Genomic DNA, 144,179 nt, shown 5'->3' with positions numbered 1-144,179 from the left:
TTAGTCATCCATTTTATACACATCAGTGTATACATGTCAATCCCAATCTCCCAATTCATCACACCGCCACCCCCACCTGCTGCTGCTTTCCCCCCTTGGTGTCCATACGTTTGTTCTCTACATATGTGTCTCAATTTCTGCCCTGCAAACTGGTTCATCTGTACCATTTCTCTAGGTTCCACATATATGCATTAACATACGATATTTGTTTTTCTCTTTCTGACTTACTTCACTCTGTATGACAGTCTCTAGATTCATCCACGTCTCTACAAATGACCCAATTTCATTCCTTTTTATGGCTGAGTAATATTCCATTGTATATATGTACCACATCTTTATCCATTCATCTGTCGATGGACACATAGGTTGTTTCCATGTCCTGGCTATTGTAAATAGTGCTGCAATGAACATTGTGGTACATGACTCTTTTTGAATTATGGTTTTCTCTGGGCATATGCCCAGTAGTGGGATTGCTGGGTCATATGGTAATTCTATTTTTAGTTTTTTAAGGAACCTCTATACTGTTCTCCATAGTGGCTGTATCAATTTACATTCCCACCAACAGTGCAAGAGGGTTCCCTTTTCTCCACACCCTCTGCAGCATTTGTTGTTTGTAGATTTTCTGATGATGCCCATTCTAACTGGTGTGAGATGATACCTCACTGTAGTGTTGATTTGCATTTCTCTAATAATTAATGATGTTGAGCAGCTTTTCATGTGCCTCTTGGCCATCTGTATGTCCTCTTTGGAGAAATGTCTATTTAGATCTTCTGCCCATGTTTTGATTGGGTTGTTTGTTTTTTAATATTGAGCTGCATGAGCTGTTTATATATTTTGGAGATTAATCCTTTGTCCATTGATTCGTTTGCAAATATTTTCTCCCATTCTGAGGGTTGTCTTTTCGTCTTGTTTATGGTTTCCTTTGCTGTGCAAAAGCTTTGAAGTTTCATTAGGTCCCATTTGTTTATTTTTGTTTTTATTTCCATTACTCTAGGAGGTGGATCAAAAAAGATCTTGCTGTGATTTATGTCAAAGAGTGTTCCTCCTGTTTTCTTCTAAGAGATTTATAGTGTCTGGTCTTACATTTAGGTCTCTAATCCATTTTGAGTTTATTTTTGTGTATGGTGTTAGGGAGTGTTCTAATTTCATTGTTTTACGTGTAGCTGTCCAGTTTGACAAGCACCACTTACTGAAGAGACTGTCTTTTCTCCATTGTATATCCTTGCCTCCTTTGTCATAGATTAGTTGACCATAGGTGCGTGGGTTTATCTCTAGGCTTTCTATTCTGTTCCATTGATTGATGTTTCTGTTTTTGTGCCAGTACCATATTGTCTTGATTACTGCAGCTTTGTAGTATAGTCTGAAGTCAGGGAGTCTGATTCCTCCAGCTCCGTTTTTTTCCCTCAAGACTGCTTTGGATATTCGGGGTCTTTTGTTTCTTCATACAAATTTTAAGATTTTTTGCTCTAGTTCTGTAGAAAATGCCATTGGTAATTTGATAGGGATTGCATTGAATCTGTAGATTGCTTTGGGTAGTATAGTCATTTTCACAATATTGATTCTTCCAATCCAAGAACATGGTATATCTCTCCATCTGTTGGTATCATCTTTAATTTCTTTCAACAGTGTCTTATAGTTTTCTTCATACAGGTCTTTTGTCTCCCTAGGTAGGTTTATTCCAAAGTATTTTATTCTTTTTGTTGCAGTGGTAATTGGGAGTGTTTCCTTAATTTCTCTTTCAGATATTTCATCATTAGTGTATAGGAATGCAAGAGATTTCTGTGCATTAATTTTGTATCCTGAAACTTTACCAAACTCATTGATTAGCTCTAGTAGTTTTCTGGTGGCATCTTTAGAATTCTCCATGTATAGTATCACGTCATCTGCAAACAGTGACAGTTTTACTTCTTCTTTTTCAATTTGTATTACTTTTATTTCTTTTCCTTCTCTGATTGCCGTGGCTAGGACTTCCAAAACTATGCTGAATAATAGTGGTGAGAGTGGACATCCTTGTCTTGTTCCTGATCTTAGAGGAAATGGTTTCAGTTTTTCACCATTGAGAATGATGTTTGCTGTGGGTTTGTCATATATGACCTTTATTATGTTGAGGTAGGTTCCCTCTATGCCCACTTTCTGGAGAGTTTTTATCATAAATGGGTGTTGAATTTTGTCAAAAGCTTTTTCTGCATCTATTGCGATGATCATATGGTTTTTCTCCTTCAATTTGTTAATATAGTGTATCACATTGATTGATTTGCATATATTGAAGAATCCTTGCATCACTGGGATAAATCCCACTTGATCATGGTGTATGATCCTTTTAATAGGTTGTTGGATTCTGTTTGCTAGTATTTTGTTGAGGATTTTTACATCTATATTCATCAGTGATATTGGTCTGTAATTTTCTTTTTTTGTAGTATCTTTGTCTGGTCTGGGTATCAGGGTGATGGTGGCCTCATAGAATGAGTTTGGGAGTGTTCCTTCCTCTGCAATTTTTTGGAAGAGTTTGAGAAGGATGGGTGATAGCTCTTCTCTAAATGTTTGATAGAATTCACTTGTGAAGCCATCTGGTCCTGGACTTTTGTTTATTGGAAGATTTTTAACCACAGTTTCAATTTCATTACTTGTGATTGGTCTGTTCATATTTTCTATTTCTTCCTGGTTCAGTTTGGAAGGTTATACCTTTCTAAGAATTTGTCCATTTCTTCCAGGTTGTCCATTTTATTGGCAGAAAGTTGCTTGTAGTAGTCTCTTATGATGCTTTGTATTTCTGCAGTGTCCGTTGTAACTTCTTTTTCATTTCTAATTTTATTGATTTGAGTCCTCTCCCTCTTTTTCTTGATGAGTCTGGCTAATGGTTTATCAATTTTGTTTATCTTCTCAAAGAACAAGCTTTTAGTTTTATTGATCTTTGCTACTGTTTTCTTTGCTTCTATTTCATTTATTTCTGCTCTGATCTTTATGATTTCTTTCCTTCTGCTAACTTTGGGTTTTGTTTGTTCTTCTTTCTCTAGTTCCTTTAGGTGTAAGTTTAGATAGTTTATTTGAGATTTTTCTTTTTTCTTGAGGTAGGCTTGTATTGCTATAAACTTCCCTCTTAGAACTGCTTTTGCTGCATCCTATAGGTTTTGGATCGTCGTGCTTTCCTTGTCATTTGTCTCTAGGTATTTTTTAATTTCCTCTTTGATTTCTTCAGTGATCTCTTGGTTATTTAGTAACGTATTGTTTAGCCACCATGTGTTTGTGTTTTTTACGTTTTTTTCCCTGTAATTCACTTCTAATCTCATAGCGTTGTGGTCAGAAAAGATGCTTGATATGATTTCAATTTTCTTAAATTTACTGAGGCTTGATTTGTGACCCAAGATGTCATCTATCCTGGAGAATGTTCCGTGCGCACTTGAGAAGAAAGTGTAATCTGCTGTTTTTGGATGGAATGTCCTATAAGTATCAATTAAATCTATCTGGTCTATTGTGTCATTTAAAGCTTGTGTTTCCTTATTAATTTTCTGTTTGGATGATCTGTCCATTGGTGTAAGTGAGGTGTTAAAGTCCCCCACTATTATTGTGTTACTGTCGATTTCCTCTTTTATAGCTGTTAGCAGTTGCCTTATGTATTGAGGTGCTCCAATGTTGGGTGCATATATATTTATAATTGTTATATTTTCTTCTTGGATTGATCCCTTGGTTATTATGTAGTGTCCTTCCTTGTCTCTTGTAACACTCTTTGTTTTAAAGTCTATTTTATCTGATATGAGTATTGCTACTCCAGCTTTCTTTTGATTTCCATTTCCATGGAATATCTTTTTCCATCCCCTCACTTTGTCTGAATGTGTCCCTAGGTCTGAAGTGGGTCTCTTGTCGACAGCATATATATGGGTCTTGTTTCTGTATCCATTCAGCAAGCCTGTGTCTTTTGGTTGGAGCAGTTAATCCATTCACGTTTAAGGTAATTATCGATATGTGTGTTCCTATGACCATTTTCTTAATTGTTTTGGGTTTGTTTTTGTAGGTCCTTTTCTTCTCTTGTGTTTCCCACTTAGAGAAGTTCCTTTAGCATTTGTTGTAGAGCTGGTTTGGTGGTGCTGAATTCTCGTAGCTTTTGCTTGTCTGTAAAGCTTTTGATTTCTCCATCAAATCTGAATGAGATCGTTGCTGGGTAGAGTAATCTTGATTGTAGGTTCTTCCCTTTCATCACTTTAAATATATCATGCCACTCCCTTCTGGCTTGTAGAGTTTCTGCTGAGAAATCAGCTGTTAACCTTATGGGAGTTCCCTTGTATGTTATTTGTCATTTTTCCCTTGCTGCTTTCAATAATTTTTCTTTGTCTTTAATTTTTGCCAATTTGATTACTATGTATCTCAGCGTGTTTCTCCTTGGGTTTATCCTGTGTGGGACTCTCTGTGCTTCCTGGACTTGGGTGGCTATTTCCTTTCCCATGTTAGGGAAGTTTTCGTCTATAATCTCTTCAAATATTTTCTCAGGTCCTTTCTCTCTCTGTTCTCCTTCTGGGACCCCTATAATGCGAATGTTGTTGCGTTTAATGTTGTCCCAGAGGTCTCTTAGGCTGTCTTCATTTCTTTTCATTCTTTTTTCTTTATTCTGTCCCACAGCCGTGAATTCCACCATTCTGTCTTCCAGGTCACTTATCCGTTCTTCTGCCTCAGTTGTTCTGCTATTGATCCCTTCTAGTGCATTTTTCATTTCGGTTATTGTGTTGTTCATCTCTGTTTGTTTGTTCTTTAATTCTTCTAGATCTTTGTTAAACATTTCTTGCATCTTCTCTATCTTTGCCTCCATTCTTTTTCCAAGGTCCTAGATCATCTTCACTATCATTATTCTGAATTCTTTTTCTGGAAGGTTGCCTATCTCCACTTCATTTAGTTGTTTTTCTGGGGTTTTATCTTGTTCCTTCATCTGGTACATAGCCCTCTACCTTTTCATCTTGTCTATCTTTCTGTGAATGTGGTTTTTGTTCCTCAGGCTGCAGGATTGTAGTTCTTCTTGCTTCTCTCTTGCTTTTCTTAAGCTGATAGTTAAAAGTGTCCTATGACCCAGTGGCTACTGACCACCTCCATTTCTGTGTTAAAAAAATGAAGCTCAAAATATCTATTTTGGGGAATTCCCTGGTGGTCCAGTTGTTAGGACTCCACGCTTTCACTGCTGAGGGCCCAGGTTCAATCCCTGGTCAGGGCACTAAGATCCTATAAGCTGCATGGCCTGGCCAAAAAAAAGAAAATCTATTTTGCCAAATGAAAATCCATGCATAATAGCTCTTGTAGTTGCATATTCTAATAGAACCTAATCAGAGACATGGTGGTAAGTGGTCCCAGCTGGAATTGATTTCCTTTGGGTGATTTATTAATTGTCAAAGCAGAGCCATGGGAGAAGACTTTGAACAATGTCAGGGACTGGGTTCAGATGTAGACCAAGATATCTGAAGAAGAAGCACCAGAGACAAACACTAAGAAGTGACTGCGGGTTCCCTTTGAAGGTATCTACCCCAAAGGAAGAAGAAGTTTAGTACATTGGGAGAGGGTAGTTTGTACAAGTACCGTGAAATGGCTGTTACTTGGGGCTCCCTATGCCCAAGGTACACTGGCTGCTCCACTGTGGTGAGAGAAAGGCTGTTCAGATGTAAAGCCAAAAGGACTGGCCACCTTGGGGACCAAGGGACCTCTGGTATGGGCTTACTCTAAAAGCCCCTAACACAGAGATCACACTACATTTCTTTCAGTGATGCCACATCTTTGCAAAGCTGGGGTTTTGTTTTCTTTAGTTTTTATTGAAGTATAGTTTATTTACAGTATTATGTTAGTTTCAGGTGTACAACACAATGATTGAGTATTTTTACAGATTATAGTCCATTTAAAGTTATTATAAAACATTCGCTATATTCCATGTGCTGTATAATATATCCTTGTAGCTTATTTATTTGATGCATAATAGTTTGTACCTCTGAATCTCTTACACCTATTTTCCCCTCCCCTATTCCCTCTCCTCACTGGTACCCACTAGTTTGTTCTCTATATCTGTAAGTCTCTTTCTGTTTTGGTGTATTCATTGGTTTGTTTCATTTTTTAGGTTCCACATATAAGTGATAACATGCAGTATTTTTCTTTTTCTGTCTGACTTATTTCACTTAGCATAATACCCTCCAGGTCCATCCATGTTGTTGCAAATGGCAAAATTTCATTCTTTTTTATGGCTGAGTAATATTCCTGTGTGTGTGTGCACGTGTGTCTATACATACCACATCTTCCTTATCCATTCATCTGTTAATGGACACTTAGGTTGTTTCCATATTGGCTATCATAAATAATGCTGCTATGAACATTGGGGTGCATGCATCTTTTCAAATTAGTGTTTTTGTTTTTTTCAGATATATACCCAGGAGTGGAATTGCTGAGTCATATGGTAGTTCTATTTTTAGTTTTTTGAGGAACGTCCATACTGTTTTCCACAGTGGCTGTACCAATTTACATTCCAACCAACAGTGTACAAAGGTTCCGTTTTCCCACATCCTCACCAACATTTGTTACTTCTCGTCTTTTTGATGGTAGCCATTCTGATAGGTGTGAGGTGATATCTCATTCTTGTTTTGATTTGCATTTTTCTGATGGTTATTGATGTTGAGCATGTTTTCATGTGCCCATTGGCCATCTGTATGTCTTCTTTGGAAAAATGTCTCTTCAGGTCTTTGCCCATTTTTTAATTGGCTTATTTTTTTGATGTTGAGATATGAGCTGTTTATATATTTTGGATTTTAACCCCTTATTGGTCATATCATTTGCAAATATTTTCTCCCATTCAGTAGGCTGTCTTTTTGTTTTGTCAATGGTTTCCCTTTCTGTGCAAAAGCTTTTAAGTTTAATGAGGTTCCAGTTGTTCATTTTTGCTTTTGTTTCCTTTGCCTTAGGGGATCCAAAAAAATGTTGCTATGATTTATGTCAAAGAGTGTTCTGCCTGTCTTCTAGGAGTTATATGATTTCTGGTCTAATCCATTTTGAGTTTATCTTTGTATATAGTGTGAGAAAATGTTCTAATTTTATTCTTTTACATGTAGCTGTCCGGTTTTCCCAGCGCCACTTATTGAAGAGACTGTCTTTTCTCCATTGTATAGTCTTGCCTCCTTTGTCATAGATTAATTGACCATAAGTGTGTGGGTTTATTTCTGGGCTATCTATTCTGTTCCATTGATCTGTGTGTCTGTTTTTGTGCCAGTACCATGCTGTTTTGATTAGTATAGCTTTGTAGTATAGTCTGAAGTCAGGGATGGTGATAACTCCAGCTTTGTTCTTTGTTCTCACGATTGCTTTGGCTATTTGGGGACTTTTGCAGTTCCATATAAATTTTAGATTTATTTCCCCTCTTTCATTTCTTAGATTGTTTATTTGGGTCCTCTTTCTTTTTTTCTTAATGAGTCTGGATAAAGGCTTATCAATTTTGTTTATCTTTTCAAATAACCTGCTCTTGGTTGCATTGATCTCTTTTTTTTTTTTTTTTGGTCTCTATTTTATTTATTTCCTCTCTGATCTTTATTATTTCCTTCCTTCTGCTGAATTTAGGTATTGCTTGTTCTTATTTTTCTAATTCTTTTAGGCGATAGGTTAGGTTGTTTATTTGAGGTTTTTCTTGTTTCTCAAGGAAGGCCTATATCGCTGTGAACTTCCCTCTGAGAACTGCTTTTGCTGCATCCCATAGATTTTGTAAAGTTGTGTTTTCATCTTTGTTTGTCTTGAGGTATTTTCTGACTTCTTTGATTTCATCATTGACCCATTGGTTTTTTATTAGCATGTTGTTTAGTCTTCATGTGTTCGTTCTTTTCCCATTTTTCTTTCTGTAGTTGATTTCTGGTTTCATACCATTGTGATCAGAAAAGATGCTTGAAATAATTTCTGGTCTCTTAAATTTGTTGAGGCTTGTTTTGTGACCTAGTATGTGGTCTATCCTAGAGAATGTTCCATGTGTGCTTAAAAAGAGTGTGTATTATGTGTTTTCTTTTCTTTTCTTTTTTCCCCCGGATGTAGTGTCCTGTAGATATCAATTAAGTCCAACTGGTCTATTTTGTCATTTAGGACCTCTGTTGTCTTATTGATTTTCTGTCTGGATGATCTGTTCATTGATGTCACTGGGGTGTTAAAAATCTCCTGCTATTATTGTGTTATTGTCAATTTCTCCCTTTATGTCAGTCAGTGTTTGCTGTATATATTTAGGTGCTCCTATATTGGATGCATATATGTTAACAAGTATAATATCCTCTTCTTGTATTGATCAGTTTATCATGATATAATACATTTCATCTTTTATTATAGACTTTGTTTTAAAATCTGCTTTGTCCAATGTGAGTATTGCTACCCCAGCTTCCTTATCATTTCCATTTGCATGAAATGTCTTTTTCCATGCCCTTACTTTCAGTCTGTGTGTGTCCTTAGCTCTGAAATAAGTCTCTTGTAAGCAGAATATAGATGAATCTTGTTTTTTCATCCAATCAGCCACCCTATGTCTTTTTAAAATTTTTATTTTATTGAAGTATAGTTGATTTACAATGTTGTATTAATTTCTACTGTACAGCAAAGTGATGCAGTTATACATCTATATATATATATATATATATATATATACACACATTCTTTTTCATATTTTTTTCTATTATGGTTTATCACAGGATACTGAATATAGTTCCCTGTGCTATACAGTAGGACCTTGTTGTTTATCCATTTTATATATCATAGTTTGCATCTACTAATCCCAAACTCCCAACCCATCCCTCCCCTACCTGTCCTCCCCCTTGGCAACCACAAGTCTGTTCTCTATGTCTGTGAGTCTCTTTCTGTTTTGTAGATAACTTCATTTGTGTCATATTTTAGATTCCACATATAGGTGTTATCATATGGCATTTCCTATGTCTTTTGATTGAAGAATTTAGTCCATTGACTTTTAAAGTGATTATTGATATGTATGTACTTATTGCCATTTTGTTACTTGTTTTCTGGTTATTTTTATAGTTGTTCTATGCTCTTTTCTTCTCCTTTAATTTCTTCCCTTGCAGTTTGGTGATTTTTTTTAGTGGTATGCTTGTGTTCTTTTCTCTCTCATTTTTGTGTATCTATTGAAGGTTTTTGACTTGTGGTTAACATGGGTTTCATTTTTGTTGACCTATAACTTTATCTCCTTGTTTTAAATAGTCATTTAAGTTCAAACACATTCTAAAAGATCTATATTTTTTACTCCCCTCACCCACGTTTTGTGTTTTTGATGTCATATTTTACATCTTCATGCTTATCCTTTTACTGTTTATTGTAATTATTGTAATATTTTTCAATCTTCATACTAATGTATTTAAAAGAGGTTGATCCACAACCTTTACTGTATATTTGCCTTTATTAGTGGGATATTTCCTTTCCTATACATTCTTACTTCTTGCTGTAGCCTTTTCTTTTCTAATTACAGAAAACCTTTTAACACTTCTTTTGAGTCAGTTTAATATTGATGAACTCTTTTAGTTTTTGCTTGTCTGAAGAGTTCTTTATTTCTCCTTCAATTTTGAATGATAACCTTGCTGGGTGGAGTATCCTCGGTTGTAGGTCTTTCCCTTTCAGCACTTTAAATATATCATGGCACTCTGTTTTGTCCTGCAAAGTTTCTACAGAAAAGTCTGCTGATAGCCTTATGGGAGTTCCCTTGTATGTGACTCTTTTTCTCTTGGTGCCTTTAGAATTCTGTCTTTATCTTTAACTTTTGCCATTTTAATTATGATATGTCTTGCTGTGGGGCTCTTTGGGTTCATCTTGTTTGGGATTCTCTGTGCTTTTTGTACCTGGATATCTGTTTCCTTCTTCAGGTTCAGGAAGTTTTCAGCCATAATTTCATCAACTACATTTTCAACCCCTTTCTCTCTTCTCCTCTGGGACCGCTATAATGTGAATGTTAGAACACTTGATGTTGTTTCAGACATCCTTTAATCTGTTCTCATTTTTTTAAATTTGTTTTTCTTTTTGCTGTTCTGATTGAGTGATTTCCATTATTCTATCTTCCAGATCACTTATGCATTCTTCTGTATCACTTAGTCTGCTGTTAATACCTCTAGTGTGTTTTTCATTTCAGTTATTGTATTCTTCAGCTCTAACTGGTTCTTTTGGTATATTTTCTAGTTCCTTGTTAAAATTCTCACTGTGTTCATCTATTCTTTTCCCAAGTTCAGTTAGCATTCATATTATTAATGCTTTGAACTCTTTATCCAGTAAATTATTTATCTGTTTCATTAGTTACTTTTTCAGGGTTTTTTTTAAATTTTGTTTTTTCATTTGAAACAAATTCTTCTGTCTTCTCATTTTTTTTAACTTTCTCTGTATCTATGAAATTAGGTGAAACAGTTACGTATACTGGTCTTGAAGGGGTGTCCTTGTGTGGGAGCATCCCTTTGCAGTCTGCGTGTGCCCGGTTGCTTTGGTGGGAGAGCTGGATCTGACATGAGCATGGGTCACACCTTCCCCCAGGGTGTGCTGGCAGCTATCACCTTGGTGGGAGGTGGGGTAGAGATGGAAGCGCACTAGCCAGGAACAGGTGTGAGCTGGGGCTTCTTCTATGCTCAGTGTCCATCCCACCCTATTGGGGGTGGGGTCAGGTTCCAAGGTGCTGGAGAAGAAGCCCTGAGGGTCGGGTCCAAACTGGTTTCTTTCCCTCCATGTGTGCAGTCTCCCCTCTGCCAGCAATAGCACTTTTGCCTCAGAGGGGAGAAGCACTGAAACAAGAGGGGCTGGAGTGGGCACCAGGTGTGGGCCGGGGTGCATGCTGGGATGGTCCTGGCATGCCAGTCATAGTTTGAGACAACTCCTAATCCACCACCTCTGCAAGTGCCAGTGTTACCCAAAAACTGGGTTCACCTCTTGGTGGGTGTCAAGCCAAAAGGCCAACCAAGCCAAAGATCAGGAGGATGAAGGACTTGTTATTACTTGTAGCAAGTAAGGAGAGCACCAGGGATCTTTCCCAAAGCAGCATCTCCCCAAACAGCAAAATTGGGGAAGTTTTAAGCTAAGCATACATGCATATTCATGAAAGGGCTTGGGTGGTCGACAGAGTTCAAGCTTTAATTGATTGAAGTCACAAGGGTCAGAAAAGGTCAACATCATTATCCATTAGGTTCCAGTTGATCTGGTGCTTGAGTGCGTCAGGCTAATATTTGCCACTGAAACAGAACTGGGAGTCTTTACAACTGATATATTATCTTTGCTATTGTTAATTCTCTTAGCCTGATAATAGGCAATGTTTCTGCATTCTTTTTTCCCCTTAAAAATTAAGCCTTAAACAACCAGGCAAACTTTCTACATAGATTAGGATGAAGTGGGGTTGCCCTTAGGATCCTGAAATATAAGAATGGGATTTGCAGTTGTTATTTATTCTTCCTGGGTACAAACATGTAGGTACCTCCATAGAAAGATACAGTAATGTTTGGCAGATCTTGCTTTAAAACACTGATCACAAATATTTTAAAAATCTCTTTTTCATAGGAAGGAAAAGCAATTCCTTGGGAGGTACCAGAAAGTCAAGCTTCCATGGGGGTTTTCAAAACACCCCCCCCCCAGAATACTTACTTTTGTACATCTAAAACTTGATACAAAATATAGAATAAGGTTTTCACTTTTGTCCTGCATTAAATAAGTCACATGTTGGCAGCTGCACTAAATTATAACTAATATGTAATGAATATATATGAGTGGGGAGAAACATGTTAACATCAGAGAATTATCCATAACCTAACCCACTTCCCTGTCCAATAAGAAGCTAGGTTCCAGGCTTGAGTAATTGGTGAAGGGGACAAGTTAGAAGTACTTGAATAAGCTTAATTGATTTATACCAAAAAGGGCAGAGGGTACTAGCAGAAGAGATATGAGTAGAGTTGGAAGGTGTTAAAAGAGGCAGAAAAAGACAAAAGCAACCTCTAAATGAGTTTGAGAGAGGTTGGAGGATTTTGAAGGGAGACCCTTTGGGGTCTCTGTCATGTATGTGTGATGCTGAGGTTGGGGGATGGAAAGAGAAGGAGAAATGAGGAAAAATATTTTTTAAAGTTTTCCCATGTAGAATAAAGAAAGAGCCCCCAAATAAATCCATGCACCTATGGTCCCCTGATCTTCAACAAGGGTGCCAAGAACACACAATGGTAAAAGGATTATCTCTTAATAAATGGTTCTGTGAAAACTGGATATCCACATGCAGAAGAAAGAAATTGGACACTTATCTCACACCATATACAAAAATTGACTCAAAATGGATTAAGCTTAAATGTAAGACCTGAAACCATAAGACTACTAGGAGAAAGCATAGTGAAAAAGCTTCTACACATTGGTCTGGGCTATGAGTTTTTGGTTATGACACTGGAAACACAGGCAACAAAAGCAAAAATAGGCAAGTGGGATTATATCAGACTAAAAAGCTTCTTCACAGCAAAGGAAACAATGAACAGAGTGAAAAGGCAACCTATAGATTGGGAGAAAATATTTGCAAACCATATCTTTGGTAAGAAGTTAATATTCAAAATATATAAGGAACTCATACAACTCAATAACAAAACAAAAACAACACCCCAATTTAAAAATGGGCAAAGGACATGAACAGACATTTCTCAAAAGAAGACAGGCAAATGGTCAACAGTACACTAAAAGGTGCTCAGCATCACTAATCACCAGGGAAATGCAAATCAGAATGATAGTAAGGTATCACCTCACACCTATTAGGATGGCAATTATCAAAAAACCCCCAAAGATAGGAAGTGTTGCCAATAATGTGAAGAAGAGGGAACCCTTGTGCACTGTTGGTGGAAATGTAAATTAGTATAGCCACTATGGAAAACAGTATGGAGTTTTCTCAAAAAATTAAATAAAGAACTATTTTACGGTTCAGCAAGCCCACTTTTGGGTATAAACGGAAAGGAATTGAAATCAGTTATCTTGAAGCGATATCTGTACCCCCCATGTTCATTGCAGCATTATTCACAATAGCCAAGACATGAAAACAACCTATGTCAATCAATGGATGAATGGATAAAGAAGATGTGTGTGTGTGTGTGTGTGTATGTGTATAAAATATGGAATATTATTCACTTTTTAAAAAGAAGGAAATCCTGCCATTTGTATCAACATGGATGAACCTGGAGGACATTATGCTGAGTGAAATATTCCAGACACAGAAAGACAAATATTGCATGATCTCACTTATATGAGGAATCTAAAATAGTTGAATTCATAGAAGCAGGAAGTAGAATGGTGATTGCCAGGGGCTGTATGGAGAGGGCCATGGGGAGATGTTGGTCAAGGGGTACAAAGTTTCAGGATGAATAAGTTCTGATGATCTAATGTACAGCAATGTGAATTATAGACAACAATACCACATTGTATACTTGAAATTTGCTAAGAGGGTAGATCTTAAGTTTTCTCAACACACACAGACACACACAAAGAAGAAAGGTAATTATGGGAGGTGATAGATATGTTCATTAACTTGATCGTGGTTATTATTTTATAATGTATATGTATGTCAAAACATCAAATCAGACACCTAAATATATAAAATTTTTTGTCAGTTATACCTCAATAAAGATGGGGAGAAAGTTTTCTTGTGTAATAGGAATAGAACCCCTCTTGGAATTTTAAAAATTATTTTATTAAAAAATTAAATTGCTTTTGAAATTGTTTCTTGAATGTTGAACTGACATTTCTTTGAAAAGAGCACTATGTTAAGACTGGAACATGGTATAGCTCAGCTTTATGTGTGTTATATATACAACCACTATTTATTTTAAAATAATTTATGAAAGCTCCTACTTTGCTCAGTTCTAGGGGGAGTGGGAAGTATTGCATAGTTGTTAATAGCTTGTGTCACACAGAAACCCTGAGAATTAAAGAAATCCCCTTATAAACCTATGCTTTATGCCAAGACTCATTCAGATGATAAATTCAACTACCAGAAATCCAGTGATTTTCTCTAATTGAAGCACTCTGTGGTTCCTTTTTCTTTCTTCATTCATCTTTTCTCCCCCCTCCTCAAATAAAATCTGAACATAGTTGTAAGTACAAATGAGGTTGAGAACTTAGGCAGAAAATTTTATTATAAATATAAATTTGGAGCTTAAAATCTACATTAAATGATGCAAATCACTTTCTAGATTATATGTGGAAAATACATATTACCGTGTTGATGAGGGCATGTTCAGTATAGCTTTTTGGGATTTCTCTGAGCTTCAATTTTGACGTTACTAGGTGTCATGTACTTCGATTATCTTACACAAATAAAAATCATTACTGGAATTATTACCTACCTTCTAAAATATTCTTACTTTTTTTACATTCTTGTCTCATTCATCCTTACAGAGTCCATCTGAAATTATCATTTTCAATGATATTTCTTTTTTCTTTTTTTATAACCATTTTTAAATTGAAGTATAGTTAATTCACAATTTTATGTTAGTTTCAGGTATACAGCAAAATGATTCAGTCATATATATATATATTCTTTTTCAGATTCTTTCTATTATAGGTTATTATAAGATATTGAGTATAGTTCCCTGTGCTATACAGTAGGTACTTGTTGTTTACCTCTTTTATATATAGTAGTGTGTATATGTTAATCCCAAACTCCTAATTTATCTCTCCCCCCACCCCCTGCTATCCCCTTTGGTAATCATAAGTTTTTTTTCTCTGTCTGTGAGTCTATTTCTGTTTTGTAAATAAGTTCATTTGTATCATTTTTTTAAGATTCCACATATAAGTCATATCATATGATATTTGTCATTCTCTGTCTGACTTACTTCACTTAGTATGATAATCTCTAGGTCCATCCATGTTGCTGCAAATGGCATTATTTCATCCTCTTTTATGGCCGAGTAATATTCCATTGTGTATATGTACCACATCTTTTTTATCCATTCATCTGTCAATGGGCACTTAGGTTGCTTCCATGTCTTGGCTACTGTGAATAGTGCTGCTAGGAACATTGGGGTACATGTATCTTTTCAAATTAGAGTTTTCTCCAGATATATGCCCAAGAGTGGGATTGCATGATCATATGGTAACTCTATTTTTAGTTTTTTAAGGAACCTCCAGACTATTTTCCTTAGTGGTCGCACCAATTTACATTCCCAAGAACAGTGCAGGAGGGTGTCCTTTTCTCCATACCCTCTCTAGCATTTATTGTATGTAGACTTTTTAACAATGTCCATTCTGATTGGTATGAGGGCAATGGTATTTCTTTTCTGTTTAAAATATCTGTGGCTAATACTTCAATAGTAATAAGCACACCTAGGTTCCCAGATCTTCTTTTGTAGAAATTATATCCCATTAAAAAGAACCAGGGCTCTTTGGAGAAGTGGATGACTCTAGGCTGGAATAGGTGAGTTATAAGAGTGACTTGGAATATCTTGTGCCAGGAAATATGGAAGCAGTACTCAAAAACTGTTGAGGTCATATAAAAGGAAGACAGAAGCTAGCTTGAAAGGGCTCCCACTTGCTAAACATGAGACAATTTGTGTATCAAAATGAATAACGACTAAAATTGATGATAATACATTGAATTAAAAAAGAATTCATGCCAACACTACTCATTAAAAATATTAAGGATGAGGGGGGGCGGGTGAAGGGAAAGTTGTTCAGAGAAGAATGCCAGCTGATACATGTAGGATTGTTAGAATTAGAAAACTAACATTTTGCAATCACTACTGTAGTAATTGATTCAGGCAAGAATCATCAGTAGATGTTAAATCATTGAGTGAAACATTGTTAGGGAAGGATATAGTCACACAGTCTCAAAGTACCACTAGTTGCAATTATTAATTACAAAGAGAAAAAACAGATACTTTTGTAAATGGTCTGGTGGATACCACTTGAACCAAATGAGCAAAGGTAATGTCACCAAAATGGGAAAAATTGACATCAGGCATTCTGTGATGTGATGCGTTGAGGACACACATCATGCATGCCGTATTCCTGTTTAAAAAAAAAAAAGATTCTCACAGAATACTAAGGTCATGTGAAACCTCTAAACACATCCATCTCACTTCCTTCTGAGAGAATTATTCATAAATCTGGATAATTAGGTTCACTCCTAATGCATTCGTAGATGAGTGATTGTAATATTTTACTACCACCAGGAAAAGTATTAACAATGATACTATGGCACACTATTGACTGTAAGATGTATTTCTTAATAAACCATGGGTTTTTGTTTAAAAAAAGATTCTAATCATAAGGAAATGATCAGAACAAACCAAATTCAGGAACATTATGCAAAAGAGCTGACCTGGACTCTTCAAAAATGTCAATGTCATGAAAGATAAAAAAGTTCAGGAAATATCTTTAAAAGAAGGTAAAGAGACATGGCAACTAAATACAATGTGTGATCTTTAATGGGATCGTGGATATTAAAAATGCAGTATAGGGCTTCCCTGGTGGTGCAGTGGTTGAGAGTCCGCCTGCCAATGCAGGGGACACGGGTTCGAGCCCTGGTCTGGGAAGATCCCACATGCTGCGGAGCAATTGGGCCCGTGAGCCACAACTACTGAGCCTGTACGTCTGGAGCCTGTGCTCCGCAACAAGAGGCCGCGATAGTGAGAGACCCGCGCACTGCGATGAAGAGTGGCCCCCGCTCGCCGCAACTACGGAGAGCCCTCGCACAGAGACGAAGACCCAGCGCAGCCAAGAATAAATAAATAAATAAATAAAATTTAAAAATACAGTATAAAGGACATTATTGTTACTGGGACAATTGAAGAAATAGGAATGCAGAATACATATTAGATAACAGGCATATCAATGTTAGATTTCCTGAGTGTGATAGCTTTCCTAAGTGTGATAATTGTATTATAGTTATATAGAAGAATCTAATATTTCTTAAGAAAAATATGCTTGAAGTATGTATGAGTGAAATGTCAAGATGTCTGAAACTTATGTTTAAATCTCTCGGATCATTCACAAAAAAAGAGAGAGTGTGCGTGTGTGTGTGTGTGTGTGAACATTTACACAAAAACACACTTAAATAGAAAACAAGTATGGCAAAATGTTAACAACCGGTGAATATAAGTGGAGGGTATGTGGGTATTCACTGTACTATCTTTACAACTTTTCTGTAAGATTAAAAATTTTCAAAATAAAAAAAGCTGGAGAAAGAAAATATCATGTAAAAAATAAAATTAAAAAAATATGCTGAGCCAAGGATAAAATGCAAGAGACAAAATTGTGATGGGAAAGTTACAAGTATAGTGAGGACAAAAAGTCTGAATCTATGACTTCTTATGGTTCTATTCCTACGAGTCCACCCTACTGCCTCTGAATATTCTATCATATGCCACATAGTCTTCAAATTAGGAACCAAACACACTCCCATGATGTTAGGATCATAAACTCTTGACCTTGTGTCACAAGAAAACGTCGTATGAGAAGTTCATTCTATGGCTTAAACTGCTTCCTGTCCTCTTTCCTAGAGACATGGTCTCCAGGACCTTCTTGTTTGAAGGGCTAACAGATTTTCTTTTCTTTGGCTGTAGGTTTGTCATAGGGATAACATAGTCCCCACAGTCTGGAAGGAGAGCCAGGTGCCAGCAATTCCAGGCAATTTAAAATGCATTTTTGAAAGTCAGAGAAAATTTATCTAGTTTGCAAGGCTTCCTTCCTCTAATGTTTATGTGAACCTTTTCTGGGCATATTCTGAATCTGACTCTTCTCTCTTCCCTCATGGTTTTCCCCTGTCCTGGTGACCTGGAAGATCACCACTGTTGATTCTTTATGTGTGTCACCCATGAGCATGTGTGTGTACTCCCTCTTCCTTCCTTTGCTTATTACTTATTAATCCATGATAATTACTTATTTATGTAGGTCACTCTATTTTAAATGATAATTTCACAAATGTTTAAGCAGATGAGCATTTGTGCTCCAAAGGGCAGGAGAGATGAACAAGAGACATAAAATGTACCACAGAGAGCTGGATTAGGAAATAAACATAGACTCGGAATCTCTTCTTCTACCTCTATTGTCATCTGCCTTTTATCATTTTAGGAATTGTCCTGATCTCCTGTTTTTAAAGGCCCTTTACTATTTTAAATATCCTCGTGATTGTTTTGGATTCCACTACCTTGAAAGTGAAGCAAGGTTTGTTTGCTGTTTTCAAGAAGGATCCACGATGGCTATAGAACACGGCTAACCTGACCAAACTGGAGACTGGAGTCTGAGAGTTATGGATCCAGACTAAACCAGGCCCCTGATTGGTCAATAAATTTTTCCTGAGCACCTACTATTAGTCAGGCACAATGTTTGGAAGTGGAGGGAAAGACTGGCTGAGACACAACCCTAACTTAGTGGTCCACAGTATTCCACATCAGGCTCACACTGGTCTCATCTGAAGAAGAGTATGGGGGAGAAGATGGTGCTTACCACGTGGATATGAGTGCATCATTAAGGAATTGTGTTCATCTGCTAGTAACAGACTCTCAATAAAGAATGGCTGAAATAAATTGGGAGTTTATTTTTCTCTTTTGCAGGTAGAGGTAGGCAATGTAGTGGTGGCCTGACAAGCCCATGAAGTCATCCAAGTCCCAGGTTTTGCCTATCTTGTTGCTTTGCCCTTCTTAGCATACAACTTCCACCCGAAAGTTTGCCTCATGGTTGCAAGATGGCCACTGCAATTCTAGCCATTGTGTCTGCATTCCAGGCTGGAAGAGAGAGGAAAGAGAAAAGGGGCAAAAGACCACTTTCCAGGTGAATCAACTTCCTTTTAAAAGAGATTTCCCAGAATCCCCACCCAAAACTTCTGCTTACATCTTATTAGCCAGAACTTAGTCACTTCCCAGTTGTGTCTGTAAGGAAAAATCTCAACCAAAAAAAAAAAAAAAAAATCAGAGTTCTGTGAGTAATTACTCATTTGAAAGTACAAGCCCAGATACTTATTATGTTGGCTTGTCTTTTCAACTGGGCTCTAGTACTTTTAAAGTTAACTTTGCTGGTTCCTTTTCATCACACAATTATCTAAATTTTTTTCGCATAAGAGTACAAGTTAAGAAATTCACTTTAAATATAAAAACGTAAGTAGATTAAATGTAAAATAATGGAAAAAGAGATATCATGCTAACACGAATCAAAAGAAAGCTTGAGCAGCTAGATTAATATCAGACAAAGTAGATTTCAGAGCAGAGAATACTATCAGGGAAAAAGAAGATCATTTCATACTGATAAAGGGGTCAATTCATTAGGAGGACATAATCCAAAACATTCATATACCTTATAACAGAGTTTCAAAATATATGAGGCAAAGTCTGAGAGAACTGAACAGAAAAGTAGACAAATCCACAATTATAGTTTACTTCAATACCGCCTCTAAATAATTGATAGAGCAAGCAGAAAGAAAAGCTGTAAAGTTATAGAAGACTTGAACGAACAACACAATCAACCAATTTGACCTAAGTGACATTTATAAAACATCCCATCTAACAACAGCAGAACACATATTCTTCTCAACTGTGTATGGAACATTTACCAAGATAGACCACACTGGGAGCTATAAAATCAGTCTCAGTAAATTTAAAAGGACCTAAGTCATATAGAATACGTTCTCTAAGCACAATGGAATTTAAACTAAAAATCAACAACAAAAATATCTGAAAAATCCATAAACACTTGAAAGCTAAATAACACACACCTAAATAACCCATGGGTCAAAGAAGAAATCAGAAGGAAAATTAGGAAGTATTTTGAATTGAATGAAAATGAAAACATAACATATCACAATTGTGGGATGCCACTAAAACAGTACCTAGGGCACATTTTATAGCACTAAATACTTATGTTGGAAAATAAGAAAGGTCTCAAATCAGTTACATTAACTTCTACCTTAAGAAACTAGAAAAAGAAGAGCAAATTAAACCCAAACTAAGCAGAAGAAGGGAAATAATAAATATCGGAGCAGAAATCAGTGAAATAGACAACAGAAAAATGACAGAGAAAACAAATGAAACCCAAAGCTGCTACTTTGAGAGCAATAAAATTGATTTTCTTGAGTTCACTGAAGAAAAAACAGAAAACTGAAAAAGTACTATATTAAATAAATTGAATTTTCAGTTAAAAACCTTCCTACAAAGAAAATACCAGGCCTAGCTGTCATCACTGGTGAGTTCTATGAAACATTTAAGGAAGAATTAATACGAATTCTTTGCAACTCTTACAAAAAAACTGAAGAGAAAGAAATACTTCCCAATTCATTCTATAAGTCTGGCACTACCTTGATACCAAAACCTAATAAGGACATTACAAGAAGGGAAAATTAAAGATCATATCCCTCACGAACATAGATGCAAAAATTCTAAACAAAATTTTAGCAAATTGAATCCAACAATATATTAAAGTATAATGTGTCATGACCAAGTGGGGTTTGTCCCAGGAATGGAAGTTTGGATCAATATACAAAAATCAATTATATGTTTATGTACCATTAACAGTCAGAAATTAAAAATTTAAAATACCATTTAGAGTAGCATCAAAAAGTATTAAAAACTTAGCAGTAAATCTAACAAAATTGTGGAAAATCTGTATACTAAAAACTACAAAGCACTGCTGAAATTAAGTAAGACCTAAATAAATGGAGAGATATATTATATTCATGTGTCATAAGGCTTATTATGTCAATTCTCCCCAAATTAATCTGTAGATTAACTACAATCCCAGTCAAAATTTCAGCAGGCTTTTTGGTAGAAGCTGACAAGATGGTCCTAAATTTCATAGAAATGCAAGGGACCTAGAATAGCCAAAATAACTTTGAAAAAGAGGAACAAAATTAAAAGATAAAACTAATTGATTTCAAAGTCTTATTATAAAGCTACAGTAATCAAGACACTGTGGGACTGACGTCATGATAGGTGGGTGATTAGATCAATGGAATGGAGTAGAGTCCAGAAATAAACATACACATATATGGACAACTGATTTTTGACAAAGGTACAAAAACAATTCAGTGGAGAAGGGATAGCCTTTTCAACAAATTGTGCTGGAACAACTGGCTATCCACATGCAAAATAAAAATGTATTTGAATCCATACCTCACAACAAAAATGGATTCAAAAGAGATCAATGACCTAAATGTAAAAATTCTATAACGTCTAGAAGAAAACAGAAAACTGTGGTCTTGAGTTAAGCAAAAATTTCCTTGAAATAGCACCAAAAGCTCAATCCATGAAAAAAAAAACTGATAAATTGGATTTCATCAAAATGTAAAATTTTTCCTCTTTAAAAGATACTGTTAAGGGAATGAAAAGATAAGCAACATACTGGGAGAAAATATTTGTAAATCATATATGTGATAAAGGGTTTGTATTGAGAATATGTAAAGAACCCTCAAAGCTCAATAATAAGAAAACAAACAACCCGGGCTTCCCTGGTGGTGCAGTGGTTGAGAATCTGCCTGCTAATGCAGGGGACACAGGTTCGAGCCCTGGTCTGGGAAGATCCCACATGCCGTGGAGCAACTGGGCCCGTGAGCCACAACTACTGAGCCTGCACGTCTGGAGCCTGTGCTCCGCAACAAGAGAGGCCGCGATAGTGAGAGGCCCGCGCACCGTGATGAAGAGTGGCCCCCGCTTGCCACAACTACAGAAAGCCCTCGCACAGAAACGAAGACCCAACACAGCCAAAAATAAATAAAACAAAAAACAAATGTGGGGTTTAAAAAAAAAAAAAAGAAAACAAACAACCCAAAAAATAAAAGTGAGCAAAATATTTGTATAGATGCTTCACCAAAGAAGATATATGGATGGCAAATAAGCACATGAAAAAATGTTCAAAATCACTAGTTATTTGGGAGATGGAAATTAAAACCACAATGAAGGGAATTCCCTGGTGGTCCAGTGGTTAGGGCTCTGTGCTCTTACTGCCGAGGACCCAGGTTTGATCCCTGGTCGGGGAACTAAGCTCCCTCAAGCCATACTGCATGGCATAAATAAATAAATGAATGAATGAATGAATAAATAAATAACATTTGATTAACAGATTTGATCTATTGGTCATATATGCAATCCCAAACCAATAATAAGATAATAAATACTTCTTACCAGACCAAAAAAGAAAAACAACCACAATGAAATACTATCTCACACCTTTTAAAATGGCTAAAATGAAGACCGTGCCAAGAGTTGATATGGGTGTGAAAGAACTGTAATTTGTATACACTGCTGACTGGACTATAAAATGTACAAATGTACAACCACTTTGGAAGACAACTGGAAGTTGCTCAAGAGGTTGTATATACAACTACCATGTGATCCAGCTATTCCACTTCTAGGTATTTATCTAGGAGAAACGAAAGCATATGTCAATACAAGGACTTGTCCATGAATTTCCATAACAGCTTTATTTAATAGCCAAGAACTTGAAACAATCACCCAACTAGCCATCAATAGGTGAATGAATAAATAAATGGTACACCCACACAATGGAATACTACTCACCATTCAGATGGAATAAACTATCGACACACACAATGATGCAGATGAATCACAAAAATAATTATTCTAAGTGAAATAACCCAGACCAAAAAACGTACACAGTAGTATAATTCCGCTTATATATAATTCTAGAAAATGCAAACTAATCAATAGTGTCAGAAAACAGATTAGTGGTTGCCTGGCGGGTGGTGGCAGTTGGTGAGGAGCAAGAAGAAGGGGGATGAGGAAACTTTTTGGGGTGATGAACATGTTCATTATCCTATGAAGGTGATATTTTAATAGATACATATACGTCAAAAGTTATCAAACTGTATACTTTAAGTATATGCAGTTTCTCATATATCAGTTACATCTCCATAAAGGTGTTAGAAAACAGATTTTTCGACGACTGGTCAGTGTTCATTGCATGGTTGTACTTAGCCATGTTCTCTTCAATTATCTCTAAACTTTTAGTATTATCTTTGTTCATAAATCTTTTTTTAAAGTTTAGTGTATATATTTTATTGAAATGGTTATTCTCTAAACATCCACATCATTCCATCTGTACCTTCTTCCTACAAACATTTTCTCTTCTACCATTCAATTTTTTTTCTTTTTTAAAATTGAAGTATAGTTGAATTACAATGTTGTGTTAATTACTGCTGTACAGCAAAGTGACTCAGTTATACATATATATATACATTCTTTTTCACATTGTTTTCCATTATGGTTTATCACAGGATATATCCCTGTGCTATACAGTAGGACCTTGTTGTTTATCTGTTCTATATATACCAGTTTGCATCTGCTAATCCCAAACTCCCAATCCATCCCTCTTCCATCCCCCCATAAATCTTTGAATGTATTTTAAGTTATTTTCTTAGGATTATAAATTTCTCAAAGTGGAATTACTGGGTAAAAGATTCTTAGGGTTTAAAAGAAACTCTTGATATACATTGACAACTTGCTTTCCATAAAGCTTATGTCAATCTACACTCCTATGAGTGCTCAATGATAGGCTTTGGTCATTTTAAAGAAATTTATGTTCAGAACTCATTGAACACTTTATAAAGTCAAAATAGCTTTCTGAGCAACCCTTACTATTGCCCTTCTCTAAAATTGTCTGAAACTACTTACTTTTTGCTCAGTTATCTTCAATTTTTGCTTGTTGCTCTGCTCTGTCATTGCTTGATTTCACAAACATTCTTTTTCAAAAAAAAGTTTTTATAACAGCTTTGTTGAAATGCTATTCACATACCATACAGTTCATTTAAGGTGTACAATTCAGTGTTTTTTAGTAATGTTAACAAAGTTCTGCAACTATCGCCACAATCACTTTTAGAACTGTATCCCCTCCAAAAGAAACCCTGTATCTATTATCAGTCACTCCTCATTTCCTCCCAAACCCACCAGCCCTAGGCGACCAACAATCTACTTTCTGTCTCTATGGATTTGCCTATTCTGGACATTTCATATAAATGGAATGAATACAATATGTAGCCTTCTGTGACTGGCTTCTCTCACTTAGTTTAATGTTTTCAAGGTTCATTCCTATTGTAGCAAGTATCAGTACTTCACTCCTTTTCTAATTGCCAAATAACATTGCATTGTATGATATACCATACTGGGCAATTCAACGGAGAAGGAAAAGACTATTCAACAAATGGTATTAAAACCATTGAACATCCACATGCAAAAAAAAAGTGAACCTGGATCAAAGTCTCATACCTTGTCCCAAAATTAATTCAAAATGGATCCCATATCTAAATGTAAACCTTTTAGAATGAAAAGCAGGAGAAAATCGTCATTGTCAATGGTTAGGCAAAGATTCCTTAGACATGACACCGAAAATATGATCCATTTGAAAGAAAGACTTGTATCCAGTATGTATAAAGAACTCTCAAAACTACACAGTAAGAAAACAAACAACCCAGTCTTTTAAATGGACAAAAACTTAAAATACAACCCAGAAATCACACTCCTGAGCATTTAACCCAGAGATATGAAAGTTTATGTCCACACAAACCTGTACACAAATGATCAGAGCAACATTATTTGCAGTAGCCAAAAACTCGAAACAACCAAAACGTTCCTCAATAATTGAATGGTTAAACATACCGTGGTACATCTATACCATGGAATAATTACTGTGCAATAAAAAGCAACAAACTCTTGATACATGCAACAACTTGGATGGATCTTGAGAGTATCATGCTGAGTAAAATAAAGGCAATCTCAAACTGTTACAGACTATATGATTCCATTTATATAGCATTCTCAACGTGACAAAAGTATAGAGATGGAAAACAAATTACTGGGTGCCAGGGATTAGGGATGATTATGGGGAGGTTATGGCTGACTATAAAGGGGTAGCTCAAGGGAGATACTTGTGATGAAGCAGCCCTGCATCTTACTTGCAGTGGTGGTTATACAAATCTACACAAATGACAATATGGCATAGAACTATATACACACATCATACCAATGTCAATTCCTGGTTTTGATATTATTACTATAGTTATGTAAGATGTAACCATTGGGGGAACCTGGGTGAAGGGTACATGGGACCTCTCTGTACTATCTTTGCAATATCCTATGAATTTAGTTATTTTATAATAAAAAGGTTTTTTTAAGATGAATTGGGAGATTGGGATTGACATATATACACTAATATGTATAAAATGGATAACTAATAAGAACCTGCTGTATAAAAAAATAAATAAAATTAAGTTAAAAATTTTTTTGAAAAATGGCAAAAGACTTGAACAAATACTTCACCGAAGAGGATATATGGATGGCAAATAATCACATAAAAAGATATTAAACATCATTAGCCATTAGGGAAATGCAAATGAAAACCACAAGGAAATACCACTATATACCTATTAGAATGGCTACAATAAAAAATACTGACAAGGAAGCAGAGCAAATGGAACTCTCATACTTTACTCGTTGGAATGCAAACTGGTACGGCCACTCTGAAAAACACTTTGGCAGTTTTTTATAAATTTAAACATACACTTACCATATGACCCAGCAATCCCACTCCTAGGTATTTCCCTAGAGAAATGAAAACTTATATTCACCCAAAAATCTATACATGAATGTTCATAGCAGTTCTATTCATAGATGCAAAAAACTGGAAACAACCCAAATGTCCCTCAACAGGTAAATGAATAAACCAGTGGTGGTACATCCATACAATAGAATTCTACTCAGCAATAAAGAGGAAAGAACTATTGACAAATGCAACCTCATGGATGGCTCTCAAAGGCATTGTGCTCCAAAGTTTCAAAAGGCTATACGTTGTGTGATTCCATTTGTATGACATCTTTCAAAGATAAAACTATAGTGACAAAAACCAGATTAGTGGTTTCCAAGGGTTAGGGGCAGGGCAAGGGCATGACTATAAAATGTTTTCTGCAGAGGGACAGATAGTAAATACTTGAAGGCTTTGTGGGTCACATATGGTCTCTGTTGCATGTTCTTCTTTATTTTTGTTTGTTACTTTTTGCAACGCTTAAAAATGTAAAAACCATTCTTAGCTTCTGGCCCTAAGAAATAGGCCACAGGCCAGATTTGACTCGGATGTGGTTTGCCAACCCCTGCTACAACAAGATAGCAAGAGGGAGTGTGGCGGGGTGTGTGATGTAGTTGTTTTCTGTCCTAACTGTGGTAGTGGTTACACAGATCTATAGATGTGTTAGAATTCATAGAAGTGTAGTTACACAAAAATGTCAATAATATTGTATGTTAATTACGAAAAAACCCAGTAACCTATCAGATCAGGTCAGTTCATCTCTGTCACAAAAGATCAAAGATTCACTCTTCCCTAAAATATAGAGATCAAGAAATCTTTTAAAAGATATGACTTCTGTCTATTCTACTTACAAAATTATTTACTGTAGTAATTCCCACAAATTAAAATGGCAGCCTTGTGTGAATGAGATAATGAATTCAGTTGTAACTTACTAGGTTATGAGGATGACAACTGTTTCTTTGAGGACAGGAAAGGCACGTGTTGATTATTCTCTGTTACAGAGAGATAAAGGGATTTATCACTTACAATAATGTCCAGTTTCTTAGCTGAGCAATGAACACTGAAGCTCAAAGCAGTATGTGAGTTTCAGCCCTTAAACAGCAATTCAAGCTGAATTGTTTTCGAATAAGGTACCCTTATAAGTGTCAGAAATTATAACTTGTGTTCTACAGAATATGCCCTTTCTTAACTTTTCCAAACCAGAGAAGAGAATCTGACGTTTGCTTGAATACTCTGGACAAGAGGGTCAGTGTACCACAGCAGAAGCTCTTTTTCCACAGGCCTTGATTACTGTCAGAGAGAATACTCAGCATATTGTATAAAGAAAATTGGGAGAACTGAATTCTGTGGTCTGGCCAAATGAATCCATTTTTAATGCTTCCCTAAAAATAGTCTTTAAGAAAACAAAAATATTTAATCTTTAGTAATGACTCTTGCAGTGGTTGGTGTGTGTACCTCAGGGTTGGGGATGTCTTAGGAAATTATATGGCCTAATGCCAGAATCATTGGCCTGGTGAGCCCTTTGAAAAGGAGCGTAGTCCTTCAAACTATATTTATCAAGTGTGTACTTCTGGTAATCATGTGATAGAGAAAGAAAATCTTTCCCTACATTTCACTCTGGATACAAAAGGATTTCAAAACTAAGCATAAAACATGAAGCATAAAAGGACAATGTCTTTCTGTGTCCCTACAGGATGGCGTCGTACCAATGGCTGGCTTGGCGTTTCTCTCTGTATTTCTTTAGGCACCGTCTCTTCCCATCATCCCAAGCGCTGCCCCACACTCCAAAGCAAGTTCTTGTGCTTATGTGACAAGAACTTTTTTCTCTTTATGCCTGTAAGAATATGTTCATGCAGCAAAAATGTACTGAGCACCTATTACATGCTTGGCATACACAAGCAAACAAAAAAAGTCCCTGCCCCTGTACAGCTTACTTTCTAGTGGGGGAAGATAGACCACAGACAATAAGTATAATAAATCAGTAAATTATATAGTATGTTCGATATATTTCGATTGCTTAAGGTGACTAGTTAGCTATCTTTGCTAAGTCGCTGATAAGTTATAATTCTCCCCTCTCTTTTTTGCATCATCAATTTCCCCCCTCTCTACTGGACTGTTCCATTAGTGTGCCTTGCAAAGAAACTGTTATTTCTCTAATCTTAAAAGGAAGCCCTCTCTTGATTCATTCTGTTCTCATCACAGCAGTCAGAGTGGTCCTGGTAAAGCATAAGTCTGATGATACAACACCTGTGAAACTTCCAGTTCCTCTTCAGCTCACTCAGAATCAAGTTATAAGACCTCACAATGGGTGGGGCATGAGCTGCCCTCAATTACCTCTCTGACCTCTCTCTCTCTCTCTAGGTCTTCAATGTCTTTCAATAAAGGTTTTTTTTGGTTGTTTTTTAAATTACATTTTTCAACTTTTCCCTTTGAAATAATTATAGATTCACAGGAAATTGCAGTGATAGTACAGAGAGACCCCAGGTATTCTTCACTCATTTTCCCCCAATAGTTACATCTTCGCTAACTGTGGAGCCATATCAAAACCAGTAAACTGACATTGGTACAATGTGTGTGTGTAGTTCTGTGTCACTTTATCACATGTGTAGATTTGTGTAACCACCGCTGCAATCAAGATACAGAACATTTCTGTCACTGGAAAGAACACCCTTTTGCTAACCCTGTATAGTCACCCCACCAACTCGAATCCTAGCAACCACTAATTTATTCTCCATCTTTATAATTTCGTCGGTAGAGAATGTCGTATGAATAGAATCACAAGGTATATGAGCTTTTGAAATTGGCTTTTGTTCACTCAATATAATCCCTTAGGATTCACCCAAGCTGTTGCATGTATCAGTAGTCGCTTCTTTTTTTTTTTTAAATCACATTTCCTCTTTTTTAAAAAAAATTTATTGGAGTATAGTTGATTTACAATGTTGTGTTAGTTTCTGCTGTACAGCAAAGTGAATCAGTTATACATATACATATGTCCACTCCTTTTTAGATTCTTTTCCCATATAGGTCATTACAGAGTATTGAGTAGAGTTCCCTGTGCTATACAGTAGGTCCTTATTAACTCTCTATTTTATATATAGTAAGTAGTCTCTTCTTTTTATTGCTGAGTAGTACTCCGTGGCACAGATGTACCAAAGTTGCTTAACATCATGTGTGAAAGACATCTGGGCTGTTTCCAATTTTAGGCTATTACAAATAAAACTGCTATGAACAATCATATACAGATTTTGGTGTGGACATAAGTTTTTTGTTTCTCTGGAATAAATACCAAGAAGTGTGATTGCTGGGCCATATTGGAAGTGTGTTTAGTCTTTAAAGAAACTGCAAAACTGTTTTCCAGAGTAACTGTACCATTTTACATTCCACCAGCAATGTATGAGAGATCCAGTTTCTCCATAACCTCACCCACACTTGGTGTTGCCATTATTTTTTTCCAGTTTTATTGAGATATAATTGACTTATAACATTGTATAAATTTAAGGTGTATACCACAAAACGATCATCACAATGAGTTTAGCTAATATCCATCATTTATTCATTTGGTCAGACCACAGAAGTCCGTTCTGTATATACTGTATACCATATACTGTATGATCCCACTTATATATGGAATCTAAGAAACCAAACTCACAGAAACAGAGATCAGATATGTGGTTGCTAGAGGCAGAGGCTGGGGGGATGGAAGAATTGGGTGAAGGTGGTAAAAAAGGTACAGACTTCCAGTGATAAGATAAATAAGCTCTGGGGGTGTAATGTACAACCTGATGACCATAGTTCACGATACTGTATCGTATATTTGAAAGTTTCTAAGAGAGTAGAACTTAAAAAGTTCTCATCACAAGGAAAAAATTGTAACTCTAAGAGGTGACCTCATCTCTTATTTCTCTTCCTTTCCCTCATTTTGCTCAAGCCACACTGGCCTTCTTGTAATTCATCTAACACATCAGACAAGCTCCTGTCTCAACATCTTGACATTTTCTCTTTCCTCTGCCTGGAATTCTCTTTCCCTGGGTACCCTCACTTCCTTCAGATGTTATTTAATGTCACCTTCTTATTCATCTTCATACCACCACCATCACCGCTGCCCAGGACATCTTATCCCCCTCCCTGGCTTCATTTTTTTTTTCTCTTTAGCACTTAGCTCTATTGCTATAGCTCTTTTTGTATCTATATCTGTATCTATATTTTTATCTATAATTTTATTTATCTTGTTTTTATCTGTTTTTTTCCAACCACAATATAATTTTATGAAGGTGTGAACTTCTATCTGTTTTGTTTTCTCTTTAATCTCAGTGTTTAGAATGATCCCTGGCACATTGTAGGGGCTCAGTAAGTATTTTCAATGAATCATGTTGCCTACTCTAATTAAATGTGTTTCAACAGGGAACTATTGGCTGACGATTATGCTTTAAGAACTATAATGCTGGTCACTGGGCAAATATTTTCTACAAGCTATTCCTTCAATATCCTTCAATCACAACGTTTTGATTCTATCAATAGTTATAACTCTAAATAATAAAAGATAATGTTGTCTGTCAGGTCCCCATTCAGTGTATTCATAAGAGTTGTGAATATGGTCTCCTCCTTCTTCTCCAGACTGTAGATCTTCAAGAGCCAGGATTTTGTTTGTTTTGTTCTTGGGTACGTGTTCTTTTTTCTTCTCAGCAATTCCTTCATGATCTCTTTCCTTTCTTGTGTCATTCATCTTCTTCTCCCACTCCCTGCCCTAAAAAATTGGGGACACTGGTTGATATCCAGGAAAACCTTTCATCTTTTACCTTAATCTCTTTTTCAGTGTTAGCTCAATTTTGAACAGGCTTAAGTGAAATAAATTATTTCTTAGATACAGATAATATTAGACATACAGTTGTATTCATCAAGCTCTGCTTACTATAAATCTCTCTTCTGGAACTAGCGCTAATTGTAAGTTGAATTTTCAAATTACTTGGACATCATCACCCTGCAATGTATTTTTAATTTTCCTTAGTAAAACCTTTAATTATTCTTCCTATAATTTTAAAGCATAACAGTTATTATGGCATCTAATTGGAGTATACCAGGCAGTTGGAAAAATATTTGAAACTAGATTGATTTTAAAATTAAGACTTGCTTTCAAATGTGTGTACCTTAAAAACATTTTGCAAGTATGTGTTTCCTTCTATGGCTCCTCAATAAAATATAATGACTAGAGAAGTAGATCCCCTACTTTGTATTATAAAGGCTCAATATTCAAGATAAATGCTTCTTGTTAATCTTTACTTTTTTGATTTTGGTAATTCTTAAAAATAGTTTTAAAATTTTATTCTCAGCTAAGGAATTGGAGTTACATTTCCAAACTTGGGCATCATAAATTATTAAGTGAACTAGGGATTTTTTTAAGGTTTAAGATACATGATTTTAAGCATTTAGGGAATTTAAGGCAAAAGTATAAAGTTATTTGTGGAGAAATTCAAAATGTTGCACTATGATGGAAATAAAATTCTTGGGATAAGAATAGTGTGTGTGGAGGTGGGTTTGAAATATCCCATTGAAACATCTTCCTTTTTAAAAATGGAAATTCCCTATTTTAGTCACTGAGAATTCTAAGCACATAGCATGCCAGATTTTAAGATATTTACTTTTAAATTTGAATCTACATATTTATATCTATATATGCATAAATCATCTTATGGTATAATCAAGGTCACAGTTATTTGGTTTAAAAATATCTACCTAGAGCCTCTAGACTACTTTCACTGGTTTCACATTTGTTGGACATTAACTTTATTGAGTAATCATTTGTACTTAGGTCATGAATATTTGCTTATTTTACTTGTCTTCTGATGGCAATTGGGAGTAAAATTCAGTCTGAAGGTCTCTCACCTTGAACAGAGAATATACTCTAATAACAGGTCTCATTATCCCACCATGATAGAAACCTCAAACATCTTTATTTAAAGGATTCGAATTACATCTGTTGCAACACCAAAGCACCAGCTCATTAATTGCCTTTCTTCTCCACTCAGAACTACCTTGTGTAAAATATAATACCATACTCCCTAATGTAACTTGATTTTCAGTAAATAGTTAAAAAAGAAATTAGCAAGTTGAGGTAGTAGAGGTGAAGAGTGTCACTTTTTTTGTTGTTTTTTCCCTGTCCATTCCCAATTATTTCTGCCACCTGGTGCACAAAAGATGTGGTCCAACAAAAGGGATTATATAACACACACACACATCTGTCACAGTACTGGTCCCAGGAGATGACATACTTCACTTTTGTTCTTTGGTTTCCCATTTTTATGTTTAAGTTATTTAGCTTCTAGCTTTCTTTTTAAATAGGAGCTATTTGTGCAACAAAACTAGATGATAAATCCCCCCCAAAAAAAACCCCACAAACTATGAGCAAGTAGGGACAAACTAGTGACAGCTACAATACTTACAGTATCAGCTTATGTACAGAAGGAAGCATAGGGAAGCAATAGGGACTCTCACTGACCTGAGGACAACAATATAACCAACAGGTACTCACTGAGAGCTCATAGAGCCAATATGAGGACAGGAGCTAAAACTGTAAAGTTTATAACATTCCAATGGCTACTGAGTACCATGGATCTACAGTAAGGTCTAAGAGGGCTAAAACAGCCTGACTGAAACATATGAGCTTTTGGGACTAACCAGTGAAAGCATCCTTTGATGATAAAGATCCACACTGAAGAAATCTGCTGATGAATCTAAATTGAACAAGATAGTGACAATAGAGACAAAGGAAAGAACCAGTCCAGAAAAAGTAGAGGAGGGAATGGAGGCTGGAGATCTCAGAAATTAAGCCACCATAGTTTTCAACACTTCACAAAAACAGCAGGAGAGAGCTCTAGTGATAAAGTTATAAATCCATATCTCCCTTCTAAAAGTTCAGAAAAATTAAATTCACTTGAAAATGAACAACGTGACATAAAAGACAGAAACCATGTGATCATCTCAATAGACATGGGGAAAAAAAGCATTTGACATTCATAATACAAACTCTCAACAAACCTAGAATAGAAGGGAAATTCCTCAACCTGACAAAGACATGTACAAAAACCCTGCAGTTAACATCATACTTAATAATAAAAGAGTGGACGTTTCCTCTTAAGATCTGCAATAAAGCAAGGATGCCTACTCTTTCCACTTCACTGTTGCCACTTCAACATTGTACAGGAGTTCTGGCCAGTGCAATCAGGCAAGAAAAATAAAAGGCATCCAGATTGTAAAGGAATAAGTAAAACTGACTTTATTTGTAGACGACATGATCCTATATGTAGAAAATCCTAAGGAATTCACATACAAAAAACTATTAGAATCAATAAATAAGTTCAGCAAAATCACAGGATACAAAATCAGTACATGAAAATCAATTGTATTACTATTTACAAGCAATAAACAATCCAAAGTGAAATTAAGAAAAGAGTTCCATTCACCTAAAACTAACATAATATTGCATGTCAACTATATTTCCAAAAAGAAAAAAACAATTTCATTCACAATAGCGTTAAAAATAGGGAATTCCCTCGTGGTCCAGTGGTTAAGACTTTGCCTTTCAGTGCAAGGGGTGCAGGTTTGATCCCTGGTCGGGGAGCTAAGATTCCACATGCCTCACGGCCAAAATACTAAAACATAAAAACAGAAGCAATACTGTAATAAATTCAATAAAGACTTTAAAAATGGTCCACATCCAAAAAAAAAATCTTTAAAAAATAAATAAAAAATAAAAATAATAAAAATACTTAGGGATAAGTTTAACAAAATAAGTACAAGACAAGTACACTGAAAATTTAAAAACACTGATGAGGGAAATTAAAAAAGATCTAAATAAATGGAGAAACATCTCATGTTCATGGATTGGAAGACTCAGTATTATTAATATGGAAATTCTCCCCAAACTGATCTGTAGATTAACACAATCCCTACCAAAATTCCAGCAGATTTTTTTTGGCAGAAATTGACAAACTGATTGTTGGGAAACAATTTTCCATGGGATATTTCACAGTTCTGCAGTTAGGTCTTCTGAGCAAAGAACATGTTTGAAAAACAAAGGCATTAGAAGCTAGAGATTTAGAGATATGTCTCTTTAAGAGAGGTATTTGCTTACATTCCAAGGTGATATATCTAAGAGGCCTTTCCCTCTCCTCCCCAAAGAAAATTTGTTTACAATCCTGAATAAAGATGAAGTCATTCTCTCTGTCTCTGTTTCTGTCTGTTTGTCTGGCTGGCTGGCTGTCTCCTCCTCCCTCCCTAAAGAGGAGGATGGGCAGATGTGCCAGCAAACCTTATATAAGCTTAGAGACTCATAATTTGAGGGATCCTTTCCTGTGCTGAAACCCACTGCATGTGCAGGTAAACATCTGACCCTCATTTGTGTTGCCCTGTAGAGAACAGCCACATGGGGAGCTAATGCAAGATGCTACTCTGGATTCTGCTTTTACTGTGAGTGATAAACCATCTGTGTCACTGACACAGGGGTCTGATGTCTTCTGTCAGTATATGTGTGTGAAACTGTGGCAAACTCACTTTGTTGGAAAGTAGGATAAAGTCTCAGATCCTTCACAGTTTCTGACTTAGTACTGATCCTAAAATTAAATGGAATAGACCTAGAATACTCTAAACAATTTTGAAAATAAAAAACAAGGTTTAAGACTTTCACTCCCCAATTTCAGAGCTTATTATAAACTGTAGTTATCAATATAGTATGGTGTTAGCATAAAGACAGACATATAGATCAATGGAAAAGAATTGAGAATCTAGAAATAAACTTTTATATTTATGGTCAGTTGATTTTTGACAAAGGTGCTAGGCATTTCAATGGGGAAAATGATAATCTTTTCAACAAATGGTGCTGGGGAAATTGGACATCCACATGCACACCATACTAAAAAATTAAACAGGATCAGAGACCTAAATGTAAAAGCCAACACTATAAAATCTGTAATAGAAAACAGGAGAAAATCTTAAGGGCCTTGGTTAGGAAAAGATGTCTTAGATATGACCCCAAAAGTATGATTCATAAGAGAATGAATTAATAAATCCAACATCATCAAAATTCAAAACTTTTAAACTTCTAATTGCAAAACACCACAAGAAACACCAATAAAAACCACTAAGAAGATGAAAAGAAAAGCCACAGACTGGGAGAAAATATTTGCAAATCACATATCCAGATAAAGGATTTGTATATCCAGAATATACAAAGTACTCTTACAACTCATTAATAAGAAAACAAACAAACCAATTTTACAAATGGACAAAAGGTGGACTTATTCCCTACACCTAAACAGGACTGCCTGCTAAGAATGATTAATTAGGATCCAGAGTCTCACAACATAATACCCAAAATACCAAGGATACAATCAAAGACAACTTTTCATACCAAAAACCAGGACAATTGCAACAGATGCCAACACTGAGATTACTCAGGTGTTGGAATTATCTGACAAGGATTTTAAAGCATTAATCATAAAAATGCTTCAGTGAGCAATTATAAACACTCTTGAAACAAATGAAAAAAAATTCTCAACAAAGAAATAGAAGATATTAAAAAAGAAACAAAGAAATTACTGGAAAGTACAATTACTGAAATAACTCGCTGGAAGGGTTCAATAGTAGATTGGAGAAGATGGAGGAAAAGAATCAGTGGACTCAAAGACAAATCAATATAAATTACACAACCTGAACAACAGAGAGCTCTTACATTTAGGTCTTTGATAAATTTGAGTTAATTTTTGTATATGGTGTGAGGTATCAGTCCACATTCATTCTCTGGCATGTGAATATCCAGGTTTCCCAACATTATTTGTTGAAATGGCCAGTTGATTTTTGACAAACATGCAAAAGCAATTCAATAAAGGAAAGACAGTCTTTTTAACAAGTTGCGCTGGAACAACTGGACATTCATAGAAAAAAGAAAAAAGTGAGCCTTGACCTAAACATCACACTATGTACTAAAATTAATTCAAAACGGATCATGGGTTTAAATGTAAAACGTAAAACTATGAAACTTTTAGAAGAAAGCATAGGAGAACATCTTCAGGACCCAGGACTAGGTGAAGAGTTCTTAGAAATGACACTAAAATCACAATTCATAAAAGAAACAAATTAACAAACTGGACTTCATCAGAATTAAAAACTTGTACTATGAAATACTCTATCAAGAGGATGAAAAGACAAGCTACAGTGTGGTTGAAAATATTTGCAAACCATATATCTGCTAAAAGCTTTCTTTGTAGAATATGTTAAAAAAACTCAAAATGTAGGGAAAAAATCCAATTATAAAATAGGCAAAAGACCTGAACAGATATTTTACCAAGGAAGAGATATGGATGGCAAATAAGTACATGGAAAGATGTCAATATCATTAGTCATTAGGGAGATACAAATTTAAACCACAATGAGATATCACTATAGAATTATTAGAACAGCTAAAATAAAATATAACAATGATACCACATGCTGGTGAGGATGCAGAAAAACTGGATCTCTCATACACTGGCAGTGGGAATGTAAACTGGTCCAGCCACTCTGGAAGAGTTTGGCAGTGTATTAGTTTCCTAGTGCCGCCATAACAAATTACCGCACACTTGTTAGCTTAAACAACAGGAATTTATTCTCCCACGGTTTTGAAGGCAAAACCCAAAAATCAAGCTGTGGCAGGGCCATGCTCTCTCTGAAGACTGTAGTGAAGAATACTTCCTCTTCCTAGTTTATGGTAGCTCCTGGTAATTCTTGATGTTCCTTGGCTTGTAGCTGCATCACTCCAATCTCTGCCACCATCATCACATGGCCTTCTTCCCTCTGTGCATCTCTCTATGTAAATCTCCCCTTACTTTCTCCTATTCATCAAATCCAATCATTGGATTTAGGGCCCACTCTAATCCAGTATGACTTCATCTTAACTTGTTTACAGCCTGACTGATGCTTGGACCTTAAAATACTCTACCCCCAATTTCCCCTTCCATTTTTTTTTTAATTATTTATTTATTTATTTATTTATTTATGGCTGTGTTGGGTCTTCGTTTCCGTGCGAGGGCTTTCTCTAGTTGCGGCAAGCGGGGGCCACTCTTCATCGCGGTGCGCGGGCCTCTCACTATCGCGGCCTCTCTTGTTGTGGAGCACAGGCTCCAGACGCGCAGGCTCAGTAATTGTGGCTCACGGGCCCAGCTGCTCCGCGGCATGTGGGATCCTCCCAGACCGGGGCTTGAACCCGTGTCCCCTGCATTGGCAGGCAGATTCTCAACCACTGTGCCACCAGGGAAGCCCTCCCCTTCTATTTTTACATGTCATTGCCAATGTTTTAATTCCACCTTGTTTTTAATACACCCGAATTAATTATTGTTGTCATCTTTGTCTTTTTTAATAGTCAATGCCTATTTAGATTTATCTACATATTTACCAATTTCTTTCCCACATATTTACCAATTTATTTGTTCACCATCACTTCCCCCATCCTACACTGTCCTTCAGGATTCAAAATATTTCTTCCCAAAGTGAATCCTTCAGAGGTTCTTAGAGTGACAGTCTGTGAGTGATAAGCTCCTTCCGTCTTTGTCTGAAAATGTCTTTATTTTGTCCTTCTTTGAATACAAAATTTAATCACATGGGGTGGCGGCTTTGAAAATATGCTACTCAGATCTCTGGCTATGGGAGTGTAACTGACAGATGGCCTCAGCTGCTGCACTCTGAATCCACCACCACATTAGCATGGAAACCACCGAGGCCACATTTCATACAGGCTGCTCTCAGTCAGTGACTAAGCAGGGCAAGGACACTAAGGCAGACCCATTCCGGCAAGACATGTGACTCCTCTGATGGGCTACTTTGGTTTAAGGACTCCTCATTAGCCTGGCTGAACCTTTCTTAGAACTGCACTGCAGTTTCAAAATCTGCCTAGGCAACGCTCCCTTTTTGCCAGGGGTCAGACTTGCATTGTGGTCTGAAGATTCTTTCCTACTTTCTGGTGCTCCCTCCCCTTTTACACACAGAGGCATTTCCCCCAATCCGTCTCTTGCATGTCCGATTCCATCTTGGCTTCTGCTTCTCAGAGGACCTACAGTAACACACATGGTTTGTAAATTAAACCAATATAACATGTATACACGAGTACTAGGGATGCAATGTACAGCATGATGACTATATTTAACACTGCTGTATGGTATATTTAAAAGTTAAGAGAGTAGGTCCTAAGAGTTCTCATCACAAGGAAAAAAACACTTTTTTTTTCTTTTTTTTTGTATTTATATGAGATGATGGATGTTCACTAAACTTACTGTGGCCATCATTCCACAATATATGTAAGTCAAACCATTATGCTGTACACTGTAAACTTATATGGTGCTGTATGTCAATTATATCTCAACAAAACTGGAAAAGAATAAAGTGAGATATTAGCTCGAGGTTAAAAAAAGAAATAATAAAATGTATGCAGTAACAAAAATCTCAGTCCCACCCTCACCCACATCTACCGTTTCCCCTACCACAAGCACATTCACACAGGTGTACTACTCTTTATCATTTTTGGTGCACCCTTTGAGTTTCTTATTGAAATAAAATATGAATACGTAGTCTCATTTTCCTCTTTCTTACTCAAAAGGTAGCAAACTATAAACACTGCTCTAGGTCTTACACATTTTATCTTCCAGTTCTCTTAAACTTCTTTAAATATTTTCAATCTTTGTGTCACTGTGTCACAAAATTCTGAAACATTTCCTTAAATCTGTTACATAGTTCATTTATTCTCTTTTTAGCTGTGTCTAATTTGCTTTTTAATTCATCCATGAAATTTTTTTTCAGTGCCTGTATTTTTTTATCTTTGTATTTCTATGGTTATTTTTCCAAACCTATCTGTTCTTTTTTCATAGAGTCTTGTTCTTAGTGTTTTGATCCTTCTTTTAGGTTTTTGATTATCTAAAATATTCTGATTTTATATTCTCTTTCTAATTTTATTCTATTATCTCTGGTTTGGGGGCTCTAATCCTTCCACTTATTATGTCTGCTGATTTCTACTTGTGGTGAGTTGTTTCCTTATGAGGCTTTATAATTTTTTATTATAAGTTCAACAGTGGTGGGTTTTTTTTTCTTTCTTTCTATGTGTATCCAATGCAACTGGGGCTCTTTGCATTTACTTTTGCCAGGTGTATCAATTAGGGTCCAGCAAGGAGACATAAACCACACCAGTAATTTGAACATACTTAATACAAAGAATTACTAATGAGTTAAAGGTGATTACTAAATGGATAAAAGAGAACTCTGAAGAACACGGGAATAGCATTGCAGGGAGCAGCTACTATCTCTAGAGTTGAGGGAAAGGATCCAAGGGTGAAAAAACTTGAAAGAGCACTGCCCCTTCCCCACCCCTAGGCTAAGACTCAGACCTCGTCAGAGAGGGTGGGTTGCAGCCCACTGGATGGTGGGGAAATCCACTGAGGTGCAACAGGTCAGAGCTGGTCCACAACTGGAAGGCCAAGGCTGGCGATCAAGGAGCTGCTCGCCAGGGTGCTAGTGAGCTGGGGCTAGTGAGCTAGGGAGCTGCCTGTTAAGGTGCCAGGGAAACTCAATGGGGGTGTGTGCCACTGGGTCTCCTATACACTGTTGGCAAGGATGCCACCTGCTGGGATTCTGGTGAAGATTGCTGAATGGTGAGCACCACTCCATCTCCTGCACACCACTGACAGTTGCACCATAGATTCAGGAAAGAAAAACACACCAGACCAGAAAGAGGAGCTCTTGCCTCTTCTGTGCTTTACACTGTTCCTCCAGCACCCTCACTTGACAAAGCCTAACATTACACTATCTGGCAAAGGAGAAATGTTTACAAGGTCCAGTATCACAAAGCATGGCCAAGAAATGTAGATTTAGAGCTGAGAGGCAGCAAACTGATAATTGGCACATTGAGTTCTTGAGGAGGTATCACTGGACCAGGACCAATTCTTCACGTTGGTTTTATAGTTTGGGATTATCAAACCATGTAGATAGTATAAATTTGGACTTCAAACCCTGAAGAGGCATATCCCTGGGATTTTGATTTTTCATGGAGACTTCCTCCCCTCAAAGCTTCCCATATAGCACCACCTGCTCATAAAGGAGGCCCCACTCCCATGTGGCTGGTAATTATACAGCCAGAACAATGTCCATGCAAAAATACTTATATGTCTTTGTACTGAAAGAATGACGTTACAGATTAATTCAGATAACAAACTTATCTAGAACCCCTCATTGCTAGCAATGCCAAATTCATTACATGGAACAAAAATCCATAGACAGAATAATAAAATACTTCAAAGAAATATAAGCACAAAATCAAGAACAACCATAAAAGAAAGTTAGCAAACTCCCCAAATGGAAGAAACAGTTAACATGGCAAATCAAAGACTTTAAAATTAAGTATAATATCCCCAGAGAGATTCTAGAGGAAAGTGCATGAGGGAAAAGATAACTAGAGCTTTTAGAAATGAAATATATGATCATTGAAATAAAAAAACTCAAGGGCTTCCCTGGTGGCGCAGTGGTTGGGAGTCTGCCTGCCAATGCAGGGGACACGGGTTCGAGCCCTGGTCTGGGAAGATCCCACATGCCATGGAGCAGCTGGGCCCGTGAGCCGCAATTGCTGAGCCTGCGCATCTGGAGCCTGTGTTCCGCAACAAGAGAGGCCGCGATAGTGAGAGGCCCGCGCACTGCGATGAAGAGTGGCCCCCGCTTGCCACAACTAGAGAAAGCCCTCGCACAGAAATGAAGACCTAACACAGCCATAAATTAATTAATTAATTAATTTTAAAAAAATAAAAAATAAAAAAAAAATTAAAAAAAATAAAAAAACTCAAGAGATGGACTGAAAAGAATAACAAACACACCTAGGAATGATATTAAAACTATTTGCTCACTAGTATGGCATAGGTATCAAACAATCAGAATATACACTTAATCAGGAAGACTCAGAACAGAATGCCCTAATGATGTATACTGGCTTAATTTCAGCCTTAAACACAGATGAAGTTGAGCCAAGAGATTTTTCCAGAATACAGTACATAGAGGCAAAGAAATGAAAAGTATAAGAGACACACCAAGAGACAGGGATGATAGATCCACAAGTTTAAATGTGCACATGATAGTGATTCTACATGGACAAAACAGAGATAGTAGAAGGGAGGGAATGAAGAAATAATAAATGAAATATTGTAAGAGCTCAAGAAAGATACTAGTCTTGAGGAGGCTAGGTCCCACCAAGTGCACAGATGGATTTTTTTTACAAAATTGTTTCATTTAAACCCAGTAGAGACAGAGAAGGTATCATTGTTCTTATGTTACTGGTGAGAAAATTGTGGTATAGGGTAGATAAATAACTTACTCAAGTAAGTGAGGATTTGAACCCAGACAGTCTGATTTCTAATCTTCTGATGTACTATTTTGCCGCCATATTGACAGAGGCTTCGGCTTTACTTACTTAATAACTTTGTGAGCACCTCTGAATTCCAAGGCAGTGGGTGAGTATAGGAGGGGAGGCTAATTAGAGGTGAATAAGATGCTATCCCTATCCTAGTTTACCCTTTTGCAGCCAGTGGGTATATAGAGAAAGTGATGGCATAATGGGAAGGGAATGGATTTCAGCATCAGATAGGGCTGGGGTTGAATCTTCACTCTAGCCCTTACAAACTGTGTGCTCTTCACCCAATTACTTAATCTGAACTTTGGTTTCACAACCATAGGATGGGAATAACAACAGTACCTACTTCATTGGGTGGTTGTGAAGGTTGAGATATCATCCTATGTAAAGCATTCAAGCTCTTGTTATTTTAGACAGTACTAATGTATCTTGGGAACTCACAGAGAATTTCAAGTTGGGGAGATTAGGGAACACTTCATGGGAGAGAGAATATTTGAGCTAGGTTGTAAAGAAGAAATGAAATGTTTAATTTGTAGAAACGGGAAGAGATTCCTTGAGGCTGAGCTAACAGCATGAGCAAATGCGTGCAGGCAGGACGTTAAATTGGGTCAGATCAGACAGTACATTAAAGGAAATATTAGTAAGTAAAGCTTGAACAGTGGCTTTCGTTTGTATTTTGGCAAAATAAATGAAACGAGATTATGAACTCCCGGCAGACAGAACTGCTTTGATTTCTTCCTTCATTTTGCTACACTGTGTCCCATTGCGTAGAACTGAATAGCATAGAAGTTATATGTGTTTCACATGTGTTGACAGGCTAATGCGATGTCTGTTCCCAGTTGCTTTTGCTCTCACCTGGTCCCCATTCTAGAGGCTACAAAAAGCCTTGGTTTCCCGGTCTCCCTCATAGCCAGTAGTGGCCATGCTTCACGGTTTCTGACTAATGAACTAGAAACAGAAATCTGTCAGAGGGCTTCTGGGAGAGTTTTACTTTATATAATGAAAAGGACAAAGATCCTGGAACCATTTCTTTTTCTCTACTTCATGCCATGTCTGGAGTTGCAGCAAACATGTTGGGGCCATGAAGTTATGGAGCAGAGGATCCTGATACAGTCGAGACATTGAACCAATTCCCCAGCAACCACAAATCTCCAGTCACCTTGTTATGTGAGAAAAATGAACTCCTGTCCACTGCTAGCCGCATTGTTCTTGCAACCAAAATCATTTCTAGCTGATACAACAGGAGATATTTGGACTTCGAGAATTTTTTTAAAAATCAAGTACAACTAGTTTTTACTCAGGCAGAGTTTCACTTACTCTCTTTTTCTCAAATCAGTGCCCACAGTCCTAATGATTTGGAAACCTAATCTAGTGTTTGGCTGAGGTCACACTAGAACTGGGCAAGTCTGCAAATGGGCTGTGACAATTACAACAGAGACAGATGGGCTTAGTGTTCCTGAATACAGGTTTCTGCATGGTCTCTTAAATCTCTTTATTTTTTGTTCTATGTGGAAAAGTGTTCTGTTGTCAAAGAGAAATGCTTTGACATTAAGTAATGACCTATAACATCAGAATAATTGAATGCAACATCCGTAAAGAGGAAATAACTGACTGATATGGAAATTCAGCCTGACAGAACTGTTATTTTGCTTCCAGATATAAGGTACCGTAGTCTAACTTTTTCCTGCCCTGAAAAATTGTTATACAGTGATTCCAGGGGATGACAAATGCTCACCCTAGTATCAGCTCTCAAGGTATAGATTCATCCATGTGTATTTTTGTATTGTGGTGGCCCTCAAAGTCAAATACTTTGGATTCGATATAGTCTAGGTTCCAATACAACAAATACATTTCCGGTTGTTTGGGTTGGCAAAAATATAAAACTCTTGGAGGCTTCCCTGGTGGCGCAGTGGTTGAGAATCTGCCTGCCAATGCAGGGGACACGGGTTCGAGCCCTGGTCTGGAAAGATCCCACGTGCCGCGGAGCAACTGGGCCCATGAGCCACAACTACTGAGCCTGCGCGTCTGGAGCCTGTGCTCCGCAACAAGAGAGGCCGCGATAGTGAGAGGCCCGCGCACCGCGATGAAGAGTGGACCCCGCTTGCCACAACTAGAGAAAGCCCTCGCACAGAAACGAAGACCCAACACAGCCATAAATAAATAAATAAATAAATAATCTCTGAAAAATTAAGAAAACATATATAAATGAAATTACTGACGAATTGACAACCTCATGATATTTGGCAATCTTATTTTGGATCCTTGGTTTAGTGAATATGCTGCTATACTGCTACCTATGTCTCAATAATACCTAATTCAACAATCTTTTGGTAACATTTAGAGGGAGTAATTTTGGCAGCCTTCATAAATATCAAAGAGAAACCAAAGTTATAATTCACATGTTCCTGAGGAGCATTGTTTTCTCTCTAAACTTTGCTTTTAGCTTAGAAGCGGGAGTTTCCTTCCCTTTTGGCTCATTCTATCTTGTTCAAAAGTGTCTAGAAATAATGGGCTAAATTTTTTGGAAGTAAATACGAATTCTCTACAAAACTTTCCAGTGATTTAGGAAGACGTAGTCTACCATGGGTTCCAAACATCCTTGCCTGGCCTTGCTAAGTGTGCCACACTAAGGCCTAACCATCCCGATACTGAATAGTTTTTATAGAGAGTCATGTATACAATTAAGTTGGTCAAGGTGACCAAAACATGACTACTCTGGGGAAAGGGGACTGGCTTGTTTTTTGTTTGTTTGTTTGTTTGTTTTTTATAAATTTATTTTATTTCTTTTTGGCTGCGTTGGGTCTTTGCTGCTACACGCGGGCTTTCTCTAGTTGTGGCAAGCGGGGGCTACTCTTCGTTGTGGTGTGCATGGGCTTCTCATTGCAGTCGCTTCTCTTGTTGCGGAGCACAGGACTTAGAGTGCGTGGGCTTCAGTAGTTGCGGCACGCGGGCTCAGTAGTTGTGGCTGGCGGGCTCTAGAGTGCAGGCTCAGTAGTTGTGGCACACGGGCTTAATTGCTTCACGGCATGTGGGATCTTCCCGGACCAGGGCTTGAACCCGTGTCCCCTGCATTGGCAGGCGGATTCTTAACTACTGCGCCATCAGGGAAGTCCGGGACTGGCTTGTTTGACACTTACTACAAAATGTACTGAGCCCTTGGCCCTGGATTGCAGTGCAGTCCACTATGTGTGTAGCCTAGCTCATTGCCTCATGAGACTTGGGGACATAGGAATTGATACCACCATGCTGATGCTCCTCTTGTTTTCTATGCTGTAATAAAATGCTTTATTCTGATTTATCAACTCCCATTGTCTACTTTTTTGGCATCTGTGGAAGTAGGAGGTTTACTCTGTGTTAGCCCAATCAGACTACTAAGGACACATTTGTAGTGTAACAAAATCAGGTTCATTGACCCACTGCAGTGAGGGAGATCACACAAGAGGAACCATGGGGCATCTCATCAAATAAAGGAAAGGCTAGAGTCATTATGAAATTTAGGGGAAGGGTGGAGTTTAGGTGACATTTAAATGAAGCAGTGTTTTGGTAGGCTCAAAGTAAGGCTGTGTGTAAAGGGCTCAACATCAGCTCTAAGCTGCAAAGTGAACACTTGGATTAGCATGTATGTGGAATATTGAATCCAGGACCCCTATCTGAAGCTATGCACCTAGGATGGAAATTGTGACTGCTTCTCTAGGTCAAAGTGACTTAGATCCTCCAGGCAAGAGTGGGATGTTTTATTCTTGAAGATGTAATTTCAAACAGCAAAGCTTCTGACAGTCCACGGTTTTAGAGAACAAAGTTTCTCAGTGAGTATGGCAGCAGTAGTCACACAAAGAAGGTGGTTATTATGACATTTTCTACCTGCAGCATGTCCTTGAGAGAAATATTATTTTCGGTTGACAGTGCAGTTGACTTTGTGTATTATTCAAGCCTAATGAATGGCTGGGCAGATTCTGATCTAAATTTGACTTTCACAGTCTCTTCTTTTGTCCAAGGGCTATGAAATCCAATCCATAGGACATTATTTTGTGAAATCCAGATCTGCACCACTGTCTGAGTTCCATTGATTGGAAGACTATTTGGACAGTTGGATTAGTAAGTCCTTCTCATTTCTTTCATTGTAAGATGCACTGGTGAGTCAATTTCTTTGACAGTATCTGAATGGTAGCATTTAAGACTCTGAAGATCACACATCTGAACACTGTAACACAGACAAATACTAAGAGAAAGTTTTATCATCAGAGTTTGAAGAATGCTTGTAAGTTAGAAGGTGTCCAAATTAAGTTAAGACAACAGATCTTATCCCCAATCTGAAGAGCCCACAGAGCCAGACATGGGGGTATTAGCTAAGTTATCTCATTTTTAAAGGAAACTTCTTTGTCACCTATAAAGTCACTTAGTATTGAGTTCAATTACCTAGGAAACCAATTGATCCATACTATAGGAAGTTGGATAGAAAGTGAGTACAAACTCAACAGCTGGTTTAATTGTATGTTTTTAGCCAAATCATGAGCAAATTGTAGCCAGGTGTAGGATCTATACCAAGGAGTGATTAAGGCTTCAAAGAGCAATATTAAGAATAGACCCTATATATACTGTAGTTAAAGAAGTCAACAATCTAAACCTTAATCTGGTAAAAGAAGGAAAAAAGCCTATCCTGTGCTATGGATGTTGGGTGAAAGCCGTCTACTTCATGCTGTCATCTGCTTCTGAAGGATTTCGAAGAATTTTTAGTTTGAGGTCTCCAACTGGTACAGTATTCCAGTGATTTAAGGTGGTTTTTATCTCTTTAATTGAGAGACATGGGTCCAAGGATCAATATCCTGGAGTATTACTGTTGTGTTAGTTACGAGTACCTGGTAATGTCCTCATCAAAGTTGGAGGGAAGTCTTTCATCGATGTCTTTTTTCAGAAGACGAAGCCTCTGGGTTTTATTAAATTGTAGACTTTGTTTCAGAGCAAGGTTTCTCAACCTTAGCACTATACGCATTTTGGGCTCCTAATTCTTTGTTGTTGGGATGGGGGGCGGTTCTGTGCATTGGAGGATGTTCAGCAGGATCCCCGGCTTCTACCCACTCGATGCCAGTAGCACCCCGCCCCCAGTTGTGACAACCAAAAATGTCTCCAGACATTGCCAAATGTCCCCGGGGGTGGGGATAGCCCCTGGTTGAGAACCACTGTTTTAAAGGATGTAGTGAAAACTCTTCTTGGACATGTCGAATGCAAGACTGAAGACGATATGGACAATGGAGATTTTGAGTAAGATGTAATATCTCCCAAAGATGTTTGGCAACAGTTCTAGAGAAGTGACTGTCACCATCACTAGAGAGAAAATCAAGACTTCCCAAGTCAAAAACAAGTCAAGCAACTTTTTTGTTATTGTTAAAGTAGTGGCTTTTTGATAACATTTGATGATCCTCAAAAATAGATATATAATGGCCGAACATAGTTATATCCCATGTAAATCTATTTGGAGGTTTTTAAAGGAGGCTTGAGGCTCTGGCTACAGTATCTATCCCACCTTAACGGTTTTCACAGGATTACGGCACAGGCAGGTGAAAACATCCTTGGCGGTATCTTTTAAACCAATACTGGTTTTAAAATTAGATTATCTCTGCCTTAGTAATATGACTGAACACCTCTGGCTAATGTGTTATATTAATCAGCATTAGCAGACTGGAAGAGAATGGCATCCTCTCTTGGGGTCTAACACAATTAATTTATAAGGATAGAGTCAAAATTACACTGGGAGTAAGAAAATATTACGAACAGTGGGGACAATAACAAATTTCCAGTAGTTTCTGATTTATATCGATGAGAGTTGACCAGGATTGTGCCTGATTGACAAGGGTATTGAAATCTAGAAAGAAAATCACTGTGTAGACAATTATTGTACAAGTCTGTGTGCTAGAGCATGAGGATATTTGCTCTGACCTAAAAAGTACACACTGAAGTGTATCTACTCTATTTAACTTATACATAAGTAATCTAAGAATGCTGAACCTTTTTGATGTGTTACCTTCCTCCACCTCTCTCTCCTCCACCCCTCCCTTTCAATCTTAACTTTGGGAAACAAAAGAGTTCTCACAATAGTTTTGAGTTACTTAAATGTGGAGAATACTGAAACAAACCTATTTCTATTATCCTTCTTTTTTATGAGGTGAAGAAGCAAATCTTTATGAGGCCATTCCAGGAAATCCAAAGATAGTTTAGGCACAAAAGACATCTTTACAGTTTTCTTATTTCATATGTAGGGTCTGATAAGAGAAAGACAAAATCAGAAACTGTCAGGAGACAGAAGATATTAACATAAGTCATAATTTTTAAACCCAAGATACAGTTATATATTTTAAAACCACAGTAATAATTAACAGTGATTTTTAGGGCTTAACTGAAAAAATAAGAAACTTTTGTTGAAATTGCTCAAGAGTTTGCAAGAAGTACAAAGAGTAAAAAGAATATTTTCGGTCTTAACAAAATATGTCCTATAAATTTTAAAAAAGGTCATAACAGAAACCTCTGTTTTCCAGGCAGAGACTTAGTTGGTTGTTCTACAGAAGGAAAGCCCATGTAATCCATGTAATAATTTGCAGCAGGGTACTTAAATGCCTTTTTAAATAAATAAATCTATCAACATTGAATATACTCTTAATTTTTTGTTACCATTTATAGACCTTTTAAAAATTACTCTTGTCACTTTCATATCAGGGTAAATTAAAATTCACATAACATAAAATTAACTATTTTAAAGAGTACAGTTCAGAGACATTTAGTACATTCACAGTGTTGTGCAACTATCCCCTCTATCTAGTTCCAAAACATTTTCACATCCCAAAAAGAAACCCGCTACCTATTAAACAGTCACTCTCCATTCTCCCCTCCCAGGCCTCGGCAACCACTAATCTACTTTCTGTCTCTATGGATTTGCCTGTTTTGGGTATTTAATATAAACTGAATCATACAATATGTGACCTTTTGTGTTTGGCTTCTTTCACTTAGCATATTTTTGAGGTTCGGTCAATGCTGTAACATATATCAGTATTTTATTTCTTTTTATGGCTGAATAACATTCCATTGTATGGATTTACCACATTTTGTTTATCTATTAATCAATTGATGGACATTTGGGTTGTTTCCATCTTTCAGTTATTGGGAACAGTGCTGCTATGGACATTTGTGTACAAGTATTTGTATACTTGTTTTCAATGCTTTTGAGTATATACATAGCAGTGGAATTGTTAATATGCTAATTAATATGCTAATTATATGTTTAACTTTGCAAGACCAACCGAACTGTTTTCCACAGCAACTGCACCATTTTACATTCCCACAATCCATGCATAAGGACTCTAATCTCTCCATGGCCTCACCGACACTTGTTATTCTCTGTTTTTTAATAACAGCCATCTTGCTAGGTGTGAAATGGTATCTCATTGTGAATTGTACACTTTAAAATAATTTGACTTGCATTTCCCTAATGATTAGTGATGTTGAGCAACATTTCTTGTGCTTATTGGCCATCTGTATATCCTCTTTAGAGAAATGTCTATTCAAGTCCCTTGCACATTTTAAAATTGTGTTGTCTTTTGTTGAGTTGTAAGAGTTCTATATATATTCTGGATACTAGACGCTTGTAAGATTTATGATTCACAAATATTTTCTCCCATTTGTAAGTTGTATTTTCAATTTCTTGATAGTTTCCTTTGATGCACAAAGTTTTTTATTTTTATGAAGTTCAATTTATCTACTTTTTCTCTTATTGTTTATGCTTTTCATGTCATATCTAAGAATCCATTGCCAAATCAAAGATCATGAAGTTTTATCCCTATGTTTTGTTCTAAGGGTTTTATAGTTTTAGCTTTTATATGTAAATCTTTGATCCATTTTTGAGTTAATTTTGGTATATAGTATAAGGAAAGGGTCCAATTTCATTCTTTTTTTATTGAGGTATAGTTGATGTACAATACTATATAAATTTCAGGTGTACAGCATAGTGATTCACAATTTTTAAAGGTTATATTCCATTTATAGTTATTATAAAATATTGGCTGTATTCCCTGTGTTGTACTATATATCCTTGTAGCTTATTTATTTTATACATAGTAGTTTGTACCTCTTAACAATTTCAGTCTTTTGCATGTGGATACCTAGTTGTTCCAGAACCATTTACTGGAGACACAATTCTTTACCCCGTTGAATGATCTCGGCACTCATAAAAAAATCAATTGGCCATAGATACGCAAGTTTATTTCTGAACTCTCAACTCTATTCCATTGATCTATATTGTTGTTTGCTTGCTTAGTGACTTTTCTAAACTAGTTTTGTAAAGTCTGTATTCTTTGTCATACGTGGCCACCTAAGTCTGTTCTGTTAGCTTAGTGGTTGGCTAGTGTTTTGACAGTTTCCTTAAAGACATGGAGAGGAGAAAGAGGAGGAAGAGAGAAGGAAAAAAAACCCTCTCATAGTCTTTGCAGATTGGCTCAGTGTCAGGGCACTCCTTCAATGCTTAGCCAAGCCGTTTGCAACTCTGCTTACCCAAGCCCTTTGCAACTCTACTTAGCCTTCACATCCTGCTTACACAGAGCCTGAAGGCAAGCCAGAGGTGAGAGTTTAGGATCTTTTCAGGGTTTTTTTGAGCATACATCCAGCTCTGGGCATGCATGTGGCCTTCTTGATTCCCAAGTGTACGTGGGAGCTTTTAAAGTCCTTATTCTCCCATGTATCTCCTTTCCCAACCTCTTCCTTCCCAGGATTTATGGTCTCTGTATTTATTGTCCTGACAGTCATTCTTTGTCCCAGGCTGCTACTGCCAATACTTGGGCCCTTAAATGCTTTTGGCAAAAGCTGTTTGGGAAGCTGCTCCAGGCCTGGGAATGCTCCCAGTTGAGCAAAACAAAGGTAAGTCTTGTGCAGGTCCTTTAGGGAGCTACCAGGCGAGTCTAAACCCACAACAACGATTATTTGAGAATAAGGTCCATATTGCTCCCTTGGGCACTGGCAACCTACACCAGGGGTGTGGGCTGCTATCCTTATGGCTGCCACCATTCTGGGGTATGGGGGATTGTAAGTGGGCAATTTAAAATGCCACTGTGCTCTCTTTCCCCAGTGCAGCAGCTTTTGTCTTCACCAAGCCTTCCTCTCATTGTTGTAAGTATTTGACCAAATTCTAGAGTTGTGCAAAAGTTGATAATGATCGTTTTTGCCAGCTCATTAGTTGCTTCTGTGGAGGGACACAGCCCTGGAGTTCCCTACTCCACAATTTTCAGTGACATCATTCCATAATATACTTTTATATGAATATGTTTGGATGTAAATATATAGCAATGTTAATAGACAGTAAAATTAAAGACTAATTTTAAGATATAATTAGTGTTAGCATATTAAATAAAATATGTATGACATTGAAATTACTATTTTAACGAACTAATAATTTCCTTATGTGACGGACAAATCCGTCATCAGGAAAAACATTTTCTTGTACACATATTTGTATTTTACGTGATTATTATACTGTGTATAGCTTTTTTTTTTTTTTTTTTTTTGGCCTCGCTGTGCGGCTTGCGGTATCTTAGTTCCCCGACCAGGGATTGAACCCGTGCCCTCAGCATTGAAAGTGAAGAGTCCTAACCACTGGACCACCAAGGAATTCCCCATACTGTGTACAGCCTTAATCATTTTTATTATTTCCTTTAGTTTACATAGCCAACTTTTGTTTTCTTTAGACACAGAGAAAACCACTAGACAGGAAGCCAAGAATCATCTAGCTAATTTTCCCTGAATATACTTTTTAGATTATATTTATAAATTTTAAGGTGGCAAAATAAGCACATACATCATCCAAAGGCCTGGAACATTCTGTTAACTTACAAAAGTTTTATAATATATAAGAATAAGGATAAATTGAAACTATGTTTAGTGACCAAAGTTTTGTATATTTTTGTACTTAGAAATTATTCAAGTAGCCAAAGATTATTTACCAATGAATTCAACCTAATATTTAAAACCTTAACAAATGTTAACTAAAGATCTGGAAATTGTAATTTTAGCTAACACACTAAGCCCTTATGATCTGTAGAATCATAAGAAATTTATAAACTCAAACTCTTTTAAAAGATATCTGTCATTAAATTCTCATTTAGTGAAATACCATTTTCATTTAGTGAAACACAGTTTTGTAATCTTTAACATTTTGTGGAAACAATGAAAATTTATTTGATCCATAAGACCAATATGGGAAATTTAGGAAATCTAAATCATGAGAAGTTTGGCCTTAGTTTTATATAGACTAGAACACTGGCTTGCATTAATTTTAATAGATTAAAACCAGGAGAAGACATTCTTCTAGTAACAAAGGCTATTATTTAAATTTACTTGTCATATATTTTTTAAAGTGAAAGAAGTACAGTTTATTACATTTTTTCTTTCTCAGACATTTATGACTATTATCTGTACTAGATGTTCTTAGAATATGAATATGACAGAATGATTTTTCTGATCAATTATCTTTAAAATTTCCCAAGTAATGAAAAGAGAAAAATATGTAAAAGAAGAGAAGGAGCAAGTTGTAGGATAAAATTATCACTGTAAAAGCTAAACACCCATTTTGACATATAGTCATATATACACATCCACACTAGAGTCATTAGAGGTGTTTTAAACAATAACTTGGGGCCTTGATAATTTTTTTAAATTTTATTGAAGTATAGTTGATTTACAATGTTGTATTAATTTCTGCTGTACAGCAAAGTGATTCAATTATACATATATATATTCTTTTTCATATTCTTTTCCATTATGGTTTGTTACAGGATATTGAATACAGTTCCCTGTACTATACAGTAGGACCTTGTTGTTTATCCATTCTATATATAATAGTTTGCATCTGCTAACCCCAAACTCCCAATCCTTCCCTCCCCCAACCCCCTCCCCCTTGGTTACCACAAGTCTGTTCTTATATCTGAGTCTGTTTCTGTTTTCGTAGATATGTTCATTTGTCGTATTTTAGATTCCACATATAATGATATCATGTGGTATTTGTCTTTCTCTTTCTGACTTACTTCAGTTAGTATGATAATCTCTAGCTCCATCCATGTTGCTGCAAATGGGCATTATTTCATTCTTCTTTATGGCAGAGTAATATTCCATACCACATCTTCTTTATCCACTCATCTGTCGATGGGCATTTAGGTTGTTTCCATATCTTGGCTGTCGTGAATAGTGCTGCTCTGAACGTTGGGATGCATGTATCTTTTCAAATTATAGGCTTGTCTGGATATATGCCCAGGAGTGGGATTGCTGGATCATATGGCAACTCTATTTTTAGTTTTTTAAGGAAAATCCATACTGTTTTCCATAGTGGCTGCACCAATTTACATTCCCACCAACAGTGTAGGAGGGTTTCCTTTTCTCCACAGCCCCTCCAGCATTTGTTATTGACACCTTGATAATTTTATCAAGTCATACTATTAAAAAGCCAACACTTATTGATATTAACACTTGTATGGAAAAAATAACATGGTCTCTCTCTTTTAGACAAGCCAGTCTCCTCATGAGTATTTTTGGTCTCTTTTTGTTCTAAAGCTCCTCTCAGATGAACAATCTTATTCATGTCAAAGTTGCCCAAAGTGGCCACTACAATTCCAAACTGTCCTCAGTGAAGTTATGCCAGAAGTTAGTACAAGTTTATTAGCAAACAAAGCCAGGAGAAATCGGCTGACACTTGGTCAAGTGTAAAAATATCACTTACAAATGAGTTGGGCCCTTAACTCTAATGTTAAGTCACCTCGACCACTGACTGGAAGAATCAGCAGCCTCCCGGAAGGCAGAATATTTACAAAGATCTCTTCCAAAGTCAATTTCTCATAAGTTCTCAGACAAACAACGACAAGATGGTGGACACGCAGATGATAGAAGATGGTGTTAAAAGCTAAATTTCACCAGAGGACACCAAAGTCTGATCAGACCTCTAAAATCCTAGGAGACAAATGACACATCTGATACCAAAGGGCCAAAGAAATCAACAGAGTCCAGATTCAGAGCAAAAATCCATGTAATCAGGGACAGAGGTGCCTCAAGTGGACGAGACGCAAGGGGCTGCAGATGTGCACGTGATTACTGAGTCAAAGGTCCTGGTCCATGGCAGTGAGGACCTCAGCCGTACCTTGGTAGAAACTCCAAATTATTCTAGCCTAATACGCCTAAGACCACCAGGGACAAACCTATAGCCTGACAAAATCAGTTTTAATTGACCCATCATGGTGAGGGACACCTGGGATGGCTTTGGCTGATGGCCTGGGGAGCCGTTAAAGACCTGGCTGGCGTGTCTGTGTGATGAGGGAACAAGAATGAGTGGCAGCAGTGAGGCTGTCTCACATGCCTCAAGCTGCCATGCAGACTATTCAGTTGGGACAGAATTATTCCCTCAACAAGTCTTGCTACTTTGGATTTCTGTTCCAATGACTACATTATGGCCAACCCAGGAAGACTCTCCCGAGGCTGATAAAAATCCCACAGAATACCATGGAAGAAGCGATTCAAAGCCTGAGTGCTGTAGGAGCTCCAGACTGACAATGAGCATTGGACAGAATGACAGCCCCCCACGATGAGCCTCTCACTGCAGAGAATGGCTGAAAAGATACTTCGATCTGCCCCCCCGCCCCAAGTGGAAGAAAGACTCCATTATCTTTGTTTTAGTTCTTGGGGGCCCTCTGTGGTAGGCTGTGATGATGCTGAGCCCCAAAATGCCCAGGATAAAGATAGGCCCCCCAAACCAGGCACAGACTGTGATCTAAGGCAAAACTAAGGAAGGGAAAGGCACAACAGTCTTTTCTTATTTAATGAAAATAATAGAGTCAAGGGAGAAGCAAGCCTAGTCTCACAAATGAAGAGATTGTGGCCACACTTTTAGGGGCCATTGTAGCTCCCTCTCCTAGATGACTCAGAGAGCAGCCTTTGGCTCCCTAGGGAGAAAGAGTGGCTACTGACCTAGAACAAATGAACTATGTGGCCACGGAAAGAGAACAATAACCCTGGTACCTGAAGAATGAACACCTTCATTCCCTAGGAAGTTTGGGGTGGTGGGAATATTTAATGCTTTCTTTGTCCCCTAGACCCAGCACTGCAGCATCACAAAATAATCACATGGTCCCCCTGAGTCAAGCAGCGGGTGCAATTGGCAATATAACCCTGCTGCTGGGTTTGTCATCCCATCCGAGTGCTAGGAAAAGAGAAAAACTCATGTGGGTGTGGCCAGAGCAAAACTATTCTGCTGTGTGGGACACCCGCACAATAGCAGGACTGTTCAGTTCTGCCCGATACCCTCAGGAAAGCTGGACTGCTTGGGTGTGTCTGACACCTCAGCTCCCCCCTCATATGTGCACCAGTGTAACCTTTTTTCAATCTGACTGATAGGAATTAAGGCATTGAGCCCTTGGCCCTGGGTTCCTCAGCTGTGATGGATCTCACTGCTCACAGACTCTCCGTCTGGGCTCATTGAATCACTCCCTGGGACTTGGGGGCATGAGAACCAGAGCTACCATGCTGATGCTTCTGCTGTTGCTGTGCTGAGTCTTACCCTGATCACGTGATCTAGTTCCAGTACCTATGGATGCCAGGTTTACTCCTTGCAATCCAGAGGTTGAGGGTTCTTCCCTAACAAAGGTAGAACAAGGCAAGGTGAGATTTTTTTATCTCTTAATGAAGAATATAATAATTGTATTCTACATGGGTTCCTTCCCCCTTCTTTCTGTTTCTAGTAATACCCCTCTTTTCCTTTTTCCTTTGTTCACCCACTAGAAATCATTTATTTAAAAGATATTGAATTTTACCAAGAGGTATCTGCACCCTCCGTGTTCATTGCAGCATTATTCACAAGAGCGAAGACATGGAAACAACCTAAGTGTCTGTCGACAGATAAAGAAAATGTGGAATACACACACACACACACACACACACACAAATGCGTGCATGCATGCATATTATTTAGCTATAAAAAAGAAGGAAACCCTGTCATTTGTGACAACATGGATAAAACTTTGAGGGCAGTATGCTAAGTCAAATAAGTCGAATGTAGAAAGACAAATACAGTGAACACTTGAACAACATGGGTTTGAACTACAATGAATTTTTTTTTTCCACTAAATATGTACTACACAATCCACGGTTGGATGAATCCTCAGATGGAGAACTGCATGTACAGAGGGCCGATTGTGAAGTTAGACATGGATTTTTCAACTGGGCAGACGGTCAGTGCCCTCACCCTCACCTTTTTAATATTTATTTATTTCTTATTTATTTAGGCTGCTCCGGGTCTTAGTTGCAGCACGTGGGATCTTCGTTGCAGTATGCGGGATCTTTCGTTGAGGCATGCGGACTCTTAGTTGTGGCCTGCGGGCTTCTTAGTTGTGGGATCTAATTCCCTGACCAGGGATCGAACCTGGGCCCCCTGCATTGGGAGTGTGGAGTCTTACCCCCTGACCACCAGGGAAGTCCCACCCCTCACCTTTTTAAAGGGTCAACTGTACTCAATGATCTCAGATGTATTTAGAATCTAGAAAAGCCAAACTCATAGAAACAAAGAGTAACTTGGTGGTTGCCAGGGGTTGGGGGTGGGGGAAATGGGGAGATGTTGGTCAAATGGTACAAACTTCCAATTATAAGATGAACAAGTTCTGGGGATCTAATATGCAGCATGGTGACTAAAATAGTTAACATGTATTGTACACTTGAAAGTTGCTAAGAAAGTAGATCTTAAATGTTCTCACCACAAAATTTTTGAAAAGGTAACTATGTGAGGTGAAAAAAAAAAGATACTGAATTTTAGCAAAGCTAGAAATTTTTAAGATTATAAATTTGTGTGTGTGCGTGTGTGTGTGTGTTTTTGAGAGTCCCTTGGAAACATTCTTATATCAAGGTCTGAAACAAAAATTGTTAAAATATTTGACATTTTCATCTGTTTTACAAGCAGTTATAATTGAAGTTTCTTGTAGTTTTCTTTTTTAATGTTAGTTTTAAACACTCTATAAATTACAAAAAAAGTTTTTAAAATCTGAAAAATTGAGTAGACATATATTAAAGGCTGTTCATTAGGAAAGAAAAAAGATCTGGGCCTTTAGTTTACTACCCATTCTTAATTTTTTTTTTTTTTTTTTTTTTTTTTGGCTGCACTGTGCAGCATACGGGATTTTAGTTCCCTGGCCAGGGATCAAACCCATGCCCCCTGCAGTGGAAGCGTGGAGTCTTAACCACCGGACCACCAGGAAAGTCCCCCCTCCCCCAGTTTTTTAAATTGTGTATATTCTTACACATACAGAAAAGAAGAGAAAGAATGGAGTATAATGAACTCCCATGTATCCATCATCAACTTTAACAACCGTCAACATTCTGCCAATCTTATTTCATCTACCTCCCCCAACTTTTTCTTCTGAGCTATTTAAAAAGAACTCCTAGACACTTCATTTCACATGTAAATATATGAAAGACAAACTTAATCCCAAATAAGTTAATGCAATATAAATAAAATTACAGTGTATAGATGAAGGAATATGCCTGTTCTATTCACTCATTAAAGCCAGATAGCTAGGCACTATGTTAGGTGCTGGGAATATCAGAGAGAGCCACTTGAGGGCAGGAGAAGACAGAACGTTCATAGGTTATTAGGTGAAGAATCAAATATAAACATTATTGCTCCTAGGTGCTGACAATGATAATAGTTAATACTTATAGATCAGTTACTGTTTTAAGCCCTTTGCAAACGTTATTAAGAATAAATGTTAGGGATTGGTTCAAGATGGCGGAGTAGAAGGACGTGCACTAACTCCCTCTTGTGAGAGCACTGGAATCACAACTAACTGCTGAACAATCATCGACAGGAAGACACTGGAACTCACCAAAAAAGATACCCCATATTAAAAGACAAAGGAGAAGCCACAGTGACACAGTAGGAGGGGCGCAATCTCAGTAAAATCAAATCCCATAACTGCTGGGTGGGTGACTCACAGACTGGAGAACACTTACACCACAGAAGTCCAACCACTGGAGTGAAGGTTCTGAGCCCCACGTCAGGCTTCCCAACCTGGGGGTCTGGCAACAGGAAGAGGAATTCCCAGAGAATCAGACTTTGAAGGCTAGTGGGATTTGATTGCAGGATTTCGACAGGACTGGGGGAAACAGAAACTCCACTCTTGGAGGGCACACACAAAGTAGTGTGTGCATCAGGACCCAGGGGGAAGGAGCAGTGACCCCATAGGAGACTGAACCCGACCTACCTGCTAGTGGTGGAGGGTCTCCTGTGGAGGTGGGGGGTGGCTGTGTCTCACCACGGGGACAAGGACACTGGCAGCAGAAGTTCTGGGAAGTACTCTTTGGCATGAGCCCTCCCAGAGTCTGCCATTAGCCCCACCAAAGAGCCTGTAGCCTCCAGTGCTGGGTCTACCCAGGCCAAACAACCAACAGGGAGGGAACTCAACCCCACCCATCAGCAGACAAGTGGATTAAAGTTTTACTGAGCTCTGCCCAACAGAGCAACACCCAGCTCTAACCACCACCAGTCCCTCCCATCAGGAAGCTTGCACAAGCCGCTTAGATAGACTCATCTACCAGAGGGCAGACAGCAGAAGCAAGAAGAACTACAGTCGTGCAACCTGTGGAACAAAAACCACATTCACAGAAATATAGACAAAATGAAAAGGCAGAGGACTATGTACCAGATGAAGGAACAAGGTAAAGCCCCAGAAAAACAATTAAATGAACTGGAGATAGGCAACCTTCCAGAAAAAGAATTCAGAATAATGATAGTGAAGATGATCTAGGACCTCAGAAAAAGAATGGAGGCAAAGATCGAGAAGATGCAAGAAATGTTTAACAAAGACCTAGAAGAATTAAGGAACAAACATCTAGAAGAATTAACAAAAAAACAGAGATGAACAATACAATAACTGAAATGAAAAATACACTAGAAGGAATCAATAGCAGAATAACTGAGGCAGAAAAACGGATAAGTGATCTGGAAGACAGAATGGTGGAATTCACTGCTGTGGGACAGAATAAAGAAAAAAGAATGAAAAGAAATGAAGACAGCCTAAGAGACCTCTGGGACAATATTAAATGTACCAACATTCACATTATAGGGGTCCCAGAAGGAGAACAGAGAGAGAAAGGACCTGAGAAAATATTTGAAGAGATTATAGTTGAAAACTTCCCTAACATGGGAAGGGAAATAGCCACCCAAGTCCAGGAAGCGCAAAGAGTCCCAGGCACGATAAACCCAAGGAAAAATATGCTGAGACACATAGTAATCAAATTAACAAACATTAAAGACAAAGAAAAATTATTAAAAAGCAACAAGGGGAAAAACAACAAATAACATACAAGTGAACTCCCATAAGGTTAACAGCTGATTTCTCAGCAGAAACTCTACAAGCCAGAAGAGAGTGGCATGATATATTTAAAGTGATGAAAGGGAAGAACCTATAACCAAGATTACTCTACGTGGCAAGGATCTCATTCAGATTTGATGGAGAAATCAAAAACTTTACAGACAAGCAAAAGCTAAGAGAATTCAGCACCACCAAACCAGCTCTACAACAAATGCTAAAGGAACTTCTCTAAGTGAGAAACACAAGAGAAGAAAAGGATCTACAAAAACAAACCCAAAACAATTAAGAAAACGGTAATAGGAACATACATATCGATAATTACCTTAAATGTGAATGGACTAAATGCTCCAACCAAATGACACAGGCTCACTGAATGGACACAAAAACAAGACCCATATATATGCTGTCTACAAGAGACCCACTTCAGACCTAGAGACACATACAGACTGAAAGTGAGGGGATGCAAAAAGATATTCCATGCAAATGGAAATCAAAAGAAAGCTGGAGTAGCAATTCTCATATCAGATAAAATAGACTTTAAAATAAAGAATGCTACAAGAGACAAGGAAGGACACTACATAATGACCAAGGGATCAATCCAAGAAGAAAATATAACAATTATAAATATATATGCACCCAACATAGGAGCACCTCAATACATAAGGCAAATGCTAACAGTTATAAAAGAGGAAATCGACAGTAACACAATAATAGTGGGGGACTTTAACACCACACTTACACCAGTGGACAGATCATCCAGACAGAAAATTAATAAGGAAACACAACTTTAAATGACACAATAGACCAGATAGATTTAATTGATGTTTATAGGACACTCCATCTGAAAACAGCAGATTACACTTTCTTCTCGAGTGCACATGGAACATTCTGCAGGGTAAATCACGTCTTGGGTCACAAATCAAGCCTTGGTAAATTTAAGAAAATTGAAATCATATCAAGCATCTTTTCCGACCACAACGCTATGAGATTAGAAATAAATTACAGGGAAAAAACGTAAAAAAGACAAACACATGGAGGCTGAACAATACTCTACTAAATAACCAAGAGATCACTGAAGAAATCAAAGAGGAAATCAAAAAATACCTAGAGACAAATGACAACGAAAACACGATGATCCAAAACCTATGAGATACAGCAAAAGCAGTCCTAAGAGGGAAGTTTATAGCAATACAAGCCTACCTCAAGAAACAATAGAAATCTCAAATAAACAATTTAACCTTACAACAAAAGGAACTAGAGAAAGAAGAACAAACAAAACCCAAAGTTAGCAGAAGGAAAGAAATCATAAAGATCAGAGCAGAAATAAATGAAGTAGAAACAAAGAAAACAATAGCAAAGATCAATAAAACTAAAAGCTGGTTCTTTGAAAAGATAAACAAAATTGATAAACCTTTAGCTGGACTCATCAAGAAAAAGAGAGAGAGGACTCAAATCAATAAAATTAGAAATGAAAAAGAAGTTACACAGACACTGCAGAAATACAGAGCATCATAAGAGACTACTACAAGCAACTGTATGCCAATAAAATGGACAACCTGGAAGAAATGGACAAATTCTTAGAAAGGTATAACTTTCCAAGACTGAACCAGGAAGAAACAGAAAATATGAACAGACGAATCACAAGTAATGAAATTGAAACTGTGGTTAAAAATCTTCCAACAAACAAAAGTCCAGGACCAGATGGCTTCACAGGTGAATTCTATCAAACATTTAGAGAAGAGCTAACACCCATCCTTCTCAAACTCTTCCAAATAACTGCAGAGGAAGGAACACTCCCAAACTCATTCTATGAGGCCACCATCACCCTGATACCAAAACCAGACAAAGATACTACAAAAAAAGAAAATTACAGACCAATATAACTCATGAATATAGATGCAAAAATCCTCAACAAAATACTAGCAAACAGAATACAACAACACATTAAAAGGATCATACACCATGATCAAGTGGGATTTATCCCAGGAATTCTTCAGTATATGCAAGGATTCTTCAATATACGCAAATCAATCAATGTGATATACCATATTAACAAATTGAAGAATAAAAACCATATGGTCATCTCAATAGATGCAGAAAAAGCTTTTGACAAAATTCAACACCCATTTATGATAAAAACTCTCCAGAAAGTGGGCATAGAGGGAACTTACCTCAACATAATAAAGGCCATATATGACAAACCCACAGCAAACATCATTCTCAATGGTGAAAAACTGAAACCATTTCCTCTAAGATCAAGAACAAGACAAGGATGTCCACTCTCGCCACTATTATTCAACATAGTTTTGGAAGTCCTAGCCACGGCAATCAGAGAAGAAAAAGAAATAAAAGGAATACAGATTTGAAAAGAAGTAAAACTGTCACTGATGACATGATACTATACATAGATAATCCTAAAGATGCCACCAGAAAGCTACTAGAGCTAATCAATGAATTTGGTAAAGTTTCAGGATACAAAATTAATGCACAGAAATCCCTTGCATTCCTATACACTAACAACAAAAGATCAGAAGGAGAAATTAAGGAAACAATCCCATTCACCATTGCATCAAAAAGAATAAAATACCTAGGAATAAACCTACCTAGGGAGACCAAAGACCTGTACTCAGAAAACTATAAGACATTGATGAAAGAAATCAAAAATGACACAAACAGATGGAGAGATATACCATGTTCTTGGATTGGAAGAATCAATATTGTGAAAATGACTATACTACCCAAAGCAGTCTACAGATTCAATGCAATCCCTATCAAATTACCAATGGCATTTTTTACAGAACTAGAACAAAAAATCTTAAAATTTGTATGGAGACACAAAAGACCCCGAATAGCCAAAGCAATCTTGAGGGAAAAAAACGGAGGTGGAGGAATCCGACTCCCTGACTTCAGACTATACTACAAAGCTACAGTAATCAAGACAATATGGTACTGGCACAAAAACAGAAATATAGATCAATGGAACAGGATAGAAAGCCCAGAGATAAACACACATACCTATGGTCAACTAAACTATGACAGAGGAGGCAAGGATATATGATGGAGAAAAGACAGTCACTTCAATAAGTGGTGCTGGGAAAACTGGACAGCTACATGTAAAAGAATGAAATTAGAACACTCCCTAACACCATACACAAAAATAAGCTCAAAATGGATTAAAGACCTAAATGTAAGACTGGACACTATAAAACTCTTAGAGGAAAACATAGGAAGAACACTCTTTGACATAAATCACAGCAAGCTCTTTTTTGACCCACCTCCTAGAGTAACGGAAATAAAAACAAAAATATACAAATGGGACCTAATGAAACTTAAAAGCTTTTGTGCAGCAAAGGAAACTATAAACAAGAAGAAAAGACAACCTTCAGAATGGGAGAAAATATTTGCAAATGAATCAGCGGACAAAGGATTAATCTCCAAAATATATAAACAGCTCATGCAGCTCAATATTACAAAAAACAAACAACCCAATGAAAGAATGGGCAGAAGACCTAAATAGACATTTCTCCAAAGAAGACATACAGATGGCCAAGAAGCACGTGAAAAGCTGCTCAACATCACTAATTATTAGAGAAATGCAAATCAAAACTACAATGAGGTATCACCTCACACCAGTTAGAATGGGCATCATCAGAAAATCTACAAACAACAAATGCTGCAGAGGGTGTGGAGAAAAGGGAACCCTCTTGCCCTGTTGTTGGGAATGTAAATTGACACAGCCACTATAGAGAACTATATGGAGGTTCCTTAAAAAACTAAAAATAGAATTACCATATGACCCAGCAATCCCACTACTGGGCATATACCCAGAGAAAACCATAATTCAAAATGACACATGCACCCCAATGTTCATTGCAGCACTATTTACAATAGCCAGGTCATGGAAGCAACCTAAGTGCCCATCGACAGATGAATGGATAAAGAAGATGTGGTACATATATACAATGGAATATTACTCAGCTATAAAAAGGATGAAATTGGGTCATTTGTAGAGATGTGGATGGACCTAGAGACTGTCATACAGAGTAAAGTAAGTCAGAAAGAGAAAAACAAATTTCTTATATTAATGCATATATGTGGAATATAGACAAATGGTACAGATGAACTGGTTTGCAGGGCAGAAATAGAGATGCAGATGTAGAGAACAAACGTATGGACACCAAAGGGGGAACGTGGGGGGGTGGGACGGGTGGTGGTGGTGGGATGAATTGGGAGATTGAGATTGACATGTATACACTAATATGCATAAAATAGATAACTAATAAGAACCTGCTGTATAGAAAAATAAAATAAAATTCAAAAAAAATGTCAGTTTTCAATAAGTTTTAAAAAACACAAATGAATATATCTACGAAACAAAAACAGACTCACATATATAGAGAACAGACTTGTAGTTGCGGTGTGGGGGGCATGGGGGAGGGAGGGTTCGGGAGTTTGGGATTAGCAGATGCAAACTATTATATATAGGATGAATAAACAACAAGGTCCTACTGTATAGTACAGGGAACTATATTCAATATCCTGTGAAAAACCATAATGGAAAAGAATATGAAAAAGAATATATGTGTGTATAACTGAGTCACTTTGTTGTATGGCAGAAATTGAACACAACATTGTAAATCAACTATATTTCAGTAAAATTAAAAAAAGAATAAATATCATTTAGTTTTCATAATCATCCTTTGAGGTAAATACTATTATTACAGATGAGGAAACTGAGAAACCCAGAGAAATGAAGTAACCTCCTGGAAAGTATTAAGATCATAAGTGGTTGAGCTAGGATCTTTTTCTAAGTGGTCTGATTTCAGAGGCTGTGCTCTAAGAAAAAAAGACTACCTTAATATTGTGGTAAAAACAATGTTATTTGTTTACCAAACCGTTTCATTTTCTTCCTAGGCACACAGGAAGACTGTACTTCCCAGCTCCTTGGCCTTTAAACAAGCCATGTGGCTAATTCTGGCTAATGGAATGTGGGTGGATATTAAAAAAAAAAAAAAAAAAATCTCCGGGTTAGAGTGATGGCTTCCCAAGATGAAAAGAGACTGTATCTCTAGGTTATTACTTACAGGAGAGCCTCTCCATCAGGTACATCTTTACTGAACTTTGTGAGCACGAGAAATAAACCCTTTCTGTGCTAAGTTACTGAGATTTGGGGGGGGGGGGGGGAGTTTGTTATGGCAGCTTGTGTAAATAATACTAATAGAAAATTTAAAAATTATGAAATATTTCAAAAATATTGAAAAGTGCAGAATATATTAACAATCATATCTCTATCCCCAGATTTAACATATATTAATATTGTCACATTTCCTTCAGGTTGTTTTTCAAGAAACCCATTAGATATAACTAATAGCTAATAACAAATAAAGTATCACCTCATCCCTAACCCTTCCTTAGAAGTAACTACTATCCTGAAGGTGGTGTCTATTATCCTCATTTACATTTTTTACTTTGTCTACGATGTATTAAATTATAGAGTATTTTGTGTGCTTTAAAAATAGGAATGGTATCAAAAAGATGAGTTTTTTTCATTCCATATTGTTTTTGAGGTGTCTCCGTGTTGGTACACGTAGGTCTAATTTATTCAATTGAAGAGTTATGTAGAAATACAGTAATTTATGTATCCATTCTCCTACTGAGAGACAGTTGAGATTCTTCTTATTTTTTTGCTTCTACAAACAACGTTACGATGAACTTCCTTGTACCTGCCTAATATTATAGAGTCAGGGGAGGCCTCTCTGAGGATTTTCTCTTTTAAGCTGATACTGGAAGGATGAGAAGCCAGCCACGTGAAGAGCTGGGATACCAGTGTTTCAGGTATTTGGAACAGTAGACAAGCCCTAACACCTTAGGGAATGGCATGTACTTGATCCAGTGAGGTTACAGTGAAGTGAATGAAGGAAAGAGTGGCAGGAGGTGGAGGTGGAGAAGCAGGCAAGGACCACTGTGTTAATGGCTTTAGAGACCACACTAAGAAGTTTGGGTTTTCTTCTATATGCAAAGCCATCCAAGTGTTCTCATTTTTTCTAGGTTGGTCAGACCATACTCACAGTATTGTGAGCTCCTTCCCTCAACTTCACTATGAAAGGAGCATCTCTTAAATGAATGCAGTTACTGCTTTTGCTCTCCATTTTGGAGGAATTGATTGTAATATCATAAAAAAAAGAAAGAAAAAATACTTTTCAATTCCTTTCCCAGACTTTTGTGTCTGAGGGGCAGCTGTATGTTTCAAAAGGAAACTACAGTTGACCCTTGAATAACATGGGTTTGAAGTGCATGGGTCCACTTATATGCAGATTTTTTTTTTTTTCCAGTAAATGTTACTACATGATCCGAGGTTGGTTGAAAATCGCAGAACAGCAGATAAGGAGGAATTCCAGTTAGGGAGGGCCAACTATAAATTATACATGGATTTTTGACTGCAAGGAGGGTCTGTGCCCCTAACCCCCAAGTTGTTCAAGGGTCAACTGTATATGTATCAAATTTTCAATTTTCCATCGAAAGGGCTTATAAGAAAATGTTCTTTTTTCCCCATATTTTGCAATCAAATTGTTCCTCATTAAAATCAGATAGACTTCATGAAAGATCTAAAGTGTTAGGTTGATTTAAGAGCTGAGGAAATATGCTGCTAGTTCTGAAATTATCTCAGGTGTGATAGAATCTGGTGATGACCAAATAGAGAAACAATTGAAGAGTGGGAATGAAAAATTAGGTATTTATATTACAGTGCCAAACATTGTACTGTAGGCTTTAAAATGATAAATTACACTATTTCCAAAAGTTTGGGTATGAGCCATTCCTTTAGTAACTCAGCCAAACATGCTAACATTTTCTCTCCTTCCTTATTCATTTCTTCGATTAGCAGTTCCTATATTTGCTTAATTGGCTGTACTATCAGGTTGGGAGGTGGGCTATCACTTTCAGTTTTCATTTAAATTACCTCCCCGATCTCCAACAATTCAAGCACATCAAGTCTCACAGTTCTATTCTTGTATTTTCACCCTATTTTCCGTTAGAATATCGTTTTTAATAACCAGTACTTTCCAATTTTTAAAGATACGTATTCAGACTCACAGAAATTTCATTAAAATCTAACCCGATGGATGCCGGTGAAAATTCCTCTTTTCTAAAACAACCCCCATCCACCCATTAATTTTTTTTTATTTGCAAATTGGTTGTAGTTTCTCTAGGTAGAATCTTACTGTCAAATAGAATGAATACCAAGAGGCATGGTATATAACTGTGTTTAATAAATGCAATAAGGCAGAGTTAAAATCCCATCAACATCACACAGAATCAGAATGTGAGTATGAGAAAAGACCTTAAGGACCATCTTGTACATTGTGTATGTGACCACCAGGGCGTTTTAAGTGAAGTCAATAGTTTTCAAAAGAGGAAAAAGAAGCTTCAGTAAAACAAATCAAAACAACTGCAAAAGAAATGGTACCATTCTAACTAACTTAGAAAAAACGTGTTTGTTTCCTGAGGTAGCAGATGAATCTTAGGGAGGGTATCTGCCCTCCAGCAACTGTACCTGTGGGGGGATGGTGTAAGTAATCTAATGTCTTTTGCTGAGTACTATGATGGTATTGTTTGTGTAAATGTGCTTTAGGTTCACAAAAGAGGGAGCAAGTGATTAATTACACTCCAAAAGTTACACCCTCAAAGGACAGGTGAATGGTCTTCAAGAATGACTAAGAATTACACAAGTGGACAAGAATGAGAGTATTTTAACCTTAGGGAACAGCAAGTGCATCTCTTACACCTAAGAGTTACATTTAAGAATCTGCAAATAGATGTTTGAAAAGGGTCGCAGCAATTGACACTTTTAAACGGTTGCACATTCAAATCACCTAGGAAGCTTTTAAAAATCCTGAAGCCCAGACCAATTAAAGCCGAATGTATTGGGGGTGGGGGTGGCATAAGTATTTTTTAAAGCCACCCACCCCTCCACCCCCCAAGATTCCAACGTGCAGGCAAGGTTGAGAATCGCCGCTTTAACGCAGGAAGCAAAATTATTAAACGTGAATTTTGAGGGGGAAAAAGTGGCAGTAGGGCACAGAAGATGAACTGAAAGTCCTTGGAAGGCAGGGCGGCTACTTCAAGAGCAGGGACAAGAAACAAGTGGGAGAATCAGCGGTAGAGGATTTAAGGGCTGTTTCCGTGGTAGAACTGCCAGGATCTGGGGGTCGGTAAAGAGCTCAGCATATATTTAACTCCGTTAAAGTGAAGTTATTCTGCCAGTGGCCCTGCTCCTACCCCTAATCATATTTTCTCGAATCTTTTCCCACAGTTTAAAAAAAAAAAAAATGACGGAAACGTCTTCTATCCCACGAAAGGCACATGGGCAGACTGTGGGCGGGGCAAAGATGTGAGCAGTCAGAAGTACGCAGCCGCAACAATTTCTTTGCGAGTCCAGAACCATAAGTCACAAACATCTGGGACAGGGTGGCCTCCCGGTCGTGTTGCACCCACCAGGGGAGCGTTGATCGACACCTCAGCGCAAATTGGAGCCTTTTAAATCCCGGAGGGCGGAGAGGGCAAGGGCGGGGCAATTGCTGACGTTCGCGGTGAGGACACTAGCCCTGCCCTCACACTCACTTCCGTGGCCGCGCGGCCCCCGCTTCCGCTTTTCCCGCCAGCGCGCCGGCCCAGCCCCACTCCCACGCGCCCCCCCAGCGTCCGAGCGCCCGACAGCCGGGAGAAAAGGCACAGGTTGCTGTCGGAAGTCCCCCCTTGGCTCCCTTTCCGTTCTGCCTAACAACTTCCGCTTTGGGCCGTCAACATGGACGCTGCGGCAGCCTGGCGGAGCGCACTCTGATCAGTTGCGGGGGCGCAGCTTCTCTGCGGCGCCCGCCCCGCTTCCCCGCCCTCCCCCTCCCCCCCGCCCCTTGCTCCAGTCCCTGGAGCCGGCGGGCTTGTCGCTACATGGGGGCGGGCCTCCGCGGCCGGCGCACGGCTTCCTGTTCAGAGGCGGCCTGGCGGTAGTAGGCGGCGGTGGCGGCGACTCCGCCCGCGCCTACTTCGGCGCGGTGATCGAGCGCCCGGGAGGGAGGTTCGAGGGCCGCATCTTGTGCCGTTGCGCCAAGCCCGGCCCTGCGCCGCCATGGCCCCAGTGCAGCTGGAGAACCACCAGCTGGTCCCGACCGGAGGCGGCGGCGGGGGCAGCGGCGGCCCGGCGTCAGCCCCGGCGCCTCCTCCTCCGGGAGCCGCCGTGGCGGCGGCCGCTGCGGCGGCGGCTAGCCCTGGCTACCGGCTAAGCACCCTCATCGAATTTCTGCTGCACCGGGCCTACTCGGAGCTCATGGTGTTGACTGACCTGTAAGTGCCGCGAAATCCACGCCTGCTCCCCAGCCCCCCCCTTCCCGCCCAGCCGGCTGAGAGGTTCGCACCTCCTTCTCCCCAAAAGGCTGCTGCTTTCTCCTCTTTGCTAGGCTGCTTAGTCTAGAATTTTTGAACTCTTGGGGCCCAGCGGAGGTGGAGGAGAAGCTTTGCATTTGGGATCTTTCTGGAGATGAAGCAGCCGAGACTTGTGAATTATGCACGTTGTTAGACTTTCCCTGAAAAGCCAGTCTTTGGAATTTTTGCTCGATTTGCCAACTGAACCCTATTGATTTCTTGGTTGGAAGCTTTCTAGCCCAGACCCCAAGATTACGGTTTAGGAATACATACTATTCGAGCTTAAAAAAAAAAAAATCCCAAAGATGAGAAATTGTTTTACAGCTTCTTACGGTACATTTTAAATGTAGGTTGTAATTACTTCTGACAAAGTTTGAACTCAGGAGATGTATTGTGTATAAAATAATGCAAAATTTTGGATTCCAAGCTTGTTTGTTTTTCTGGAACGTTTGAGACTGAAGTCTTCACGCATAGTGTAAGTTTTTTTGTAACTAGCCTGCTGTTATTGTCTCTTGGGGTATGAACGGAGTTTATAAATCACCAAGTTACCGGGTGAAATGCCTTGGGACATGATTAGGGTGTTAATCTCTTCAGAATAGGATCAGAATACACTGTAAAGATTTTCAGGTGTGTGAAGAAAAGAAACTAAAATTTAGGGGTATATATACTTGAATTACTGTTTTACATTTTTAAATTCATGTTCAGAAAAAGTAAGAATTACTAATTTTCATCTAGATTCGTTTTTATCTTTTATCTATTGGTAGGCTCCAGATCAGTGTATTCAGCTGAAATACATGAGTATGTAGGTATTAGGCTGTGCAGTGTCACAGTAATTTGTTGCTAGAGACTGTTAAAATGTTTTTTTTGCAGATGACTTAAAGAATTAGAATAGGCTCCACTTACTCCTGTAAAACATCATTCTGAGAATTTTGATACATTGTACTTTACAGAAAGAAGCCTCCCCCGCCCCCCCCCCCGCGCCCGTGTAATGAGAAACTTAAATAGCTGTCATGATTAGGGATTATTGTGGTAATGTACTTCTCTGCACCATTAGTTGTTGGATTTCATAAGAATTTGAATATCCATGAGAAAATATCATGCACCCGTCCTATGTAGAGCTATGGGAAACTGTTGAAAACTGCCGCTATCGGTGGTTGTGTAATTTGTATATTTTGTTTCTCCATAGGGCATTTGTAGCAATTCTTTGAATTGTGTTGCTGTTACTGTTTTAGGACTTAGTACGAAAAGAGAAACATTTATTTTATTGCTGTAGAATAAGTATACAGTTTTATACTTCATCCTGCACCCTTTATATGTTGATGATTCCCGTACTTATTTCTCCAGCACAGGCGTCTCCACTGAGCTGCAGACTGTATCCAGGTGCCTACGTTTAAGTACTTAATGGGCATTTCAGTGGACCAAGTCCAGAACCAAACTCCTAATTCCGTTCGATCCCCCCAAAACTTTCCTATCTCACTAAATAGTATCTCCATTCTTCCTTTTGATGCTTAGGCCAGAAATTTTGGAGTAATTCTTGGCTCCTCTTTCTTCCAGTCCCACACAGTACATTAGCAGGTCTTGTCGTCTCTGACTTCAGAATCGGACCACTTTTCAACGTTTCCATCAAGTGTTAATCGTTTGCTAGTGTTACTGCAGTAGTCTGCTAACTGGGGCCTCTGCTGGTACCCTTGCCCCTCTACGGTTTTTCCTCCATAAAATAGCCAGGATGATCCTTTTTTTTTTTTTTTTTTTTAAATCGTACTTTTTTTTTTTTTTAAAGGGAACGCTATTTATTTATTTATTTTTATTTTTTTGGCTGTGTTGGGTCTTGGTTTCTGTGCGAGGGCTTTCTCTAGTTGTGGCGAGCGGGGGCCACTCTTCATCGCAGTGCGCGGGCCTCTCTTGTTGCGGAGCACAAGCTCCAGACGCGCAGGCTCAGTAGTTGTGGCTCACGGGCCTAGCTGCTCCGAGGCATGTGGGATCTTCCCAGACCAGGGCTCGAACCCGTGTCCCCTGCATTAGCAGGCAGATTCTCAACCACTGCGCCACCAGGGAAGCCCCAGGATGATCCTTTTAAAACTTATTTGCTCACAACTTTCCCGTGGTTCCCCATCTCACTTAGAGTAAAAACTTTTTTTTTAAAGTAGAAGGAAGGATTTTTTTTTTTTTTTTTTTTGAATTTTTGGCTGTGTTGGGTCTTCGTTTCGTGCGAGGGCTTTCTCTAGTTGCAGCAAGCGGGGGCCACTCTTCATCGCGGTGCGCGGGCCGTTCACTATCGCGGCCTCTCTTGTCGCGGAGCACAGGTTCCAGACGCGCAGGCTCAGTAGTTGTGGCTCACGCGCCTAGTTGCTCCGCGGCATGTGGGATCTTCCCAGACCAGGGCTCGAACCCGTGTCCCCTGCATTGGCAGGCAGATTCTCAACCACTGCGCCTCCAGGGAAGCCCCAGGATGATCCTTTTAAAACTTATTTGCTCACAACTTTCCCGTGGTTCCCCATCTCACTTAGAGTAAAAACTTTTTATAGTCACCTGTATAGAGAGTGACCATAAAATTTATGGTCCAAGTCAGGACACTTTTGAGTATGAAAGGTGGTGCTATTAATAACAATGGCAGAAGGACAGGCATAAACCGGGACTATCTTGAGCAAACCAAGACTGTGGTCTACCTTTAAGATCCTACATGATGTGTCTTCTCTCCCTTACCTCTTTAAGTTCATTTCTAATACTCTCCTTGCTTCTTCTGTTTCAGCCACGCTATTCTTATTGATCTTTCTTGATAGGGTCAGGCACACTCCACCTTAGAGCCTTTGCTCTTCCCCCAGAAATCTGTGTGGCTTGCTTTCATGTTTCCTTTAGGTCTTTGTTCAGATGTAACTTATCAGAAAGACTTTTTGGTGATCACCCATGAGAAGTACTCTGCCCCTTCAATCTATCCTTCTTACTCACTGCTTTGTTTTTCTACAGCACTTATTTTTTGTTGTCTGTCTCCTCCTCACTGGAAGTTCAATGAGGACAGGGATTTTGAGTTGTTTGCTACCTTCCCCAGGGCTGAGAACAATAACTGTTCTAAGTCAAGGCACCTGTCATTGTAGACATGGAGAATTTAAGGGGAAAATTCACTGTTGCTTTTGATACATAGGTATATAAAATAACTTTTTTCTGTTTTGATTTGTGGTAACCAAAATTGGTTTAGGAATATACCTTGGAAGTTCCTAAATCATGTATTTTTCCTTGTTCCAGGTAAAAACTGCCAGGATTAATGTATTAATATAAAACCAGTGTTCAAGGTATACTTTGAGTCTTATTTCTGCCACATTTGATGCTTGTCTGTGGACTATTGAAAGCAAAAAAGGTGGTTTGTTTTTGGCCCCAGATTTCTATTTTTTTTCCTTTTGCTTGTTCATTTCCTCCCCCGACTCATGTAATACATGCTTTCATCTTAGAGTTTACATTCTGCTGTGATTTTTTAGAGACTTAGGTTCTTCCTTTTAAAAACCTCTTTTAATTAAAATCAAAAAATGTTAGGATCTCAGTCATGTAAACTTGTCTTAAAACGCTTTGGTGTAAACAAGGTTTCTGTGACTTCTTCCAAAGATTTGCCCTTTAGGGTTGGTTTTTTCCCCAAGTGGTGGCTTTGTCATCCATAAAGGAATTTTAAATAGATTAGGAGGAATTGGGGGGGGGGAAGGGATGTAGGCAGCAAAGCCTATCCTTTGTCCCTGAAATGACACCACCTCTGGCAAGAGATGATCCTTTTAGGGTCTCTGGGGGGGGTGCTAGAACAATGATTCCTATTCTTTCTACCCCCAAAGGCTCTACTCTTCTGTTTTTCTCCCTCTCTCACATACAAGCATCCATGGTTCTCATTCCCTCCCTCTCTTGAGGACAGGGGAGTCTTCTCAAGGAGTGTTTTCCGGATCTTTCACAGGTATAGGAACTTCCCAGTAGCTGCTTTTACTTGCAGTCTCATAATAAGGCCTTAATTTTTGCTTCATCCTCTGATCTGCTGGCCTCTCTAGCTCCTACCTAGTTTCTTGTATCACTTGGATCATAACTTGAGCTTCCATCCCATTGTCTACCCGAAGAATTGTGGGTAACTCTAAGTCAGAGCTCATTTTAATAGTTTCCCTTCCTTGTACCTCGAATCTCTGGCAGTGGTTTTAGTTTTTCTGCACCTGTGGCATGTCGGTGGGGAAGAGGGTCTAAGCGGCTCAGTGCGTATTCTTCAAGAGCCTATTAGATGTAGGGGAGGCTTTAGAGTTCAGGCTGTTGAATCTTGGATCATAGGATAGAGGTTTACAGAATGTGGTGGTTCAGGAAGCAAATCAGGACCTTTCTAAGCATCGGTGGATGTGAGAGTGTTAAATGGTATAATTTCAGGGGAAATGGTCACATTGGTTGCTGGCTTTTGTACTGGAGAACTACCAAAAAAGAGATCAAAATCTCACTGGAACTGTTTAAAAGTAATCATTTGCATCTAACCAAGCAACATCGTAATTACTGTACATCCCTTGGCTGACGCTGGCCCTTTTGTGTGCCTAGCTTCCAGTTTTGCCCACCATAACAAAACATGGAGGGATTAGTGCTTGGAAGCAAGGTTCCATTGAATATGGGGAGGCTGGCAACTAAGTAGTACCTTGCATCCATGATCATTTTGGTCTTAAAAGAATATTTTCTCTGACTCTCTATGATTTAGTGTGCTAAGGTAAGACTTGGTCTTTTTAAATGTTTGAGGGTCATGCAGTATCTTTTGAAGCACTTTGAATGGAGAGAAATGTTCCTTTGTTAGTTTTTCCTTTGTAGCTATATTGCCGGAAACTCATAAAATAAAAAAGAGTAGGGAGCCCCACAAGCCTGTAGTGTCTATTTATCCAGTTTTTCTGAAATACTAAGGTATTTAATAAGTCAAAGTAAAGACCATTACCATATTTTGATGAAGGTGTGCGTGTATTTAGTCAGTTTCTTTTTTTTTTTCTTCTTAGACTACCAAGGAAATCTGATGTGGAAAGGTGAGTATGAAAAAAACCTTAAATCTGTGTCTGTGTTGATATATCTATGAGTATGTGTGTGTGTGTGTGTGTGTGTGAGTGAGAGAGAAAGTGGCGGGGGGTGGGGAGGTATGTGTAGGTATGGGTGGTAGAACTGTGGACCGGGAACCTAGGCGCAGAGAGCCTAGGGTGACTTCACACCATTTGTTTAAGGAGCCCTGGGAAATATAATTTCCTCATCCTTGACAATTCTTGGTATGAGGCCAGCTCTGGACCTTCTCTTCTAGAAATCTTTATTGAATCACTGACCAGGTCAAGTGCCTGAGGGGGTAGGAAGATGTAGAAAATACAGAACTAAATGGAGAAAGCTGAGGAAGAGACTGACTTTAGAAAGCTTGCTGCTAATTTATCGTTTGCTGCAATGATGCTATTAGATATCTGTGGAGAGTGGACATTTGTCTACTGCTATTGCTGTTTTATAGTTAAGAGAATTTTGATTCAGTTGGAGTTTGGGGCTTAAGACATTACTAAACGCTAGTATGTTTCCGTAGTCCAAAGGAACAAGATAAATTAAGGTTTCAAAGAAATCAGGTGACGGAGATTTAAACTGGGGCTACAGTATAGGCTACTTGACTCTATCTTTGGAACTACTTATGCTCTTTGGTTGATCTTTTTTTTAAATACCTAGTCACTAGGGCGATTTTAGCATTTATTAGTGACTACACTCCACTCCCTACCCCCAGTGACCTTTCTGAGAGAATTAGACATAGATCGAAAAGATAGAAGTGGAAGAGACAATTGAAGCATACCTGTATTATGGTTTGGCTGGACCGTTTTAAAGGAAGGAAATGAAAATCAGGATTTGAACAAAAATAAACAAATGGGACCTAATGAAACTTAAAAGCTTTTGCACAGCAAAGGAAACCATAAACAAGACGAAAAGACAACCCTCAGAATGGGAGAAAATATATGCAAATGAAGCACCTAGCAAAGGATTAATCTCCAAAATTTACAAGCAGCTCATGCAGCTCAATATCAAAAAAACAAACAACGCAGTCAAAAAACGGGCAAAAGACCTAAAGAGACATTTCTCCAAAGAAGATATACAGATTGCCAACAAACACATGAAAGAATGCTCAACATCATTAAATCATTAGAGAAATGCAAATCAAAACTACAATGAGGTATCACCTCACACCAGTCAGAATGGCCATCATCAAAAAATCTAAAAACAATAAATGCTGGAGAGGGTGTGGAGAAAAGGGAACCCTCTTGCACGATACAACCACTATGGAGAACAGTATGGAGGTTCCTTCAAAAACTACAAATAGAACTATCATACGACCCAGCAATCCCACTACTGGGCATATACCCTGAGAAAACCATAGGTCAAAAAGAGTCATGTACCAAAATGTTCATTGCAGCTCTATTTACAATAGCCAGGACCTGGAAGCAACCTAAATGTCCGTCGACAGATGAATGGATAAAGAAGATGGGGCACATATATACAATGGAATATTACTCAGCCATAAAAGGAAACGAAATTGAGTTATTTGTAGTGAGGTGGATGGACCTAGAGTCTGTCATACAGAGTGAAGTAAGTCAGAAAGAGAAAAACAAATACCATATGCTAACACATATATATGGAATCTAAAAAAAAAAAAAAAAAAGGTTCTGAAGGACCTAGGGGCAGGACAGGAATAAAGACACAGACTTAGAGAATGGACTTGAGGACAAGGGGAGGGAGAAGGTTAAGCTGGCATGAAGTGAGAGAGTGGCATGGACATATATACACTACCAAATGTAAAATAGATAGCTAGTGGGAAGCAGCCGCATAGCACAGGGACATCAGCTCGGTGCTTTGTGACCATCTGGAGGGATGGGATAGGGAGGGTGGGAGATGCAAAAGGGAAGAGATATGGGGCTATATGTATATATATAGCTGGTTCACTTTGTTATAAAGCAGAAACTAACACACCATTGTAAAGCAATTATACTCCAATAAAGATGTTAAAAAAATATATTTGACACCAGCCAAAAATAAATAAATAAATAAAATACCCACAATGCATTCATTTGGGAAAAAAACAAAAAAAAAGAAAATCAGGATTTGTTCTGTCCACTCCGGGGTAGGAAGGGGACACTGGGCCTTGGAAAACCAACTCACGCTGCCTATCACTTGAGACAGCGTGGTGTCAAGAAAAAACCATATTAAAATAGTTTACAAAGAGGGGTGTCTCCTTTCCAGTAGAGAAGCTCCTCTGGCAACGGAATTAGTAATATACAAATAGGTTTACTCTGTGAGAGAAGAGACCTCACATCCTCTGTAAGCCGTTGCTGAGTTAAAATGACAGCACTGAGACTCCTAGCCCTGAGGTGACTGCCAGATCTTAGTGTACATTTAACATTTCTGCTGTGTTCCAGTCTTGCCTGTGATGCTCTCTGCTTGCTTTATCTCTAAGGATCCTTCACAGACCCTGGCAAAGAGTCATAGTTGTATCAGTGTCCTTGATTCTTTTTCTATTACCAATAATCATTTTGCAGGCTGAACCTTAAGGAAGTCTTTCAGGTTGTTTGTGGGCTGCGTATGCTCTCAATAGGAGCTAGACTCTGTGGTCTTCAGTTAGGATTATGCTTCAGCAGAAACTTTCATTTTGGTGCATTGCATCATGGTATTGCTGTTGGTGAGATACAGAGGTGTGGGTTGGATCTACAGGTCAGTGAACAGCTGTAACAAGATTAATATGTCAGAGTCCACTTGGAGGGAGGTTGGTGTCTTGCTGGGGCCTGTCATCAGTCCTGGCCTGTCGAATATTTTTTTGTGTGTCGTAAGGTAAACCATGAAAGGTATGATTATCAGTTTTGTAGCTGACATGAAGTTGAGAGGTCTAGCTAACACGCTGATTGACAACGTAAAGCTTTTAAGCCTTTATGAGGAGATGATAAAAATACTGATGAGTATGGGGAGAAAAAGCATTGTAGTGGGTGTAGCATAAAAATAGATATGGACAGACCTTCTAGCTTTTATTTTTAGTACTTTGTTATTGAAATTAGTTTGGTAAAGAGTTGCATAGTTAAGCTCTTTATTCAATTTTATAAACCATGCTCTTGCAAGATGGGAAATGGGCCCTTGCCTTTGTAGAAATAATACAGTGTCAAGTTTTGATAAAGAGCTGTTTCACTTTCTTTCTGTTACCAGAAAGGTTACTAATTCATAATTCATAATTTCAACTTCAAACCATAATTTGGTCCCTTTGTGACCCAGTTAACTTCTATATAATAATTTTATATTTGTGAATTTAGTATATTTTAGTAAACAACTTTTATTGCAGTATAAAATTAATTTGAAAATGTGATTCATTGCTTAAGCATTCTATTGGAGATGTTACTCTGAGGTAGAAAATGAAGTATATGCAGGTGATACACAAAATGTGACAATAATTCATATTTAGATAAATATTTTAGGTGGTTCATTTCATTGTAATGGTTGTAAACAAAGACTGATTCATATTTTAGCTCAGATAAAATAAATTGTGAAATACTCCTTCAAATTTGTTGGTTCATTAAGAGTTGTTTTGTTTTGTTTTATTTTAAAGGAAAATAGAAATAGTGCAGTTTGCTAGCCGGACACGCCAACTCTTTGTTCGATTATTAGCTTTAGTAAAATGGGCTAATAATGCTGGCAAAGTGGAAAAATGTGCGGTGAGTTAAACTTTTGACTTTATTTTATATAAAATAACTTTTTTTGGAATGTTAACTTGTAATAGGCATAGTTTCTAATTTTAGCTCTAACTTATATCTGCTGATATGTTTTGGGATACATTACTTATGTGAGTAATCATTATTTCTGTATGATAATGTATAATATATATCTGTAGAAACTTAGTATTTGTTTATGGACACCTAATCAGAAAAAAGAGTAGGCCATATCTGGAGATGTCATTACGCTAGAAGACATTAAATATGAGACTGGACCTAAAGGGGGAAAATGGTTAGCTTACATTCGTATGCTTCCTTCGAGTTTGCAGAGTATTCCCTAAATTTGCCTATTGATTTCTTGACAGCCCTTTGAGAATGGCAGAGTCAGTATTCTCTTCTTATTTTACAGATGAGGAAATAAGGTTCCTAGAAGTTAAATGGCTTTTTCAAGGCCACAGAGCTGGTGATAGCACTTATCTGTCCCTTCGTTTATTCATCTGTTCATTCTCCAACCCTTTATTGTACACAGGGCATAAGGCATGGTGGATGGAGACTTGAATAAAGCATAGTCCCTGCCCTCAGGAAGCTCATGGTCTTTTGACTGTTGAGTCATTCTTTTGAATTCATAGGCGTGACCTGTAGTGAAGTGTACCAAAGATTCTAAAATATGCACCCCCCTACCCCCCACAAAAGTTTTAAGCTATGTTCAAGAAATGTTAAGGAGGAGAAACATCAGTAGGGATCTTGTGTTAGCCTGTTGAGCTCATAACTTGGGGAGGATGATATGATGTTAACAGACGAGACACAAAATGAGGAGAATGGAGTTCATATTGGAAAGGGTAGAGTAATTATAATAAAATGAATAAAATCTTAAAATAATGAGAGCATTTATTTATCCACCATAATTTATTTTTTGTACCCTGACAAGCTAAGTTGAAATATTTTTATAGTAACTTTACATTTGCAAATCTATTGGGGTTTGCATATTCCATAATATTTCCCTTTAGAAAGAAATCTCCAACACAGTGTGTTTCTGCATATGATTTTCTGACATCTCCCCTCAATTTTAGCCCAGTGCATTTGCTATCCTCAGTTTCACTAGGTTCCCTTATCATTAGAAAGAAAGCTTATGTGAAAATTGCTAAAGTGAAAGGAAAAAAGAGGTTTGAAGGAGTTGAGAATTTAAAATTCTAGAATAATATATTTTTTGAAAGTTAAAAGAAGACACATTTCTAGCCACAGATCTTTTGTCTCTAGGAGTAAGCTGGTATCATCCTTTTATATAACATTGATCAAAGGGGGAGGATATTTTGTACCATATATTGAATTTTCTTTATGGGGGAAAAAGTCATTTTATTCATGTTGTCATCATTCAAAGGATAGTTTTTATTATAAATATTAATAAACAGGCTTATTCCAAGCTTATTTACCAGAAAGTTTACAATTCATTTCATTGTTTTGCAAATTTGGATACCAGGTCTAATGAATCTATTTTGGCCGAAATGAAGAAGCATGGTATAGTATTTCTGAAAAGCCTAAGGTTTCTTTTCAGTAATTAGTTAATTTGAGGTAATCTTTTCCTAAAGATATTCAGACTTTCAGTGAAGAGTTAAGTATTACTGAAGTATATAAAATCCAAGTATTCAATTTTTCAAATCTAGTTTTAAATCCCTAATTATACCATGGGTATTTAAATTACCTGTTTGATACTACTGAGCTGTATGTCGTTAAAATAATATCAAGCAAAATCCAAAACTCTTGGTTTTGATATTGAGCCATATTGTATTTATCTTTCATTAATTCATAGTATAGTATTTTCCTATTAGTTTTTTGAATTGGCTGTTCCAGTAAGTCACATTCTGAATAAAGTCTCATATTGAACTTTATACATAAAGTTTTGGTATTTTTGTTTTGTGAATGTAGATACAGAGATGTGTTTTTGTCAGGGGTAAAGTCCATCAGCTGGAGAATTAGAGGATTATTCACGTTTTGACACTTGTGTTCTCAACCTAATGATTATTTAACTAGACTCATTAGAGGTTCTTAATAGATAATGACCTTTAGCCATGCCAGACATATGAAGTGTTTAGTTGAGTGTATAAATACACGGTTTATAGAACTCTAACTAATGGTAAAAAGCAGTCTGGATAATGTTTTAGCTAAGAAAAAGAAAAAATATCTTTCTCCTCCTTGAGCTTTTTTAAAAGCAATTTTGAGATATAATTCACATACCATACAACCTACCCATTTAAAGTGTACAATTCTGGGAATTCCTTGGTGGTCCAGTGGTTAGGACTCCGCGCTTCCACCGCAGGGGGCACGGGTTCAATCCCTGGTCAGGGAACTAAGATCCCGCATGCTGTGCGGTGCAGCCAAAAAAAAAAAATAGTAATAATAAAGTGATAATAAAGTGTACAATTCAGTGGTTTTTAGTATATTCACAGATATGTGCAACCATTAGCAGTCAATTTTAGAACATTTTCATCACCTCAAAAAGAAAATCATTACCCTTTAACTGTCACCCCAAGTACCCCCCAGCCCTAAGCAACCTCTGCTGTCTCTCTAAATATGCCTATTCTGAACATTTCATATAAATGGAATCATAATATATGGTCTTTTGTGATTGGCTTCTGTCATTTAGCATGGTGTTTTCAAGGGTCACCCATGTTGTACTTGTACTGTACATGTATCAGTACCTCATTTTTATAGCTGAATTGTATGGATCTACTACATTTTGTTTATCCATTCATCAGTTAATGGACTTCTAGGTTGTTTCCAGTTTTTGGCTATGATGAATAATGTTGCTATAAACATTCATATACAAGTTTCTCTGTGGACATGTGTTTTCATTTCTCTTGGGTATATACCTAGGAGTGGAATGGCTGGGTCATACGGTAACTGTATATTTAATAATCATTTGAGGAACTGCCAGACTGTTTTCCAAAATGGCTATACTATTTTACATTCCCACCAGCAATGTAAGAGGGTTCTAATTGCTCCATGCCAACACTTGTTATTGTCTGACATTTTGATTCTGGCCATCCTGGTAGGTGTGAAGTGGCACTTCGCTGTGTTTTTTGTTTGCATTTCTCTGATGACTAGTGATGTTGAACGTCTTTTCATGTGCTTTTGGCCATTTGTATATTTTCCTTAGAGGAGTGTCTGTTTGGTGCTCAGTTAAATTTTAAAGGAGGTTGGTATTAATCATATCAACAGTTGGTATGTGAGTACTTAAAAATAAAAAAAGAACATGATTATTAGGGACCTATATGGATTCACTAATAAGTAACTCAAAACTAAACTTTTATCTTTATTAATTTGATTTCTAAGTCAAAGAAATATAGCTGGAGCTAGTTTATTTTGAGTTGAGCAAGGTAGTTTAGAGAGTTTCATTAATAACCCACATTTAAGGTGGAATGATGTAGGCTCGATGAACTGTGGCACCCCACTAGGGTTGATGCACATCTTCCTGGACGGAAATCTTTAGTATTCTTTGGCCTAAGCATTTTTACAGTGTCCTGAGTGAATGGAGACTTGGGATGACCGAAATCTGAGTAAAAACCTATACAGAAGTTGAGAGAAGCAGGATTCAAATATGTTAAAAATCAGAGTACAGTCATGCTTTAGGTTCAGGGTGGGAAAGGGGACCTTGCTTGATAGAGATTCATGCACAGAAGATCAAGGCCCTTTAGTTAACTTCAAGCTTGCTGTCTGTTAGCAGTGTCGTGGCTGCTGATAAGAAGTTAGTGTTGGTGATGTTAATGGAACTCCATTTTACTAGTCATGGAAGGTAGCACTTCTGCGGGGCTGTGCTGGTCTAACTAAGAGTTAGAAAAAACATTTTTTGGTTCCAGCTCCTCTGATTATTCACTATCTTTGAGCAAGTGTCTAAACCTCAGCCTCAATTTTCTCATCTCTAAGATAATAGTAATTATCTTGTTTTGTCTATTTCCTAGAGTCGTGAAAATCAGACAATAAAATGAGTGTGGGAATACTGAGAAAATGTAGGGCATTGTGTGTGCATGATGTGTTATTAATTCTGGATACCATATTTTAAGTTGATCACTGATAAACTGGAGCATTTCCAGGCAGTGGAATAGAGATGGTGAGTCAGGAATTTGGAATGTTCAGCTTGAAGATAGAGTGGGCTTCCCCTGTTTGAAGGACGTGAAAGACCTTAAGTATTGTTCCAGAAAGGAAGTAGTTTTCAGCTTCATGATGACCTCTACTAGTTTAGGCACACTTGTGAAATGCATTGAGTAGAGAACTGATGGAAAGGATTTCTGTATTGGGCGTGAAGTTGGCCTAGATCTCATAATGGACAATGTTTACTGTGTGTTTTATATGTTCTAGGCACTGTTCTAAAGATTTCATATACATAAACTCTTAATCCTCGAACAACCTTATGAGGGGGAGGAAATCAGCTCCATTTTATATTGAAAAAACTGAGGCAAAGAGGAATTTAAGCAACTTGCCCAAGGTTATAGGGCTAGTGAGTTGCAGAATTAAAATTGAGACCAAGGCAGTCTGGGTCCAGGAGACCATCCTTTTATGTCTCCTTTATTACCAATCAACTCTAGAAGTCTGTAAGAGAAAAAGCATTTTATTCTATTTATTTTTCCTAACTTGTCATATGTATGTGTAATGTTAAAGATGGAGAAACAAATCGGGAAACCTTTTATTTAAATTGATAGAAAATTACTGGTTTTTAAAAATATTTCTTCTTTCCTCAAATTACTGGAAACTTTTTTGATGAAATATTTTGAAATATGGAAAAGCTATATTAATTCCTCTCAGAGTTTACTTTGGAATCAATAAATGATATTTGACGTGAAAAGTGGCTAGTTTTCAAGGAAGCGTAATACATTTATCCTTTGCTTTGAAGATGATCTCGAGCTTCTTAGATCAGCAAGCCATCCTGTTTGTGGATACTGCTGATCGCCTGGCCTCATTAGCTAGAGATGCTCTGGTCCATGCACGCCTGCCTAGTTTTGCCATCCCATATGCTATTGATGTACTGACTACTGGGTCTTACCCACGGCTGCCAACCTGCATTAGGGTAAGTGCATTCCTACCCCAGCCCACCCCCAAAAGTTGAAGGCTTTGGCATTGGATTCTACAATATTAATAAGTAGCCCAGCCAAAACAAAAAACTGTTCTGTATTTTTAAAATAAATATTTCATGTAGTTTGCTTTTTTCTCTATAATTAAAATTTGGGGGGGGGTGGGTTTGAAATAAATTGGAGCCAGAATGTGAGTAGCTATCAAAATGAGTTTGTTTGTTTGTTTGTTTATTTATTTAGGTGAGGGTGAACAGAATTATGAAGGTAACTTAATATGTATTTCAGATGTGAAAATACGGCACGCTAGTTGCTTTTTGGAAGTGTTTTTTAAAATTTGTTGTTGTGGTAGTTGTTTACTCACTTGGTGCTGTTGTATTTTATACTTCTAAGAAGTGGTGAAAGTCATCTAGTGACATTAAGTTGGTTTCATAAATAGAACATGAAGAAGATCGTGTTGCATTACCGTCTTAGCTGGGTGACTGGTGGAATCATTGACACTCTATGCATGATAGTAATGGTCACTGTTATTGGATGTAGACTGCAGAAATGAGTGTTGAGGTTCTCTTGGGTAAAGTAAGAAAATACTGTGTTAGAACAGGCGCAGGTAAAAATTATGTCTCTTTGTACATTATTTTTAGATCACTTAAACTTTTTTGTAGGATAAAATTATTCCTCCAGACCCAATTACCAAAATTGAGAAACAAGCTACACTTCACCAGCTGAACCAGATTCTTAGACATCGGCTTGTAACCACAGATCTTCCTCCTCAGTTAGCAAATCTTACAGTCGGTATGTACCTGAAATACATTTTTAAAGAATTGACTCGTTAGAATATTTTTCAAACAGCTTTTGGGGTTTTATCTTTTAAAATATCCTTATGAAGTCTTGACCTACAATTTTGGTGGTATTTGAATCCGTAACTTGTGCCATATCATTTCCCTTTAGTACCTGGAAATACAGTGCTGGTATTTGAAGCTGGGGAGTGGGCAAAATTACCTGGGGCTGGAGGAGAGACTAGGTCCTAGAGTTGAGCCTCAAGAAACTATTGTTCCTTGATGTTAGAAGAGTTGCCTTTGGTTTCTTGATGACCTGGAAGCTGGCTACTGTTTATGCAGGAACCGGTGAATTGTCTGAACACTTATGAAAGAATCTTGAGTCTATTTAAAATTTCTCGTGAGCGAAACTGAAAGTTCTAGGTTAGCGGGAAGCTGCTTATTTTCTAGCAAAGTAGACCTTCTTCTTCTTCTTCTTCTAAAAGCAAATGGCCGAGTGAAGTTTCGAGTTGAAGGAGAATTTGAAGCCACCTTGACCGTGATGGGAGATGACCCTGATGTTCCCTGGCGTCTTCTCAAGCTAGAAATTCTAGTTGAGGATAAGGAAACAGGAGGTAAATCATAAATACTGATTTAAATCATATGTATTGATTTAAATGTTTGGTGTTATATTATTGAAACATTCTTGCAGAATAATACATGTGTTTAGCAATTTATCCTGTAACCTGATGCAGATTTTATGATAATCGTAACTGCCTACTGACCACAGAAGTTTCAGTGTTTCTCTAGTATACTCTCTAGTTTTCATAGATAATTTCAGTTCTTTTTTTTAAACTCATCGTTAGTGAGGGTACTCTTCCTTAGTTGGTCTATGACACAATCTGTACACTTTTCTGATTAACCACCTTCTTTTCTCCTGCCAATGGAAGATGGACGAGCCTTGGTTCATAGTATGCAGATCAACTTTATCCATCAGCTGGTACAGTCTAGGCTCTTTGCTGATGAGAAACCTCTTCAGGACATGTACAGCTGCCTGCGTATCCTTCTGAAATTTGAGCCCTGTATTTGTAAAGAATTTGTGTCCCCCAACACACACACAATTTCCATCTGCCCCTAGTCCTGAACTAGAGCAGCTTAAACTCTCCCCGTCACCCTTTTTGGGTGGAAATGGGGGCTGGGGAACTGGCCAGTGTAAAGAATAGTGATATGTCTATTAAAAACCAAGTTTTTAATTTTACTATTGACTTTGCAGGTAAAAACTTTAAATGATGAGGTAGAAATAGTACTATTTGGAGAGAAAAAATAGTACCATTTGGTCTACGCATATTCTCTAAACTATGATGAATTAAGGGGCAACCTGGACCTTACGTTTTGTTTATATTGGTTCAAAATTAAATACAAAACCTTTTTCTAAAATTATGTCACAAATTCCAACACTTTTTGTATAAGTCATTGGAGAAGTATAATCGCCAACTTTTGGGGAATAGAGCGTTTGTTAAATGAAGTTTGCTTATACTTCATTGGCTGTTGTAGTAATATATTAGATTTGCTTAACAAGATCCATCAGATTCTTTCTGCTTATCACTTCAGTTAGAAGTGCTACATTCCCAAACTCTAATGTTAATCCGAGAGCGGTGGGGAGACCTCGTACAGGTGGAAAGGTATCATGCAGGAAAGTGCCTTTCCCTCTCAGTTTGGAAGTAAGTAAAGTTGATTCTGGTGGGGTCATGCAATAACCGTAAAGACTCTTTTTGTTTCTCTCTTTCTCTCATACATCTGATTTACCATATACCTCTGTGTACCTCTAGCAACATGATTTTGTATGGTAAAGTCCTATGGTATCATATAAACCACATAGGACATCCATAATTGACACCTTTCTTAGAACATGGCATGTTTTAAATATGTAGACGTTTATCTATTTGTACTAAAACTTACTATTCTTAAAGATTAGATTACTCTGGCTTCATACCAGATTGCTAAAAGACCATTAGGTTAGATTATCAGGTATCATTTTTAAAAAATCCTTGCTTATCACAGTGTTATCTTTTGAATTGCACCTTTTAAAAACTTTTGGGGGAGTTTTTTGGGGAAAATCAGTATCAGGCTGTTTTACAATCCTCTATTCCCTATTTGAACTTTGCTTGATTCCCATTTTCTGTCAAGGAATCAGAGGTGAATAGACACCACTTAAAGATTGTTTTGGCCTGTTTTTGTGTGTGTGCATGTGTTTTACTTTTAAATTCTGTGTCTGTGTTTTTTTTTTAATGTAGTAAATCATATTGTGTTGGATTACAGAATAGCTGTCTTCCCAATATTAATATTCCCTCAACAAACAGTGAGGACCTGCCATGTTCTAGGCTCTGGATAAGGTGCACAATAAACTGTCTCTCTTTTATTCCAGAAGTTAACAGACTGTGTTGGAAAAAATTCTTAATATTTCTTTTTTCTCTTTAGTCAACAGGTTCTTGGGAGAAAAACAGGGACAGCATCTGTTCACAAAGTTACCATTAAAATTGATGAGAATGATGTCTCCAAGCCTTTACAGATTTTTCATGATCCTCCTTTGCCAGCTTCTGATTCCAAATTAGTAGAAAGAGCCATGAAGGTAAAAGAACTCAATATATTTCAACATTGGTTTGATTAAATGAATATAGTAATATAACTTACCATTTATACTTAAACTTTTAGCACAAATCCTTTAAAATACCTAATTGTTCCTAAAACCCTTTATGAAACTTATTTTAAATGAATGTTATGCTTGTACATTTGTTGTGGTTGTTTTAACATCTAATATAATTTTTAAGATGTTCTTTCAAATTCTGTAATTTAGATCCGATCTATAGTTGCCAGAATGTTAACTGTAGCCTTTAAGTTATCAATACCGTTTAAATTTATTTTTTTAATTTTAAGTTTGCTTTCTTTTACTGGTTAACACTTAATCATTGTGATTCTAAAAGGAAGTATCTTGGAGCACAATAATCTACTCTCAGGCTTTTAAAGTAAAAATGTTTAAATTGCACATACAATTCTGTTCTCGTTTATGCAGATCGATCATTTATCCATAGAAAAACTCCTGATTGACAGTGTCCATGCACGAGCTCATCAGAAGCTCCAGGAACTGAAGGCCATTCTTAGAGGCTTCAATGCCAATGAAAATTGTAGGTTATTTTAAATTGGCATTTTTGTCTGTCTTTTGTTTAAATTAGTATCCACTTTCATTTTCTGAAGAGTCTTTCTTAATGATTTTTTTCCTGATATACTGATTTTGTTGTAGAGGCTGTATTTTAATTTGTGATCTACCAAGCTTGTCTTAATTTTCCCCTTACTTTCTTCTTTTTCATTTAGCTTGACCTTATTTTTGAAATGTATGTATATCGACTCTCCTTAAAACTTTTCTTTCCTATTGATATAGAAGCTATTTTAACATTTTAATATGAATCTTCTTTTGTTTTTTCTTCTAAAAGGTTAAGGCAGCTTTGCAAATATTTATAATGTATTTATGAAATAATGCCTGTTTGAATGAAGCAAAATATATCCCTTGTCTTTTTAAAAATGTTTTTGAGTTGTTAATACATTAACAGGGTTCAAAATAAGAAATACAGATATGCACACATAGTGAAAAATCTTCTAATTACCTGGTATATTCAGAGCGTTAGGGGACGGTCAGTCGTTTACAAAGTAAGTGCTTTCATTCTAGGAATATAGTTTCACAGTATCACAATGAGCATATTTACTATTCCTACCCCAGTTGTTTTTGGCTGTGATTACCTGGTGCTCACAGTAATTTTGCAATCTTAATTTTTCTAATTTTAATTATTTCTAATTTTTCAAAATAGTAAAATTCTAAAATATCATTGGGATTGTAGAAAATTGAGGTTTATGATCTTTTTTTTTTAAATTAACAGACTTTATTTATTTATTTATTTATTTTAACAGACTTTATTTTTTAAAGCAATTTTAGATTTACAGAAAAATTGATCAGAAAGTACAAAGTGCTCTCCCTCTCCTCTCATCCAAGTTCCCATATTACTAACTCATGTTAGTATGGTACATTTGTTATAATTGATGAACAAATATTGGTATATTATATGTTATTGTTACCTAATGTCCGTAGGTTCACTTTCACTCCTTTGTTGTACAATTCTAAGGGTTTTGACCGAAGTTTAATGTCATATACTTGCCAATGTTTATGCATTATATCAATATATGTGACAATTATAATGTCATATCCATCATTGCAATATCATACAGAGTAACTTCACTGCCACAAAATCCCCTGCACTCCTCCTATTTATTGATCTTTTCCTCCCTTGTACCCCTGGCAGCCACTGGTATTTTTACTGTCTCTGTAGATTTGCCTTTTCTTCAGTGTCATGTATCTGGAATCATACAGCATGTAGCCTTTTCACACTGGCTTCTTTAACAATATGCATTTAAGTTTCCTCTGTGTCCTTTTGTAGCTTGAGAGCTCATTTCCTTTGATCGCTGAATAATATTCCACTGTGTGGATGTACCATAGCCATTTTAGTACTGATAGATGTGTAGTTGTATCTCATTGCATTAATTTGTAATTCCCTAATAACATATGATGTTGAGCACTTTTATTTCATATGCTTATTTGTCAAGAGTTTTAGTCTTGTTTATTGCTGTAACTTGCTTGTATTTCATTTGAATTCTTTTTCATTTAATTGATTTTTTACTCTTTTTTTTCGGCATTTATTTCATCTGTACCTCTTTCCCCCTTAGCTTCTGAAGTTGGACTCTTAATTTATTTACTTCATATTTTATGTATTTAATGATGGAATATATTAAAATATCCATTAGTTTTATTGTGAGACTTTAGCTGACTTTTTTTTTTTAACATCTTTACTAGAATATAATTGCTTTACAATGGTGTGTTAGTTTCTGCTTTATAACAAAGTGAATCAGTTATACATATACATATGTTCCCATATCTCTTCCCTCTTGCATCTCCCTCCCTCCCACCCCTCTAGGTGGTCACAAAGCACCGAGCTGATCTCCCTGTGCTATGCGGTTGCTTCCCACTAGCTATCTATTTTACGTTTCGTAGTGAATATATGTCCATGCCACTCTCTCACTTTGTCACAGCTTACCCTTCCCCCTCCCCATATCCTCAAGTCCATTCTCTAGTAGGTCTGTGTCTTTATTCCCATCTTGCCACTAGGTTCTTCATGACCTTTTTTTCTTTTTTTCCTTAGACTCCATATATATGTGTTAGCATACTGTATTTGTTTTTCTCTTTCTGACTTACTTCACTCTGTAGGACAGACTCTAACTCCATCCACCTCACTACAAATAACTCAATTTCGTTTCTTTTTATGGCTGAGTAATATTCCATTGTATATATGTGCCACATCTTCTTTATCCATTTATCCAATGATGGACACTTAGGTTGCTTCCATGTCCTGGCTATTGTAAATAGACCTGCAATGAACATTTTGGTACATGACTCCTTTTGAATTATGGTTTTCTCAGGGTATATGCCCAGTAGTGGGATTGCTGGGTCGTATGGTAGTTCTATTTTTAGTTTTTTAAGGAACCTACATACTGTTCTCCATAGTGGCTGTATCAATTTACATTCCCACCAACAGTGCAAGAGTGTTCCCTTTTCTCCACACCCTCTCCAGCATTTATTGTTTGTAGATTTTTTGATGATGGCCATTCTGATCAGTGTGAGATGATATCTCATTGTAGTTTTGATTTGCATTTCTCTAATGATTAATGATGTTGAGCATTCTTTCATGTGTTTGTTGGCAGTCTGTATATCTTCTTTGGAGAAATGTCTATTTAGGTCTTCTGCCCATTTTTGGATTGGGTTGTTTGTTTTTTTGTTATTGAGCTGCATGAGCTGCTTGTAAATCTTGGAGATTAATCCTTTGTCAGTTGCTTCATTTGCAAATATTTTCTCCCATTCTGAGGGTTGTCTTTTCGTCTTGTTTATGGTTTCCTTTGCTGTGCAAAAAGTTTTAAGTTTCATTAGGTCCTATTTGTTTATTTTTGTTTTTATTTCCATTTCTCTAGGAGCTGGGTCAAAAAGGATCTTGCTGTGATTTATGTCATAGAGTGTTCTGCCTATGTTTTCCTCTAAGAGTTTTATAGTGTCTGGCCTTACATTTAGGTCTTTAATCCATTTTGAGTTTATTTTTGTGTATGGTGTTAGGGAGTGTTCTAATTTCATACTTTTACATGTATCTGTCCAGTTTTCCCAGCACCACTTATTGAAGAGGCTGTCTTTTCTCCACTGTACATGCTTGCCTCCTTTATCAAAGATAAGGTGACCATATGTGTGTGGGGTTATCTCTGGGCTTTCTATCCTGTTCCACTGATGTATATTTCTGTTTTTGTGCCAGTACCAAACTGTCTTGATTACTGTAGCTTTGTAGTATAGTCTGAAGTCAGGGCGCCTGATTCCTCCAGCTCCATTTTTCGTTCTCAAGGTTGCTTTGGCTATTCGGGGTCTTTTGTGTTTCCATACAAATTGTGAAATTTTTTGTTCTAGTTGCCAGTGGTAGTTTGATAGGGATTGCATTGAATCTGTAGATTGCTTTGGGCAGTAGAGTCATTTTCACAATGTTGATTCTCCCAATCCAAGAACATGGTATATCTCTCCATCTATTTGTATCATCTTTAATTTCTTTCATCAGTGTCTTATAATTTTCTGCATACAGGTCTTTTGTCTCCTTAGGTAGGTTTATTCCTAGATATTTTATTCCTTTTGTTGCAGTGGTAAATGGGAGTGTTTTCTTAATTTCACTTTCAGATTTTTCATCATTAGTGTATAGGAATGCAAGAGATTTCTGTGCATTAATTTTGTATCCTGCTACTTTACCAAATTCATTGATTAGCTCTAGTAGTTTTCTGGTAGCATCTTTAGGATTCTCTATGTATAGTATCATGTCATCTGCAAACAGTGACAGCTTTACTTCTTCTTTTCTGATTTGGATTCCTTTTATTTCTTTTTCTTCTCTGATTGCTGTGGCTAAAACTTCCAAAACTATGTTGAATAATAGTGGTGAGAGTGGGCAACCTTGTCTTGTTCCTGAGCTTAGTGGAAATGGTTTCAGTTTTTCACCATTGAGGACAATGTTGGCTGTGGGTTTGTCATATATGGCCTTTATTATGTTGAGGAAAGTTCCCTCTATGCCTACTTTCTGCAGGGCTTTTATCATAAATGGGTGTTGAATTTTGTCGAAAGCTTTCTCTGCATCTATTGAGATGATCATATGGTTTTTCTCCTTCAATTTGTTAATATGGTGTATCATGTTGATTGATTTGCGTATATTGAAGAATCCTTGCATTCCTGGAATAAGCCTCACTTGATCATGGTGTATGATCCTTTTAATGTGCTGTTGGATTCTGTTTGCTAGTATTTTGTTGAGGATTTTTGCATCTGTGTTCATCAGTAATATTGGCCTGTAGTTTTCTTTCTTTGTGACATCTTTGTCTGGTTTTGGTATCAGGGTGATGGTGGCCTCGTAGAATGAGTTGGGGAGTGTTCCTCCCTCTGCAATAGTTTGGAAGAGTTTGAAAAAGATAGGTGTTAGCTCTTCTCTAAGTGTTTGATAGAATTCGCCTGTGAAGCCATGTGGTCCTGGGCTTTTGTTTGTTGGAAGATTTTTAATCACAGTTTCAATTTCAGTGCTTGTGATTGGTCTGTTCATATTTTCTATTTCTTCCTGGTTCAGTCTCAGCAGGTTGTGCATTTCTAAGAATTTGTCCATTTCTTCCAGGTTGTCCATTTTATTGGCATAGAGTTGCTTGTAGTAATCTCTCATGATCGTTTGTATTTCTGCAGTGTCAGTTGTTACTTCTCCTTTTTCATTTCTAATTCTATTGATTTGAGTCTTTTCCCTTTTTTTCTTGATGAGTCTGGCTAATGGTTTATCAATTTGGTTTATCTTCTCAAAGAACCAGCTTTTAGTTTTATTGATCTTTGCTATCATTTCCTTCATTTCTTTTTCATTTATTTCTGATCTGATCTTTATGATTTCTTTCCTTCTGCTAACTTTGGGGTTTTTTGTTCTTCTTTCTCTAATTGCTTTAGGTGCAAGGTTAGGTTGTTTATTTGAGATGTTTCCTGTTTCTTGAGGTAGGCTTGTATTGCTATAAACTTCCCTCTTAGAACTGCTTTTGCTGCATCCCATAGGTTTTGGCTCATCGTGTCTCCATTGTCATTTGTATCTAGGTATTTTTTGATTTCCCCTTTGATTTCTTCAGTGATCACTTGGTTATTAAGTAGTGTATTGTTTAGCCTCCATGTGTTTGTATTTTTTACAGATCTTTTTCTGTAATTGATATCTAGTCTCATAGCATTGTGGTTGGAAAAGATACTTGATACGATTTCAATTTTCTTAAACTTACCAAGGCTTGATTTGTGACCCAAGATATGATCTATCCTGGAGAATGTTCCATGAGCACTTGAGAAAAATGTGTATTCTGTTGTTTTTGGGTAAAATGTCCTAGAAATATCAATTAAGTCCATCTTGTTTAACTTATCATTTAAAGCTTGTGTTTCCTTACTTATTTTCATTTTGGATGATCTGTCCATTGGTGAAAGTGGGGTGTTAAAGTCCCCTACTATGATTGTGTTGCTGTCGATTTCCCCTTTTATGGCTGTTAGTATTTGCCTTATGTATTGAGGTGCTCCTATGTTGGGTGCATAAATATTTACAATTGTTATACCTTCTTCTTGGATCGATCCCTTGATCATTATGTAGTGTCCTTCTTTGTCTCTTGTAATAGTCTTTATTTTAAAGTCTATTTTGTCTGATATGAGAATTGCTACTCCAGCTTTCTTTTGATTTCCATTTTCATGGAATATCTTTTTCCATCCCCTCACTTTCAGTCTGTATGTGTCCCTAGGTCTGAAGTGGGTCTCTTGTAGACAGCATATATACGGGTCTTGTTTTTGTATCCATTTAGCCAGTGTGTGTCTTTTGGTGGGAGCATTTAATCCATTTACATTTAAGGTAATTATCGATATGTATGTTCCTATTCCCATTTTCTTAAATGTTTTGGGTTTGTTACTGTAGGTGTTTTCCTTCTCTTGTGTTTCTTGCCTAGAGAAGTTCCTTTAGCATTTGTTGTAAAGCTGGTTTGGTGGTGCTGAATTCTCTCAGCTTTTGCTTGTCTGTAAAGGTTTTTATTTCTCCATCAAATCTGAATGAGATCCTTGTTGGGTAGAGTAATCTTGGTTGTAGGTTTTTCTCCTTCATCACTTTAAATATGTCCTGCCACTCCCTTCTGGCTTGCAGAGTTTCTGCTGAAAGATCAGCTGTTAACCTTATGGGGATTCCCTTGTGTGTTATTTGTTGTTTTTCCCTTGCTGCTTTTAATATGTTTTCTTTATATTTAATTTTTGACAGTTTGATTAATATGTGTCTTGGCGTGTTTCTCCTTGGATTTATCCTGTATGGGACTCTCTGTGCTTCCAGGACTTGATTAACTATTTCCTTTCCCATATTAGGGAAGTTTTCAACTATAATCTCTTCAAATATTTTCTCAGTCCCTTTCTTGTTCTCTTCTTCTGGGACCCCTATAATTCGAATGTTGGTGCGTTTAATGTTGTCCCAGAGGTCTCTGAGACTGTCCTCAGTTCTTTTCATTCTTTTTTCTTTATTCTGCTCTGCAGTAGTTATTGCCACTATTTTATTTTCCAGGTCACTTATCCGTTCTTCTGCCTCAGTTATTCTGCTATTGATCCCTTCTAGAGTATTTTTAATTTCATTTATTGTGTTGTTCATCGTTGCTTGTTTCCTCTTTAGTTCTTCTAGGTCCTTGTTAAGTGTTTCTTGCATTTTGTCTATTCTGTTTCCAAGATTTTGGATCATCTTTATTATCATTATTCTGAATTCTTTTTCAGGTAGACTGCCTATTTCCTCTTCATTTGGTAGGTCTGGTATGTTTTTACCTTGGTCCTTCATCTGCTGTGTGTTTTTCTGTCTTCTCATTTTGCTTATCTTACTGTGTTTGGGGTCTCCTTTTCGCAGGCTGCAGCTTCGTAGTTCCCGTTGTTTTTGGTATCTGTCCCCAGTGGCTAAGGTTGGTTCAGTGGGTTGTGTAGGCTTCCTGGTGGAGGGGACTAGTGCCTGGGTTCTGGTGGATGAGGCTGGATCTTGTCTTTCTGGTGGGCAGGTCCACGTCTGGTGGTGTGTTTTGGGGTGTCTGTGGCCTTATTATGATTTTAGGCAGCCTCTGTGCTAATGGATGGGGCTGTGTTCCTGTCTTGCTAGTTGTTTGGCATAGGGTGTCCAGCACTATAGCTTGCTGGTCGTTGAGTGAAGCTGGGTCTTGGTGTTGAGATGGAGATCTCTGGGAGATTTTCGCCGTTTGGTATTATGTGGAGCTGGGAGGTCTCTTGTGGACCAGTGTCCTGAAGTTGGCTCTCCCACCTCAGAGGCACAGCCCTGATGCCTGGCTGGAGCACCAAGAGCCTGTCATCCACACGGCTCAGGATAAAAGGGAGAAAAAAGAGAAAGAAAGAAAGAAGAAGATAAAATAAAAGAAAAGAAAATAAAGTAAGATAAAATAAAGTTATTAAAATATATAAAAAATAATTATTAAGAAAAAAAATTTTTTTAAGGAAAAATAAAAACGGACGGACAGAACACTAGGACAAATGGTGAAAGCAAAGTTATACAGACAAAATCTCACACAGAAGCATACACATAACCCACTCACAAAAAGAGGAAAAGGGGAAAAAATAATATATCTTGCTCCCAAAGTCCACCTCCTCAATTTGGTATGATTCGTTGTCTATTCAGGTATTCCACAGGTGCAGGGTACATCAAGTTGATTGTGGAGCTTTAATCCACTGCTTCTGAGGCTGCTGGGAGAAATTTCCCTTTCTCTTCTTTGTTCGCACAGCTCCTGGGATTCAGCTTTGGATTTGGACCCGCCTCTGTGTGTAGGTCACCTGAGGGTGTCCGTTCTTTGCTCAGACAAGACGGGGTTAAAGCAGCGGCTGATTAAGGGTCTCTGGCTCACTCAGACCGGGGGGAGGGAGGGGTACGGATGCGGGGCGAGCCTGCGGCGGCAGAGGCCAGAGTGACGTTGCACCAGCCTGAGGCGCGCCGTGCTTTCTCCCGGGGAAGTTGTCCCTGGATCACGGGACCCTGGCAGTGGCGGGCTGCACAGGCTCCCGGGAGGGGAGGTGTGGAGAGTGACCTGTGCTTGCACACAGGCTTCTTGGTGGCGGCAGCAGCAGCCTTAGCGTCTCAGGCCTGTCTTTGGGGTCCGTGCTGATAGCCGCGGCTCGTGCCCGTCTCTGGAGCTCATTTAGGCGGCGCTCTGAATCCCCTCTCCTCGCGCACCAGGAAACAAAGAGGCAAGAAAAAGCCTCTGGCTTCTTCGACATCTCCAGACCTTTTCCCGGACTCCCTCCCGGCTAGCTGTGGTGCACTCGCCCCCTTTGGGCTGTGTTCACGCCGCCAGCCCCAGTCCTCTCCCTGCAATCCGACCAAAGCCCGAGCCTCAGCTCCCAGCCCCCGCCCGCCCCGGCGGGTGAGCAGACAAGCCTCTCAGGCTGGTGAGTGCTGCTCGGGGCTGAGCCTCTGTGCGGGAATCTCTCCGCTTTGCCCTCCGCACCCCTGTTGCTGTGCTCTCCTCCATGGCTCCGAAGCTTCCCCCCTCCGCCACCCTGCGATTGACCGAAGCCCAAGCCTCAGCTCCCAGCCCCGCCCACCCCGGCGGGTGAGCAGACAAGCCTCTCGGGCTGGTGAGTGCTGCTCGGCGCCGAGCCTCTGTGCGGGAATCTCTCCGCTTTGCCCTCCGCACCCCTGTGGTGGCTGCGCTCTCCTCCGTGGCTCCAAAGCTCCCCCCCTCCGCCACCCGCAGTCTCTGCCCGCGAAGGGGCTTCCTAGTGTGTGGAAACCTTTCCTCCTTCACAGCTCCCTCCCACTGGTGCGGGTCCCGTCCCTATTCTTTTGTCTCTATTTTTTCTTTTTTCTTTTGCCCTGCCCAGGTACGTGGGGAGTTTCTTGCCTTTTTGGAGGTCTGACGTCTTCTGCCAGCGTTCAGTGGGTGTTCTGTAGGAGCAGTTCCACGTGTAGATGTATTTCTGATGTATCTGTGGGGGAGGAAGGTGATCTCCGCATCTTACTCTTCCGCCATCTTCTCCCGGTTTATGATCTTTTGATAGGCTCTGGTTTACTTTAGCATCATCTGTAAACAAGTCTTAGTAAGTAAAAAAAAACTCAGTATGATTGCCTGGGGGATATTTAAATTACTTTGAAAAATGGACTGAACGTGTGTTTACCTAGGAATAGTTTTGCGTGTTCATGTAAGTTGTGAAGATTTTTCTTTAGCAGCATTTTGTAGAGATGTCACTGCTTGAGTAGCCAGAAGATGTGGGTTCACCTGCTCTTCTGCTCTTGAACAAGTCACTTAAATTCTTTGGGCCCCGTTCTCCTCATATGTAATTTGAGGATGTTAGTCCAGCTCTTCCTGGATCTCTTACTGTAGTGGGAGTGTGCTGCAGTAGTGGTTTTCAAGCCCTACCAGTCTGTTGAGTCCTCGGTGTTAGAGAAAGGTGCTTTGGAGACTGTTTTGAAGGAGAGGGAGGTTCCTGCATGTGGGGTTTGGCCCCTCAGCCCTGCTTTCATCAGAACAATTCTGCAAACAAGGACTGCTGTAGGAAAAGGTCTGCTGACCCACCATTTTAGGACATATGCTTTAACTGGTTTTTTAAATTCACGTTCATGCATTTATACTCTGTGTAGTCTTACTTGATCTCTTTTGTGATGGGAAAGCATGCTTTAGTCAGATCCTTTGCTGGGACCAGGGACCATAGTCTGTTCTGCGAACCCCTTAGTGCAATTACCCTTAATTAGATGGCTTTTCTTCCAACTCCTCACTAGAATAAGCCGAGGAAATGAGTAGCTCGGAAGAATGGAGCATTTCAAGGAAGGGCTAGGGGAGTGCACAGATAGCAGGTTTTAGACAGCCCAGGGGGCAGTGTGTGGTTTCTTGAGGGTGGGAGACGGGGGGTGGGAATGTCTCGGGGAGGGTAGGCAAGACTCTGGGAGAGAAACTTTAAAAAGGCAGTTCAAGGCGCTAAAGGTAATTTGCCCTGCGGCCCCTTCTCAGCATCACCTGACTCTAGGAAGCCAGGGTGCTCTCCCTCGGGTTGTGCTCTGTCAGTGCCAGATTTGGGGTCTCGAGGTCAGTTCAGAAGCTGTGAACCACACACAGCCATTCCTAATTGGGCTTAGTTACTTCTCTTCAGTCTTTCCACTTTATATTATTGTCTATTGGTACTTTCCTCATCTTGTCCTCAGTAAATAGATAGGGAGAAATGAAAGAGGAGATTTGTATATATTCCTGCTGCAGGAAGAAGTGTGCAGCGCAGTCATTTTGCAGGGCCTTTAATTCTCCCTTCATAAGTTTCTCCATTCTGGATACACTCCATTAAAACCTGTTGCCTTTAAATGCTTAAGGCCTTATATATTTTATTTTCTGTAAAGAAAAATACGGACATCGGCAGCCATAAAATATGTTCAGAGACGTACATCAAAGTATTTTCTATCACACTCTATGACATAAATCACAGAAAGATCCTTTTTGACCCAGCTTCTAGAGAAATGGAAATAAAAACAAAAATAAACAAATGGGACCTAATGAAACTTAAAAGCTTTTGCACAGCAAAGGAAACCATGAACAAGACCAAAAGACAACCCTCAGAATGGGAGAAAATATTTGCAAATGAAGCAACTGACAAAGGATTAATCTCCAAGATTTACAAGCAGCTCATGCAGCTCAATAACAAAAAAACAAACAACCCAATTCAAAATTGGGCAGAAGACCTAAACAGACATTTCTCCAAAGAAGATATACAGATTGCCAACAAACACATGAAAGAATGCTCAACATCATTAATCATTAGAGAAATGCAAATCAAAACTACAATGAGATATTATCTCACACTGGTCACAATGGCCATCATCAAAAAATCTAGAAACAATAAATGCTGGAGAGGGTGTGGAGAAAAGGGAACCCTCTTGCACTGTTGCTGGGAATGTAAATTGATACAGCCACTATGGAGAACAGTATGGAGGTTCCTTAAAAAACTAAAAATAGAACTACCATATGACCCAGCAATCCCACTATTGGGCATATACCCTGAGAAAACCATAATTCAAAAAGAGTCATGTACCAAAATGTTCATTGCAGCTTTATTTACAATAGCCAGGACATGGAAGCAACCTAAGTGTCCATCATCGGATGAATGGATAAAGAAGATGTGGCACATATATACAATGGAATATTAGCCACAAAAAGAAGCGAAATGGAGTTATTTGTAGTGAGGTGGATGGAGTTAGAGTCTGTCCTACAGAGTGAAGTAAGTCAGAAAGAGAAAAACAAATACCATATGCTAACACATATATATGGAATCTAAGGAAAAAAAAAAAAAGGTCATGAAGAACCTAGTGGCAAGACGGGAATAAAGACACAGACCTACTAGAGAATGGACTTGAGGATATGGGGAGGGGGAAGGGTAAGCTGTGACAATGTGAGAGAGTGGCATGGACATATATTCAGTACCAAACATAAAATAGGTAGCTAGTGGGAAGCAACCGCATAGCACAGGGAGATCAGCTCAGGGAGATCAGCTCGGTGCTTTGTGACCACCTAGAGGGGTGGGAGGGAGGGAGATGCAAGAGGGAAGAGATATGGGAACATATGTATATGTATAACTGATTCACTTTGTTATAAAGCAGAAACTAACACACCATTGTAAAGTAATTATACTCCAATAAAGATGTTAAAAAAAAGAAAAGTATTTTCTATCTTTTGGACTGTGTTCTCTATATTCTTCTCTGATGCCCTATCTTTTCAAAAATATTTAATTTTGTTAATTAGATTGAAATTATAGTTGTCATCCCAATTGTCAGAATTAGTTTTACTCCGTTGCTACACTTTAAAAATAGTTTTGTTTTAAAGAATACATTCCTATCCCATTAAGAATTAAGACAGTACAGATATATTTTAAAAATCAGCAACTCTGCTTCAAATCTCTAAGCACTTTTTTAATTTGTCACACTGGTCTGAATGATAGAATATTGTAAAAGAAATTCCCGTTTGTGCCTTTTTGGTCCTGTTTTTTTGTTTGTTTGTTTTAGATGAGTTATGCTGGACCTGCATGTTAAAGATTTGTATGCAAATATGTTAGATATACTTGAAAGCAGTTTGTTTTCCTCTGATTAAATATGTTTCCTGCAATCTTTTTTTGATTTATTATTTTGTTTGTATAGACAGTACCAATGGCAACATCACCTATTTTAATTGTTGCAAATTTATAACAAGAGGTTTTGGTTTGTTTCTTTGGTACATAAAGAAATACAGAAAATGTACATTTTTGAGCACTTTGCTTTCTAAAGCACCTTTACAAGCTTGTTATTGCTTCTTCCTGAATCCATGGCGTGGACAGGAAGATGTCATTGTCCTTGTTTAACAAAGCACAGAGAAGTCACACCTGGAGAAGGGCCGGGCCTACGTTACCACTCTCCTCACTGCCTGCCTTTCTTCTGCAGTGTAGCTTTAAAGGACTGTGGTAACCAGAAGAGCATATTCCTTTTGCAGGTCATCAATCTGATGAGCACATGGTGTGCTTTCAGTTAGCACATGGTGTGCTTTCAGGGCTTTGCTCCTTTACTGGATTGTTATACCAACTTGTGAGATTAAGGGGAAAGTTAATCGGGCCTGGTGGAAATACTGTGAAACTCTAGAAACAGTATATTGGCAGCTTTGGGAATTTGTGTTTAGCAGTTGCCTCTGTTCTTATTTCATCTGTGACTTGAAAATGAGGTACGTAAATAACTTGAAAAAATCTTTTCCTTTATAATCAATAATGTTTAATAGCGTTCAGAGGTTTTTTTTAAATACATGGGCCCTAATTGCCAGAAACACCTCTCTTTATGAAGAATGGCATTAAAAATATTTAGGCCATAAATGAAGTTTATTCTATTTACCAAACAGTATTTTTTTCCCATTATATCAGAAAGAAAATCCTTCAAATTAGCTTATTAGTCATTACTGAGTGAAAGTAAAACTAGAACTCAGCTCACTGATAAGGTTAAATTTTCACGGGCTATTTTAACCTTTTTAACGGAATCTTGGAGGGTTTTTTTCTTTGCTGTAGTATTTGAGATGGGTGTGTTTGTTTCATGTCACCTTGTAGATTACATTCTTCTTTTGAGCTACTAAGTGACATAATATTACTAACCCAGTTTAGCAAAATTATGTTTTTCCTGTAACATTCAGGATCATTCAGTAGTTGGTTCGTTTCTACTCCCTGAGAAATATATGTATTTTTTTGGGGGGGGGATATTCAAATAGAAATATAACTTAATTCTTAACTGTTCAGCTTCCATAGAGACTGCACTTCCAGCTCTTGTTGTTCCCATCTTGGAGCCCTGTGGTAATTCGGAGTGTCTACACATTTTTGTAGATTTGCATTCTGGAATGTTCCAGGTGATGCTTTATGGACTTGGTAAGTTACTAAATGATAGACTCACTCAGTGTAAAGAAAAATATTTTTAACAAAAGCAGAATAAAAATTTTTTGCCATTAGGTATTGGGAGGGGTGGTATAAACAGTGTATAGAAAGTAGATATGGAAGGAATAACTCTGGCTGATGTCTATTCCTTGGGGCCCATTTTAACTCTCTTGTACCAGAAGTTAAACTTCCCAGTGTGAAGTACATTCATGTTGTTTCTCTTATATAAAAGTAATAATATTGATGGCTGATCTTTTTTTAGATTAACTATTTTACCACTAATAGTTGGGTGTCACGGAGAAGACTACAGTCTAATGTCATTCACGGCTGAAGAACAGATTTATGACAGTATAAACATCTCAGATGACTCAGGGTACAGAATCCTGTAGGAAAGGATTTTTTTTCTGGCTTAAACACAGTAGAAATTGAAGTTTGATTTCTAGCATGTTCTGTTACCAAGTTGGTGTTCTGAAATGACGAAATACTAGGAACTTAGTGTTTTTGTATTGCTGATGGAACAGTGTTCTTGAATATATTAGCACATTTGCCATTTGAAATTAATATTAAGCTAGATAGATTGATGAAAATAAAAGGCTTTCTGGTTATATTGTATGGCTATGTCGTATGGCTATAAAGATAGATTTTTCTATGAACGGCTCATGGAAAACTGGCCTCATTACTTTGAATCACATCACATTTATGATGGCTAAATGATAAGTGACACATTAGGAAATTGTTGTTTGCTCTTCAAAACTTTATTTAACTGTTTTCTTGATGATTAACACAGTACATACTCATAAGTAGAAAAACTAAACAAGTAAAAATGAGAGAAGCAAAAAAATAGTTGCCTGTTGGTAATCATTGTTTTTAGGAGATATATGCTTGTCTTAGGTCAGGCTGCCATAACAGAGAACCACAGAGTGGGTGGCTTAAACAACAGAAACTTATTTTCTCACAGTTTTGGAGGTTTAAAGTATGAGATAAGGTTGCCACCATGGTCAAGTTATGGTGAGAGCTCTCTTCCTGGCTTATAGTCATCAGCCTTCATGCTGTATCCTCACATGGCAGGAAGAGAGAGAGAGCAAGCTCTCTGGTGTCTGTTTATAAGGGCACTAATCTTATATGAGGGCCCACCCTCATGACCTTATCTAAACCTAATTATCTCCCAAAGGCTCCACCTCTAAACACTATCACATTAGGAGTTAGGGCTTCAACATATGAATTTGGGGGGATGCAGTTCAATCCATAGCAATGCTCTTCTAATATTTTCTATACTTTTTTCTTTAGTTGAACTCATTTTATATTTTGCTTTTTGCTCAACATTCTATTATTAGCATTTTCTAGTGTCATTAAAAATTCTAAGTGACATTTAGCAAGCTAATCTTCAGCCAACAGCTCGTGCTTATGCCAGAGATCATTTGTGTTTAATAAATAAACATTTTAATGGAGTTTAATAGTTTTTATAATTTTTAAGGTTCTAAGTCTAGTAATACTATGAGTTTTAAATACATACAAATTAATAATATTAACTAACTAGACTAAGAGTTTTGGTAAATAAACTATAGGCAAAGAATTAATTCGTGTTGTTCGCTACTTGTTCTTCCTGCTAATGTACATTTGCTATTAATTATCTTAACTATAACTCTCCCTAAATGTTAAAGAGGGAAAACAAATTAGGTTAATTTATGCCTCATGATGCGCTTCGTTTAGTTTTTCTCTGACTCAAAAATAACACTACTTTCTGCCTAAAACAATAATTTTCATTTAAATTTTGGGCTACCTGGATATCTTGTGTCTCATGTAAGCAATTAATTAATGAAGTGCTTTATACTATAGACCAGGCCACACTGGATGACATGGAGAAGTCTGTGAATGATGATATGAAACGGATAATTCCTTGGATTCAGCAACTTAAGTAAGCTTATTTATTTAGCTCAAAACTAAAAATGGAAACTTCTTTTGACAAGATATATTTTCTTCTCCATCATTACTCTTGATCACCCACTATCCTTAATGTTTATGACATGAAACTTGAGTACCTTTTGGTACTTAGAATCTAAATTTTCTTGGAATAGGTCCAAGATGGCAGTGCTTTGTATCAAATTCCCCTCTAGAGCAAACATAGGTATGAAGGTCATGACACTCAGCTTTGATTCCTTTCCACATTTTCTCTTGTGCAAGCACTCTACCAAACACTTACACAATGAATTTTATTGTATCTGGTGTTCTTTGCAATAGAGTCTTATTTGCTCTTATCTGGGATAATCTTCATGGTATGAATCTACCAGCTGACACTTTCAGAGTAGTCATTTCTGCTTCTCTAATACTGTCATTCAGTTTGTCTCAGAATCCTTTGAATGCTTCAGACTGTTAAACCAAATAAAATTGAAAATGGAGCTAGAGATAATTCTGTGAGGTTTCATTACCACCCTGGTACACAAAGGTACCATTATGGCAACTCTAACAGACTCTTTTTAAATCGATAAAACAGAATTCCAAGGGATAAAAATAAATATCAGAGATTAAAACCAAACTGGCAAATGGCAGGGTGGGGGAGTGGGGGTGTGGGGCCAGACTGTTCAGTGGGATTTAAATACTTAAGTCTTGATAATTCACATCTTGCATAACTTACGGTTTTGGGCAGTTCCAGCTAGTAGAAATATAACCTAAAACCAGAAAGTCAAGTCGCAAAAGCTTTAAACTTATCAAATGTGTATCTGTACTTAAACTCACATTATTTATAGGAAAGGTCCCCTGGTTGTCACTTAACAGTGGTGCTTCTCAGATGATCTTTGGTGAATGACCAGTTTATCACTAATCTATCATGGGACGTTAATTTTTTTGAAATAAGTTTATTGAAATATAATTTACATATCATAAAATTCAGCTGTTTTAAGTGTACAATTCAGTGACTTGTAGTAAATTTACTGAGTTTTGCAACAATAACCACAATCCAGTTTTAGAACAATTAGAACATTTCCGTTGCCTCAGAAAGATGCTCATTTACAGTTAATTCCCATTCCCAGCCTCAGCCCCAGGCAACTATGAATCTTCTTTCTGTTTCTGTAGATTTTTCTTTTCTGGACATTTCATATAAATGGAATCATAAAGTATGTGGTCTTCTGTGACTGGCTTCTTTCATTTAGCATAATGTTTCGGGATTCATCCATGTTGAAGCATGTACCAGTACTCCATTCCTTTTCATGGCTAACTAACATTCCATTGTGTGGCTAGGCCACATTTTATTTATCCATTCATCAGTTGATGGACATTTGGATTGTTTCCACTTTTTTGGCTCTTATGAATAATGCAGCTGTGAGTATTCATGTGCAAATGTATGGCTGGACTTCTCATTCCACTAGGAATGGAATTACTGGATCATACAGTAAATTTAAGTTTTTAAAGAAGTTTCCATACTAGTTTCCAAAGTAGTTGTGCCATTTTACAGTCACATCAGCAGTGTATGAGGGTTTCCATTTCTCTACATCCTTGTCAGTACTCGTTACTGTCTTTGACAGTGGCCATCCTAGTGAGTGGGATAGGTATCTGACTGTGGTTTTTACTTACATTTTCTAGGGACTAATGGTGTTGGGCATCTGTTCATGTGATTACTTTTTTTATAGCATGCAATGAAAACAAATTCTAGAAAAAAGAATTGAAAAAACATGTTCAAAATATAAGCCCCAATTTTTTTATTAGAGTGAACAGACATAAAATTGCATTTCAATACATAAAATCAGAACAAAAAATATAAGAAAAAAATTCAAAATCTATGTTTTTCATTGAAAGTGAACATATACAGACAAGATACTCTTCACTCAAATTTTTTGTTCTCCAAAGTCATAACAAAAAAGTTGAGTGAAATAGCAATCCTATATATGCTTTGAAAGAATATCTTGTACTTATTATTCACATATTTATAATTTATATATATTACATTTGTAATAGATATAGAATTTTTAATGTGACAAATGAGCTTGTTTCTGGTTTGTTGTAATTTATCTAATCTAGGTTGGATTGATGATGATGAAAATCACAGGAGATAATGTGTATCTTAAATGTTTCCATGTTTTTTTTAAAATAACATACATAGTAGAGATACCAGTCTCACAAAGGTATGTTGATGAGAGTGGAAGTAGAGATCTGAAAGCAGTTTTTGCAAGTTCAGAATATTGGTTTTTAACTGTCATCCAAAATGAGGCAAGTATTGATGTATTTTAAAAATTTATTTTCATTCTTTTATTAATAGTCAGTTCTAGCAATTGATCCTGTGAAGCTGTAGTTAAATTTCTTTTTCAGGGTGAAAAAGCAGTTTCCAGATTCTATACATTTTTGAGGTAATAGTTGACAAAATGCCCGTAAAATATTATATATTAAACATGGTTTTACTGCACATGACTAGTACACATTTTGTATCCCATGCGGCTCACCACAAAAATGCAACAGCACCCAAACTGGTCTGTACCCTGTTATGCAAGGCAAGCCTACTGATCATGAGCTTGGATGTTGTGGCACTGTTATGTTGCTATGAAAAGCTTCTAAATTTGTATTCTTATTTTTTGAGTTGTCTCATTGTGGATCAGTGAGAGTTTGTGTACCAATCATTTTATCCCTTTTTCACGTATTATATGGTATCCTAGCCTCAAGGATAGATAAAAGGAATAAGAGGAGTACTGTAGTAGAAGCATCAAAGTGAAATCTGGTGGCTTAACTGAGAGAGAGGGGAAGAAGGTAAGCAGCACTTACTGGCACCTGCTAGGCATACCCATCACTTTATATGCACAGTATAAAAACTGGGACTGAATATCTCCAGTGATACCAGAAAAATGAGATACTTTTATACTTATTGTTTGTTGTTCTATTTTGTTTTATAAACACTTCAGGCTTTTTATAAAAGATGTTGAGATTAGTTTGTGCTGTCTTATAAACCATAGGAAATCTTTCATCTCCTATAATAAACTGATACAGTGTCTCAGCCTTAATACTAGTTAATTCTACCTTATTAATTAAAAACCATTCACACTGGAGTTTAAACTCCTTAAACTAGAACTAGAACTAACAGTCCAGTACAAAACTAGAGAAATGATTCATCATTATGGTCATGTGTCCTTTTACTAGTTCAGTTAAATTTCATATTAATTGGTTTCTTAGTGGTCTTTAATAATCTATTTATAAATCAGTAGCACACAGTTAATCAGAAAAGTCTATGATTTTGTGATTTGGATTATCTCTTTTAAGGTTTTGGCTTGGACAACAGCGTTGCAGACAATCTATAAAACACTTGCCTACAATAAGCAGTGAAACATTGCAGCTGTCCAATTATTCAACCCATCCTATTGGAAACCTTTCTAAGAATAAGCTGTTCATTAAACTTACCCGTCTTCCACAGTACTACATTGTAAGTATGCAAAGGGGTGATTTGGGTGATCGAGTTCAGTAATTCTATTAGTATCTTGAATAATTTATTGTTTGGTTTAATTTGCAAATGTATTTTATTGGATATTTGAATTTTGTATAGTGATTCTCAACCCAGGAGAGGGGAGAGATGGTAGGGATGAGGGAGAGAGGAAAATCATGTCTGTAAGAAATTATATAATGATTAGGCAGGGTTGGTGAATATAAGGTATGCCCCTATCCCTCACCCTAGGATCTCTCCTGTAGTGAGGCCTAGTTTCTGCTTGGAATGAGGCATCTCTGTGTAAGAAAAAATTTGAAAGCAACTACTGTGAAGGTTTGGAGATGTTTTGGTGTCAGATAAACTTGTTTGGTTTTAATCAAATGTTAACTTGCATAACGCTGCCTTTTAAATACGGCTGACTAAAGTAGCTTTATTTTCTCATCCTTAATTGATTGAAGACATATATATCCATTTTATTGATTGCATGTACCTTTCAGTACACAGTAAAATCCTCATTCCTTTTACACTCTAGATGTTTTCTAGTAGTTTCTTTGAGATCATTGAATTGGTTAAAATTTGCAAGAGTTTGAAATATGGACTCATATATTTTATAAATATATTTCCTGCTTGTAGAAATTTTTGTGTACACCAAGTAGATACTTTTAGATAAGATTCTAAGGTGTTTGAAACAACTTAATTCAGGATTGTTGGTTGAAGGTAATGGGAGTGAATTTTTTTTAAGGTTTTAAGCTGTACTTTTAAAAGATACTGTCATAAAAAGGTACCCTGTGTAGCCTGATATATCTTAAGTTAGGATTACTTATGTCGATGAATAAGTCTGTCATGGATGTGAAGTTCACTTTTTTCTGAATTCTAAAACACCAGCTGTGGAACTAGATCTGGCACGTGACAGAACATTGTTGTTTCAGTTCTCCGTGAGCTGCCCGGTCTACATATGAAATGACATACATAATAATCAAACCTATGAACACACAAAGATCTTTTGTACCCAGCCACACACAAAATAAAATGGTTATAATTTATTACTTTCTGACCTTATTTAGTATCAACAAAAAGCCAGGCTTTAAGTTTCAGTGACTAGTGATTTACTATAAAGCAATAATTTGTTTCACATGGTTTAGACCAAAACTGAATGTATACTACTCTTCATCCTTCATCTTTCTCACTTAGGGATGATACATTCATAGTAGTGGGAAAAACTACCATGGACATTAAGAACAGAGGAAAGTCTTACTGCCTTTAAATGTCTTTCTGCTATTTTACTTTCGCCAGCTTTATTGAGATATAATTTATATACAGTAAAAATTCAGACGTTTTAGTGTCTGAAGTTTAATAAATGCATACAGTTTTGTAACTGCCATCACCCCCCAGAACTCCCTCATGCTCCCCTCTATAATCAGACCCTCCCCCCACTCTCATCTAGTGACCATGGACCTGTTTTCTGTCTGTAGTTTTGCCTTTCAGTTTAGTTTCTTTCACTCAGCATAATGCCTTTGATTTTCATCCATATCGTTGTATATATGATAGTTCATTCTTTTTATTGCTGAGTAGTGTTGCATGGTGTGGATGTATCACAGTTTGTTTAACCAGCCTCTCATTGAAGGCCATCTGGGTTGTTTCCAGTTTGGGGCAATTGTGAATAAAGCCGCTATAAGCCTTTGCATATAGATTTTTTTGTGAACATAAGTTTTCTTTTGGATAAGTAACTAAAAGTGGGATTGTTGGGTCATACACTAAGTGTATGCTTAGCTTTATAAGAAACTGCCAAACTGTTTTCCAAAGTGGCCAGACCATCTTGCATTCCTGCCAGCAATACATGAGAGTTCTAGTTGCCCTGCAATTCTTGCCAGCACTTGGTATTGTGATTTTTAAAAAAATGTTAGCTATTCGGGACTTCCCTGGTGGCTCAGTGGTTAAGAATCCGCCTGGTTAAGAATCCGCCTGCCAATGCAGGGGACACAGGTTCGAGCCCTGGTCTGGGAGGATCCCACATGCTGCGGAGTAACTAAGCCTGTGTGCCACAACTACTGAGCCTGCACTCTAGAGCCCGCGAGCCACAACTACTGAGCCTGTGTGCCACAACTACTGGAGCCCATGCTCCGCAACACGAGAAGCCACCGCAATGAGAAGCTCGCACACCACAACAAAGAGACGCCCCCGCTCGCCACAACGAGAGAAAGCCCACGTACAGCAACGAAGACCCAATGCAGCCAAAAATAAATAAATACATAACTTAATAATAAAAAAACCCATAAACCACAACAGTAATTTCTTAAAAAAAAATGTTAGCCATTCTGATAGACGTGTAGTGGTATCTTATTGTAGTCTTGATTTATGCTGCCCTGATGGCTGATGATGTTGAATATCATTTCATGTGCTGATTTGCCATCCGTATATCTTTAGTGAAGTTCCATTTTACTTTTAATCCTTCCATTTCCTCAGGGGCCTCAGCGTTGATGCTTACGTGTTGACCAAACAATTTCCTGAAGAGAGTGTGTGGGGAGGAGGGGGTGGAGAGAAGGGAGGCAGGAACAGAGACATAAAAGTGTGTGTTGGTCAAGAGCCTTGTCCAGTGGCATTCATGTCTCTCACTTCTTAAAGTATTTAGGGGACTTTTCTTAAATTGTAGGTAGACCTTGAAAATAGTAAGCTGTTATAGTGAGTAAGAGCAAGGTCTCTGGATCCAGACTTCTAGGATCAAAACGTTTCACTTCTCAGCTCTGAGACCTTGGGCAATTAACCTAATTTTTTTGTGCCTCAGTTTCTTTATCAGAAAAATGAAGATGAGAATCCCTACTTCATAGAGTTTTTAGGAGGATTAAATGTGTTAACATCTGTCAAGTACTTAGGACAGTACGTGGCACATAGTAAGTTCTATGTCAGTGGTAACTACTATTGATGTTATCCTCACAGTGACTGTATATTTCAGTTGAAAAATCAAGGTTTATTTTTATATGCTTCCAAGTATGAGAGGTAGTTGTCATTTTTCCTCTGCCATAAGAGTGGAATTCTTAGGCTGTTTCATTGGTTAAGAGAGACAGCAGGGCAATTTAAAATAGATACCATTCTAGAAAATCTAGCAGACCCGCTGGACTTAAGCAGAAAATGTTTTCAATTTATAAGCTAAGGTATGAATTCAAGAACACCTAATGCCGATGGTCTAAATGTTCCATTTGCTCTAGTTTATGGTTGCATTTACTTTTATCATTGTTCTTTAGCCTGATCTATTTTTTTAGAAAACAGATTACATACTTAATTGCAGTGCTTTTTTTTTTTTTGAGATCATGACTGATTTGTCCTTGTTTAAAGAAAAAAGACATCCACATTAGGTATATAATTCTGAGCCCTACTTGATATAAGGAGGAAAATATCCAACACTTATCAGTTATGTCTCTGAGTCTCATTTCTGATTTGGGGCCTTTTTAGGTTGTGGAGATGTTGGAGGTTCCCAATAAACCCACACAGCTGTCATACAAGTACTACTTCATGTCTGTGAATGCTGCAGATCGTGAAGACAGCCCTGTCATGGCCCTCCTGCTGCAGCAGTTCAAGGAAAACATCCAGGAATTAGTTTATCGTACAAAAAACGGGAAACAGCCTAGAAGCAGTACCAAGCGCAAGGTATGATCACATACAGAAATGAACACAGGGTTTGCGTGTATTAACTTTACTGTGCTCTTTAACCATTTTTAAATGGGAAAGAATTTGGTATGGTTTTTAAGAGACTGAACAGCAATAAGGTTTAGGTAACAAATGTCTACATATTCTTGAAAATGTTTCTCTCTTAATTAATAATTATATACCATTTTCCACAAGACAGCTTGTTAAATACATAATATTTACTACTAAATTTCCAGCGTTTAGGTCAATATTTGCTCAGTAAATATTTGTTGAATGAATTAACATTTGTTTTGGTTAACCTTGACTTTTGTTATAGTAGTACAACTGCCTTAACTAATTGCATCACATGTACTTTTTTTACCCACTTGCGTTCTTTACTTAAATTCTAGTTGTCTGATGATCTGTGTCCAGTAGAACCCAAGAAAACCAAACGATCAGGAGAAATGTGTGCCTTCAATAAAGTTCTAGCTCACTTTGTCGCTATGTGTGATACAAATATGCCATTTGTAGGACTTCGGTTGGAGGTAATTTGGGGTACTCTGAGTAATTTTTAAATGCCTTGCTAAAGCTACATGAATTCCATTAGGAGAACCAGATGGTTGTGATCTTGTATATTTTGGGAGGGGTGGGGTTGAAATCACAGCATCTCGTGGTATACATGTAAAACATGACTTAAATTATTTCATCTCTCTGGTTCCAAATTGTGGGCCTTCTGTTCTTTGTGGAAATGGAAAGTAAATTCTTCCTAGTTTAAAAAAAAACAAAAGGACAACTTTTGAGAATTAACATCTTACTTTTATACCTCTTAGGAGCATGATTTACCCTTTTAGAGATGGTTAGTTGATAAAGGGGTGACTCATTTTTCAGTGGGTGAAGCTGTACATATTGCTTACTAATAAAATTGGGTTCCTTTCTGAGAAGCAGGTCAGAAAGAATATTAAACTAAATTTTTACTTTTTTCCCATGGAAGAAGCAGTAGACTTATGCAGAGTTAGTGTCTTTCAAGAGTACACAATTGTGATATCCAGCATGATCCCCAATCATGAAAGTAAAGGGAGGTAACAGAACCTGCATTTTTGTATTTCCAAAAAGGGCTTTGGCCAAGGATTGGCAGCCCTTAAAAGTAATACATCAAAACCTTAATTATTTCCCTCTAGTTTAAAGTTTTACTTTCTGTAAGACTCCTCCCCTCTGTAAATTATTGGGAATGAAGAAGAGACCTAGAAACATGGAAGTGGATTATTTCAGTTGGGCTGATGATGATAGTCTTGGGAAGACTTGTTGAAAACATTTTGATGCTTTAGAGCAGGAATCAGCAGACTTTTTCTATAAAGGGCCAGATGGTAAATATTTTAGGCCTTTGTGGGTCATAGTCTTTTATTACAGCTTTTCAAATCTGCTGTTGTAGTGTGAGCCAGCCATAGTTGATATTTAAACAAATGAGTGTGGCTATGTTCCAGCAAAACTTTATTTACCAAAACAGGCAGTGGCTGGATTTGGCCCACGAGCTGTTGTATGCCAACCGCTGCTTTATAGGGCTTTGGGATCTGAAGGCCGAGAATAAGGTGTGAAATTGTGAGGAGCAGCAGTAGCCCAGAAAATCCAAGCCCAGAAATAGGCTAAAGTAGATACTTATGTCCACGATGTCCCAGCTCCTAGAACTGTGAGTTTGACAGATGTCCTCTTGTCTGGGAACTGGCCAAAGCTCCAAAACTGTGCAGTGTCCGTGCTTCTATCTACTTAACTGTGTTGTTGGGCTTTTTCATCGTGCCATGTGGATTGGTTACATGAATGTCATTCAGTTACTCCCTTGCAGTGGGAAGGGAGGCTACATGATGCCCAGGGACAGTGTAATGCCTCATTCATCGTCTGCTGTCTTCCCCATTACCCACAGGCTAGAAGTCGCAAAAACTTGTGTCTTCATAGTGTCCCTATAGACACCTGTAGACATATGGCCTCTGTCCCCCTTCTCTGTGCTCCTATACCTGTTGCACACATAGGCCATGTAACATTCTGTAGTAGTCTACTGAACTCAGTCAAGCTGTTAAAAACTTAACTTTTTCTTCTCTCAATGAAAAAGACATGTTAAAGGTAAAAGCAAGCACATTTTCTGCTTAAGGTAATTTATATTGAAATGTGAGTAACTAAATCTAATCTTACCAGGAATGTTTATATTTCTGATCCATAGAAGAGAAGCAGTGTTTTTGAGCCCTCCCACACTTTGCTTCCTTTTGAATCTGGACCCCTACTGCCTATTTGGTCAGCAGCTATTTTCCTAAACCTCTGGTCTTCCCAGGCCCAAAGAGCAGGGCTCAGTGAAATGCTTAGGGCTGCCTTAAATCCTTTCTGGAACAAGGTGGATATAAATAAATAAATAGTCTGTCAGAGAAGACCTGGGAATATATGCTGAAGGCAAGCATTTCTTTGCTAGATCAGATGACTTCCTGGCATACCCAAATAACCTGTAGTTCCACTGATAGGGCCTCAGGCACTATCCCTGCATTTATCTTTTTAACTCATTTACTGAGTCCTCCAATTGGGAATGATATCTCACTGGGTAAATGCATAAAGTGGAAATCTTTTCTTCTTGGGTTTCACGGAGGAAATAGTTGTTAAAAATAAAAATGTATTCCAGAAAAGTTATAAACTGAAAAATATTGTTTGTGATTAAAAATGAGATGTGGCTATGACTCGAACTTTGTTTTCAAACAAACATAATTGAATCACACAAGAAAACCAGTCTTATTTGGTCTCCCAGGAAATCGGATGATGGGGGCACAATGTTCATGCCTAATATGTTGTCACTTTGGGACAGAGTGACCCTAGTACAGATGCCACGAGAATAGAGACAGTAGTACTTAGAAAAGGTAGTTTCCTTTGTAAAATTGGTGGTCTGACATAACTGTGCTTTTCTCTTTTCAGCTGTCCAATCTGGAGATTCCACATCAAGGAGTGCAAATGGAAGGTGATGGCTTCAGTCACGCGATTCGCTTATTGAAGTAAGTCCCGGTCATGTGTCTGACTTGGTGCCACACACTGCAGCCACATTGCCAGTGCTGCACCTCTCCTTCCGTGAGTCAGCATAAAGCAGAGTTCAGAACCTGCGGATGTCACAGATTTCTGCATGGAATTACTGCAGTCTGGGGGAGCATTCTCTTTCACCTGCCAAGTGGAGATCCAGCAGCACTTGGTATTTTAGGATGTCTTTCCTCTGGCTTATCTTTCATTCATTCAACAGGTGTTTACTGAGTGTGAGTATGTGTCAGCCTTGAATTCTGATAGGGCCCTTCAGGATGCTGTGGGTTCACATAGCAGGGGGATCTGGGCCAGTTCAGAAGTCAGGAAGGGTATCCCTGAGGAAGTACCAGTTGTACCTAGACTGAAGGAGAGGTGAGAATTAGCCAGAGGAAAGGGAGCTAGAGTGGGAGTGGGCACCCCTAACCAGAAGGAATAACTGCTAAAATGAAGGCTTAGAGGGAAGAGAAAGCTCGGCATCCTGGAACTGAAGGAAGTTGGGCGTGGCAGGAGTTAGGAGAGATGAGCCTAGAGACGTAAGCAGGAAGGGGTCAGATCCTGTAGGGCCTTTGTAAGAAGCCATCAGATGATTTTAGGCAGAAACTGACATCATTAGATAGGTGTTTCTGAAAGCTCACCCTGATAGGGGAGCAAGACTGAAGTAGCAAAACTAGTTGCTGAAATGGTTCACACCAGAGTTCTTGGTAGCTTGGACCAGAGAAAGTTCCATAAGGACTTAGGGGATGAAATCTTAAGGGGCTGGTGACTAGATGGATGTCGAAGGTGAGAAAGAGGAGAAGGTGGCAAAGATAACTCTTAGTTTTATCGTGGGCAAATGATGGATGACAGTGAATGTTTTCCGAGACGGGACTGAAGATGTGAGTGTGAAGGGGCTTTGCTAAGTTTGAGGTGCCTAGACATCCCTTTGGGCAGGCAGGGGTGTGTCTCAAGCCCAGGTGACTGGTCTGGGCAGGAGAAGTAAATGAGTCAGTACCAAGGTGAAAGTAATTGAGCTGGGATAGTAACTTAGATCACCAGGAAAGAGCACGCGGAGGGGGATGGGCAGAGGGCTTTGTTCTAAACGGATAGAGGACAAGGGGGCCAAAGGATGCTTAGAGGGAAAACTAAGGCAGCGTGTGTTATTTATAAGGTGACCAGGATGGACTTGCAAAGCTAGAATGCCATTTAAGACATCAGCCTTTTTGGTTCACAAAGCAGTTTTCTTTTTTGGGCATTTGTATTGTTTATTAGACGTTGCTTAATAATATAAATCATAGAAGCAATTTTTATTTATTGAATTCCTGTCTGCCAAGGCGTGGCGGCTGTGCAATTTGAGCCAGCGGGGCTTTAATTTTTGTTACTTGGGAATCAATTTGCCCTGTGGAAGATGGGAAGGACTTGCAGATAGCGTGCACTCCACCCATGTGTCATGGTGCTCACGTTAGATAAAGAGTTGAAGAACTAGAATAGCTGCCCTGCCTGGTTACCTTAATGCCATCTCCACAAAAAGCTTTCTGGGGAGAAAGCTGGTCTTAGAATAGACATCAAAAGGAAAATGTAAAACTTTTAATTAATTTGCCTTTGGTTTTATATTACTTCTGCCTAAAGTATAGGGTTTTTTTCTGTTTACTCTTTTTGACAACTGTAGATTAATAGATGATGATAACGTTTGTGTTCTATTCTCTTAGTTATATTTTTCATGTTTTGCAAGAATCTTAAAATATCTTGCTCTCGGCATTTTTACAAAAGAAATTTCAGTCCCCTTTATTCTTGAACTCAAGAGAATTCATTATAGTCCTTACCTGGAGAGGAAGCACTTCATATTTTTTAATCTTCATTTTACAATAATTTTTGAGAAAGTCTTTACTATATCCTGGCTATTGTTTTCTTTATTTAAAACTTAAAAGGAAAATATATAGAAATGGATAAAGAGATCTGTTTGGTACAAGCTGTCCATTATCGGGGGTATTTTCTTCATAGAAATGAAGAAGGAAAAAATAATAAATGTCTAAATATGATTTTATTAAATTAAGATCTGGCATAGATCTAATTATAATTAGTAAGTAATTGCTCTAATACATTTCATCTTCAGAAACTCTTCTTTTAAGCATTTAGTCCTAGGTATATTCTTATTAAATGAGAGCATGACTTCAAAGCTTTAAAATTGAGCACATTTTTCTCCTCTTTGCTAAAAAATATGTTCTGTTCTTGTTCAACTTATCTCCTTGAAAATCTGCTGAGCAGGCCTCCTTGCTGTATCTCTGAAAATATCATGGTAAACACCTTACACTGCTCTGGTTCATGGGCCTGTTGCCTTGTGCAAACTCAAGAGCCTTGATCCCACCGCACAGATGACACAGTCTCGAGAGCAGCATGCTCGCAGTGCCTTGTTTTGAGCTCTTAAGCAAACTTTCCACCCTCTCCTGAACTAACATTACAGTAATGGGCAGTGGTGCTGGTCCTCCAGCCACGCCCACAAGGTTTTTTCATCTCGTGATTCGTTTGCCTCTGGTAGCTTATGCAAGTAATGCAGAGGCCCAGCTCTTTTTGCAAGTTGTGTGACTCGGCTTGTCAGTTATGCGACTGAGTCCTTCTGCATATGCACGTGCAATCTATATAAAATCCACCCCACTTTCCTTGTAGGTGCAATTGTGCTGCTTTTACTAGCACTTTCAGTGATCCTCCTCCCCACTTTTGCACCGCCGGGACATAACGTGGTTACTGACGTTTGTAAAATCCCTCAGAACGAAACTGACACACAGCACATGATGGCCGAGAAGGAGCACTGCTGACACACATCTGCCCTAGAAGACCAAAGCTTACTTTCTAAATTTGTTCAGTACTCAGAATTACAGGAGAAAAATCAGTCAGGAGTAGCTGTTTAGATCAAAACACTTTTTTGAAATGATAGAAATTTTCAGATATGTTAAATCCATTGTCCGGGAAACATCTTCCTCGGTTCTTAATTTTTGGCAAATATATTGAATAATAGTATTTTGTGTTTGTAACGATTTTGTCAGGTTTCCTTTTGGGGGAACCTGGTTTTTTTTTTTTTCCACCTCACATGATCATGCAGGGAGGATTAAAGTTATTGTTATTTCTCTCTGTTACATGTATAACCTTAAAAGCAAGTAGATATTTTGCAGGTTCCTTGAAATAAAGCCAATTATATCGGTATCACAGATTAAGAAAGTGACATAGAATGCATTTTCAGGGTCGTGTTGCCCCTGAGAACATAAATTGGAAGGAGTCTTACTTAATTCTTACTTCAAAACATGCTGACTTTATGTGTTCATTTTCTAACCAGATGGATTTCATGAAATACCTATTTTATGTGAAAGAAAGATAATGTACTGCATTTATATTTTCAAAATCAGGATTTTAAAAATCTATCTGAATTGGCTGCTTTATAACTACTGTGGGTTAGAGGTACATTTTGAGGGGTAAGGGCAGGCAAAAGTCCTCAGTATACCCGAAGTTGAAAGCATATGTGCAGTGTATGCGATTTCTATAATAACTACCCCAAATAAGGTTGGACAGAATCTTCTTGGTAGTGAGTGATAACAAGTATGTAGTATGAAATACTAACTTTTGAAAAAACTTGAAAACCTGTACATTTAAAACAAGCTGTGGTGGAATTTTTAATTAACTGAGAAAATTTCAGTACATTAATTCTATTTTTATGCAACCTGGATAGCTTTCTTTCCCCCTACAGATTTTATTTTTTACCATATACAATCTCTGTCTCTTTTTTCTCTCTTAAATTGTTTATTCTAGGTCAGTGGTTCTCAACCTCAGGGCAGTGTTCCCTGCCAGGGAACATTGAGCAATGTTTGGAGATATTTTTGGTTCTCATTAACTGAGAAGAAGGGGTGGGAGGTGCTACTGGCAGCTGGTAGGTAGAGGCCAGGGCTGCACAGGATAGCCCTCCACAGCAAAGAATTCTGCAGCCCAGGATGTCAGTATTGCCGACACTGAGAAACCCTGTTCTAGGTGTTATATCTGAATGAGAGGCCTGAACCAAAATGCCATATTTCTAGTTATATTTGTTGTTTTGTGCTTAGATTTTGATAATTATTATACCAAGTCTGATAATTAACTCACCTTCCCTGTGAGTTAAAGGATAACGTGTAATTAAATATTATCTCATTATTTCATCCATTACTGAAAAAACAGCCAAAATATATTACCTCATAATGTTTTATGACAAATAAGATAGTTCATAAAGCTGCAAGAGATGGGTATTTTAAGACACCGAAGCTAATACGTTCCTCTTGTATATGTGGTATATATAAGTGACAGTATGTATGTTAAATGAGTTGATACATGTGTAGCTCCATCACAATGAGTTACCTCTACAGAGGAGGAGGGGAGAAGGTGGGGGGAGATAATGAACCTGAAATTTTGTCATGGCAGTCAGTGATCAAGACTTGGTTTTACTGCAAGGAGAAACTAACATATATGAATACCTGCTGTATCAGCCACCATAAGTACTTTATATATACGTTTTGTCATGTTTTAAAATCAGTGACCCATAAGGTAATTACTTATCTGCATTTTATAGTTGCGAAACTGCAATTCAGAGAGGTTGAATGTGGCTGAGTCAGAATTAGAATGCAGGTCCCTTACTCCAAAGCCCTTGTTCTTTTCACTGTGTCATCCTGACTTCAAAGAGTGGTCTTACAAATAGTTTGTTCTCCTTAGCTTTTCCTTGAGGATGTCCTAGGTAGATTTCATAGAAAGCCAGTATCTTTGACTTTCTGAGAAATTGTGGTCTTTTCTAATAACAAGATTAAGGATGAAGGCGAACATCACTGTTAAAATGAGAGTCCTAATCCATACTGATATGAATGGAAGTGGGTTAAATGCTATTAACTGCTGTGAATTGCTATGAATTGTTTCCTTCTCTTGCAGAAGGTGCCTAGTAGTGGACTTTGAACCAAACCTCTAATATGATACCCCGCCTGTCATTGTGTAGATTGTGCTTTTGTCTTTCTGTGATATGAAGTACACTTCATATGCTGTCTTTCATCACCAGAATTCCTCCCTGTAAGGGTGTAAATGAGGAAACCCAAAAGGCTCTGGACCGCTCTCTTCTCGACTGCACTTTCCGATTACAAGGTAGAAATAACCGCACCTGGGTGGCAGAGTTAGTGTTTGCAAATTGTCCACTTAATGGCACTTCTACCAGGGAGCAAGGTGAGATGCTTCACACACTTTGTCTTTGCATATTTCTGGATTTTTTTTTGTATTGATTACTATTAGTCTTTTCTTTTAATCTGTAGGACCATCCCGGCATGTTTATCTGACATATGAAAACCTGTTGTCTGAACCTGTTGGTGGTAGAAAAGTGGTTGAAATGTTCCTTAATGACTGGAATAGCATTGCACGATTATATGAGTGTGTGTTGGAATTTGCACGTTCTCTACCAGGTACAAGTGATAATCTTCCTTTGGTGCGGGGGGAGGGGGGAAGCATCCCCCACCACGCCACCGCCATTTTTAACTGAGGAAGTAAAACATGCACATTGTAAAAAAAATAATAATAATCATCAGTCTATCCCCGAGAGACAGCCACTGTGATGATTCGTATATATTGAGAAATTTCAACACACAGGTATACCAGATTATAATAATAGTGCTTATTGAGAGTTTACTGTGTGCCATACAGTGTAATAAACACTTGCTTGTATTAACTCATTCACTCCTCACAGTCACCCTATGAGGTAATTTATCATCCCTCGTTTCACAAATGAAGAAAACAAGTCACAGACACTTAAGAAACTTGCTGAAGTTCACATAGCTAATAAAGGGCAGAGCTGGAATTGGAACCCATAAACCACTATGCTATACTGCTTCAGTGCATCTCCGCCCCTGCCCTGGCCCCCTTTTGTTGAAATGGAAATTGAAGCCTACTACCTATTTATTTATTTATTATTATTACTATTATCAACCAACTAAGTAAACTATTAGAACTACTTTCAGCTTTTTTTTTTCTTTTTAAGAAATTTTTCTTTTTTTCTTTTTTAAATTTATTTATTTATTTTTGGCTGCGTTGGGTCTTCGTTGCTGCGCACGGGCTTTCTCTAGTTGTGGCAAGCAGGGGCTACTTTTCTTTGTGGTGCGCGGGCTTCTCATTGCGGTGGCTTCTCTTGTTGCGGAGCACGGGCTCTAGGCGTGCGGGCTTCGGTAGTTGTGGCACGTGGGCTCAGTAGTTGTGGCACACGGGCTTAGTTGCTCTGTGGCATGTGGGATCTTCCCCGACCAGGGCTCGAACCCGTGTCCCCTGCATTGGCAGGCGGATTCTTAACTGTTGCGCCACCAGGGAAGCCCTACTACCTATTTATGCTGTTGCTATCTTTTTTCCTTTCTTTTTTTTTTTTTTTTTTAAACTAAGTTATATATACAGAGACCTTTCTATCTAGGCATATACTATTGCCAAGATGCCCTCTTTTTCAAATATATATTTTAAAATTTCGTATGTATAATCTTAAACTTCTTTTTATTTTCTTTCTGTTTAGACATACCCACTCATCTAAACATTTTCTCAGAAGTTCGTGTTTATAATTACCGAAAACTTATCTTGTGTTATGGAACCACCAAGGGAAGTTCAGTAAGTCTATGAATTAATTAAAACTAAAGTTCCTCTCATATATCTTTAAAAAATCAAGAATTCAAAAATTCTGAAAACTTTCTTGAAATAATTGAGGGTTCAAGTAAAAATTAGGGATAAAATGGTAAATTTTAAATACTTTGTTGATAAAAAATATACTATAATTCTTAACTCTTTAAAATTGAAAACAAAAAGTATACCCTCTTTGGAGTGTGTATTCTTGAAGAGTTTTGGGCAAGGTAATATACTTTTGGTATTTATGTTTTTTTTTTTCTTCACTGATTTCAAATCTGCTTAGCAGCATGATTACTATAATGAAGATTATGTATGAATGGTCTTGAACAATGTGGTATGTCTATGCTTTTAGTCACATGGTTGTTAACATTATCTGATCCTGTATTAATCTTGAAGGTATTCCCCATAATCTGTAGTTTCTTATTTTTTTCCCCACCCCATATGTAAAGTCCTAGAAATTTAGTATATAAACTCAGCCAGCTAGCTTCTTTCTGGACTCTTCCACATAAAGAAATTACTTAATATCAGAAATTACTTGAGTGTCTTAAAATCTGTTAACTGAAGGTGGCATCTGTTGGGGCTGGCTTCCTTTCCCTTTAATACGGTACTCACCTAGGGGGTGACTCTTATTTCGTTCAAGAGAAAATGGAAAAATAAGAAACAATGACAATTTTCAAATAAAGTTTAATCAAAAATTTTTCTTTAGCACCTTCTCCTTCTGTTTTATTTAGTAGAAGTGGGCTGTCTAACACACACATACTCAGTGAATGTCCATAGGGACAGCACATCTGGAGTTTACAGGGTCTAATGAGTTGCTTCCAAAAAAGACCTCATTTAGATCTTTGGCATTTTGCCTTACTGTTTAAACATTATTTTTTCTTCTGCTTGACTCTGTTCCTTTCTCGGTTTCTGAAACATGTAATCTCTTTGATTTAGATTAGTATCCAGTGGAATTCCATACATCAGAAATTTCACATTTCTTTGGGAACTGTTGGTCCAAACTCAGGATGCAGTAACTGTCACAATACCATTCTCCATCAGCTTCAAGAAATGTTCAACAAAACACCAAATGTGGTTCAGTTATTACAGGTAATTAAGTTCATCTTCTGTTTAAAAATAAGACTCAGTCAGTGTTAGTGTCTCGTGTAAAACTCCTCAAAAAATCATGTGGACTTAACTTGTCTTTAACGACGAAAGTTTTTATGGAATGTGCCAGAAGGACATTGTCTCATTTGTGACGATTTTACTTTGAAAATTCTGAGGTTTTAGCAGACTGGATGCTCTCACGGCATTTGTTCCTTGTAGGTACTGTTTGATACTCAGGCTCCATTGAATGCCATCAACAAACTGCCCACTGTGCCGATGTTGGGCTTGACCCAGAGAACCAACACTGCCTACCAGTGCTTCTCCATCCTGCCGCAGTCGTCCACCCACATCAGACTGGCCTTCAGGAACATGTATTGCATTGATATATACTGCCGGAGTCGAGGCGTTGTGGCAATACGCGATGGGGCCTATAGTCTTTTTGATAATAGCAAGTTAGTTGAAGGTTTTTATCCTGCACCAGGGCTCAAGGTAATGGACTTTAGTGTTTACAGCATTAGTAAACATAAATGTGCTCTCTAAAACAATTCCTTCGAGGGGGAAATAACGGCGGGGAAAGCAACAAATTCCTGTTTAAATTTAATGAGTAGCCATGTTAATTCATCATCTCTGCAACTTCATTCTGAAGGAGCTAGAACTTCTGGTAAAGTGCTGTGCCTAGGTATATGAAATGATAAGATGTCCTTCCTTTTATTTCCTTACCATGTAATGAGTGAAGATACTAAAGAGAGTCCTATTTGCTATTTGGAACTTCAAGGAACTTTAAAAGTAGTCTTTATCAGTGAATATTGAGAAGCTTTGTTCATCAGTTCAGCTGTGATACTTTTTTTTTAAAATGTAGGGTCCTGGGCCACAACCCCTGGAGATTTTGGTGTGACAGCTCAGTTGTATGTTCTTATAGTTTAGAGTCAAATAGTTCCAAATGGCCTGTTTTGAAAATTAGTCCCAGTCTTGCCATTTTCCTACTCTGTTTTCAACTCTTACACAGTACAGCTCATTCTCTTGGTATTTACATCCTTACCTCTAAATAGCATGCTTTCATTGCTCTTTGCTGACTTCTTAGTTGAGGGCATTATCTGACTCTCATAATGGAAGATGAGGGTTTAATTCTTTTTTAGTTCTTTCTTATATGTCCCTTCCCCTTTCCAGGCTGCTCCCAGTACAGATTCATCTTCTTTCTTTCCTCCAACCTTGTGATATGGTTAGGTAGCAATTTAGGTAATTTTTCAGTGTTCACATTATTATGAGTATTTAACACTATTCTACCAAGCTTACTATGATTACTTTTCCTTTCTTGCTCAGCATTTATTTTCCTGGGAACTATTAATTAACTTTTTTGTTTCTTAGCTCTCTCTGTACTTATCACTAACTCAACCTTAAAGTCTCTACCATATATGTAACTCTCCCCTCAGTACGTTCACAAATCAGATACCTTACCAGTTTCATCTTGAAGACATCTCTTCCACAGTCCTCTGACCTCCAATCTGGAATAGTAGCACTCCAGACCTTTTGCCCAGTTTTGATTTAGGAATCTGCAGAGGGGTGGTGAAGCAGGAGATTCCTTCACTTCTCTGCTGTGTTGCATGCCCTGTGGCTTGGACCCCACGTCTTGTTCTTGGTTTACTTCATTGTTTTGGTGGAATACTTTCTATGTAGCTCCCTGGGAGAAGATACACGGGAGGTTAATTTGAGACCTTGTATGTCGGAAAGCGTCTTTAGTTTAGCGTCATCTAGTTGAGAGAGCGGCTAGGTGTAGAATTCTAGGTTGCAGTCATTTTCTGTAAGAATTTTGAAGGCATTGCTCCATTGTGCCCTAGCTTCTGTTGTGACCATTGAGACATTTCATCCTGTTGCAGTTCTTGAACCTTATGTGACTAAGTGGACTCTTTCAGTCTGGAAACTTACATCCTTTTGTTGTGGGGAATTTCCTTGTGCTCTTCCTCGAGTCTTTTCCTTTGTGTTCACTGTTAGCGCTTTCTAGTACCCCTACTGTTCTGAAGTTGGGCATCCTGGACTTATCCTCTAATTTTCTTATCTTTTCTGTTTTTTATCTCTTTGTTTCTGGGAGATTTACTTTTTTTTTTTTTTTTTCCAATCCTTCTATTTTTCATTTCCATCAAGAATTTTTTTTTGCCATCTTTTAAAAACTTTCCGAGAGCTCTTTCTGTTTCTGAAAGTTCATTTTCTGACATCCTGTTCTATGTGGCCGCATCATCTTCTCTTACCTCTTCCTGCATAATCTCCATTTCATCCACCTTTTTTTGTTTTCATCTCTTTCATATTAGTATTTTTCAAATATTAAGTGATTCTTAACTCTGTGCTTTTATTTAAGGGTGACACTTGCTGACTGTAATCTTCACTGCAGGATGATCTGCTTGGGCCATTTCATTGGGTAATTCCCAATGTCAGTAGCTTCAGGTCTTTTTGTTGGGCCAGTGTGAGTACCAAGAGAAGAGTATCAAGACTGCACAGCCGTTGTGCATCTGGCTCCCAATATTTGGCAAGTCAAATAAGAGAAGGAAACTAGTATTCTCAGCATTCAGTATGTAAACTTTAATCTCTAATTTTAGTATGGTACCCCTGGTGTCAATTGATCCTAGAGTTCCCCCCCCCCCGCCCCAATCAGAGACCTTCCACCTGGGTGGTAGAGGTCAGCCTAACTCAGTGGGAGTGCCAGAGGCTCTGGAGGGTTTCACTGTCTTTAAGACGTTTCACCCAGTCCTCTGCTCTTAGTCTGTTTCATTTCCATTTCCAGGGGTATCTGATGCTGCCAGTTCCTGTGTGTCTTGGAGATCTGGATGGAAATAGCTTTGCTTCTTGGCTTTCCCCACTGCTTGCTTAAGAAGAAACTTCCTCACATCAGATAGTTCAGTTACCACTCAACCATCTGCTCTGCAGCCTCCTAGAATTTATTGCTATTTCTCTCTTATCCCATTCTTCTTGTCTTCGTGACTTACCGCTTAAAAAAATTTTTTTAGGAGTTTCAGTGCGGTGTTGAGAGAAGATGAAATGTGTGTTGTGAATAATCTATTATCTTTAATTAGAAATCAGACTATGTACCTTTAAAAGCTTTTCAGTAATTCTGATAAGCTTGTAATCTGTATTTTTGAAGATTGGGAAGGTGGAGCATATTAAAGAGAATCTGGGACTTCCCTGGTGGCGCAGTGGTTAAGAATCCGCCTGCCAATGCAGGGGACACGGGTTCGAACCCTGGTCCAGGAAGATCCCACATGCCACGGAGCAACTAAGCCCATGCGCCACAACTACTGAGCCTGCGCTCTAGAGCCCGCGAGCCACAACTACTGAGCCCACATGCCACAACTACTGAAGCCTGTGCATCTAGAGCCCGTGCTCCACAACAAGAGAAGCCACCACAATGAGAAGCCCGCACACCGCAACAAAGAACAGTCCCCGCTCACCGCAACTAGAGAAAGCCCGCGTGCAGCAACAAAGACCCAACGCAGCCAAAAATAAATAAATAAATAAATAAAATTTATATTTAAAAAAAGAATCTGTTCTTGAGACATAAATTCTGGTAGCCTTGCTTAATTTTTGATGACATAACCTATAAAACAAGACTGTCCCACTTTTGATGTTTAAGATTAAGTCACATAAAATAAAAAGGGAAAAGGTGGCTTAGTTTCTTTATTAAGTTTTCCTCTTTCATATTTTCTGGCTTAAAAAGTGAGAACTCTCACTAAATAGGGAGTTTTCCAAGTCATTGAAGTTACTTATATGCCTAGCATACAACTTTTTATTCTTTTCCACGTTTTTGATTCAGAAATTAATAAGAAAATATTCTGGCCAGGGTGTACTTCTTTCTTCAACTTTTTGCTCACATAATAACATTTTAACTTAGATGTTATTTTTATTGTTGTGTTTAACTGTTTTCCTCAATTTTCCCCCTTCCTTCAAATTGATCACTCTCTCTTCTAGGTTGGCCTAACAATAGTGGCCATGTGTCAAACTTACATTTCAGATAATGGACATAATATGTTTGTTTCTGTTAACACATTCTCAGTGATTAAGAATATCTTACTAAAGTTAGGTAAAATAATCTAAATTTTACCTGTTTATATCCATAGACATTCCTGAATATGTTTGTTGACAGCAATCAGGATGCTCGAAGAAGGTCTGTAAATGAGGACGATAATCCCCCTTCTCCCATTGGAGGAGATATGATGGATTCTTTAATCTCACAACTCCAGCCACCACCCCAGCAACAGGTGATGTCTAGCTGAAATTCCAAACGGTGTCATATTTGTGTTACTTAAGAAGTTCCATAGGTGGCTCTGCTTCTTTGTTGAAAGGCAGGGAGGTCCTTGGTGGACCCGAGATGCCCAAGAAATTCATATGAAAAAATAGTGACAAAGGAAGACAGGAGGAGGCTTCTAGTGATGGGAAGTAAATGGTACCAGAAACAGCATTAACTTCAGACTCCCACACTTAAAATAATGTCAGGTGATCACCCATGTGGTCACAAAAGATGATCTCCAAATGGCCAGTAAGCACAGAAAAGGTGAACAGTGTCATCTGGTGTCACAGAATTACACATTACAGCCACAGTGAGATAATACCCCATACCCACAGAAATGTCTTTAAGGAAAAAAAAACTGATAGTCCTTGCCAACATTTGGTATTAGGACCATCTGAAACTCTCATTTACTACTGGAAGGTGTATAAAATGGTACAGCTACCTTGCAGTGGTATTTAGCATTATTCCGGAGTGCTAAGGCTGAACATTATGCATGCCTATGATTTAACAGTTCTACCTTAGGTATATACGCAACAGAAATGCAGCCAAAAGGGGCTTCCCTGGTGGCGCAGTGGTTAAGAATCCACCTGCCAATGCAGGGGACACGGGTTCGAGCCCTGGTCCGGGAAGATCGCACATGCCGCGGAGCAACTAAGCCCGTGCGCCACAACTACTGAGCCTGCGCTCTAGAGCCCGCGAGCCACAATCACTGAGCCCGTGTGCCACAACTACTGAGCCTGCGTGCCTAGAGCCCGTGCTCTGCAACAAGAGAAGCCACCGCCATGAGAAGGCCGTGCACCACAACGAAGAGTAGCCCCCGCTCCCTGCAACTAGAGAAAGCCCGCATGCAGCAATGAAGACCCAACACAGCCAAAAATAAACAAAAAATAAATAAATTTATTTAAAAAAATGCAACCAAAAAACACAGGAATGTTCATAGCAGCATTATTTATGCAAAAAATTGTAAACAACCCAAATATCCGGCAACAGTAGAATGAGTGAGTAAACTGGAGTATATTCATACAGTGGAATACTTTACAGAAATGAAAAAAGCTATTGCTACATGCAACGAAATGATGAATTTCACTGACGTAATGTTGAACAAAAGAAGCCAGACACTAATGAGTACATTCAGTATTTATATGAGATGCAAAAACACGCAAAACCAAGCTTGAGTGATGGAAGTCAGAGTTTGGGGAGGCGATAGAGACTTGGAAGGTGAGTGAGGGAGGCCTCTGGGGTTCTGGTAATGTCCTTCAGTATCTTGATCTATGTGGCAGTTACATTTATAAAAACTCATCAGACTATACGTTTAAGAGTCGTGTGCTTTACTGTATGTGATTCATACCTCAAGTTAAAAAAATAGACTAGGAAGAATTACATTGTCATTACTGGAGATGAAGGTGAAGGTGAGTAGAGGTCAGGCTGAACTACCATATTTCACTGACTCTAAAACTCCACCAAATGCATTGTTTTTATGTACTGCCCGAAACAACACTGCCAGTTCAACTACGACATGCCATGAATTGGAAGACACACACTGATTTCAGAGATGTTAAAATATGGGGGAAATTTATCTTAGAATCAGTCAAATGGTAGATAAATAATATAGATAAATCAGTTATATGGTAGATAAAATGAGCAAAAAACATCTTGGGGGCTATAAGTAGTGGTACTGCAAGGTCAGGAATGAGAATGTTGCTATTTTTAAAACATTTTGAAAGGGAGTTTTTTAAAACTTGCATTATTGTTGTGAATTTTGGGCATTTTCATACCTCACCTTTCCTATTTGGTAACCAGTGATGTGTGTAAATGTTAACACTGTAGCTCTTTATTGGGGAAAGCCACACTCACATAATCTGCATGGTTGGCCATTTTACCAGCATGGAATTTTCTTCTTTTCAGCCATTTCCAAAGCAGCCAGGATCATCAGGCGCTTATCCTCTAACTTCGCCCCCTACATCTTATCACAGCACAGTTAACCAGTCTCCCTCTATGATGCACACACAGTCTCCAGGTAAGATATTACTTATTCTCTTCTTGTGTTCAACTTTCAGATCCAAAATAGACACACGCATACACACACGCACACACACACTGAGAAATACTACACATGTAGCCTTAGATGTCAGAGGGAACTGCTTTGCTAGTCCGTGGCTGGATATTTGCCATTCATTCATTATGGCAGGGTTGTGAAATCTGTGTTCATGATTCAGGAGCACTTTTAAAAGGTTTGAGTTAAGTGGAGTTGTTGTCACCCAGAGCCAGACTCATGGCGCAACTCCAAGAATCACAACATGATCTATGTCAGAGGTCGACACACTAAGGCCTGTGGGCCGCATCCTATCCACCACCTGGTTTTGTAAATAGTCTCATCGGAACACAGCCACATCCATTTATGTAGTGTCTGTGGCTGCTTTCCCGCTACGACGACCCGTTTCAGAGAAGCCCCCTTACAGAAGGAGTTGGCAGAGCCCAGGTGTATGTGAACAGTGCCCCACCTCAGAGTCGGGCAGGCCACAACCTGCTTGTCTGAACAAGATGGCTCTGTTGGCGACCCCACGAAGTGCGCTGTAAAAACTGCTGGAGAGGGACTTCCCTGGCGGTCCAGTGGCTAAGACTTCGCCTTCCAATGCAGGAAGTGCAGGTTCGATCCCTGGTCGGGGAGCTAAGATCCCACATGCCTCGCGGCCAAAAAACCAACATATAAAACAGAAGCAATATTGTAACAAGTTCAATAAAGACTTTAAAAATGGTCCACATCAAAAAAAAAATCTTTAAAAAAAAATTGCTGGAGGGCTTCCCTGGTGGCGCAGTGGTTGGGAGTCTGCCTGCTAATGCAGGGGACGCGGGTTCGAGCCCTGGTCTGGGAAGATCCCACATGCCGCGGAGCGGCTGGGCCCGTGAGCCACACCTACTGAGCCTGCGCGCCTGGAGCCTGTGCCCCGCAACGGGAGGGGCCGCGATAGTGAAAGGCCCGCGCACCGCGATGAAGAGCGGTCCCTGCACCGCGACGAGGAGTGGCCCCCGCTTGCCGCAACTAGAGAAAGCCCTCGCACGAACCGAAGACCCAGCACAGCCAAAAATAAATAAATAAATAAATAAATAAATAAATAAAAGAAAAGTACCAGTGCTTATATACTCATAAAACCAAGCTGTTCTCAAACATTTAAAAAAAAAAAAAAATTGCTGGAGAATGCCAAACTTTGACTTTTAACAGAACAATTAATTCGTTGGTATGTCTTAAGTGCTTGCTCTGTGTCTAATGCTGCACGGTGCTGGGGATTCAGCAGTGAGCCCGATAGCAGTCCTGCTTCCCGAGCTTACCTTCTAGCAAAAGGAGCACTGGTATCGGATTTTTAGGGTAGGTGAGCCCTTCCCTGCTCATCAGAGATGGTGGGACCCCAGGTGAAGACTTGGAAGTCACTGTCGTGTCATTGAAGGTCCCTGAACCCTGAGCTGGTGGGAGACTCAGACCCTGTGAAGCTCCGACAGTAGACAGTGTGGGAGCCTGAGGAGGAGCAGCTGGGGAGCAAGGGGGAGAACGGGAAGCGGGGTCCCAGCGCCCGAGGGGAGGGAGTTTCTAGGATGTGGGTTGAGACTGGTTTCGTATAGAAGGAAGGAGAGATGATTATTTTGAAATAATTTTAGTGGCAGACAGGTATATAGTGCTTCCTGTGTGCCAAGCCCTGTTCTAAGCACTTTACCCTTTAATCCCTAGGCAGTAAATGGGTAATGCCTAGGGAATAAACGAATTAAACGAATTCGTTTATTCCCTAGGGAATAAACGATTAAACGAATACTGAGGCATGGAGAAGTTAAGTGACTAGTCCAGATCACACAGCTAAATATGTAAATATAATACTTAAAGGTTAATCAAGTTGATTAACATTTATTGAATATAAATATGTTAATATTGAATTCATACTGTATTGAATTAGTACTGCATTAGGTATTATAGAACATTAAAAATATGAAACTCTCTTACATAGTAGTAGAGAATTTGAAAGCTGCTGGTATTGAGGATAGTCATGGTAATGTAGCAAGTATTTTAATGTTGCACTGATAGTTTTGATAGCCATAGTCCCCACCCTTCATCATCCTAAATTAAAGCTAGTCCTGTGGCTAAATACCATCTTTAAGCTCATGTCTCCGAGTTTTTTATAGCTCCATCTAGGCCTCTCCCCCAAACTCGAGTCCTGTATTTTCCGGCTAACTATTCAGCATTTCTATGTAGATGTTTAGTCAACATCTGAAACTCAGCACGGCTGAAACTAAATTCCTAATACCCCCCAACCCTGCCCTGTGCTGCTTCTCCCATAGACACTGCATCTCAGCAAGTGGCAGCTTCTTCCTCCCTTCCTGTTACTTGGGCCAAAGCTGTAGGAGTCATGTTGGACTCCTCTTTCTCTCACACCCACAGTCAGTCAGTTACCGAATATTGTCAGCTCTATCCTCAGAATTCATCCAGAATCTAACCACTTTCACCATCTCAGCCTTCACCCTTTCCCGAGTCATTAGCCATCTCTCACCTGGGTAATTGCAGTTGCCTCTAACTGGTTTCACTGCCTCCTGCCCTACAGTCTGTTTTTCACCAGCAGCTAGAGTGATCCTTCTGGAAAAGAAGTTAGGTCATGACTCCTCTGCTCCAGACTCTGCAGTGGCCTCCCATCTCATTCAGGGTAAACCCTAAGTCCTTAGAGTGGCCTACAAGTCCCTGTGTGATCTGGGACCCTCCTCCCACCTCTCTGACCTAATCGTCTTCCATTCCCCCCTCCCCGCCTTGCTCACGCTGTTCCAGCCACACTGGCCTCCCCCTGTTATTTATAACTGCTGCTACCATTGGGGCCTTTGCACTAGCTCTTCTGATCCTTCACTTCACGTCTCAGCCCACATAGCCCCTTCTCAGAGAGGTCTCTGGTTGCTCTGTATAAAAAACAGCACCCACCTCCACCACTACACGATATAGCCCCCTTACCTTGCCCTGTTTTTCTCCATAGCACTTAGCATAACCTGACATATATTTGTTTGTCTTTCTCATTATACTAGAATATAAACTCCATGAGGGCAGGAATTTTTGTCTCTTGTTAACTGCTGCATCCCCAGTACCTACAACAATCCTTGGCATGAAATTGATGTTCATGCCTACTTGTTGAATGAGTGAGTGAGTGGATAAAAAAGTACGCTGGATTTTTTTTTTTAAACATCAGTCAATATAAGAGCTAGAATTTGGGCCCCATGGAATTGATGTATCTCTTTTTCCATACTGAAATTGTTCCAGTTTTTCTTTGTGCTATTCATGGGAGCTTTACTACTTGTTTCTTTAGTCTGTAGAGAGTCTTAACTCGGGGTCCTTGGACAGGACATAATATGTGTCCTGCAAGATCATCTATAATTATTTTCCTTTATTAGGAAATCTGCATGCCGCCAGCTCCCCCAGTGGGGCTTTGAGAGCCCCATCACCAGCATCATTTGTTCCAACTCCTCCCCCTTCCTCGCATGGAATCTCAATAGGACCAGGGGCCAGTTTTGCTAGTCCACATGGTGAGTCCATACCGGAAATCGCTAGAACATAAGAGTTTGATGTGAAAGTAGTTTTTGTTAAGTAAGTTTTTGTTAAATAAATTTTCTTCTTGCAAAATTAGCACTTGTGTATTGGGGAAATAGCAAAAGAAAGTACGTTTTTCCTGGGAATTCCCTGGTGGTCCCGTGGTTAGGACTCTGCGCTTCCACTGCAGGGGGCCCGGGTTCGGAACTAAGATCCCACGTGCCGCGTGGCGCGGCCAAAAATAAGAATACGTTTTTCCTAATCACACAACGAAGAGATCTACCAGTTAGTCTGTCTGCTTCGCACTCTCTCTCCCCCTCACTCGGCCTGTCACGCACCCCCGCTTGCCTGCCTGCCCGCCCAAATCTCTGTTGCTCTATCTTGCTCTCTACCCATCTTCTTCTCTCCCCTTAAACACCACCCCCCACACACAAAATTGGGACCCTACCATATGTATTGTTTTGAGACTTGAATTTTTTAACTCAAAAATTCTATTTTGAATTTGTTCAAAAAGATAAAGAATAGAAGAGGTAGCCAGTGAGGTGTTTCCTTTCGAGTCCACCAACCACCTAGTTCTTCCTCCCAAAGGCATTTAGTGCGACTGATTTCGCGTGCATTCTTGGAAGGATGTCTTATGCGGATTGTTCTTCCCCCTCTCTTTTACACACATGGCAGCATACTGCACACCGTGTTCGGTGCCTTACATTCGTCACTTAACTGTATCATGAATCCCGTGCCAAATCTGAACATAAAGAGCTTCCTCAGGTTTTACAGCTGTGTAGCATCTGTGATTTTCCTCTTTACTATTAATATTTGCAGGAACATTTCTGTCAGTAAAAACTACATCATCATACTAAATGGCTTCATAGTATCCCCTTGTCTGGGCATACCATGATTTAACCGTTCTCTTATTACGATACGTTTAGAATGTTTCTATTTTTTCACAACTGAAAATGGTGTCTTCTCTGCTCACAGGATTATTTTCTTAGGTAAGTTCCTAGAAGTGGAATTGCTGTCTCAAAGGGTTTGAGAAATTCTAAAGCTTTTGAAACATACTGCAAATTGCTCACCTAAAAGGCTGTACCAGTTTCCTCTAGTATTGTACAAGAATGTCTGTTTTCCTGCATCATTGCCAACAAGGGGTATTGTGATTTTTTGAAATCTTGGTCATTTTGGTAGGTAAAAAATGGCATATTACTGTTCGATGTGTGGTTTTTTGATTATTAGTGAAGTTGAACTTTTTTTTAATATTCATTAGTCTTTCGTGTTTCTTATTTTACACCTGCCAGTTTATATCCTTTGCCTATATTCTTGTGTTTTTTCTTACCGATTTGTAAGATTTCTAAGTAGGGAACATTTATTCTCTGATACATGGTAGAAGTATTTTCTCATTTTGTCATTTGGTTGCAAAGAGGTGTAAATATGTTAAAAGTATCTGCAGGATGAAATTTAAATATCAGATTGTTCAGGAGGTCACTGCTTTCAAAATTTGATTCTTGGTGCATTTCTTAGTCACTGTACCCTTTACTAAATAAAGAAAATGGAAAATTCCCTCTCTTCAGCCTTCTCTGAGTAGAATGAAAACATAATTTGTCAGGGTTAGTTTAAAAATATAAGATTTCTACCCTTAACGGAGCTTTGAGATTTTTTTGCTTAATATTTTCAAACATAGTGTTTGTTATATAGTGTAAAGTAGATTGTTACATATTACACATCTTGAAGCTTGTGTAAAGGTAAATTTTATCCTTTCTCAGTATTTTTTTATCTTCCTAATTTTTATATCATGTTCAAAAGTACAAAAACTACACCAAATAGAGATTCAAATGTGCCATGTGCATCAGGCTTCAGTGAAATATCTTACTGAAAGACAAAATAAAATATCACCACGTGGGGTTTAAGCATTTGAATGTTGTCAGCTATTTAACAGCTTTTCAGCTATTAAAATATAGGTTTTGAAAACCGTTTGTTTACTTGTTTCCAGGAACCCTGGACCCTAGTTCTCCATACACTATGGTGTCACCAAGTGGACGAGCAGGGAACTGGCCAGGGTCTCCTCAAGTGTCTGGCCCCTCACCAGCAACACGCATGCCTGGGATGTCACCAGCCAACCCATCACTACATTCTCCAGTTCCAGATGCTTCTCATTCCCCTCGAGCTGGAACAAGTGAGTGTCATCGACACTTTTATGTTAGCTTTTAGGATAACCAATAAATGACCTGTTTTAATCATTCTATCCTCATCCTCACATTTGAAAGTCATGACTTAATAAGGATACTCAATAACTTAAACTTCTATCCATTTAGTAAATTGGTTGTAACAGTAGTTAAATTTGTAAAAGTCGGGCAAAATGTAAGAAAGGGGAATGTCTCCTCCAGAAGTCTTCTGAGGTGAATCCTGTACCTCTGTTATGACTACTAACTTAGCTGCACTACTAGACCTTAAAAGATACCTAAAGGTAACTGACAAGGTTATGCAAACTAACACAGAAAAGAAGAATTGTACACATATGTTCATTAGCTTTTGCCATGTGACTTTTAGTGGCTTAAAACAACAATCATATGTTCGCTCGCTGTTCTGCAGATTGGCAATTTAGGCTGAGCCCAGCTGGGTGATTCTTCCAGGCTCTGCTGGGCTCACTCATGCATCTGTGGTCAGCTCCTGGGTTAGCTGGGGCCTGGCTTCTCTCTGCTGCTTGTGGTCTCATACTTGATCATGGGCTTGCTCACCTGGGGCTGGACAGGATTCCAAGAGGGTCAGTAAAAGCCTAGGCCTGCAGCTGGCACTGTGTCATTTCCACTGCATTCTGTAGGCCACAGCAAGTCACACGGCCAGCCCAGATCCCAAGCAAAGAAGTAGACCCCACTCCTTGAAGGAACTGCTGCAAAGTCACACTGCAAGGGACCTGGCTGCAGGGAGGAGAGTAACTGTAAGGAAACTAATATGTGATTGTTAACACCGCAGGGAGTAACGGAAACAGTATGGATTGCTATAGAAAAGCACAGGTGTTTAATAAAAGCAAAACAGGGAACAGCGAGATTGTGTGTATTTGTAAAAAAATGACGTTTTCCTTCCCAAAAGGTTCCCAAACGATGCCCACAAACATGCCTCCACCTCGTAAACTACCTCAGCGCTCCTGGGCGGCCTCCATCCCTACCATCCTCACTCACAGTGCCTTGAATATTTTACTGCTGCCCTCTCCAACGCCAGGCCTCGTGCCCGGCCTAGCAGGTAGTTACCTTTGTTCTCCGCTTGAGAGATTCCTTGGATCCGTCATCATGAGACGACACCTTCAAAGAATTATTCAACAAGAAACGGTATGTGGGTACCTGCTGGATTCCTAAGTGGTGATTGTCAAAGCAGGTGCTAAGTTGCTTCCTAGAATAGGATCTGAACTGAAGTGCTATTCCCTCACCTCCTTTAACCAGCCTGTTAGAATTATGTTTTGCCCTCCACCCTAGCATTAAAAATGGATCCACTATTTTCTTTTCCATTCTTACATTAACAAGTTCCTTCACTTATAATTTTCCATACTGTAGCTATCATGGACCTGGAGATAGGTCCCCACGATACCATAGGACAAGTGCACCCAGGATGTGACTTGGTAGAGAATAGTATGTGAGTAACTACTTGCCCTCTGGAATGCTCCTGCGGGCAGGCTGACTCTGAATCTGTGATCATAAAATTATTTATGATCACAAGGATGAAAGCTACTTTTTAAATACATGAGCAATTGGGGATTTCCCTGGCGGTCCAGTGGCTAAGACGTGCTTCCAGTGCACAGGGCCTGGGTTCGATCCCTAGTCAGGGAACTAGATCCCACATGCCGCAACTAAGAGTTCGCATGCCGCAACTAAGACCTGGCACAGCCAGAATAAATAAATAAATAAGTATTTTTAAAAAACACATGAGCAACTGAATTGATTTAAAACTCTTATAGAAAAAGACTTCTATCCTGTGGTGATACCCTTAGGAGACAGTTCAGAGTTGAGAGCACCAGTTCTATAATCAGGCTACCCCAGTTTGTAGCCAGGCCATGCCACTGGCTGGTACGAGCTTCAGCACATTTCTTCACCTTTTTGATAATAGTAGATAGTAGTATCTACCTAACTCACAGCAGTTGTGGGAATTTGAGATAACTTCATATAAAACCTTTACATAATGTTTTGGTATCCAGTTACATATTATTTATAATAATTATTATTGATATTTATGTTAATGAGGTAGTCAGAATGGTGAATGTTTAAAATAGCCTCTGCACAGATGGCACCAAGCTATTTTGCAGCCTTCATATTCAAATTTGAAAGAAAGAAAAGTTTTAACGTAAGTTGAAATAAATTAGCATTCAAAAGTAATCATCAAAAAAAAAAAAAAAAAAAAAAGTAATCATCAGACCTGTGATCTAGCCTCACCTCTGCCATTTAAAAGCCATGTAAGCTTTCAGCCCTTTGAACCTCATTTTGCTCATCTGCATAATCAGCATATTAGGCTAGAGCAGAGGTCAGTAAACTATGGGCCTGGAGGCCAAGTCCTGCCCTCCACCTGTTTTTGTAAAGTTTCGTTGGAACACAGCCACACGCATTCAATTGCGTACTGTCTATGGCTGCTTTCATCTCTCATGGCCTCATTGGGTGGTTGCAGCAGAGACCATAGACCCTAAAATATTTACCAACCCCTGGACTAGCATATCGTCCCAGTCCAGATCTAACATTTTGTAACTGAACTCTTTATTCTTTTTTCCTACTGGATCTTTTTTAAAAAACTTATTGTGGACAATTTTAAGCATATACAAAAGTAGAGAGAATCGTATAATAAACCTGCCTGTTCTCATCACCCACCTGCAACAGTGAACTCACACTAATATTGTTTCATCTATAACTCCTCCTCCCAGATTGTTTGACAGCAAATTCTTGACATCATTTCATCCATAGTTTCTTTATCATCAGATTTCTAATTGGTGTCCAGATTTCCCAAGTTGTCACAGATTTTACCATCTGAATTTTACCATCTGAATCAAAATCCATGTTCTTAAGTCCTTTCTAAACAATAGGTTCCCCCTCCATTTCTCATTAGATAATGTATTTGTTGAAGAAGCCATATCATTTGTCCTGTAGAGTTTCTCACAGTCTGGATCTTGCTGATCGCATCCCTTTGGAATCATCTAACGTGTTCTTTTGACCTCCATATTTCTGTAATTGATCAACCCTGTGGATCTGACTATGAATTCACGCTCAGGTTGGTTGTGGTTTTGATAGATGGTGTTATGTTCTTCCACCAAGAGACACATAATGTCTGATTGCCCCTGTTTGCCATATGGTTAGCAACTGTTGTTGCTCAGTGCCTAGATACCTTTTTGTGAAACAGGTATCTACTTAGTTGTTTTCCTTTGGAAACATTTCCCTAGTTAACATTTTCATTTTCTCTTTGACTTACATATTATTTCACATGTTAATTTGATGCATGCTTCTTGTTTTGCAGCTACAGCTGATAAATTCCAATGAACCCGGAGTGATCATGTTTAAGACTGATGCGCTGAAATGCAGAGTAGCCCTTAGTCCCAAAACCAACCAAACACTTCAGCTAAAAGTGACACCCGAAAATGCAGGACAGTGGAAACCTGATGAACTTCAAGTTTTAGAGAAATTCTTTGAAACAAGAGTATGTGTTTCTTAACGCATAATTTTAATACAGTCAGTGAAACAGGAGTCAAGGTAGAATGAAGAGTAACTTAACTTGCTTTATTTATCCTTGTAGGTTGCAGGACCGCCATTTAAAGCCAATACATTAATAGCTTTCACCAAGCTGTTAGGAGCTCCTACACACATCCTCAGGGACTGTGTGCATATTATGAAGCTAGAGTTGGTAAGTTACAGTGACACACAGACTTTTCTAGCCAGGTCGGTCTGAGGAGGTTGGAGTTGGTGGGAACAGTATATGTTGGTTTTCACCCATTTATGTTATGTACTTCCATTTTTCTCTTGCATTCTTAATTTTTAACTTAAATTTTTTTTGTCTTTGGGTAGGTAACACAATCCTCTTGTATCTTTTGAATTTAGAACGAGGTGATACAGTGGGAAATTTCGCATCCGTCCCTATCCAGCCATCTAGTCCTCCTCCCCACAGGCAATCCAAGTTATCAGTGGCTTCTCTCTTATAAAAAGATACATTTAATATACTCTTCCTCCTCCCCGATCATGAAGTAATCCTCCCGTGGTTTCTCCTAATACTGTTACGGATTCATTTTGTAAACTACTTATATATTTGATCCATTTAAAACGTATCTTGGGGTCAAACGGTGAGGTATGGGCCCAATTTTTTCAGATGCCCCCAACTGCCCTAATACCATTTATTGAAAAATCTATCCTCTCTGGGGAGATTTTTAAATGCCTCTTCTTTTCTATGAAAGTATACAATTATATAGCTGGAATCCAGATGGCAGCTAATTTTATTTTTCCAATCTTGCAGTAGTCCTTTCATTTTAATGTTTCTAGCATTGCTTTGGGTAATTCCAAATACCTCACTCCTTTTTTCAGTTGGTGTTTTATTATTAATATTGGGACGGCAGCGTTCCTTTGCTAGTAGTAGTCTCAGCATTTGGCTTCTGCTCTGATAGGCTATAGGAAACATTATTTATGTTTAAAAAAAATCCATTTGAGTTTTTAAAGGAGTAAATATTTATGTCACTAAAAAAGCTCCAGTAGATATAATTTAAAATTATTAATGCAGTTTGACTATTTTGTTTTAGGGAAGGAGTTGGAAATGAGACTGGGAAGTCTAGATTGGCACCAGTTAAGCTCCTTGAATGCCAGTGTTGGTCCTTGGGGGGCGGGGGGGACAGCATGGATCACTGCATGTCACTGAGCATTTGTGAGCTAGATTAGAACCATGCTCTAGGACATGTGTCTGGCAGTGGTGTAAGGATGGATTGGGAGAGGCAGCCACTGGAAGGGACCATTAGGGGGGCCACGGGAGAATGGAGCCCTGAGCTCAGTGGCATCAGTGAAAATAGAGAGGAGGGAACAGATGTCAGAGACACCGAGGAAGGAGAACCCGCAGGCCTTGGGAATTAATGAAGTGGGAGGGAAGGAAGGCGAACGTATCATATAAATCCAGAGCTGACTCTTCAGTTAGGAACTTCACATGTATATTTCCTTTTAGAAAAGGCAGGTTATCAACTTTATGATCTACTGATAATTGAGTATAAAATTCCGTCTAACCTTTCAGGCTCCTACACTAGAATATAATTTTAAATGTTCATATGACTTTATCATAATTTTTTTTTTTTTCCAAAACAGTTTCCTGACCAGGCAACACAGCTAAAATGGAACGTTCAGTTTTGCCTGACGATCCCTCCCAGTGCACCGCCAATTGCACCTCCTGGGACACCTGCTGTGGTGCTGAAATCCAAAATGCTATTTTTTGTGAGTACCACCTGGCGTGCACATGTGTGTGTGTGTGTGTGTATGTGTGTGTGTGTATATGGGTGCAGGTGCACAGAGCTTCTGAGGGAGAAGCCATTTGAGGATAACAGAGCATCTTTTGGATAACTGCAGAAATTACCTGTTGCTGCCAAATATAGGCCCAGATCCCTTAATTGTCAGTTTAGACCTCGCATAATCTTGGTTCCTTTAGTAAGAAATATATTGAACTAGGTAATTGTGTGACACAGTTGCATCTTAATCATAATATTTAGTTGTTTGTTACTTTTCTTGTTCTATTTAATTTTCTTTTACTTGTATCTTAATCTGACAGTAGAGGAAATGATAGTACTTTTGATACATTTAGATATTTTGTTTTCTTACTGTGTTTTTATTCTCTTTTGTTTGTGTTGTGTCTGCAGCTTCAGCTAACTCAGAAAACATCGGTCCCTCCCCAAGAACCTGTTAGTATTATAGTTCCAATCATTTATGACATGGCTTCAGGTACCACCCAGCAGGCAGACATTCCCAGACAGCAGAACTCTTCTGTTGCTGCTCCCATGATGGTCAGCAACATTCTGAAGAGGTTTGCAGAGATGAACCCACCACGACAAGGTACATGACCAGTAGATAATATTTTATTGCATATATGTTATAAACGTTCTTTTGAGAGATCCCCCTTCTCCCCTCTGCTCCCCTCCTTACCCACCTTGCTCCCCAGTCCTAGTAGTAGAGCTCTGGTTGCCGTGGCCCTCTTAATGTCTGCCTGTCGCTTTCTTCCTTTCTCACTGGTTCTTCAGTTTTGTCCATGTCTCTGCTGCCTGGACTTTATTTTTGTTAGTGATTTACTATTGGGACTGACCCAGTTGCTAATGCCAGAAGCTTGTATTTATAGCACACGTTGCCACAAAGCCCTAGGTTAGGATGATAGAATTTTCCATGGCTGTGAACTCCTGCCCCACCATCGATACGTGCCACTCTGTACATCACCAAGTTGAAATGCATGTTGGTTTCTCCTATTTCATGGTTCAGTCATGAATAGAATAATATCACTCAAACTTCTGTATCTTCTAAATGTTTTGTGAAGAATAAAAGCTGATACAAATGGCATCACTGCTTTTTGGGCTTCTTATATAAGTGTCAGGCGGGTGCAAGTGAACCTTTTCACCAAGTGCACAATGAAGCTCTCAAACTGAACATTTTCGAAGAGATCAGAATGATTCTGGTAGATAAACAAGGTCCCTTCAATACCGGAGTATCCTATGCTTAACACGGAACTTCTGGCAGTGCTAAATTTTTTATTATAAAACATAAAGCTCAGCAAAGAGAACTTCTCTTCCATTCTGCTTATTTCTAACATTAAGGAAATTAAATTAAATTTTGCTTATTTCTAATATTAAGGAAGTCCTCTATATCTTTCTGTTTAGAATAGTATGATAACAGAATTAGTTTTTTAAATGAGGGAAAGTTGTTCTCTGAAACATTTTTTAGGTACCACAGTGTCAAAATTTTACTAGACACAGGAATCATGGGAGAAATTATATTTTCAGCTGTTTGTTGCCCCATATTGTGTACATAGACAAGTTCTCACCTACGTATAGTTTATAAGGAACGCACTGGGCAGTAGAGAAGGGTGTGCTTCTTTTGTTGTAATGCTTCTTCCACTTCTTACAATTTTCTGCTTTCATCCTTTGACTTCTCTTCTTTCAGCTCAAAATAGGTCCTTCAGAATCAAAGTTCAAAGCTATCAGCATTTTCCAAGTAGCAGTTCAGTGTAACTTTGATAATAAACACCATTCCTTCGCAAGCAGATGACTATCATTATTATGTCTCGTGGAATTTAAAATTTAAAGGAAAGAATGTTTGATCCTGTTGGGATCGAGCAAGTTTTTCTCCCGATCAATAACGAAAATGTGTTTTTTAAAAAAGAAAAAGTTGTAACTTCTTTTATTTAAGAAATTGTTGCGATATTTTGGAAGTATTTTTCTTTTTTTCTTTTATTTGACCTTAGACTGGTTAAACCTTTGGATTTTTCTTTCCGTACCTTAATTCTCCAGTAGTTGGAGAGAAGGTTGCAGTGACTTGCGCAGGATCACTGCACATCCTGCCCTTTGCCGGAAGGCCATTATTCAATTGAGGTCTTCACTTCCCTTGCTCTCAGCCACTGTAGCGTTAGGCCATGCTCTAGGGAAAGGACCCGGTTTGGGGTTTCTAATATTTACAACTGGTTTTGGTTTATTGTATTGAAATATTTGAGATATATATATATATATATATATGTGTGTGTGTGTATGTATACACACACACACACACACACACAATAAGTAAGAGGCAGGGTATTTCGTTCTTTGAGCAAAGGGGAAATTGAGAGGATGAATCATTAACCTCCCCCAACCACCCCCCCCCCCCCCGTACACACGCACACAAACAAATCTTGTTTTGGATTGTTGGTGTGCCGTACTGTAGCCTCCCTCCCTCCCCTCCTCCCAAACTCATCACTTCCTCCCCGCTGAAGGAGGAATCATTTTATTTTTGTATTAATTGATTTTAACGTTGAACTCCAGAAGTTGATCAATTCCTGGAAATTTGGGGGAAACTCCAATAGATGTCATAGACCTGCACTGTCCAGTATAACTGCCACTCTTCACATGTGGCTATTTAAATTTAAGTTATTTAAAATCAAATAAAATGTAAAATTCAGTTCCTCAGTCACACTGGCTATATTACAAGTATTCAGTAGCCACAGCACACATATAGAATATTTCTGTCATCACAGAAGGTTCTATTAGTGCCGTCGTGGACATTTTTATCTGGCCTTTAATGCAACATCAGAAGGACACCATTGATGTTGTTAACTAATATATAAATATAAAATTAGATCTTTCATTAGATCGAAGAAAAGGTCGTCAGGAGCCTTGAAGTCTGACTTCAAAGGCTTAGCCAATGCTCCAGTGTTTCTGTAGAGAAACTCTAGGCATATTGTCTTAAATTCAGATCTAACTGGGAGTTGCCCAAAATGTCTTCATGATGAAAAAACAAAACCCAAACCAAGTATCATCTGATACTTAACACCAAAGCTTAATCCCCTATAATCCGTGCAGTTAAAATCTAGTCTTTTGTTTTGGTCTTTAAAGTTCTTGCTAATTTTAGATTTAATTACCCCTACCCCCACCGGTGTGTTAACATCATCTTTCCTGTATTGCGAATAGCTAATGACCATTTTTCTCTGTTGCAGGTGAATGCACAATATTTGCAGCTGTTCGTGATTTAATGGCTAATCTTACACTGCCCCCTGGTGGGCGTCCATAGACACTATTGTTTTTAAACCAGGAAAGCTGACAAAAGAGACAAAACAACAAAAAAAAAAATCTGAATTCAGCCTTCAGTTTAAAAAAGCAAAAGGACTTTTTTGACTTTAAGAGCTGAATATTCTAAAGTGGCAAAAATTTTCAGGGTGCACTTCTTTCATCAAAAAGACCATCAATCTTTTGTATAGTGAACTTGTATAGTGTGTTTAAATGGGACACATTTCAAACTAGGTAATACATCAGTGTCCGTTTGCCAGTAATAGATTTAATATTCTGTTTTATACTATAAAGATATGGAAATGCCAAACTTGTTTATTTAATTGTTTTCTTATGTTTTGGGTGTGATAGTCCTTTTTTGGTTTTTGTTTTGTTTTTTAAGGCAGGCCTGTCATTTTTGAATACTGTAAAACTGTGATAAACTTTATATTGAAGCTGTATTTTAATATGACCGCTTTGAATCCTTACATGAAAATGTTCTGGGAGTTGTTATAAACATATCCCAAAGAAGCAATATTTAATAAAACTAGGTTAAAAAAAGTGACACTCACTTGTGTGTGTATCAGCTCTGTAGACTTCTCAGGGCCTCCCTTCATCTTTAACCTGGTGGGGCCAGTAATTAATTTCTAATAATACATGTCTGAAATTTGACCAAAACATCTGCTTCTTTGTTTCAAGGTTAATTTATTTTCTTTAAACATTCCTAATTTGACTGGTGGTTAACACTTAAGACCTTGGTTGTCTTTCAGTGTAGGATTTGGGTAAAAAAGAAAGAACCCAATCTTTGAGAACAGACAGTGAGTAGTTCATATTGATCAAGGATCCCAAATACTGCAGTCATTCTCTGTTGAGGATGTGGGAACTTTTCTGTTAGGCAAATTTAGTTTACAGGATACTTCTGCATACAGCATTAATTAGGAAACCAAGAACTTGAATGCTCTACCCTTGCATGAAATTTCTGTGACGTTTCTTTATCTTGATTAACTTCTCCCCCTTGCCTTCCCCACCAAAACTGGGGTGGTTCTAAACAATCCCAATTTAATTTATTGTCAACAAAATGATAAAATGTTTTACCTGGAAGAAACCTGGTGCAGTCCACTCACTTGGAAGAATCCAAGACCCAGGGTCTGTCCAGGGTCAAATGGAGTTTCTGTTACACATCTCGGCAGAGTTTCTGTTCGGAGCACTGTGCTGTCTCTCCCAGTCAGTCGGGAACTTTTTTAAGCTTCAAAGAACATGATCCAAAGCAAAGGTCTTCTGGAGACTTGATGTTATTTGGGAAAGTTTTTTAAATGGTAATACCATGCTGAGTTATCTGATCACTGTAATACTGGTTCTCCATGAAATTTTAGATGCTTTATCTAATTCTACTTTAAGATGATTTAATTGAGCGTCTGTGACTATCAACTACCAAATTCTAGTTTCAAGCATCTCATTGCAGTTAATATCTGTTCTCAACTTTGCTTGATTCTCCGTTCATTTCTGGTCAGAATTGAGGCCTTCTTTGCCTTTCTTCTATGTCTTATTTCTGCCTTCATCTCCTGCTTCTCACCCAACTCTGCCACTATGCAGAAGCAGGTGACTAAACTTTTATCCTTCCCTTAACTTACCTTTTATCCTTCTGTTTTTGGTTCACCTTACAATGGTAATCACATCAGTTTGGCAGTCTGAGATGTCTTTATCAAGGGTCAGCCCTTTCCTATTTGGAGCTGAATCCTTTCTTTCATGTAGAAATCTACATGTATATACAAGAAATGTATTTTTATCTGCAGGATAATATTGTCTCAAATAATTTTATTAATAGAGTTAAATTTTCAGGCATTTTCCCTTTTAAGTGTGGTTTTGAAATATTAATTGCATTTTTAAACATGATGCATTCAGTGGATACTTTTTTCCTTATTATAAGTCATCTCTGAATGCGTTGTGCAAATCAAAAGATAGGATTCAGTGAACAGAATTTGCTTTTGATGCTTATGAAGAGAAAACCCATGGATGTGAATTTTGATATCACGCTTGATACTTGGAATTGGTGCATACTTTGTTACAGCTGGAAAACACTTAGCATTTGAATCTTAGGTTTCATCACAAACTATGTCTTTTGCCTCTTTTGTTAACCGAGTTCCATCAAAGGGACTGGATGCCCATAGGGATTTTGCCTAATAGGTGGTTTGGGTCTTTAGTGTGTTTCAATGTGACTTTAGAAATTTCAGTAATAAATAAAATTTATACAAGTTTCAGAGAACTACCAACTCTCTAGTTAATTTTCATGAAGATGTTTTGGCTAGTAGTCTGGTTTAATATTAGCTTAACCTTGAAGAAATTGGTCCTGATTTGCCACATTCTTTTCTCCAACTGCTGAAATGAGGACTCCGTGCTTCCAATGCAGGGAGCCGCGGGTTCAATCCCTGGTCGGGGGACTGAGATCCCATGTGCCGCGGCGCGGCCAAAAGCTAAAAAAAACAGAATGTATTAGAAGTATTTTCAGAATTAGAGAGGAAGAAAGCGAAAACTTTAACAGAACATATCAAGTTATTAATAACAGGAGTGCTGAACTTTATGTTTGAAAACTAACGCTGAGTGAGCTAAGTGCAAGCATAAACTAAAATATACATGATTTTGAATTTAAACACCACTAATAACTTTACTATGTTGTAGTTAACACAGTAACCTGTTCAGCGACAGGATACTAGATGGCCTGTTAGTCATTTTTTGGATCATGGTTAATTTGATAACTTCAAGACATACAATTTTGCTACTCTAAATCTGGGTCCAATTTCAACATAAAAAAAGATATTTCTTTCTTTCATGGTTTCTTCCCCAGAAGAAATACCTATTACATTTTACTTTAATCCAGTTTACTATCATCCAAGTGTTCCTGATATAAAATCAATACACAGAAAATTATAAGAGAATTTATACTCAGGGAACTTAAGGGACAGAAAGGAAAGATGTTAATGTATATTGTTCCTTGTGGAATTTCCTTTTTCATGTGGTTTAATGGGAATGGACAGTTTGTCTAAGGGAATGATTTGAAATTTACTTGGGATGGATTTAGTATCGAGGTTTTTAAGAAAAAATTAGCAGAGGCCAGCCAGCATTGTGCTGCAGAATTCCAGGAGACTATGATCCGCTCATGGTTTTCTATAAATTGCCTCCATTTCCAGGTGGCCAGTGATTTGTTAAAATACTTTGCCCAGGAATGACTGACTGATGAAAGGGCACGTTTAGGTCAATATAAAATAATAGCTAATATTTACTGAGAGCTTACTATTGCCAGGCACTAAGTATTTCAGACTGTATTTAATTGTCACAACAACCCAGCAGGGTAGCCCTCCTTTTACTGTGAGTAAACTGAGGCCTAGAGAAATGAAGTAATTTGCTGAGATCAAATTAAGATTGCTTAAGATCAAAGAGCTAAGAAGCAGCATTTTGAGTCCAAGGCTAACACTCCTGAATACTGCCACTTTGCTGTGAAACAGAAAGTCAGGGGAAGGCTTCAATGTTTAGACTCTTCCCTCAGAGCCTTTTGACTACACACAATTTTAAAATGTTTTCCAAGCTCAAGAAGCTCACTAAAAGCAACTAAAATTGAGATGACCTCTTGTCATTTGGAGTTGACAAGCCATTGCCTTCTGACCCTCATGGCACTTATTTGGAACTTAACTCAGATTACCTTATGCAAGGAGCTCTAATTATCATATGACGAAGAGTACTAAATGATCTAAGCTCGATGCTTCAAGACCATGGTGGAAGAAGTCCTCATCCCACTCGAGGCGATGCAGCCCTCCAGAATCCGGGTGATGTGTCGTCCGTCCTGTTTGCCTCTGCTAGGTAGCCCAATGGCGGATGTTTTTGAGCTTTGTGTCGCCTTGGCACACCGCAGGCGCATAACAGGTGCGCGGTGCAGACAGCCAACGGTCAAATTTCACTAATGTCCAGATAGGCTACAGCCAACCTGCGGGCTTAGGATCCAGTTAAGTAAACTTTCTAGAATTGTATAACGCAAGGAACATAAGTAATTCAAGAACTGTGTCTTGAGCACCCTCTTACACCTCTACAATAAAAAAACCCACAAAACAGGAGCACAGGCTTCAGGAGAGGGAGCCCAATCGTTGGCTGGCGAGGTCTCAGTTTAAGGGAACAGAGTAGAGGCTTCCTGGGCGAGCACCAGACAAAGTACATAACGCGTCGGTCGTCATCTAAGACGGGGGTGGGGCCGACGTGCCCCGGAAACTAGAACTCCCTGCCGCCTGGCGGTTGGGGGAATCCGGGGCGCCTTCGGGCGGGGCCACGCCCACAGCGCCGCCGTCGCCTCGGGCGCGCCCAGGCTTCCGCGCCTGCGCACTACCGTCCGCCCCCGCCCCTCGCTCCGTGGCCCCGCGGGCTGGGTCCCGGCATGGTTCTCTCTGAGCTGGCCGCGCGCCTCAACTGCGCCGAGTACAAGAACTGGGTGAAGGCGGGTCACTGCCTGCTGCTGCTACGCGGCTGCTTGCAGGGCTTCGTCGGCCGCGAGGTGCTCGCCTTCCACCGCAGCCTGCTCGCCGCCGCCCCCGGCCTGGGCCCCCGCGCCGCCTGCCGCAGCGGCTCGCGGTGCAGCCCGCGCGCCCGCCAGGTGAGCACCCGGCCCGGGGTCTTGACCGTCGCCCCTCACCCCGTCCGCGGGCGCAGGGTCTCGTGCCCTCCCCGGAGCCCGGCCGACCGCCGTGCCTGGGGTTCAGATGCCCAGACGCCGCCCCTCCCTCCCGGGCCCCTCCTCACCGCCGCCCCCTGTAGTTTCAGCCTCAGTGTCAGGTGTGCGCAGAGTGGAAACGGGAGATTTTGAAACATCACACCAGCAGAAATGGAGACGTCCACTGGGGAAACTGCCGGCCGGTCCGCTGGCCGGTCGACGCCTGGGAGGTGGCCAAGGTAAGCACCTGCGGTCGGGAGGGTAGGAGGAGTTGGCCCACCAGGTAGGAGTTTCCTGGAGCCCGGGGCGTCTGTTGGGTCTGTGTGGGAGCTGGGGCCCCATAAACAGATGCAGAGAGAGATTGGGCTTTTGATCTAGGGTGTAGTGTCTAGGCGGCTCAGGGCTGTTATATCGGACCCCAACGCAGCTTAGTAAAGTAGAAGATTTCAACAAGAGACGCTGGGTCAAGATGT

The 144,179-nt window shown here is 38.4% G+C and overlaps 2 protein-coding genes and 1 non-coding gene across 7 annotated transcripts in view; all 3 read left to right on the top strand.

Moving 5' to 3' along the window:
- Positions 1–21,858: 21,858 nt before the first annotated feature.
- On the top strand, positions 21,859–21,931 carry TRNAK-CUU. The gene has a single exon. It is a non-coding gene; the product is annotated as a tRNA-Lys (tRNA).
- Positions 21,932–66,637: 44,706 nt separating this feature from the next.
- MED14 (mediator complex subunit 14) lies at positions 66,638–139,577 on the top strand. 5 transcript variants are annotated; one of them, XM_036839710.1, is made up of 31 exons: positions 66,642–67,608; positions 72,669–72,695; positions 76,271–76,376; positions 81,259–81,432; positions 82,096–82,225; positions 82,695–82,823; positions 83,139–83,246; positions 83,777–83,909; positions 84,667–84,817; positions 85,259–85,370; positions 98,597–98,722; positions 100,565–100,643; positions 103,967–104,126; positions 107,574–107,768; positions 108,158–108,292; positions 110,691–110,767; positions 115,822–115,982; positions 116,069–116,215; positions 117,304–117,395; positions 118,347–118,499; positions 118,716–118,985; positions 122,600–122,740; positions 124,675–124,786; positions 128,182–128,313; positions 130,299–130,481; positions 131,396–131,631; positions 133,793–133,972; positions 134,069–134,176; positions 135,610–135,735; positions 136,155–136,347; positions 138,968–139,577. In XM_036839710.1, exons 1-31 carry the CDS (start codon positions 67,394–67,396, stop codon positions 139,039–139,041), a joined length of 4,365 nt encoding a protein of 1,454 aa, XP_036695605.1. In that variant the 5' UTR covers positions 66,642–67,393; the 3' UTR covers positions 139,042–139,577. The 5 variants fall into 5 exon arrangements, 4 of the variants coding, with proteins under 4 accessions (XP_036695607.1, XP_036695605.1, XP_036695609.1 ...); XM_036839712.1 differs by lacking the exon at positions 128,182–128,313 and having other exon boundaries at positions 66,641–67,608; positions 138,968–139,080; XM_036839714.1 differs by lacking the exon at positions 118,716–118,985 and having other exon boundaries at positions 138,968–139,080.
- A 3,821-nt stretch (positions 139,578–143,398) lies between these two features.
- CXHXorf38 (chromosome X CXorf38 homolog) overlaps positions 143,399–144,179 on the top strand; it is a 17,322-nt gene continuing 16,541 nt past the window's right edge. The window contains exons 1-2 of the mRNA XM_036839059.1: positions 143,399–143,649; positions 143,811–143,945. Of these exons, the coding sequence (XP_036694954.1) occupies positions 143,434–143,649; positions 143,811–143,945 (351 nt within the window). The 5' untranslated portion in view covers positions 143,399–143,433. The remainder of the gene's footprint in view (positions 143,650–143,810; positions 143,946–144,179) is intronic.

Source organism: Balaenoptera musculus, chromosome X (genome assembly GCF_009873245.2).
Source record: "Balaenoptera musculus isolate JJ_BM4_2016_0621 chromosome X, mBalMus1.pri.v3, whole genome shotgun sequence".
Classification (NCBI taxonomy): Eukaryota; Metazoa; Chordata; class Mammalia; order Artiodactyla; family Balaenopteridae; genus Balaenoptera; species Balaenoptera musculus.
Note: the sequence above shows the minus strand (reverse complement) of the source record. Positions and strands in the feature narration are given on the sequence as shown.

What these genes read in the sequence shown, in the direction of transcription:
- MED14 (XM_036839710.1), top strand. Translation starts at nt 67,394, where the DNA reads ATGGCCCCAGTGCAGCTGGAGAACCACCAGCTGGTCCCGACCGGAGGC. An exon ending in GGTGATGCTTTATGGACTTG is followed by an intron (nt 98,723 to 100,564) that starts GTAAGTTACTAA and finishes TTTATACTATAG; the next exon opens with ACCAGGCCACACTGGATGAC. An exon ending in ATCCTGCACCAGGGCTCAAG is followed by an intron (nt 118,986 to 122,599) that starts GTAATGGACTTT and finishes TTATATCCATAG; the next exon opens with ACATTCCTGAATATGTTTGT.